General features: G+C 42.0%; 1 protein-coding gene across 6 annotated transcripts; it reads left to right on the plus strand.

The window, feature by feature from the left end:
• The first annotated feature begins 16,182 nt into the window (after window positions 1-16,182).
• On the plus strand, window positions 16,183-118,366 carry NOVA1 (NOVA alternative splicing regulator 1). 6 transcript variants are annotated; one of them, XM_056547157.1, is made up of 6 exons: window positions 16,183-16,397; window positions 20,241-20,341; window positions 23,061-23,204; window positions 105,578-105,744; window positions 109,835-109,906; window positions 114,295-118,366. In XM_056547157.1, the coding sequence occupies exons 2-6, from the start codon at window positions 20,317-20,319 to the stop codon at window positions 115,300-115,302; spliced, it is 1,416 nt and encodes a 471-aa protein (XP_056403132.1). In that variant the 5' UTR covers window positions 16,183-16,397; window positions 20,241-20,316; the 3' UTR covers window positions 115,303-118,366. The 6 variants fall into 6 exon arrangements, with proteins under 6 accessions (XP_056403132.1, XP_056403133.1, XP_056403128.1 ...); XM_056547158.1 differs by having other exon boundaries at window positions 16,184-16,323; XM_056547153.1 differs by lacking the exons at window positions 16,183-16,397; window positions 20,241-20,341 and adding an exon at window positions 20,451-21,298.
• The last annotated feature ends 25,813 nt before the right edge of the window (window positions 118,367-144,179 follow it).

A 144,179-nucleotide genomic window follows, 5' to 3' on the forward strand; every position in this document is an offset into this window, starting at 1 on the left:
GTTGTCGCTGACCTCACCACGGTGGTCGCCCAGCAGTCACAACAGATAGCGCAACAAGGCCTACAGCTGTCTCAACTGACCGTTATGCTACAACAGTTGCTACCACAGCTTCAGCAGTCATCTCCTCCGCCAGCTCCTGCACCTCCTCCGCAGCGAGTGGCCGCTCCTGGGATACGTTTATCCTTGCCGGATAAATTTGATGGGGACTCTAAGTTTTGCCGTGGCTTTCTTTCCCAATGTTCCCTGCATCTGGAGATGATGTCGGACCTGTTTCCCACTGAAAGGTCTAAGGTGGCTTTTGTAGTCAGTCTTCTGTCCGGAAAAGCCCTGTCATGGGCCACACCGCTCTGGGACCGCAATGACCCCGTCACTGCCTCTGTACACTCCTTCTTCTCGGAAATCCGAAGTGTCTTTGAGGAACCTGCCCGAGCCTCTTCTGCTGAGACTGCCCTGTTGAACCTGGTCCAGGGTAATTCTTCCGTTGGCGAGTATGCCGTACAATTCCGTACACTTGCTTCAGAACTGTCCTGGAATAATGAGGCCCTCTGCGCGACCTTCAAAAAAGGCCTATCCAGCAACATTAAAGATGTTCTGGCCGCACGAGAAATTCCTGCTAATCTACATGAACTTATTCACCTAGCCACTCGCATTGACATGCGTTTTTCTGAAAGGCGTCAGGAACTCCGCCAAGATATGGACTCTGTTCGCACGAGGCGTTTCGTCTCCTCGGCTCCTCTCTCCTCTGGTCCCCTGCAATCTGTTCCTGTGCCTCCCGCCGTGGAGGCTATGCAGGTCGACCGGTCTCGCCTGACACCTCAAGAGAGGACACGACGCCGTATGGAGAACCTCTGCCTGTACTGTGCTAGTACCGAACACTTCCTGAGGGATTGTCCTATCCGTCCTCCTCGCCTGGAAAGACGTACGCTGACTCCGCACAAAGGTGACACAGTCCTTGATGTCTACTCTGCTTCTCCACGTCTTACTGTGCCTGTGCGGATGTCTGCCTCTGCCTTCTCCTTCTCTACAGTGGCCTTCTTGGACTCTGGATCTGCAGGAAATTTTATTTTGGCCTCTCTCGTCAACAGGTTCAACATCCCAGTGACCAGTCTCGCCAGACCCCTCTACATCAATTGTGTAAATAATGAAAGATTGGACTGTACCATACGTTTCCGCACGGAGCCCCTTCTTATGAGCATCGGATCTCATCATGAGAGGATTGAACTTTTGGTCCTCCCCAATTGCACCTCGGAGATTCTCCTTGGACTACCCTGGCTTCAACTTCATTCCCCAACCCTGGATTGGTCCACTGGGGAGATCAAGAGTTGGGGGTCCTCTTGTTCCAAGAACTGTCTAAAACCGGTTCCCAGTAACCCTTGCCGTAACTCTGTGGTTCCTCCAGTAACCGGTCTCCCTAAGGCCTATATGGACTTCGCGGATGTTTTCTGCAAAAAGCAAGCTGAGACTCTACCTCCTCACAGGCCTTATGATTGCCCTATCGACCTCCTCCCGGGTACTACTCCACCCCGGGGCAGAATTTATCCTCTCTCTGCCCCAGAGACTCTTGCCATGTCCGAATACGTCCAGGAGAATCTAAAAAAGGGCTTTATCCGTAAATCTTCCTCTCCTGCCGGAGCCGGATTTTTCTTCGTGTCCAAAAAAGATGGCTCCCTACGTCCTTGCATTGACTACCGCGGTCTTAATAAAATCACGGTTAAGAACCGCTACCCCTTACCCCTCATCTCTGAACTCTTTGATCGCCTCCAAGGTGCCCACATCTTCACTAAATTGGACTTAAGAGGCGCCTATAACCTCATCCGCATCAGAGAGGGGGACGAGTGGAAAACGGCATTTAACACCAGAGATGGACACTTTGAATATCTGGTCATGCCCTTTGGACTGTGCAATGCCCCTGCCGTCTTCCAAGACTTTGTCAATGAAATTTTTCGTGATCTGTTATACTCCTGTGTTGTGGTATATCTGGACGATATCCTAATTTTTTCTGCCAATCTAGAAGAACACCGCCAGCATGTCCGTATGGTTCTTCAGAGACTTCGTGACAACCAACTCTATGCCAAAATTGAGAAATGTCTGTTTGAATGCCAATCTCTTCCTTTTCTAGGATATTTGGTCTCTGGCCAGGGACTACAGATGGATCCTGACAAACTCTCTGCCGTCTTAAATTGGCCACGCCCCTCCGGACTCCGTGCTATCCAACGCTTTTTGGGGTTCGCCAATTATTACAGGCAATTTATTCCACATTTTTCTACCATTGTGGCTCCTATCGTGGCTTTAACCAAAAAAAATGCTGATCCCAAGTCCTGGCCTCCTCAAGCAGAAGACTCCTTTAAACGACTCAAGTCTGCCTTTTCTTCGGCTCCCGTGCTCTCCAGACCTGACCCTTCCAAACCCTTCCTATTGGAGGTTGATGCCTCCTCAGTAGGAGCTGGAGCTGTTCTTCTACAAAAAAATTCCTCCGGGCATGCTGTCACTTGTGGTTTTTTCTCTAGGACCTTCTCTCCAGCGGAGAGGAACTACTCCATCGGGGATCGAGAGCTTCTAGCCATTAAATTAGCACTTGAGGAATGGAGGCATCTGCTGGAGGGATCAAGATTTCCTGTTATCATCTACACCGACCACAAGAACCTCTCCTACCTCCAGTCGGCCCAACGGCTGAATCCTCGCCAGGCCCGGTGGTCTCTGTTCTTTGCCCGATTTAATTTTGAGATTCACTTTCGTCCTGCCGATAAGAACATTAGGGCCGATGCTCTCTCTCGTTCCTCGGATGCCTCAGAAGTTGATCTCCCTCCGCAACACATCATTCCACCTGACTGCCTGATCTCCACTTCTCCTGCCTCCATCAGGCAGACTCCTCCAGGAAAGACCTTTGTTTCTCCACGCCAACGCCTCGGAATCCTCAAATGGGGTCACTCCTCCCATCTCGCAGGTCATGCGGGCATCAAGAAATCTGTGCAACTCATCTCCCGCTTCTATTGGTGGCCGACTCTGGAGACGGATGTTGGGGACTTTGTGCGAGCCTGCACTATCTGTGCCCGGGATAAGACTCCCCGCCAGAAGCCCGCTGGTTTTCTTCATCCTCTGCCTGTCCCCGAACAGCCTTGGTCTCTGATTGGTATGGATTTTATTACTGATTTACCCCCTTCCCGTGGCAACACCGTTATTTGGGTGGTCGTTGATCGATTCTCCAAAATGGCACATTTCATCCCTCTTCCTGGTCTTCCTTCTGCGCCTCAGTTGGCTAAACAATTTTTTGTACACATTTTTCGTCTTCACGGGTTGCCTACGCAGATTGTCTCGGATAGAGGGGTCCAATTCGTGTCTAAATTCTGGAGAGCTCTCTGTAAACAACTCAAGATTAAATTAAATTTTTCCTCTGCATATCATCCCCAGTCCAATGGACAAGTAGAAAGAATTAACCAGATCCTGGGTGATTATTTGCGACATTTTGTTTCCTCCCGCCAGGATGACTGGGCAGATCTCCTTCCATGGGCCGAATTCTCGTATAACTTCAGGGTCTCTGAATCTTCCTCCAAATCCCCGTTTTTCGTGGTGTACGGCCGTCACCCTCTTCCCCCCCTCCCTACCCCCTTACCCTCTGGTCTGCCCGCTGTGGATGAAATTTCTCGTGACCTTTCCATTATATGGAGAGAGACCCAAAATTCTCTCTTACAGGCTTCTTCACGCATGAAGAGGTTCGCGGATAAGAAAAGAAGAGCTCCCCCCGTTTTTTCCCCTGGAGACAAGGTATGGCTCTCCGCTAAATATGTCCGCTTCCGTGTCCCTAGTTACAAGTTGGGACCACGCTATCTTGGTCCTTTCAAAGTTTTGTGTCAAATTAATCCTGTCTCTTATAAACTTCTTCTTCCTCCTTCTCTTCGTATCCCTAATGCCTTTCACGTCTCTCTTCTCAAACCACTCATCCTCAACCGTTTTTCTCCCAAATCTGTTCCTCCCACTCCTGTTTCCGGCTCCTCGGACGTCTTCTCGGTCAAGGAAATTTTGGCTGCCAAAAAGGTCAGAGGGAAAAATTTTTTTTTGGTAGACTGGGAGGGTTGTGGTCCTGAAGAGAGATCCTGGGAACCTGAGGACAACATCCTTGACAAAAGTCTGCTCCTCAGGTTCTCAGGCTCCAAGAAGAGGGGGAGACCCAAGGGGGGGGGTACTGTTACGCCGAGCGCTCCGGGTCCCCGCTCCTCCCCGGAGCGCTCGCTTCACTCCCTCCGCTGCAGCGCTCCGGTCACGTCCTCTGACCCGGGGCGCTGCGATCCTGCTGCCAGCCGGGATGCGATTCGCGATGCGGGTAGCGCCCGCTCGCGATGCGCACCCCGGCTCCCCTACCTGACCCGCTCCCCGTCTGTTCTCTCCCGGCGCGCGCGGCCCCGCTCCCTAGGGCGCGCGCGCGCCGGGTCTCTGCGATTTAAAGGGCCACTGCGCCGCTGATTGGCGCAGTGGTTCCAATTAGTGTTTACACCTGTGCACTTCCCTATATCACCTCACTTCCCCTTCACTCCCTCGCCGGATCTTGTTGCCTTAGTGCCAGTGAAAGCGTTCCTTGTGTGTTCTTTGCCAGTGTTTCCAGACCTTCTGCCGTTGCCCCTGACTACGATCCTTGCTGCCTGCCCCGACCTTCTGCTACGTCCGACCTTGCTTCTGCCTACTCCCTTGTACCGCGCCTATCTTCAGCAGCCAGAGAGGTGAGCCGTTGCTAGTGGATACGACCTGGTCACTACCGCCGCAGCAAGACCATCCCGCTTTGCGGCGGGCTCTGGTGAAAACCAGTAGTGGCTTAGAACCGGTCCACTAGCACGGTCCACGCCATCCCTCTCTGGCACAGAGGGTCCACTACCTGCCAGCCGGCCCCGTGACAAGCACCTTGCGGAAATCCTCCAGCACCAACAGTACCTTTGACCAGACCGATATCACAGGACATCGGGACAGATGCTCGGCAGCCCAGAGGAACCCAAAGCGTAAATGCACTCACAAAGCGAACACCAGTGTTGTGCCTGAGCTAGCGCAACACGAAAAGGTGAGTGCGAAAAACTTACTCATGCGCAATATATAACTCATGAACACAGTGTTAATTTTTCATTTTTTTTTTTTAAGCATATCTCTAAATATTATCCTAATTACGGCACTGAGATAGCACCCCCTTTATTACCTCTTTTCTTTTCATTGCATTTTCAGCTATAAGACCTTATATAGACAGGGCTGTGTATTTCGAAATCCTGTCCAATCATCTGAATTTACCACAGGTGACTCCAGTCAAGGTGTAGAAACATCTCTGAGATGATCAAAAGAAGTGGGAGGAGCAAGAGCTAAATTCAGATGTCATAGAATAGGGTCTGAATACTTTTTTTTACTTTGGTCACTGCATAAAAAAGCTGTAAGCATATAAACTGCTGCATGTATCAACAAAAATGTAACATTTGTCATGATAAAAACAGTCTCAGAACCTCTTTGCTCAGTAAAAGTATTCCAAAGTTATTACCACTTAAAGGAGTACTCCGGCACGCACTTTTTTCCTTTTATCCCATCTGGGCTGCAAAATAAAAGAAAACACACTTTCTCTTACCTGCCAACGAGCCCCCCGGTGCTCCGGTACAGTTGTTCGGTCCCCGGGCTGTATTCTTCTTACTTCCTGTTAGCTCGGCACGTCATACGGAGCTTCAGCCTATCACCGGCCGCAGCGATGTCCCGCCTCGGCCAGTGATAGGCTGAAGCTCCGTGTGACGTGGCGGGCTAACAGGAAGTAAGAAGAATACAGCCCGGGGACCGAACACCTGTACCGGACTGTACCGGAGCACCGGGGGCTTGTTGGCAGGTAAGAGAAAGTGTGTTTTCTTTTATTTTGCAGCCCAGACGGGATAAAAGGAAAAAAGTGTTTTAGCAAAACTGCCAATAAAAATGCCCATTATGTGGCCAGATGTTAGCTGCAAGTCAGTAGGGAAATGTAAAATGCCACGTCCAAAATCAGTGGCAGTTTTTCAGGCGTTTTTTGTAAAAAATAAAATAAAACATAAAAAAATAAAATAAATAGTGGAAACCGAGCCCAGTGGTCTTCAACCTGCGGACCTCCAGATGTTGCAAAACTACAACTCCCAGCATGCCCGGACAGCCGTTGGCTGTCCGGGCATGCTGGGAGTTGTAGTTTTGCAACAGCTGGAGACGCACTGGTTGGGCAACATCTGGAGGTCCGCAGGTTGGAGACCACTGACCTAGCCTAACCCTATTACCCTGTTTTTTTATTTTTTATTTAAAGGGGTACTCCGGTGAAAACCTTTTTTCTTTTAAATCAACTGGTGACAGAAAGCTAAAGATATTTGTAAATTACTTCTATTGAAAAATCTTAATCCTTCCAGTACATATTAGCTGCTGAATGCTACAGAGGAAATTCCTTTCTTTTTGGAACACTGCTGACATCTCTGTCCATTTTTGCAACCATGCATAGGAGATGTATGCAAAGGGCAGCATTGTGGCTCAGTGGTTAGCACTGCTGCCTTGCAGTGCTGGGGACTTGGGTTCAAATCCCACTAAGGACAACAATAAATAAAGTGTAATTATTTTTATAATAACGTCAGCAGAGAGAACTGTGCTCGTGATGTCATCAGAGAGCATTCCAAAAAGAAAAGAATTTCCTCTGTAGTATTCAGCAGCTAAGAAGTACAGGAAGGATTAAGATTTTTTAATAGAAGTAATTTACAAATATGTTTAACGTTCTGCCCCAGTTGATTTAAAAGAAAAAAGATTTTCACCGGAGTACCCCTTTAAATCCTAATGTTGTTATAAGTGTTCTACATGTATTTGCAGTTCACTTATTTGTATGTTCCCACAGCAATAAGGCATCTTGAGGATCAGACCAAGATGAGGCAGATCTACAACCTCATGGAGAAAAGCATGGAATAATAAAGTACTCTCTAACCCTGCAAGCCACTATCCCAGAGTGGGCTCCTATGGGGGGGGGGGAGGGTAAAATCTGCAGTCCAATCTGCTTCTTATTACAATGTTGTCTTATGTATTTGACTTGCAGAGGTGAGGAGAGGATGTCAAATGCGAACAAGAAACCTGTTAGCGCAGGAAATTAGCAATGGCTTGACACTTCCGAGTTAATAAATGAGTGTAGCACTATATAGGCAAGGAAAAAGAAGAAAAGACAAATCTCAGCTCACCACCCAATGTGACCAAGGTTTAAAAACGGATTAGTGGATCTTGAAGAGACTAGAGAGACACCAGAGAGCCAGCCGCATCCCGTGTAACAGCAATATATATCTAACAGCCATATAGCTTGAAACGCGTTGGCGTTTCGCTTATCGTTTTATCTAACTGGAGCTGGAAGCATCTATCATTTTCTGCTCTGCTATAAAGGCAAGGGCTCGGGAACATTAGGGACCAGCATGCTCAGAAAACAACTCTTGCATGGCATAAAAGCTTGGTTTATGGTTCTACGTGGAGGTACAATTCTTAAATGGCTATTGTCACTTAAAAAATGTTTTGAACATGTTGCAGAGACATGTCAAAAGTTTTGATCAGGCGGGGTCTGAGACCGTAACAGAAAGCTAGAACTAGCTGGGAGAAGAGCACACTAAGCGGGGCAAACTTACAATGTAAGTCAATGGGATTATCATAGGCTGCCTTGCTTTTCTAATGGCTATATCTAACCATTGGTCCGAACACTCAAACCTAACTGATCAGAACTTATACTTATCTCACATTTGTCTGCACAAGTAAGATGAAAACAAATGGCGGCACAGCAGCCAAACTCATTGCGGGGCTTCCTTTTACTGGCATTACCGTATTTTTCGTCCTACAGGACGCATCGGCGTATAAGACGCACCCAATTTATAGGTGCAAAATCTAAAAAAATTAAGATTTTGAACACAATAGTGGTCTTCAACCTGCGGACCTCCAGATGTTGCAAAACTACAACTCCCAGCATGCCCGGACAGCCGTTGGCTGTCCGGGCATGCTGGGAGTTGTAGTTTTGCAACATCTGGAGGTCCGCAGATTGAAGACCACTGCATAGGAGGTAATACTCACGTGTCCCCGCTGCTCCGGACCCGTCACCGCTGCCCTGGATGTCGCTCCATCGCTGTCGCTGCATCCCCGTCGCTCCGGAACATCTCTGTTGCCGGCCGGGTATCCTCGCTCTCCGTCGCCGCCATCACGTCGTTACGTACGCCAACGCACGTACGAGACGACGTGATGACGAGGAAGGAGAGCGCCGGCCATACGGGGGATCCCTGAACGGAGAAGACACTGAGGAGGCAGGTAAGGTCCCTCCCGGTGTCCTGTAAGCACTAACCCGGCTATTCAGTCGGGCTGTTCGGGACCGCCGCGGTGAAATCGCAGCGGTCCCGAACAGCCCGACTGAGCAGCCGGGTTAGTGTCACTTTCCCTTCAGACGCGGCGGTCAGCTTTGATCGCCGCGTCTATAGGGTTAATACAGGGCATCACCGCGATCGGTGATGTCCTGTATTAGCCGCGGGTCCTGGCCGTTGATGGCCGCAGGGACCGCCGCGATAGGGGTGTATTCGCCGTATAAGACGCACCGACTTTTTCGCCCCAGTTTTGGGGAAGAAAAAGTGCGTCTTATACGGCGAAAAATACGGTAATTTCTTGCCATTGATGCCATCTTGACTGCTACAACCCCTTTTATATAGTGTCGGAGGTGGCTCTTGGTTGTAGATCCTCTTGCTATGCTCAACCGAGCAACACCTCTTCACTGTAAAGCAACTGCAACTTTCTCTCAGACCACTAATGGACCCCATGGACTTTAATGAGACCTGTTAAGGTTCAGATATTTTGGATGCTGCAGACTGCTCTGTTCTTGACATTAAAAATTGAAGAAATGACCATGTAAACCCTAATGTAAGCTCTGAACAATAAGGTGAAATTAAGTGCCCTACATGAAAGGTGTCCATGCTCGTTGCTCGTCTACGCAGGAGCATAAAGAACAAGGATAGTCACCTCTAGTGGTGCAATCTATTGCTATTCTTTTAAGCTCAACACTTGAAAAGACTATTCATTACATTAAATTATTCATTAAGGACTCCCTAAAGAGTAATCGCATGGGGAAATGTTTTTGTCTGACATTCCCTCTAAGAAGCACAAATGGTTAGGTGTAAATAATATATATATATATATATATATATATATATATATATATATATATATGGTGTCCCGGTACCTTATTACATACGTTACCTTGTGGTGAGTTCCCCAAAGTCAGAGTCCCTAGGAACAGTGGGGGTCCTCTTCCTTAGTTAACCTCTCGTCACCCTTCAGTTAGCTAGAATTTATGTAAATATAAATGTAAAGATGTATATTTAATATTCATACCTAGTTCGCGTCGCAGGACCTGCGGGTCATGTGAACGGTTTTCAGAACTCTATGGTTTTGCTGAAGGACCTTTGGTGGTTCTAGTCAGGTGATCACCCACAATCCATTGTAACGGTGAGTGACAGCTGATATAGACCAATCTAAAATGGCCAGCCCCTGCCCATATAAGGGAGCTGCGCCATTTTGTCTCTCTCTTGGGTTGCTGACTCTGGACAAGGTAGGACCTCCGCAGCTTACAAGACAATTACTAGGCCAAAGCCTTGCGGCCTAGGCCTGCGCTAGAGACGGATAGTTCTTACAACTCTGCAAGACCTCTGGACCTAATCTAACCCCTAAATCCAGCGGATCTATGGAAGTACAATCCTCATAATCTTAAGAGAACTTTCCGGTCCTAAGCAACTGTCAGTCACTGCTGTGCTGTCTATATAGACTGTTATCTGGACTGTTATCGATACTGCATGCACAGAAAATCTTCAGTAAAGTTCCTGCAAGTTTTAAGTTCAGCACTGCAGTGGACAATCCATTTATTCTACACTCACCTATCGCTCTTGGGAAGGGTGGCGATAGGCCCAGAATCACTACAGAGTTTTAACCCTCATCCTGGCGTCACGAGTGACAAGGGTTAACAGCGCCCTTTATTAATCAGAACCGCAACACCCCAATTACCCTACATCACCTCACAAGGCTTTCCACGCCATGCTCCACCACACATATATATATATAAATAACAGTAGTGTGTCTACATCTAGTACAATGCAGACGTCCACAAATGAGAAAGGGAGGGCTCACTCCAGAAACGCGTCGTGTCCTTGTATCACCCCCATATGTATGTGTCTCAATAAAATATCGTTGGATCATACATTTTGGCATCTTCATTGACCTTCTGACCATCCTAGCAGCGCTGGCACAAAGGGTCTTAGTTTTTCTTCCCGTATCCTGTTCTAGTACAATGGGGCATGTTCATAAACTAGGCCAATTAGTTTTAGTAAATACTCCTGCTCCTTCAGTTTTTTTATACGCATGGCTTAATTGGGAGGGGCTTTAAAGTGGTGTAAACTACAAACTCATCCGCTACTATTACTAGAAAAATGTCATTGCAATGTAGGGGAGAAATATTTACCACCACTTGCACAGTTCTTCAGTATTCATAAGTCTTCGCCAATGTATTTATGAAAACTAGTGCAGAAGCTTCCCTATAGCAACCAATGCAGATCAATCTTTAATGTTCAAAAGGTCTCTAAAAGTTAAAGGAGTTATCCACCATAAGGTGATTTTAGTACGTACCTGGCAGACAGTAATGGACATGCTTAGGAAGGATGTCTTGGGGCTAAATGGCTATGTTGTGAGATTACCATAACACTGTGGCTAGCTTTTTGTGAACTGGTATTTCCTGTTTGACTTTTCTTTTTTTGACTACAAATCCCACAATTCCATTTTCCTCCCTCCCACACCTCAGCCACCCCACCCATTGAAACATAAATGAGCTGCATCCATTCAAAGACCTGTGGTTTTCAATCAGGGTGCCTACAGCTGTTGCATTAGTTGCAGATTGATCTCTCCCACCAAGCGATCGCTCCACCCATTGAAGCAGACAGGCTCCCTGTCATCAGCTGACTAGTGAGTCAGGTTTCGGCCACAGTGCAAGCTGGGAAAAATCTGAGACAACAGTCATTTTGTATGCTGGTAAAAATAAATATTGGAGTGAAAACCACAGAATTATGAGAAAACCGTCACACACAGGTACAGACACTATATTATGAACTACACTAACTTTACAGCCCCTGTAGCATAGTCAAATAAAAAAAAATCCTGGAATACCCCTTTAACCTCTTAAGGACCAAGGACGTTCTGGAACGCCCCTGCACCCTGGGCTTTAAGGACCAAGGACATTCCAGAACGTCCTGGTGTTTCTCCCGTCTCTGCCGCACGCCGAGCAGAGATCGGAACGGCATTCCTGCTGACATCCTTCAGCAGGCATGCCGTGCAAATGCCGAGGGGGATCCCCCCATGTCGGCGATCGCAGAAAATCGCATGTCAATTCAGACATGCGATTTTCTCCTATTCCGGGCTGATCGGGTCTCTGGTGACCCGATCACCCGGAAAAATGTGATGATCTGAACTGTCAGTGACAGCCCAGATCATCCTGAAGGGTAGGAGTGAAGTCGCAATGCTGCGATCTCCTCCTATCCCCTGCCATTGGTCAGAATTGATTCTAACCAATGGTAGAGCAGGACAGTGGGTTGCCATGGCATCCCCCGGTCTGCCCTCCCCTGGATGTCGAGGGGATCGTGGGAAGAAGATGGAGGTCGGTACCTGCAGGAGAAGATGCCTGGAGACCCCGATCGTTGCTGGAGACTGCTGGATCCTGGGTCAGGTAGGGAAACTACTGTGGGGGTGGGTGGAATTGAAAGTGAAAGTAAAGTGATCTTTACTGTGGCAACCACTAGGAAGGCCAAACTGCAACTCCCAGCATGCCCAGACAGCCAAAGGCTGTCTGGGCATGCTGGGAGTTGTAGCTTTGCAACATCTGGAGGGTCACAGTTTGGAGACCACTGTTACAGTGGTGCCCAAACGGTAGCCCTCCAGATGTTGCCAAACTACAACTCTCAGCATGCCTAGACTGCCCAGGCATACTGGGAGTTGTAGTTCTGTAAACATCTGTCCCTTCAGATTTAGCAATTTTCAAGACATTTTAAAAAATTGCTGCTTTACTATGAAGCCCTCTAATTTTTTCAAAAAGCAAAAATATGTCCATTTTATGATGCCAACATAAAGTGGACATATTGTATTTGTGAATAAAAATAACATTTATTGGGAATATCCATTTTCCTTACAAGCAGAGAGCTTCGAAGTTAGAAAAATGCAACATTTTCATGAAATTTTGGGATTTTTCACCAAAAAAGGATGCAAGTAACGCCGAAACTTTACCACCAAAATAAAGTAGAATATGTCATCTCAGAATCAGAATGATAACTAAAAGCATTCCAGAGTTATTAATGTTTAAAGTGACAGTGGTCAGATGTTCAAAAAACGCTCTGGTCCTAAGGTGTAAAATGGCCTGGTCCTTAAGGGGTTAAGAATCCGCCACTAAATTCCACTCTGGTGGAGTGGGTACCTCTAAGCTTACCTTGGTAGACATACATTTTGATACATTTTTTGTTATGGTAAAGACACCTTGGTGTTCTACTCGCCATTCTACCCACAATATTAGTCAGGGTAAAGCCATGCATCCCAGCAGATGACACAATACCCGCATGTGTCACAGCCGCACAGTTTTGCTAGAAAATTGTGCAGCCATTGGCCACTGCAGTCAGGTGTGATGTGCGGTTTTGTACACATGCGGTTACTGCAATGTGTGACCGTACTCCTCTAAATGTACCCCTGGCTTTAGAATTGTATTTCACCATTACCTGTTTTTCCTTTATAGCTGCTTTGCTCATCCTAAAAAAATATTATTTTTGCAGTCAACAACAATCTCCTCTTGTAAATGTAAATTTAAAGGGGTACTCTACCCCTAGACATCCCGGGCAACTTTTCCTCTGGACATGGTTATGATAAATCTCCCCCTCTGTGTACGGAAAATCTGCCGTGTGAATAGGCCCTAAGTCTTCATGAATTTATGTTTCTTACAATTATGATGAACACCAAGGCTCAGCAGCGGGCACGGTGGGGGCAAGGCTCGGAGTTAGCTCCCCTATGGTTTTGCGAAGCTGGGGTGTTACACAACGAAAAGTAGAGGATCGATTCAAGCAGGTGTAACCTTGAGCTGCTCACAGATACAGTTCATACCAAGCACTACTTGCAAATAACTAGTTGTCTTTACTGATAACGTTGAGTACACTTCCAGCAATGGCGGCACAGATAGTCTACAGCAAAAATTTTGAATAACAGTCTTAGGCTGCATTCACACCACGTTTTGTACTTACGGGTGCCGGATCCGGCGGGGGGAGGGGCAAACCGGGCGCTCATGTACCCCGGCCGGATCAGCCCGTGACTCCATTTACTTTAATGATCCGACCGGAATCAAACGCTGACTCCGGTCGGCTCAGTTTTGACCCGTATGCGGTTTTGGACCGGACCTAAAACCGTAGTATACTACGGTTTTAGGTCCGGTCAGGAAACCGCATATGGGTCAAAACTGAGCCGACCGGAGTCACCGTTTGATTCCGGTCGGATCATTAAAGTAAATGGAGTCACGGGCTGATCCGGCCGGGGTACGGGAGCGCCCGGTTTGCACCTCTCCCCGCCGGATTCGGCACCCGTATGTACAAAACGTGGTGTGAATGCAGCCTTAGTCTGCTTAGTGTCACACTCTCTACCGCTGCATATGCCGTTAGTCCACACTATTGCTGTCTTTTATTCTATTTTCACACTCCTGCAATTATTTTGGCTGTATTTCTCTGGATGTTTGGCTGCTATTGCCTTCCTTGCTTATAGGGGTTTTTAGGGCTTTTAAAGGGGTACTCCCGTGGAAAACTTTTTTTTTTTTTTATCAATTGGTGCTAGAAAGTTAAACAGATTTGTAAATTACTTCTCTTAAAAAATCTTAATCTTTCCAGTACTTATTAGCTGCTGAATACTACAGAGGAAATGATTTTCTTTTTTGGAACACAAAGCTCTCTGCTGACATTATGACCACAGTGCTCTCTGCTGACATCTCTGTCCATTTTAAGAACTGTCCAGAGCAGGAGAAAATCCCCATAACAAACATATGCTGCTCTGGACAGTTCCTAAAATGGACAGAGATGTCATCAGAGAGCACTGTGGTCATGATGTCAGCAGAGAGCTCTGTGTTCCAAAAAGAAAACCATTTCCTCTGTAGTATTCAGCAGCTAATAAGTACTGGAAAGAATAATAATTTTTAATAGAAGTCATTTACAAATCTGTTTAACTTTCTGGCACCAGCTGATTTAAAAAAAAAAAAGGTTTTCTAGGAGTACCCCTTTAACAAATGTGAGCATACACTCGCTGGCCTCAGCGTTTACATGCATGAGGAAGTGTGTGTGACTGCTGGTGCTGTGTTTTACTCCGACCCCAGCACCAGGAAGTAAAGTCCAGCAGCGTACAGGTGCTGTTTCGGCGTAAGAAATTGCCATTCAATCACCCAATCACTGGCCACAGCGGTGCCCCACCTAGGGTTGCCACCTGGCTGGTATTTTGTCCACCCTGCTGGTATTTTTATATTAAAAATACCGGCAATGCAATCCTCCAACTGCCGAAATATTGCACCGTATACTATACCAGTGTTTCCCAACCAGAGCGCCTCCAGCTGTTGCAAAACTGCAACTCCCAGCATGTCTGGACAGCCGTTGGCTGTCCAGACATGCTGGGAGTTGTAGTTTTGCATCAGCTGGAGGCACCCCTGGTTGGAAAACACTGACCTATACTATACATTACTATATAGTCCAACATGCTGGGAATTGTAGTTTTCGTTTGGGGCAGCTGATGAGCCACAGGCTGTATCAGGGCATGATGGGAGTTGTAGTTAGCAATTAACTGCAACTCCCGAATTTAATAAAAATCTAAAAATCACATCAAAACAAGAATTGTACTGTTAAAAACTACAGATCGGGGGTGCAAAAAATGAGCCCTCATGCAGGCCCGTATAAAAGGAGAAATAAAAAAGTTATAGGGGCTAGTATAGGACAAAATTTCCTGTGTATCCTGTAATATCACACATATATAATTAATTATGCAAATTAGCATGACCAGTATTTTTTTTTTTTGCAAGAAAGGTGGCAACCCTAGCCCCACCTCAGCCTGTGATTGACTAAGGGGCATTCTGATGACCACACCACCAGGAAGCGGTGCAGAGTTTAGTTCACCTCCACTATAACTCAATATATTGGGTTTATTGAGGGCGAACAGTTTGTCAGTCTCTCTATGGGGGTTAAAGAATGTATTTATGTATTTATTTTTTACACTTTTTAAGTCCTTATAAAGGAATTTTATATGCAATCACTTGGTTTCTTGTAGTGATCAATGCAATGTTACTGCATTGCATTGATCTGTTATATTAGGGTTCTGCTAGTACATTAAAGCTTGGAAAATCTGGCGCAGCAGCCTCCCATTGTTTTCAATCGGATTCTGCCGTACCGTTCACTCTAAGGGATTTCAGCGGTGGAAGTTCCGCAGTGGAAATTCCAGACTCCAGACTGCGCTGATAGGGTGGAGATTTTGTAGTGTATATGAGACCTTAGTCCAACATTTGTCTCCCGTCCCTTCAGCACAGATCAGTGCGGCCAGACGCAGTTCAAGCTGGGTGGTGCAACCACACTATATGTTGAATGCGCACGTTCGGGTACGTGTTGGGTGACCTATAGTTGCCTTGGCAAATGTACCCCTTAGCTTGAGCTGCATATCTCTGCACAGTTAATGGCAGAACAGGTAGGAGACAACCTCTGGACTACAATTTAATGCAGAGCTCTCCAACCAGATGTTTGAAAACTACAACTCCCAGCATGCCCAAACAACCATTAGTTCTCTGGGCATACTGGGAGTTGTAGGTTTACAACAGCTGGAGGCACCCTGGTTGGAAAACACTGCGTGCACCGCCCTCCATGAAGGGTGATTGGCGCAGATATTTCATAGTAAGTGGCCCTTGACCTTCTAACACAAGGCCAGCCATTGTATGTTGTGTTTAAATTACAGGTTCGTTGCCCATAGCTACCAATCAGCTTGCAGCTTACTAAGCCAGCAGGGGACGTAAAATGAAAGCAGAAACGTGATTGGTTGCTATGGGCACCGAGTGAATGAGGGAAAGCACGTCACACAGTCCTGTAATGCCTCCCCCGCCCTCAGTAATGGCGGGAGAGCGGTGAGAGGAGTCCGCAGAACAATCCTGTCAGCAGTCAGAGAATGGACTCCACCTAACACCACAGACACAGGAAGAGACAGGGCTGCATTATAATGAGCGGCCTCACCCCTCCCAGTCATGGGGCCGGTCATGTGATCGTGACGTCAGCAAAGGTCCTTGTGTCTTGTGGGATGTAATATAGGAGAGTTGTGCTGCCTCCCTGCTCTGTGTATACAGTGTATATATAGTATGTATATATATACCACCCTCCCTGCTCTGTGTATACAGTGTATATATAGTATGTATATAGTATATATACCACCCTCCCTGCTCTGTGTATACAGTGTATATATAGTATGTATATAGTATATATACCACCCTCCCTGCTCTGTGTATACAGTGTATATATAGTATGTATATAGTATATATATATACCACCCTCCCTGCTCTGTGTATAGTGTATATATAGTATGTATATAGTATATATATATATATATATATATATATACCACCCTCCCTGCTCTGTGTATACAGTATATATAGTATAACACCCTCCCTGCTCTGTGTATACAGTATATATAGTATAACACCCTCCCTGCTCTGTGTATACAGTATATATAGTATAACACCCTCCCTGCTCTGTGTATACAGTATATATAGTATAACACCCTCCCTGCTCTGTGTATACAGTATATATAGTATACCACCCTCCCTGCTCTGTGTATACAGTATATATAGTATAACACCCTCCCTGCTCTGTGTATACAGTATATATAGTATACCACCCTCCCTGCTCTGTGTATACAGTATATATAGTATAACACCCTCCCTGCTCTGTGTATACAGTATATATAGTATAACACCCTCCCTGCTCTGTGTATACAGTATATATAGTATATAGCAGCCCCTGCTCTGTGTATATTGTAGCCTTCCTGCTCTGTGTATATAGTATATAGCAGCCTCCCTGCTCTGTGTATATAGTATGTATAGTATATAGCAGTCCCTGCTCTGTATACGGTATATATATAATATATATATATATATAGTACCCTCGCGGCTCTGTGTATGCAGTATATATATATATATATATATATATATATATATATATATATATATAGTATTTAGCAGCCTCCCTCCCTGCTCTGTGTATACAGTATGGGGGAGATTTATCAAAACCTGTCCAGAGGAAAAGTTGCCCATAGCAACCAATCAGATAGCTTCTTTCATTTTTAACAAGGCCTCTGCAAAATGAAAGGAGCGATCTGATTGGTTGCTATGGGCAACTCAGAAACTTTTCCTCTGGACAGGATTTGATAAATCTCCCCCTATGTATAGTATATAGCAGCCCTTGCTCTGTGTATATAGTATACTCCCTGCTTTGTGTATACTGTATATAGCAGCCCCTGCCTCTCTGCTCTGTGTATACTGTATATAGCAACCCCTGCCTCACTGCTCTGTGTATACATGTGTATATTATATATAGCTTGTGGGTTACTGTATGATTGCTCCATAGACACAAGCTAGCACATACAGTGTTATATAATACCTAGTTATTGTACAGATGTGATCACGTGATACACTTCCAGGATGTATTTTTATGATAGGTTTCAGCCTCTTTCCCATACAAGAAATGATCTCCATCTGTCAATTTAGATCATTCCATGTTCCCATGCCTGTTTGTCTATGTATCATCTACTATTTTTCTATCCATCTATCTATCCACTTCATATCTATCTTATTTATATGTATTATATATCTCCTATCTATCATCTTATATGTATTATGTTTCTTTATCTATCTATTTTTCTATCTCATATCTATCTATCCATCCATCCAAGAGATATTGAAGCAGCACTTCCACTATGAGGTCTGGTGTAGGTGCCCGCAATCCGCATAGCCTGGGTCAAGGCAGTTAAAAGATAGATGGATAAATCATACATGATAAATAAATAAATTAATTGATTAATAAATAAATGGATAGATTATAGATAGATGGAAATGGTCGCATGTGGCGACCGAAACGTTGCACTTTTAATGGAATAAAATAATCCTAATTTTCACCTGAAACTGAGTGCTGCAACCCTTCTAGTATGTCTATCTATCTATCTATCCATCCATAGGGCTGTGGAATTCCTATCGCCCGATGCCCGGGACATGCAGTTCCGGGTGCCGGGCAGGTGAATTTTTGCGGCCCTTAGCCCTGCTTCAGGCAAGCAGGGCTGGACCTGAAAGCCCCAAACAAGCTCGGTGGCGCTCAGAGGGGTGTATGGAGCGGACTCTGGACTTGTGCCCGCTCCATACTCTGCAGCCCCCAGCTGATTTCAGTAGCCGGGGGCCGCTGCTAATAGCCAGCAAGCGGTGATCGCCACGGCTGGCTGTTAACCCTTTAGATCGCCGCTATCAAAGCTTACAGCGGCACCTAAAGGGACATGTGAATGCTCCCTAGTGGGCTAGTGGGGTGGATCGCCCCCCTGCAGCGCAATCACCGGGGGGGGATCAACTATAGAGGTAGCCGGAGGACTTACCTCTGTTCCCTGGTGTCCGTGCCTCTGTCATTGATAGAGGCTGGCTGGAAAAGGCTCTATCAGTGGATTGCACAGCACACAGATCAATGGAGTTCAATAGAACTCTATTGATCTGCATGAGGAATCTAATGATTTCTCCTAAAAGTCCCCTAAGGGACTAATAAAGTGTAAAAAAAAAAAAAAAAAAGTTTTAATAAATGTTTAAAATACACACATTAACCCCTTCAATATTAAAAGTTCAAATCACCCCCTTTTCCTATATAAAAACATGTAACCATAATAAAAATAAACATATTTGGTATCGCTACGTGCGTAACTGTACAAACTATTAAAATCTAACATTATGTTATAATATCCCAGAATACCAAACCACAGAATTAAAATTTTTATGATATGTCAGAAAAAAAGCAATCAGATCAATACCAAAATGGTACAGATACAAAAAATGTATGGCTATTAAAGGGCGAGGAGGAAAAACGAGAGTGTAAAAGCGAAAATTGGTCCGGACGAGTGGATCGTCATGAGGGACAAGTAGATTTTGCTCCGTTTTAGTCACGTGGACAAGTCTTTTTTATTACATTTCCACACCCCTGCATCCATCCATCTTATCTAAATCTGTTATGTATCTCCAATCTATCATCTACTTTAAATGTATAATATATGTATTTTCTATCTATTATATATCTATCATCTACTATCTGTCTATCTTTTTATTCTATCTATTATCTATCTATAATCTATCCATTTATTTATTAATCAATTCATTTATTTATTTATTTATCATGTATGATTTATCCATCTATCTATCTTTTTATTGTTTATTTGCTTATGTATTATCTACCTATATCTTTCTATCTATTTATTATCTATTCTCTATCTATCTTAGTATGAACGGCCTTGGTTATAATAAATATACTGTATTGTATTCTTCCATTACTTAATTCAGCCTCACGGCAGAAATAGATAAGCAGCCAACCAGATACCTCTGATGCCGCTTATCAGGGTGGAGTACTGTACTAGATGGGAAAAAAATCCAACCAGGAGAGGGTCTGTCACTGCCTTTGGGCATTAAACTTGATGGCTGGATGTGTGGGCAGCTAAATACATAGGAGCCTGCACTAAAACGTTAATGAACTTCTTCTAAATAACAATGGAGAATCTTTATTTACATAGCACCATAGCAATTAAAAATACTCCAAAATGCATAATAATGCTATACTATTTACCTATTTTTTATTTACATTATTTATGGTATTTGTTTTTATTTACTTATTATTTAATCCTGAAGTGGTATAATATATAAGAAAAGGGTATAATTATAACTAATTATAATAAATTAGTAGTATAATAGCACACTACATATGTATAGATAAATGTGTGTGTAAATAAAAAAATAAAAATAATAATGCTCTCTATAATTCTGCTGTGATGTTTTGTAAAGCAAAATACCTGAAGCAAAGCTTTGTGGTTGCTATGTCCGTGCGCTACGTGATGTCTAATATACAAGCTTAAACAGATTTGGATTAATAACATTTCCTTTTTTTTTATTCTTTTTTTTTCCCCAGAGCCATCTGGCATGTAACGTGTTAAATCACAATGTCATTTCGGTGAAGAATCCAAGTTGAAGACTGCCTGGAGTCCATGCTAGCAGAGTTGACCTATATAGGTAGGTGTAGGTAGCAGAGGGAGCCTTTGTGTGGGATGCTGGGCTGGGGATGTGCTAGAGCATCCTTAATATACACAGACACTTGTGAGGGCAGCCAGGAGAGGACAGAACGCTGTATCACCCAGAGCGGCAGCCACCAGAGAGCCCGAGCGAGCAGCAGGCAGGGGGATTATTAGGAAACAAAAGAGAGAGGAGGAGGAGGAGAGAAAGCAAGGAAACAAGTCAGAGGCTGCGATCAGCACCACTCTTCTCTTACACACATACACATCTCGCTCTCGCTCCTTTCTTTCCTCCTCAGCCCTTCTTCATCCCCTTTTCCTCCACACACCCCTTCCCTCCCCATCACTCTGCACCCTCCCCTCTTCTCTGTGTTTCTCAGTCCCAGCCATCTTGCTTTATTTTCTGCTTGCTACCTCTCCGCTTCCCTCCCTCCTTTATCTTTCTCTCATTCCCCAATCCTTCTCTATCACCCCCTTCTCCTTTCTCCCTGCACACTTTCCTCGCCACCCCCACCGTTCTGCACTCCTCCCCCTCTTTTCTCTCTCTCTTTTTCTCTTCCTCTCTCTTTCTCTCTCTCCATCCCTTTCCTCCCCCTCCTGGCTTCTCTTTTATTTATTTATTTTGTGTTGCTCTTCTCCGTCTCTGTTTCCCCTTCTCCCTTGTATTGCTGTGTCTGTATTTTTTGGAGGTGCACCAGGGGGCTCCCCCTTTGCAGTGCTTGCAGTGCAGGTAGCGGGGTCCCCCTTCACTCCCCTCCTACCCCAGCCTGTGGCCCCCCCTTGTGTCCCCCCTCTGCTCTCAGCTTGCTGCAGCCCACAAACATGATGGCGGCAGCTCCCATCCAGCAAAATGGGACCCACAGCGGGGTCCCCATAGACCTAGACCCCCCAGACTCAAGGAAAAGACCCTTGGAAGCCCCGCCGGAGGCTGGAAGCACCAAGAGGACCAACACTGGAGGTGAGTGAACCAGCTGCTGCTCTGCAAGGGGATGGACTATTATTGAGACAGCAGCGTCTTGCTTTCCCTTGGCCTTGAATGTACCCCTCCAGTCTATCCATCACATTGTGGGTCTGCATGTGGCTCCTTACTCCAGCAATTTCATTGTAATATGTGGTCAAAATGGCGTCTTCTTCTGTTATTGTTTTGCTTTTTTTATGTCTCACATCTCACTATGTTATGTGCTTATTTCAATAGACTATGCAGTTCAGACTCTGCCGGCATACGCCCCTTATGGTTTTTTTGGGGTTCATTAAGATTAGCAGCAGAGATGTATGTCAGGGTGTGCGTGTGTTGATCCAAAGATGTGGTTGTATGGGAAGCTGGTGTATGGGTTTAAGCGGGAATCACCCCGCCGCTGATGGAGGGGTCCGAACACTGCAATCTCTCACGCTCCTCCAGTAACTAAGAGGTTAATTCTCAGTGCTGGAAGATGCATGGAGGAGGCAGGGACCAGACCAGTCAGCTGCACATCAGTGGCTGCACCTCTCGGTCCCCTCTCATTGTTTCTGGGCATCCTTTTATTTAGCAAGTCAAACCTTCCCATTCTGGAGGGCCTGGATTTTTTGGAGGAATACTGTGTGCCTTTTTTATCCCCCAATCATTAATTGTAAGCTTGGGGGAGGGGGGGAGAGAGAGGCTCAGCTCACAGGAGCTGGGGGGTGCTTCTTCTGCATCCTGGTGATGTGTCCCAGCATCTTCACGTTCATTTCTATTGGAGGCATAACAATGCAACGATGCAGAGGTGAATGCATTTGCTGAGGAATTGCAAGGAAGATCAGTGGGTTTTTTTCTTGGCTTGGATGTATGCTCCCAGCACAGGAATCACACATGGACCTGCACTTTTATCATAAACTGTACAGGGATATATATTTACTGGAACATGTTGAGGTTATGCAAAGTCAGTGACTTGTTATATATATATTAAAAATATATAAACATTACCACCATTTCCTGTCATTTTCATTCAGCGAGGCGGCGTTCTGCCTTCCATATTTGCTTTCTATCTTCTCTATTTTTGGAGGGTTTTGAATTTTTTTCATTTTTTTATTTTATTTTATTTTTCCATTTTTTTTCCATTCTACGTTTGGGTACGCTTGGTTGTATCCGATGACCTGTGCGCACTCATGATCACCGTGATTTAAGCTGTAGATCACTTTGAAATAAGGGGGAAAAATCTGCTTAAACTGCTTTCATTAATAAGCTTATAGGAGGATCATGAGAGATTGAAGGAAGCTAAAGAAATACATTGGGATTAGAGTGGAAGTCATTCCACATTACACTGAGGTTTTTTTTTTTTTTTTCTTGGCAACTTCTTAATGCTTACAAATTAAACATGCTGTTCCGAGGTGAGACTTTGGAATAGGTTCCTTGAGAGCTCACGTTTCTGCAGAGTTTTTGATGCTTCATTTATACATGTATGTTCATGTTCCACTACTTTCCATTCTGAACATCTCACTTTATGATTGTGTACTCCATACAAGCTCTCGTCCTGTATTTTCTCCCCATCACAGGTTGAACTGTAGTTTAGTCTTGTTTATGGGATTACAGAGTGCTGTATTTCTATATGTATTTCCTCATTGCTGTATTTAAAGTGATTGCAATGTTTTCTAGATTTTTTGTGTAGCCACCTAAACTATTGACTTGCTTTGCTTTCTCGCTGACATATGAACTAACTGTTGATTTTTTATAGTTTTTTTGTCTTTTTTTCTTTACCTTGCAGAAGACGGCCAGTTTTTCCTAAAGGTCCTCATTCCTAGTTACGCAGCCGGATCTATCATAGGAAAGGGTGGGCAGACCATCGTCCAGCTACAGAAAGAGACGGGAGCAACAATCAAGCTTTCCAAATCCAAAGATTTTTATCCAGGTAAGGACGAGTATCGGTTCTGTCGATGATTGACAGATAGACAATATTGCGTTTCTCATCCTGGCTTTGTTGGCTAGCTGAAAGGTGACTGTCCCAGCTATGCATTGTTTTGCATTCAAGTATATTTACCACATATATATTTATTTTTATGTATAGATGCATCAGAGCTGAATTTGCCATTTAACAATATGGGGGTTAAATCTATAATTTTCCATTTAAAACCTATGTAAAAGTATAGAGCAGTACAGTTTAAGACTACAGTAATGATTTAGAGCTAGTCCCGACAAACTCCGCTCTGCTACATCTGTCTTTAAGAGATGCTTAGGAAAAGCAAAACAGGTGATTTTCAATAAAAGGTAGCTGTGTGGGAGGGTTTAGTTTGGAGCAGTGCAGTCTTTGTAGCGCATTTGCTATACGTGTCTAGATCTGATGTTTCATGGTAACTGGTGTCAGTAGTGAATACGAGGCGCTATCACATTAGTCTTATTACGGCATTTAACAGGTAAGATTTGGTAGCAGAAACAGCAGTGATCAGTATCCTAGTTTTTGTGGGGTAACCTGGTTCGAAATATTGGGAAACATAAGGAAATACATTGGGAGGGAAATTATCAGTGCATTTCTGGTGTTAAAAATTGCAATTTTTTTTAACAACTATATCAATTTTTATGCAGAATGCAGTAAGAGTCCTTAATTTTAACACACGAGTGATTGCTCAAACATTTGTGACCAGTTTTCTCCAAAACCTACACAAGAACCATTGATATAATCGAGACATGCACATTCTGTATGAGGGCTGCGATGGCACATGGTGTCACCCTGTAAAATACAGTGTTAAAGGTCACTCAGATAATGATATGTTCACACCACGCAGACATTTAATGGCGAATAATCTGTAATAAGGCACTAGGCCGAAACTCACTTGCATGAAATGTACAAGCAAAATCCATTTTAATCACACTAGGATCTTCCTCGTCATGAAATGCCATTTATTAGCTATGCAGAATTGGTTTTATTACACGACATCCAGTATAAAGTGTCATGCAAATGGCAAAGTTCACCAGGCGTCTGTTTTGACCGTATTTGCCGCCAGTGTTTGCAAATAGAAATCAGATAAAGATATGCAAATGTTTGGTGTTCATTTTCTTTCCAGACAAAACGTTGTTTTAAGGAGGCCACCCTGAGTCAGAGCGCAGGATTTCACCCATTCATTGAGTTGCTGCTCATTTCCTTGTGCCTTATTGTCTGACAGATTTTTTTAAGCGTTTCAGGTTTTCCAATTATTAATATTTGACAGTATTTTTGTCTGAACGTCTGACTTCTTATTGTCACGTGCAACATTTTGATTGGTTTTCACCCCTTCCTTCCAGATGATTATTATTTTATTTTATTTTTTTACGTGCTTGTCTGATAATGGAGTAATTTATTAATGGTGTTTTAAGAAGGGTATTTTAGGTCAATTTATACAATGTCACCTCCATTCTTTGTAGCCCTCAATGTCTGCCTGCGGTGTGTATAGTCTACCAATAAATACATGGCATGTATAGCAGTAGGTAACACACCTGAGCTCGTGCAACATCTACGGACACATAGAGAGATTGATTATATGTTGGTAATAACCGTCTGGTGTGTGTATATCATAGCTGAAAATCTGAACTTCCATAGCAGAAATGAAGGAATTCACTGCATAAGCAGATAAAAAAAATAACATAAGGGGGGGGGGGGTACCGCTGAAATGTAATAAGGTAATATATCTGGCAGACAACCGCTCAGCCAAATTGAATTTGCTGTTTAACAACAACTGAAAATTAAGTAGCATTTCTTTCATTTTACATGAGGTTCTATTAAATTCCCTCAAATATTGTAGGAAATCAGTGTTTAGAAAACATAGTCCGATAGAAGGGATTGGCGGTAGGGAAAAATGCACTTGTACTGGGACTGGTGAAGATCTGGTCTTGTTCTGGCAGCTTAGGGGGATCTACCGGAGGTCTGTCTACTATAGCTGTATAAGGGGATCCCGCTATATATATATATATATATATATATATATATATATATATATATATATTGTATCAATGTCATAATGTATAGATTGTCAGCATTTACATTGTGTGATGCTTTTCCTTTATACACTTCTGTTCTCATCGCCTACTACATACAGATGCAGCAAGGAGCTTGTCATTTGGCACAGCTCATTGTGAATCCCTGTGAATTATTTATGGTTTTCCATAGGACTACAGGTAAAGCCTACATCATTGTTTCTACAACAATGAAAATTTAGCTCTGCTACATAATCTACATTTCTACCTTCATCATTTGGGATGATTGTTCTACACATACATTTAAAAAAAAAAAAAAATATTTTTTTTTTGTGAGTGTGATGACGATACATGACTATTTAGATCTGATGCTACATTGTAATATTTCTGAAAGGCTTTTGGGCCTAAAATGTAACTTGCTTCATGACTAATCAGAGTAACGTCTTTTGTCCGCATTATACTCCTGTGTCCATGGTCGTATCTGTCAATAACCTGTTGACGTATTTACAGCAAACTATTATAACTCTGTCTTTTGATGATTGTTTTATCACTTATTTGTGCAAACCGGATAAAAAAAAAAAAAAATCAAACCTTAAAAGAATTTTTTTTTCTTTTTATTATATTATTTTTATGCAGTCTAGAGGGTGGTAGAATTGATGGCGTCTGGAACACTGTATATATACTCTATATCAGTGACCTTCAACCTGCGGACCTCCAGATGTTGCAAAACTACAACTCCCAGCATGCCCGGACAGCCGTTGGCTGTCCGGGCATGCTGGGAGTCGTAGTTTTGCAACATCTGGAGGTCCGCAGGTTGAAGACCACTGCTCTATATATCCAATCTAGAGGGTGATGACATCTGAACACTCTATATATATATATATATATATATATATATATATATATTCAGTCAGGCGGGTGGTAGAACTGATGATGGTGTTTGGAAGACACTATATATACTCTCTATATATTTAATCGAGGGGGTGGTAGAACTGATGATGTTTGGGAAGATTCTATATATTCTCTCTCTCTCTCTACATTCAAACCAAGGATTAGTAGAACTGGTGATATATAGAAAACACTATTTCTACTCTAGAACTGATGGTGTCTGGAAGACTATATATATATATATTCAGCTAAGGGGGTGATAGAACTGATGATGCCTGGAAGACTTTATTTATACCCTCTATATACAGTCTTTACATAACCAATTGAAGGGTTGGCAGACCTGGTGATATCTGAAAGACGCAATATATACTCTCTACATTTTTATATATATATATACTGTATATATATATAGACCTGGTGATATCTGAAAGACACGATATATACTCTCTACATTATATATATATATATATATATATATATATACATACATACATACAGTCGAGTAGACCTGGTGATATCTTGAAGACTTTATATACACACTCTATACACTCTATATAAGCAGTCGAGAGGTTAGTAGAACTGATGGTGTCTGAAAGACTAGCACAGGCTCTGTAGTGGGAAGCGCGGAGTCCATCCTACTTATGTTTCCGCAGGAATGACGTAATATACTTTGCGTTGTACAATTCCTTTATTCCCTCTAATCTGTTCTGTCCAGTCTCCCACAGATAAAACCATTAGAAAGCAAAAGACCAAAGAAAATAGAAATTCTCAAAGAAAAAAAAAATCTAATGTTGTCATCCAGATTATCCCGTATTTAGTTAATGAATGTTTTAATTTAGCTTGTTGTGATTTTTTTTTTCTTGATGCCTCGCAGCATATTATTACTTAGACAGTCAGGAATGAAATTAAGTCACTTTATGCGTCTTTGCTCTGTGACAGCTGGTGGTGGTGGGGGGGGGGGAGGGGGTCGACTTTAACCCTCTTGTCGCTGGACACTTTTTCAGTTTCATCATATATTTGCTAGGGGGCGTATCGTAGGGATTGATGGTGGAAGTTTGGGGAATTTTTTTTTACATTAAAAAGACAATTATGTGATTTTTGGCACACATCCACCCTGTTTTCACGTACGTTAATATAGACATACATAACATATCTTGGCACTATTGTAGGTTTTATTACTTATTTTGTTATATGCAGGTATGGATAGATAGATATTTTCTTTATATTGCAAGTGCTGCATGTTAGGAGATATTCCTAGGGATCAGACATACATTGACAGTCTAAAAGTGTTAGCTGTCTATGTTACGTGATCCCTTTGTAATAGCAAGTGCATTGTCTCATAACTCCATACTATTTCCCTGTATGTAATGCCCGTACGGTGTCATGCATGCATTGGCCTGAATGTTAAGGTAGTGGTATGGTCAGACAGCTCCTTATATTCATGTAATGAATAATAAGAACTAGAAAATGCTAATGTTAAATGAAAAAGAAATCAATCAATATATATTTTCTTTTTTTAGATGCCTAATAAAGTACAACCTGATTGTTAATGTCACCATCGTAGACTTATGTTTCTTAGGCAAGAATGTATACGAAAGTCTGTCGGGATATGTCTATTGTACTCACATGTTTTATTCTTTGTAGTAAAAATTTAAAAAAAATTGGTAATGCCATTGCTAACTTTATAATGTAACACGGAGTAAACCTTTCCAGCCCACACGTATTATACTCCATTCATTTAATGACAGGATTCTCCACCTTGATCAGATGCAAGGTTTTTGTGCTCCAATAGTGCTCATTATGAAGTGCGTACACCGCCACCCCAAGAAATCCATACAGCCACGTGTTGTCAGAGCCAAGTCTGTAATGACGCACAGGTGATTCCAGCAGCAGCAGCAGCGGCGGCGGCGGCCATTTTGGAGGGGAACAAGAACAGACTGCAGACTATGACGAGCAGAACGCAGTCAGCCCTATGAGAATTAGGTTCACCCACGAGCCAGGTTTTTACTCTCTTTTCAGTAGTAGTTGACACTGTGTGCAATAGGCCACAAAGGTACGTAGACACAATCGACTTGCTGTTATCTACATGCAAGTTGATACGCTGAGATATAAGAAAGGGTTCATTGAAGCGTGTCACGCAATTACTTTGCTCCCGATCTGTTTTACACGGTGGCGGTTATTAACACAGATAAGGCCGGGCAGAGGCTCTTCTCTCCGCTATCCGGTTTCACACTGCCGTATTTGGATCACATACACTATAACTGGGCAGAAAGGGGAGAAAAATACTATCTCTTCCACTTTACATTTTACCTTGGCTGAATGTACAACTGGCAGGATGCACCGCAAAACCTTGGTGCATCCCTGGTGAGAACCACATGCAAGTCTCCTTTCTTTCTCTGTGCCAGCTCTGTAATACAATTGCCGGCGTCCATAGCCCTGGTATGAGAGAAAAAGTCTTGTTTGTTTCAGTCGCAGCTATTTATTTGTGTCCTGACTATGTGCGTGTCCCTGGGCCCTGGCCAGCAGCATACAGGGAATGAGAAGCGACTTGTCATACAGTGCTCAGGACTTGCTGCTAGCTCTGGCTCTCGTTCAGGACCATTAAGCAATGGGACCTTTCAAGTATTCTGTTTATATCGTAGGCTTTAAGTTTTTATTTGAACGAAAATCATTAGTCGTGTTTTGCAGGTTGTACGTACCTGTCCGTCTTACCCCCATGGTTCATAGGATTTTTTATTGGATGTGTTATTTTTAGCAGCATATCTCTATGGGTGCATAGAGAATGAAACAATCTCCTTTATATTTATATATATATATATATTTATATATATTTATATAAATATTTATATTTATATTTCGTAACAGGTTGTCAGTCCATCTTAATAGATATCTGTAGTAGTATATGACTTCATTTATATACCAGGGTTAGTTCTCTTTTGCTATAGACCTTTTTTCTAGTCTTATAGTTGTTTTATCTTCCTTCATCACAGGACTAAAAGGGGCACTTTTTATATGTAGTGTAAATATCTATACTCGATCTTATGGACCAGATCAAGTACTACAATAAAATCTGGCACACAGCTCAGTAAAAATTCTTTATGGTGTAATTGTATCAGTAAAGGAGAATGGATTGGGATGAACTGGCTTAGCAGAATAAACTTTCATTCAGTACAAATCTACACATGAACTATAGTGGAAATCAGTGGGCAAAGAAGCAAAGACTAGGTGCAGTTAGTCTTACATTTCTTATATGTTTTCGTAGTTAAGTTTAGTATTGAAATACACACAACCATTTTATGTGCTGGTCATAAATGGACACAAGTGGGCATAGTCAGCATTGCCAATAAAGGGCATGATATCACGATATATTAGGCTCTAATGCCCCGGGTACAGTTCTTAAAAGTACAAGATTATTTGCAAAGCAGCGCTAAATGTGTGTTTTTGCAAACATAGATCATAGTTGCATATGGGTTTACATATATATATATATATATATATATATATATATATATATATATATATGCATTAAGTATACAGAAATGCAGATATAATTAATTTCTGTATCCTTAATGCACTGTCCCTCTATATCAGTGGTCTTCAACCTGCGGACCTCCAGATGTTGCAAAACTACAACTCCCAGCATGCCCGGACAGCCATCGGCTGTCCGGGCATGCTGGGAGTTGTAGTTTTGAAACATCTGGAGGTCTGCAGGTTGAAGACCACTGCTCTATATCTTGCCATCCTTTACCCAATGTTTTGTTTTTTAATAAAGAATTACAATAAGCTAAGAATTTGAAAAAAAAAAATCATACTCAATCAGGAAAAAATTAAAATAAAATATCATTATATACCGTAAATAACAACAATATTATTAGATTTCTTAAAAGTGACTGTAAATGATAAGGTGGCAATCCACTGAGGAAGCATAAGGACCAATCGCAATTCATTATGTTTAGTCTGCGACAATTAAAAAAAAAAAAGCTCAAAATTACCATGCGGATTGGTGAATAATTGCCCGACTGCAGTAATGTTGATAAATCACATTCATTTACATTTTCATTATATATATATATATATATATATATATATATATATATATATATATATATATAAAGCAAGAGCTTCGGGTAGAGGGCACTTTACTGATTTTCCAGCATTGTTGATATAGTGACTATATGGTGACTATATTCTAATCTATTTTTTTTTTTATATTGTATAGTTGTATGATATCGTATGCTCGAATAGTGCAGAGTGACAGCTTACATAAGGGATTAGTTACAGGTCTTCACGTTCAGGACATATTGGAGGCAGTAAATATGGCAGTGTGGAAATCTGCCTAGCAGGATTTACATAGGATTGTGAGCTGTCACTCATCGGGATTCCATACTCTAGGCTTTCATTAACAGGTTTGATCCAGTGCACATCTAGAAGAAACTCAGCACTTGTGTCGTAGTGTCATGGAGGAGTGGCGTCCACGTTAACCCCTTTCGCAAAGGCTGAATATTAACCCAGTGAGCAGGTCCAATGTCTGTGTTACTAGAAAACTACTGCAGGTAATTGGGAACTGGCTGGTGGAACACAACCTCCCCGGTGTCTGGTTTCACTGCAGCTGTTGCTGGGCTTAATTACCCTGACCTGTGGGGCAGGAGAAGACGCTCCATCCAACAGGGAAAAGGGCAGTAACCTTCCTGCGGGCGCCTTCGACACCTCTTTTCATGCCCACAATCTAATTTACCAGAATAGTACAACACAAGTTGCCATCTCTTCTTTCTAGTTTAGCAGGAACTGTTTCTTTTTCCATTGGTGATTTTTTTTTCATTCACAGACCCTCAGCAATCGACGATATAACTTGTGCAAACGTATTCAGAGTAAGATCCCCCCTCTATTATTATAAATGAAAAACGTCTGAAATTGTCGTTAAACCGTTCAATTACCAAACTAGATCAAATGACAAAACCAGCGCTGCTACATCTGCTTTCCCCTAGTGGAGGCAATTGCATTTCATTCTTGATAGTTTTGTTGTATTCAATAACCCATTAACTATATTTTATTAGAAGAATTCAGATATGACATAATACTAAATGACCACGATATCAGTCTTTAGTATTCATCCTACCATGATACACTCAGTACATTCTGTTACTCTCGGACTAGCACCTGTCGGAATTTTTTTGTCTCATACAATAGTCGAATGGTAAATTCTCATTTGCTCTACACCAGAGACAAGACAGTCCCACTTTTGTCCTTACTGTCTATAAGGATGAATTAGTTTGCATAAGCACTTATCCCATTAAACCGCCATTGTACATATTTCACAGCTATAGGAAGGTAATGTCAGACACTGTCCTCCCATTTGAACAAAAATGGATAACTTAATTTGCTCTCTTGTACGTTTAGTTTTTTTTCTTTTTCCCTTTCCTGAACTTAATTCGAATGATGTTTAAAAAGTGCCTAGGAAGCATTTTGCAGGCCATTACGCTTGGCACAATGAGTGAGTCATACGTCGCTATTAAAGGGTTGGCAACAAATCACTCCGTGTAACAAATCTTCTGCAGACACGTTGGGTTTGCACATATCTACCATCTATATTCGTATATACCCTTGGAGCAGAAGAGTCAGATTGAGTGAGTGTCTCATTTAGACATCTGGATCTTAGCCCAATTTTGGGGCACTTCTACTCACCCCCCCCCCCCCTGAAGTGAGGATATTCCTGTAATTTCACAGCCCCGGGTCATCCACAGGGACAGTTACCTCCCGAACGCACGTCCCGTCACCTGCCAACGAGGAGAGACATTCTGTAGACATTCCCTTCGTGTCTGTCCCTCATTGTTGCAGTGACGCCAAAGGAAACTTCATGCAAAGGATAAACACACATAGGCTACAGAGATAGCAAGCATTGCCTGTGCTTAAGACTTTAACAAGCACTACCCAGTACTGGCTTCATTGTTCCATTGTTTTCCTTCGGAACAATCATCAAGAGAACGTCATTTGAGAAGTTTTTCTGCTGAAAGCCAAAATTTCCACTTGGCTCCGAAAGTTGGCATCCTTATTCATCTTGCTATCAACATTGAGTCATCTTGTTCGTTGCACGATGATGGGTGCAAAATTATTCTGAGTGTCTTGATAGACCCAGTGGGTTAAGGACTTAACTTGTGATGGGGGGGGGGGGACAAGTGCACCCTTTGAAGGGGGCATCAACAAGCCATTTTAGATATAGTTATAGGGCAGCGAAATGAATGAGTGCGCCAAGTGACGGAAAACCTAAGCTTCGACTCTCTGCGTTGGGCGCTATACTTTTACAATGCAGCTGGGATGATGTACACCATCACTTATGCATGCGCTACGCTATTCTTTTTATGTTTTGTTTTACACTGTTTTCTATAGCGGACAGTTTGCAAAAATCGATCAGCTATATAATTACATTCATTTAACATAACAAGTGATAGTATATGCAAACTTCTAAAGTCCATCCAAAGTAAGAACGTTCTCTTTAATAGTTTATACATTATTCACCCCCTAGTACAACAGGTTCGATCAGGTTTTCATTGCGATCTTATATATTTAATAAAAGCAGACATGCCTACCCCTGTATCAATGTTTCCCAACCAGGGTGCTTCCAGCTGTTGCAAAACTACAACTCCTAGCATGCCCAGACAGCCAACGCCTGAACCAGGGTGCCTCCAGCTGTTGCAAAACTACAACTCCTAGCATGCCCAGACAGCACGGCTGAACCAGGGTGCCTCCAGCTGTTGCAAAACTACAACTCCTAGCATGCCCAGACAGCCAACGGCTGAACCAGGGTGCCTCCAGCTGTTGCAAAACTACAACTCCTAGCATGCCCAGACAGCCAACGGCTGAACCAGGGTGCCACCAGCTGTTGCAAAACTACAACTCCTAGCATGCCCAGACAGCCAACGGCTGTCTGGGCATGCTGGGAGTTGTAGTTTTGCAACAGCTGGAGGCACCCCGGTTTAAAAACACTGTCCTATAGGCTCTGTATAGCTGCATAGCAAACCAACCCCATAGCCAACGGCTGTCCAGACTTGCTGGGAGTTGTAGTTTTGCAACAGCTAGAGGCACCCTGATTGGGAAAAACTGCCCTATAGGCTCTGTACAGCTGCATAGCCAACCAAACTCATAGCCAATGGCTGTCTGGGCATGCTGGGAGTTGTAGTTTTGCAACGGCTGGAGGCACCCTGATTGGGAAACACTGTCCAATAGGCTCTGTACAGCTGCATAGCCAATCAGACCCATAGCCAATAGCTGTCCGATCATGCTGGGAGTTGTAGTTTTGCAACAGCTGAAGGCACCCTGGTTGAGAAACACTGCCCTATAGGCTCTGTACAGCTGCATAGCCAACCCATAATATATGGCAAATTGCTTGCATGGCATTAGACTGCGTTGCAGTGCATTTTCAATGTGGCAGTGAAGCGCATTCTCAAGGCTTATCTTACATTTAAAACCCCAGAATGTACATTTATGTTTTGGGGTTTTGCACCACCCTGGAATATATCCCTGAGTGCCGCCAAAGTGATCAATGGCTCCGCCACCATGACAGCCTGGTTCTGGGAGAGTGATAGATAATTGAAATGATCAGTCGACATCGCTTAAATCAGCATGAGAGCTGCGTGCCCATTCCCTAAGGAATCACGGGTTGATGGGTTACCGACTAAGGAAATCAAGATGACGTCATGCGAGAAGGAAGCCAGGGGTAGGCTAAGAAGGCGCACTGTGAATCAAGCGTATTAATGTGAACATACACCTATACAGCACAGCTGTGCTTTATATAATTTTATTCTATTATTTACATATATTTTACAACATTGATATGCAGAGGTGATGCATAAAAAAAGCTCATAAAACATCATGTTTTTTGGATAACGTTTATAGATATTTACTATACATTGAAAAACATTCCTTTTTAGGGTCTATTTACACATACAGTATACTGCTCAGTATTTGAAGCTGTGTTCAGTCACTTAGTTTACATTAAAGGGGTTATCCAGGAAAAAACATTTTTTTATATATCAACTGGCTCCAGAAAGTTAAACAGATTTGTAAATTACTTCTATTAAAAAAATCTTAATCCTTTCAGTACTTATGAGCTTCTGAAGTTAAGGTTTTTTATTTTCTGTCTAAGTGCTCTCTGATGACACCTGTCTTGGGAAACGCCCAGTTTAGAAGAAAATTGCTATGGGGATTTGCTTCTAAACTGGGCGGTTCCCGAGACACGTGTCATCAGAGAGCACTTAGACAGAAGAGAATAACCTTAACTTCAGAAGCTCATAAGTACTGAAAGGATTAAGATATTTTAATAGAAGTAATTTACAAATCTGTTTTACTTTCTGGAGCCAGTTGATATTTAAAAAAAAAAGTATTTTCCTGGATAACCCCTTTAAAATCTGCAGCTTCAAATCCTGTGCATCAAATGTGAATTGTGCTTAACTATTTCCGGTCCAACCACAGGTCCAATGGCCCAAACTGAAAGCATTATAGATCTCTAATGATAAATCCCTATGATGGCCTCGGTATGGGTCATCAAACCAGCAGTCGGGCCGAGACCTGGCAGCCACAACACGACCACAAAAATGCACCTCTATTATGTTCATCTGAAAATGGCCTTAGTCTTACGAAATTAAAATGTATTGGCTCTCATGAAGGGTAATAAGAAAGTCCCATCTCTCCAATGGTAAAACCCCCCAGAATTTCTCTGCATGGGCCCTATTGGATCAGCCATATTTAGGGTCTGAATATGGCACCAATAGGCCACTCTAGGTTCACAGTGTATACCTTTGCGGGCCACAGATAGTATGAAGAATAAGAGCCACTGGAGTCATTTATAGAAAATAAAAAAATTATACTTTATTAGAAAAGCACATGTCTAAACAGACTAAAAATAAGTATATGATGTACACAGAGGAATCTGGTAGCAAGGTGAGTAAGTAGGGAAAGCCCCTGATAGAAATTATAATCATATATAATCAATAGTAACAGCAAAAAACATATTGCACATACTGTATAAGTAATACTGGGAACATGGATGATGGTGCCTGGTAGTTAAAGGGGTAATCCAGGAAAAAAAACTTTTCTATATATATATATATATATATATCTATATATATATATATATATATCTATATAATATATATCAACTGGCTTCAGAAAGTTAAACAGATTTGTAAATTACTTCTATTAAAAAATCTTAATCCTTTCAGTACTTATGAGCTTCTGAAGTTAAGGTTGTTCTTTTCTGTCTAAGTGCTCTCTGATGACACGTGTCTCGGGAACCGCCCAGTTTAGAAGAGGTTTGCCATGGGGATTTGCTTCTAAACTGGGCGGTTCCCGAGACAGGTGTCATCAGAGAGGACTTAGACAGAAAAGAACAACCTTAACTTCAGAAGCTCATAAGTACTGAAAGGATTAAGATTTTTTAATAGAAGTAATTTACAAATATGTTTAACTTTCTGGAGCCAGTTGATGTATAAAAAAAAAGTTTTTTCCTGGATAACCCCTTTAATAACAATAAAGGATATTGTAATACACCAGTGGTCTTCAACCTGCGGACCTCCAGATGTTGCAAAACTACAACTCCCAGCATGCCCGGACAGCCAACGGCTGTCCGGGCATGCTGGGAGTTGTAGTTTTGCAACATCTGGAGGTCCGCAGGTTGAACACCACTGTACTACACGTATGGTACTAGTAACAAACCAGTGTGTCACCATAAAGCCTACATAGTACAGTATATATCCATAGTGGCTCAGTATAGCGGCATGATGTAGTACACCAACCAATACAAGTTGCCTACAACAGTAAAACAGCGGGGGGGGGGGGCACCCACACTCCAACGTCCGTTTCGGCACACACGCCTTCTTCCGGGGACCGCAGATAGTACATAGATGTGCACGGTGTGAATGCTGCAATGCATAGGTATTCTCCCATAGGGGGCACAAAACTTAGAATTGCGTCATGAATAAAAGGGTTAACTCAAGCCTTCTCCTATAGGTGGCACATAATTTAGAACTGTGTTGTGCATAAAAGGGTTAACACAGTCCTGTTACTGCTTATATTGTCATACAGGTATTATTATTTAATTTTAAAAGAATATTCGTCACTAAATTCCGAAGCCCTCAGTTGTGTTTGAGATATCGGCTAATCCAGTCCAGCGATGCGTATAATCCGTATTTATGTTTTTTTTCTTTTTTTTTTTTTTACTTGTCGTTCTGGCCGTGAAGGGGTTATGAGACCGAGGTCCGATTTCCTCAGGAAGCCTGGTGATGGGTGGGCCTCCGAACTTGTGCATCTGTGTGCGTTTGGTAGGTGTGGGTTCCCTGCTTGGCTGGAAGAATGTCATTTCTGGCTACTTGTATAAAGGATGGAGGGGGGGGGGGGTGGAGGGGGGAATTAAAGGGGGGGGCCTGTGAACAGCTGAAGTGACACTAAGCGCCAGCTGGGGGATCTGAAATCAAAATAAGCTGCGAGTTGTATTAACGCACAATTAGAGTACACAATAGTGATTGTGCGGATCAAGGTCAGATTGCAGTGGAAAAAAGAAAAACGTATCACAGAGCTCTCTCTCTCTTTCTCTCTCGGTTTGTTTTTACATTACATTCAATAGGAGAAGTCAGTTTTTCCAGGGAACAGATTGTACATTTTGCACTCCCTTTCTTGGATGCTCAGCACATGGGCCATCTGATATTAACATATAATGCTCACACACCAAGACGAGGGGAACAGTAAGGGCTTAAGGATAAAACCTCTGCGCTATGCATGGTATGGCGATATCATTATATATAGATATATATATATCTTGAGAACAAGTTAGTTTTCAGCTCACCCCCTTTGACTCCTCTGCGTCCTGGACAGGGGTACTCCAATCCCCCTTTTAGAAATCCACAACAATGGAAAAAGAGGTCCAGTGCAGGCTCGATGCAATTTTATTTATTTATTTATTTATGAATCAACACACATGGACAATGCACAGGGCGGCGCGTTTCGGCCGCGGTATCCAGCCTTAGTCATAAGCCTGCGCTGGACCTCTTTTTCCATTGTTATATATATATATATATATATATATATATATATATATATATATATATATATACCGTATATATATATATATATATATATATATAAAGCAAAATGAACAGTGGCACACCAAGTGACAAAAAAGAAAGGTGATTTATTCAAAAAAAACGTGTTAGGCAACGTTTCAGCTGGCTCACCCAGCCATTTTGAATGCTTGAAAATGGCTGGGTGAGCCAGCTGAAACGTTGCCTAACATGTTTTTTTGAATAAATCACCTTTCTTTTTTGTCACTTGGTGTGCCACTGTTCATTTTGCTTTGTGTTTTGGAGGGGGTCCCCAACCTGGACCTGACACAGTAGGCACCCGTGCACTTTTTTTCTTCTGGAGTGCTGCTCTCTCTCTCTGTCTCTCTCTCTGTATCTCTCTATCTCTCTCTCTCTGTCTCTCTCTCTGTATCTCTCTATCTCTCTCTCTCTCTGTCTCTCTCTCTGTATCTCTCTCTGTATCTCTCTCTCTCTCTCTCTCTCTCTCTCTGTCTCTCTCTCTGTATCTCTCTCTCTGTATCTCTATCTCTCTCTCTCTCTGTATCTCTCTCTCTCTCTCTATCTCTCTCTCTGTATCTCTCTCTATCTCTCTCTCTGTATCTCTCTCTCTGTATCTCTCTCTCTCTGTATCTCTCTCTCTCTGTATCTCTCTCTCTCTGTATCTCTCTCTCTCTCTCTCTGTATCTCTCACTCTCTCTCTGTATCTCTCTCTGTATCTCTCTGTATCTCTCTCTCTCTCTCTGTATCTCTCTCTCTGTATCTCTCTCTCTGTATCTCTGTCTCTCTCTCTGTCTCTCTCTCTCTGTATCTCTCTCTCTCTCTGTATCTCTCTCTCTCTCTGTATCTCTCTCTCTGTATCTCTCTCTCTCTCTCTCTCTCTCTCTCTCTCTCTGTATCTCTCTCTCTCTGTATCTCTCTCTCTCTGTATCTCTCTCTCTCTGTATCTCTCTCTCTCACTCTGTATCTCTCTCTCTCACTCTGTATCTCTCTCTGTCTCTCTCTCTCTGTGTATCTCTCTCTCTCTCTCTCTGTATCTCTCTCTCTCTCTGTATCTCTCTCTCTGTATCTCTCTCTGTATCTCTCTCTGTATCTCTCTCTGTATCTCTCTCTCTCTCTCTCTCTCTGTATCTCTCTCTCTCTGTATCTCTCTCTCTCTCTCTCTCTGTATCTCTCTCTCTCTCTCTCTCTCTGTATCTCTCTCTCTCTCTCTGTATCTCTCTCTCTCTCTCTCTCTCTCTCTCTCTCTCTCTCTCTCTCTCTCTCTCTCTCTCTCTCTCTCTCTCTCTCTCTCTCTCTCTCTCTCTCTATATATATATATATATATATATATATATATATATATATATTCAGTACTTTCCTCGGGGAGAGGACACCTCTTCAGGTGTAACGGAGATTCAAATTAGGCCATTTAGCCATATAAATATAATGTAAATATATATATTTTAATGTTTATATTTGTTATTATTTTATTTTTATTATTGATAATAATTATTTATATTATTTTAATATTTACATATATTTTACATCATTGATATGCAGAGGTGATGTATTAAAAAAAAAGCTCATAAAACTTTTTTTCCCCCATTATCGTATTTGTAGGGTGTCACATTTTATTTTTAAGGGTATGGAGTGACGGAGGTGACTGCTCAGGTCCGTGTAATAAAGGTGCATTTCAAGTTCATTTCTGGTTGGAAAATTCATTGCTTTGTTTCTCTTGGTTTGTATTATTTGGCTGCTGACAGTGTTTTCCAACCAGTGTGCCTCCAGCTGATGCAAAACTACAACTCCCAGCATGTCTTCGGCTGTCCGGGCATGCTGGGAGTTGTAGTTTTGCAAAAGCCAGAAGCACCCTGGTTAGAAAACGTCGCTCTAAGGTTATGTTCCCACAGAAAAATGGTCCAACAATATGGCCAAAAACACGGGTACTGCTTTTGGACCATTTTTTTGCCATAAAGCAACCCCAAATAAATGTGGGAATTTATCAAAGTACTTAAGCCAGTGGTAAAAAGTCAGAAATTTTGGAGACATTTTGCCATGCTCGCCACTTTTCGAAAAGTATGCCGAGCAAGGGGTCAAGGGTACATGGCAGCGGCGGCCCAACAGATTTATTAAGCTACGATCTGGGGTAAATGCAGCGCAAATTTACACCAGCTCCGAGCTGGTGTAGATTTCCTTTTGCAGCGTACGGCCCCGTTCACTGCACACGCAAATTTTTCAGAAGGCCATTGCCCCTTAATAAATCTGCCGAGACGGACAGATTTAATATACGCCAGTCTTCATAAACTCCCTCAACTGAAAATTCATACACAACCACTTGATGGTTCCTTACAGCGTCAAGGTTGTACTACTAGGTCCTTTTAATTCCTCCATGTCACAGTAAGGCTGCATTCACACCACGTTTTTGCAATACAGTTCCTGTATCAGGTTTTTGATGAAAAACGGATTCATCAAAACCGGACTAAACTGTATCAAAACGTGTGTACTAATTTTAAACCATATACGGTTGAAAACCGTATACGGTTTGAAAAATGATGTCCGGTTGCATCCGTTTTTTAAGAAAAAAATGTATACGTTTTAAACTTTTCACTCCATTTTGAATAAAGTTTCACTTGTTTGATTGGAAATGAAATTTTTGAAAATTAAATGAAAATGAAAAAAACTGTACAAAGTAAAAAAACGTATGGTGAAAACTTGATGGAACCGTATGCACATACAGTTCTGTACAGTTCCCATTGACTCCCATGTTAAAAAAAAATCTGAAAAATGTCTAAAAATTTAAATTTAAATGGTATTTTACCTAATGACAAAATTTTCATTTTTTATCTCCAGTTTCAACCCAGTCCTTTAGAAAAAATACCCATATTAACATTGCAAACGATGCAGCATATTTGGTTTATTAACAGAAAATATGGTTTTCATTGAAACTCTAGGACGGCATAAACTATTAACACAGGAAACTATTTACTGTAAGCATAACGAAAGGCAGACGGATGGGTTACATCAACTCTTGATTCATTTTAATCTGTTTTGATGAAAAACAAATCCGCCCCTCCCACCCCTAAAAATGTGAACCTAAGGGCCCATTTACACGGCACAATTTCTGAGTTTCCGCTCAGAATCCGCTCTGCAAAGCTGGAAGCGGAATTTCTTGCGCTCAATACACAGATTCCAAACGGAATTCAAGTCCCATTGACTTCAATGGAAATTGCGGAATTGTGGTAGAAGAATGTTTACTCTGCAGCGGAAAGTCTGCAGCGTGAATTGGACAGCGGAAATCCTTTGTACCACTTTAACTTTAAGATTCCACACGGAAATTCTGACGCGTGAATGTAGCTTAAGGGTACGTTCACACAGGCGAATTACCTGCGCAATTTCCACAGTGTATTTGCTGCGAAAAATCCTCAGTGGATTTTGCTACCATTGATTTCAATGGGTCTAAGGGAAAATCTGCAAATCTGCCTCTATTGCGGATTTTCTGCAGACCCATTGAAGTCAATGGAACGAAAATTTGCTGCAGATTTTCCACAGCAATTACGCTGCGGAAATTCCGCAAGTAATCCACCCATGTGAATGTACCCTAAGGCCAGATTCACATGGCAGAATTTCTGCACTGAATTCTGCATGAAAATTCTGCATGAATTTATAGCCAATTCACTTCAATGAAATTCCTGCAGCAGAAATTCTGCAGCAGAAAGTCTGATGTGCAAACGGGACATCTGAATCCCATTGAAGTGTATTGGCTATAAATTCATGCAGAATTCAGTGCAGAAATTCTGCCGTGTGAATGCGGCCCAAGCGTAATTACCGAGCGGAATTCTGCGGGAATATTCTCTGCTCAGAAATTGTACTGCAGCGGAGTCCCATTGATTTCAATAAAATTCTGCTGCACTGTGCACACGGCGGAAACATCTGCCGCGAAAAAATGCCAATTACGGCATCTGCAAAAACATTGAACATGTTCAATGTTTCTGCGGATTCCGCTCGTAAGTGCTTTGCAGTCTATGAACACTGCGCTCTGGCTCCTAAACAAGCAAATGTGCAGAATGTCCGCTCGTGTTTTCCCGATGGACATTCTGCACATTTTAAGCCTTGTAAAAGTCCATAGTTCCACCATACAGAGTTGTATGGTTTAGACATTGTCTTAAACCTGTTCATCAAATGAATGTAGTGGGGAGAGTTCCCCAACTAGAACCATCTCTAGTACCTAAAGCCTTATCTGGCACAGTCCTCCATTAAAGGACCTCAAGTGTCCATCAAAAATTGTGAATACCCATTGATATCCATATCCATTCAGACTCCTGAGGATCAACAACCAGCATGGTGACACTGTATGCACTATGGCAGTGGTCTCCAAAATGTGATCCTCCAGCTGTTGCAAAACTATTTCTCCCAACATGCCTGGCAATGCACTTACGAGCGGAATCCGCAGAAACATTGAACATGTTCAATGTTTTTGCAGATGCCGTACTTGGCATTTCTTTCGCGGCAGATGTTTCCGCCGTGTGCACAGTGCAGCAGAATTTCATTGAAATCAATGGGACTCTGCTGCAGCACAATTTCTGAGCAGAGAATATTCCCGCAGAATTCCACTCGGTAATTACGCTTGGGCCGCATTCACACAGCAGAATTTCTGCACTGAATTATGCATGAATTTATAGTTTGGAGACCTAGGCTCTATGGTATGATCCGGTAAGGCTGCATTCACACCACATTTTTGTAATACAGTTCCCATATCAGGTTTTTGATGAAAAACGGATTCCTCAAAACCGGACTAAACTGTATCAAAACGTGTGTACAAATTTTAACCCAATAACGGTTGAAAACCGTATACGGTTTGAAAAATGATGTACGGTTGCATCCGTTTAAAAAAAAAAATAAATAAAAAAAAAATATATATATATATACATTTTTAACTTTTCATTCCATTCGGTGTGCACTGCGCAAGTGCAAACTCAATAAGTGTATTTTGCAAACCGGATGGAACCGTACGCACATACGGTTCTCTACGGTTCTCATTGACTCCTATGTAAAAGGAACCATATACGGTTTCAATAAGGTTTTTCACCCGGACGAAAAACCGTGGTAGGCTACGGCAAAAAAAACGGACAGAACCGTACAAGGTGCAAAAAGTACACAACCAGATGCATCTTTTGGCATACGGTCTTCAATGGAAAGTCAATGTATACGGTTTTCAATACGGTTCCGTACGGTTTTCAAATTGAAAACGTATACGGGAACTGTATTGCAAAAACGTGGTGTGAACCCAGCCTAAGATCTAGATAACCTTGTTTCGGATACACAGAATGGCTTCAGAAGGTCTGAGGTGTAAGCCATTCTCCTAGTCTAGAAGACCTTTCAGTGCTGTCCACAAAAATATCCTTTCATCGGCGTTCTCCGGGGACCGCCGCCTATTGTTTCACCGTCTGTAATGTTCAGGAAGAGGCTGACGTGTCTTCTCCTGGGAGGCCATGTTTGTGTTGCTGTAATAAATTGTGAGCGTATTAATTCCTAAACAGAGTGTCAGGCCACAAGCACTCTCTCGCTTCGAAATGAAAACACTTTTATCGGATTATTCTATCATTGCGCTATTTATTTTAACTTGAAATCAGAATAAACTGGGAGAAATGTGATATTGTAATTACATAGCGTCATCCATTGGCAAAAAAATATATATTTTAGGTGTTACTTAAAGGGTCCATTCACACTACGGAGTCAGGCAGAGATACAGTCTCTGCAGAATTCCACCGAAAGAATGAATTTCTGCAGTACAGACGGTGCAGCAGAATCCCATTGAATCCCATTTTCCAATGGAATTTCTTAGCTCCGAAAATTGGTAGTGTGAATGGGCCCAAAGTAGCTTTGTGGTAAAGGTATCCAGGTCTCATCTACAGTAGTGTTTCTTAATCAGGGTGCCTCCAGCTGTTGCAAAACTACAACTCCCAGCATGCCTGGACAGCCATTGGCTGTCCAGGCATGCTGGGAGTTGTAGTTTGCAACAGCTGGAGGTGCTCAATTTTAAGACCACTGATGCAGAAGATCAGGCAGGCTGTCTGGGCATGCTGGGAGTTGTAGTTTAGCAACAGCTGGAGGCGCCCTGGTCAGGAAACACTGATCTAGAGCTTAATCCAGGATTCTATAAGCCTGAGGAACCAACAATGTACTGTCTAACACAGTGTTTCCTAATCAGGGTGCCTCCAGCTGTTACAAAACTACAACTCCCAGCATGCCTGGACAGCCTTTGGCTGTCCAGGCATTCTGGGAGTTGTAGTTTGCAACAGCTGGAGGTGCCCAATTTTAAGACCACTGATGCAGAAGATCAGGCAGGCTGTCTGGGCATGCTGGGAGTTGTAGTTTAGCAACAGGTGGAGGCGCCCTGGTCGGGAAACACGGATCTAGAGCTTAATCCAGGATTCTATAAGCCTGAGGAACCAACAATGAACAGTCTAACACAGTGTTTCCTAATCAGGGTGCCTCCAGCTGTTGCAAAACTACAACTCCCAGCATGCCCGGACAGCCAAAGGCTGTCCGGGCATGCTGGGAGTTGTAGTTTTGCAACAGCTGGAGACAGCCTGGTTTGGAAACAGTGGTTTAACAATACAAAGAAACTGTCTGCAACTTCTTAAACATTTCTAAATACCTGTTCGGGATTAGGGTCATGTTCTCACACCGTAAAATCTGGCCATTTTCGAGCCCTAAATGGCTAAAAGAAGCAGGTTTTTTTTTTTTTTTTTTTGCTTTTTTAGGCTGTTTACAGGTATAAAAATTGCCTAAAGGTGGCCATACATTTCAGATATCTGTTGGTCCAGTGCTCTTTTGGCAGACAGCTATCTCTCCCCATCCTAACATGCATGCTCTGCTCAGCCAAGCATGCATGTATCCTAAATGGGGAAGAGAAAGCAGCTGCCAGACACCTCTGTTTGAAGCTTATCTCCTCCAGAACAAAAAGAGGAGTTTTGGTAAAATAAAACACGCCTGACCCTTCTCTTCCCTGACATCTGTCATCGGAGAAGAGTAGAGAGGCCCCATTGGTTTTAATCTATTCTATACTGCCGGATTGAGACCCATTTCCAGATGGCAGCATTGCCAGCATAGTACTTTGCATCAGTTTTTTAGAGCGAAAACCAGCAATGGGTCTAAAAAATGGAAGAGGTACACATTATTGGATTATACTTTGTCTCAAAATATTGTTCGCTCCTGGTTTTGGCTTCGAGGCGTACTCCGGTAAAAACCTTTTTTTTTTTTTTTTTTTAGTGCCAGAAAGTTAAACAGATTTGTAAATTACCTCTATTAAAAGATCTTAATTCTTCCTGTACTTATTAGCTGCTGAATACTACAGTGGAAATTCTTTTCCGTTTGAATCACAGAGCTCTCTGGGGACATCATGAGCACTGTGCTCTCTGCTGACATCTCTGTCCATTTTAGGAACTGTCCAGGGTAAAAGGAAATCCCCATAGCAAACATATGCTGTTCTGGACAGTTCCTAAAATGGGCAGAGATGTCAGCAGAGAGCCCTGTGGTCATGATGTCAGCAGAGAACACTGTGTTTCAAAAAGAAAAGAATTTCCGCTGTAGTATTCAGCAGCTAATAAGTACAGGAAGGATTAAGAATTTTTAATAGAAGTAATTTACAAATCTGTTTAACTTTCTGGCACCAGTTGATTAAAAAAAAAAAAAAAAAAAAGTTTTCCACGGTAGTACCCCTTTAAAGGGAACCAGTTAAATGGAAAATGTCGTTATAGAGCAAGACTAGCTGAGCAGATTGTTATATGGTTTGTGAGAAAATATTCAGTATAACTGGGCTTAGTAGTCAAGTTGGCAGTCCTGCTCAGTGATTGACAGTTCCCACTGTTTGCACACTTCTACACCAATAGCTGTCAATCATTGAGTAGAACCGCCCACTTGACTAGTTAGCCCAGAATGAGCAAAGAATAACATGAATAAATGGCAAATTATCTTATAACGTTCCCCACTATATATCCATCTACTCCCCCTGCTTTATAACATGATACCTGCAGATTGTACTGTATTGTATATATCATCTGCTCAGCTCCTCCTGCTCTACAACATGATACCTGCAGATTGAACTGTATTGTATATATCATCTGCTCAGCTCATCCTGCTCTATAACATCATACCTGCAGATTGTACTGTATTATATATATAAATTATCTGCTCAGCTCCTCCTGCTCTATAACATGATCCCTGCAGATTGTACTGTATTGTATATATCATCTGCTTGGCTCCTCCTGCTCTATAACATGATACCTGCAGATTGTACTGTATGGTATATATCATCTGCTCAGCTCCTCCTGCTCTATAACATGATACCTGCAGATTGTACTGTATTGTATATATCATTTGCTCAGCTCCTCCTGCTTTATAACATGATACCTGCAGATTGTACTGAATTGTATATATCATGTGCTCAGCTCCTCCTGCTCTATAATATGATACCTTCAGATTGTACTGTATTGTATATATCATCTGCTCAGCTCCTCCTGCTCTATAACATGATACCTGCAGTTTGTACTGTATTGTATCTTTGATCTGCTCGGCTCCTCCTCCTCTATAATATGATACCTGCATATTGTACTGTATTGTATATATCATCTACTCAGCTCCTCCTGCTCTATAACATGATACCTGCAGTTTGTACTGTATTGTATCTTTGATCTGCTCGGCTCCTTCTCCTCTATACCTTGATGCCTGCAGTTTGTACTGTATTGTATATATCATCTGCTCAGCTCCTCCTGCTCTATAACATGATACCTGCAGATTGTACTGTATTGTATATATCATCTGCTCAGCTCCTCCTGCTCTATAACATGATACTTGCAGATTGTACTGTACATACATCATCTGCTCAGCTCCTCCTGCTCTATAACATGATACCTGCAGACTGTAATGTATTGTATCTATGATCTGCTCGGCTCCTATTGCTCTGTAGCATGATACCTGCAGATTGTACTGTATTAGATATATCCTGCTGGCATGCTGGGCGTTGTAGGTTTGCAACAGCTGGAGGTGCACAGTTTTAAGACCACTGATGCAGAGGATCCGTCAGGCTGTCTAGGCATGCTAGGAGTTGCTAATAACATCTGGAGGCACCCTGGTTTGGAAACACTGCGGTACAGCATATAGCACTCTTATCTGTAATGAGCTATCCATATTCATCCGTACTTGCCAAATATTTATTTGTTACCTAGGCCGTATATTACTACCAGTCCATTGCCAAACTGGCACAAAAGACAGCGAACAATCATCCCCCTAATTTTCCTTCCATTAAAGATTTAATTATAATGATGTCACATTCCAAACACCGTGGAGAAATTGTGTTGCCGCCGCAGCCAAGATTGGCATAAGAAGTCTTGATCTATTCGTCTCTGCTGCTCTTTCGAATACCGCAATTTCCTCTCCGCCGACTGTAATTGTTTTACATGTCCAAGACAGAGACGTCCCGCCGAGAATGAATTTGCTATGTGTTTTTTTTTTATATATATATATATTTTTTATTCTATTTTTTATTTCGCTGATCGTTCCAGAAATTGCGCTTCTCATCTCCTTATCGAATTTTTATTTTATTTTAACGAAGTCTTTCTGTGATCTGTAAACACGCAGAGCGGTGCAAATCTAATGACAAGTGACATGTATCCAGAGGAAGGGACAGCAAGGAAGCAAGGCACTGTCTGCAAATGAAGCTGGTGCGGAGCACAGAACAAGAATTGTGGTATATAACTAATGAGGTAAAGCCGTATGCTGGAAAGGAAGGGAGGTAGCTTATCTGTCAGGATGCCATAGAATACATGACGGCTTTTCATCTGCTGGGACTAGCTTCTGTATACAGATCTTAGCAGGAGCCAGACCAGCAGAATTTTCTACTAACCTGTCACCCTACTTCTGTTTGCTTTTTTTGATTAAAAAGGGACAGCACTGCACAGTGTATACAGTATTTGTGCATTACGGTAAAGTATAGTCAATGCTACCGCACTGTATCTGCACAAAGTATTCAACTTCACCCATCAACTATAATAGTATTAACGTTTTCAGATTCTCTAGTAACATATATGCTGCTTAAAGCGGTACTCCGATGAAAAACTATTGTTTTCAAATCAACTGGTGCCAGAAAATAAACAGATTTGTAAATTACTTCTGTATAAAAATCTTAATCCTTCCAGTACTTAGCTGCTGTATGCTCCAGAGGAAGTTGTGTAGTTCTTTTCTGACCACAGTGCTCTCTGCTGACACCTCTGTCCATGTCAGGAACTGTCCAGAGCAGGAGAGGTTTGCTATGAGGATTTGCTCCTGCTCTGGACAGTTCCTGACATGGACAGAGGGGTCAGCAGAGAGCACTGTGGTCAGACTGGAAAGAACTACATAACATCCTCTGGAGTATACAGAAGCTGGTAAGTACTGGAAGGATTAAGATTTTTTTTTTTAATAGAAGTAATTTACAAATCTGTTTAACTTTTTGGAGACAGTTGATGTGGAAAACATGGTTTTCCACCGGAGTACCCCTTTAAGAATGTATTCGCATGTACAGTATTCTGCACATATTTGATGCGCAGTATTTTGAACCTTCAGATTTTAATGTCAATGAAATGACTGAACACCGCTTCAAATCTGCAGCATCAAATCCTGTGCATAAAATATGCGCACGATACTGTATGTGAGAATATAAGTTCAAACCTCTACTGTATATGCTTCAGATCTTATGCTGGGGTTTGATCTTGCAGATATTTTATGCTGTGTAACTCAAAACAAATAAATAGCTGAACGGGGCATGAAACCCGCAATGTATATACAATATGTGTGAAGATATCCTAAAGGTAACCTGCTATCAGATACATACTGCCCAAACAACAGGCAACATAAAATAGGGCCAGGCACTGGCTGAGAAATCATAATATAGAAACTATCCGGGATGGGGATGAAAAAGTCGTCTGGGTGGTCCCAGCTGGCGTCTTCCTGCCCCACTGGGCTTGATTGATAGACCTTTCCCTATACACAAATAGGCAGTGATCAGTCAAACCCAGCAGAGCAGGGAGAAGCTGTGTGTGTCTGCACCAGTCACTTGAGCCACATTCCAAGATAGGGTAAAGGATTTTTCCAGGGAGGAACATATTTTTTTTTTTTATAGATGCCCCCAGGTGCTGCCAAAATAACTAAAAAAGAAGCTATATTTACCCATCCCACACCACCACTGCTGCCATTCTTAGTCCCTGGTCCTCAGCAGTTCATTCTTCTTCCAATAAGGTTAGGAACCTACAGAACTTGATTGATCTGCCAAATATTGGCCACAGCGGTAACCCACCTCAGCCGTTGATTGGCTGAGGGGGCAGTTGCATTAAATCTGGAGTGGACCAGGGACCGAGCGGCAGAAGCAAGGCAGTGGGAAGGGTGAGAGAGTGAGTATGTTTGTTTTTTATTTTTTTATTTTTTTGCTGCACCCAGGGGCATTCATTAAAAAAAATTGTCCCTGGCCCACCTATTAAGCCATGACTTCTCTGAAACGCTGCAGCATTTAGAGTAAATCATAGTTGGCATGCTGGGATTTGTAGTTTTGCTGGAGGCACACAGATTGGGAAACACTGGACTAGGGGGAAAGCCTTTCTAAGGCCTTGTTCACACGGTGGAACATTTCACACGGTGGAAAACCATCAGAATCCCAGTAAAAACAATGGGACTTTGCTACAGTGGAATTTGTAAGCTGAATTTTTGCCGCCGGATTCCGCTCTAAAATTCCGCTGCGTGAACGTACCTGAATACAGTTAAAGACTGTATGGACAGATTGTATGTCCACTTGATAATACCGACCGCCAATCCGATTAGAAGCTAAGTTTGTGAATGGCGTCAAAGCATTGCCTTAAAATAAAATGTCCAAAATGCACAATATACGCAAATTCAACTCTGCTTTATCTGCAAAAATCGTGGCTTCAGGCGTCTAACAATACAATACCCACCAACGTCTCAAAGGCTGGTGGTGATCAATAATTCCTATTAATCTGCTTGATGCCAATGCACATTATATTATAGCAAATCAATCCCATGCTGTTATCTACAGCTAAAACCCCAATTATTCATAAACAGCAGGAGAAGACGTTGCGGCACTAAGTGAGTTAAAATCCCACAGAAGAAAAAAAAACCTTTTGCAGAAACCACAAATGTAAAGCAGGGAAATGTTGGGATGGCAGAAGGAGTTATATAACCACGTTACAAGCCGTGTGGTGTCTGTGGTACTGTGTGATTATAGGGCTTCCCTCGGGTTTAATTGGACGAGGTTTCCTAAGTTAACAAATACAGATTGTTATCATAGGAGCCAACACCCTCATACTGACAGCCAAACGTATGAGAAAGAGTATGGCATCAATTTATCCTCCATTTTCCTGTCTTGACAATTGCCTGGAACAGTGTTTGTCAACCAGGAGGGCCTCCAGCTGCTGTCCGGGCATGCTGGAAGTTGTAGTTTTTCAACAGCTGGAGGTACCCTGTTTGGAAAACACGGAACTAAATCCTTTTCCTTGTTTGACTGTCACAGTATAGGCCTAAAGGGGGAGATTCATCAAAACCTGAGGAAACATTGCTGAGTTGCCCATAGCAACCAATCAGATCGCTTCTTTCATTTTTGAAAAGGCCTCTGAAGAATGAAAGAAGCGATCTGATTGGTTGCTATGGGCAACTCAGCTACTTTTCCTCTGGACAGGTTTTGATAAATCTCCCCCATAGGGCCTTCTCTCGCCTGTGAATTGGCTAAGCAGTCTAGCATGGGGAGCTGGACTTGTTAGGCTAGGTGCAGACGGTAGAAATCTGATGAAGAATTCTACCGGAATTCACTAGAGATGAGCGAACTTACAGTAAATTCGATTCGTCACGAACTTCTCGGCTCGGCAGTTGATGACTTATCCTGCATAAATTAGTTCAGCTTTCAGGTGCTCCGGTGGGCTGGAAAAGGTGGATACAGTCCTAGGAGACTCTTTCCTAGGAATGTATCCACCTTTTCCAGCCCACCGGAGCACCGGAAAGCTGAACTAATTTATGCAGGAAAAGTCATCAACTGCCGAGCCGAGAAGTTCGTTCATTCTTTTAGAGATGAAATTTCTGCGGCGGAGTATCCGTAAAATTCCGTCACGTGCACTATGCAGCGGAATCCCACTCACAGCAATGGGATCCTGCTGCACCGGAATTTCCTTAGCGGAATTCCGTACAGAAATTCCGTACTGTGAACCTAGCCTTAACCCCTTCATGACCCAGCCCATTTTCACCTTCATGACCTGGGCATTTTTTGAAAATCTGACCACTGTCAATTTAAACATTAATAACTTTGGAATGCTTTTACTTATCATTCTGATTCCGAGATTGTTTTTTCGTGACATATTCTACTTTATGTTATCGGTAAAATTTCACTGATATTTGTATCCTTTCTTGGTAAAAAATCTAAAAATTTCATGAAAATTTTGAAAATTTAGCATTTTTCTAACTTTGAAAGTCTCTGCTTGAAAGGTAAATGGATATTCCAAATAAATTACATATTGATTCACATATACAATATGTCTACTTTGTGTTTGCATTAAAAAATTGACAAGTTTTTACTTTTGGAAGACACCAGAGGGCTTCAAAGTTCCGCAGCAATTTTCCAATTTTTCTCAAGATTTTCAAAATCGTAATTTTTCAGGGCCCAGTTCAGGTTGGAAGTGGATTTTAAGGATCTTCATATTAGATATACCCCATAAATGACCCCATTATAAAAACTGCACCCCCCAAAGTATTCAAAATGACATTCAGTAAGTGTTTTAACCCTTTAGGTGTTTCACAGGAATAGCAGCAAAGTGAAGGAGAAAATTCTAAATTTTCATTTTTTACACTCGCATTTTCTTGTAGACCCAATTTTTGAATTTTTACAAGGGGTAAAAGGAGAGAAATCACCCTAAAATTGGTAACCCAATTTCTCTTGAGTAAGGAAATACCTCATATGCGTATGTCAAGTGTTCGGCGGGCGCAGTAGAGGGCTCAGAAGGGAAGGAGCGACAATGGGATTTTGGAGAGTGAGTTTTTCTGAAAGGGTTTTTGGGGGGCATGTCCCATTTAGGAAGCCCCTATGGTGCCAGAACAGTGGACCCCCCCCACATGTGACCCCATTTTGGAAACTATACCCCTCATGGAATTTAACAAGGGGTGCAGTGAGCATTTACACCCCACTGGCGTTTGACAGATATTTGAAACAGTGGACTGTGCAAATCAAAAATTTTATTTTTCATTTTCACAGACCACTGTTCCAAAAATCTGTCATACACCAGTGGGGTGTAAATGCTCACTGCACCCCTTATTACATTCCGTGAGGGGTGTAGTTTCCAAAATGGGGTCACATATGGATATTTATTGTTTTGCGTTTGTCAGAACTGCTGTAACAATCAGCCACCCCTGTGCAAATCGCCTCAAATGTACATGGTGCACTCTCCCTTCTGGGCCTTATTGTGCACCCCCAGAGCACTTTGCGCCAACATATGGGGTATCTCCGTACTCAGGAGAAATTGCGTTACAAATTTAGAGGGTCTTTTTTTCCCTTTTACCTCTTGTGAAAATGAAAAGTATAGGGCAACACCAGCATGTCAGTGTAAAAAATTTATTTTTTTACACTAACATGCTGGTGTAGACCCCAACTTCACCTTTTCATAAGGGGTTAAAGAAGAAAAAGCCCCCCAAAATTTGTAAGGCAATTTCTCTCGAGTACGGCGATACCCCATATGTGTCCCAAAACTGTTGCTCTGAAATACGACAGGGCTCCAAAGTGAGAGAGCGCCATGCGCATTTGTGGCCTGAATTAGGGATTTGCATAGGGGTATTCTACGCCAGTGATTCCCAAACAGGGTGCCTCCAGCTGTTGCAAAACTCCCAGCATGCCTGGACAGTCAATGGCTGTCCGGCAATACTGGGAGTTATTATTTTGCAACAGCTGGAGGCTCCGTTTTGGAAACAGTAGCGTACCAGACGTTTTTCATTTTTTGGGGGGAGGGGGGCTGTGTAGGGGTATGTGTATATGTAGTGTTTTTTACTTTTTATTTTAGGTTAGTTTCAGTGTAGTGTAGTGTTTTTAGGGTACAGTCACATGGGCAGAGGTTCACAGCAAGTTTGCCGCTGGAAGTTTGAGCTGCAGCGCAAAATTTGCGCCATCTCAAACTTGCAGCACTCACTGTAAACCTCCGCCCATGTGAGTGTACCCTGTACATTCACGTTGGGGGGAGGGGGCAAACATCCAGCTGTTGCAAACTCCGAGCATGCCCTTTGGCTGTCCGTGCATGCTGGGAGTTGTAGTTTTGCAACAGCTGGAGGAACACTGGTTTGGAAGCACTAAGTTAAGTAATAAACTTTCAAGTGTTTTGCAACCAAACTTAGTGTTTCCAAACCAGTGTGCCTCCAGCTGTTGCAAAACTACAACTCCCAGCATGCATGGTCTGTCAGTGCATGCTGGGAGTTATAGTTTTGCAACAATTGCAACAGCTGGAGGCACTGAGGTAGGAAATGGACAATGTTTCCCAACTAGTGTGCCTCCAGTTGTTGCAAAACTACAACTCCCAGCATGCCCAGACTGCCAAGGCATGCTGGAAGTTGTAGTTCGGCAATATCTGAAGGATCAGTTGTTGCCGAACTACAACTTCCAGCATGCTTGGGCAGTCTGGGCATGCTGGGAGTTGTAGTTTTGCAACATCTGGAGGTCCACAGTTTGGAGACCACTGTATAATGGTCTCCAATCTGTGCTCTTCCAGATGTTAGAGAACTACAACTCCCAGCATGCCTGGACAGACTGAGCATGCTGAGATTTGTAGTTTTGCAACATCTGGAAGAGCACAGATTGGAGACCATTATACAGTGGTCTCCAAACTGTGGGCCTCCAGATGTTGCAAAACTATAACTCCCAGCATGCCCAGAAAGCCAAAGGCTGTCTGGGCATGCTGGGAGTTGCAGTTTTGAAACTCTCAGAGGCAGCAGTGAGATCGCTTTACGGCGATCTCACTGCTGCCAATGAAGATGCCGCACTGCTGCCGGAAACTCACCTCCGGGACGCAGCGCAGCCGGGGCCGCACGGAGGACGCTGGGACCGCACGGAGGACGCTGGGACCGCACGGAGGACGCCGAGACCGCTCGGGACGCCGCTCGGACGGGTAAGTGATGCCGGGGGACGGGTCAGGGACACTTAGCAGAGCGGTGTGTGTCCCGATCCCCGTGATCGGAACTCACACACCGCGCTGCTAAGTATTCTAATAGCAAAACGCTGCTATCAGCTAGTCAGATTTGACCAGCTGATAGCAGCGATCGCTGGGGGGGGGTGGGGGACGAAACCCCCCGTGGTCGCACGGTAAGATGGCTGGCTATCAGTGATAGCCACCATCTTACCGGGCACTGCGGGATGCCGCGAGTAGCGGCAGTAATGTCCATGACGTACCTGTATGTCATGGGTCGGGAACACCTTGCCACCCATGACGTACAGGTATGTCATAGGTCGGGAAGGGGTTAAAGGGGTATTCCAGGAAAAAACTTTTTTTTTTTTTTTTATATCAACTGGCTCCAGAAAGTTAAACAGATTTGTAAATTACTTCGATTAAAAAATCTTAATCCTTTCAATAATTATCAGCTGCTGAAGTTGAGTTGTTGTTTTCTGTCTGGCAACAGTGCTCCCTGCTGACATCTCTGCTTGTCTCGGGAACTGCACAGAGTAGGAGAGGTTTGCTATGGGGATTCGCTCCTAAACTGGGCAGTTCCCGAGACACGTGTCATCAGAGAGCACTTAGACAAAAAAAGAACAACTCAACTTCAGAAGCTCATAAGTACTGGAAGGATGAAGATTTTTTAATAGAAGTAATTTACAAATCTGTTTAACTTTCTGGAGTCACTCCGGGCTTGCTGGGAGTTGTAGTTTTGAAACCTCCGGAGGTCCGCAGGTTGAAGACCACTGCGGCCTTCGACATCATCCAGCCCCCTCTCACCCCCCTTTAGTTCTGTACAGTACTCACCTCCGCTCGGCGCTGGTCCGGTCCTGCAGGACTGTCCGGTGAGGAGGTGGTCCGGTGGGATAGTGGTTCCGGGCTGCTATCTTCACCGGGGAGGCCTCTTCTAAGCGCTTCGGGCCCGGCCTCAGAATAGTCACGTTGCCTTGACAACGACGCAGAGGTGCGTTCATTGCCAACGTACTTCTGCGTCATTGTCAAGGCAACGCCTCTATTCCGGGCCGGAAACGCGGAGAAGAGGCGCCCCCAGTGAAGATAGCAGCCCGGAACCACTATCCCATCGGACCACCTCCTCACCGGACAGTCCTGCAGGACCGGACCAGCGCCGAGCGGAGGTGAGTACTCAGAACTAAAGGGGGTGAGAGGGGGCTGGATGATGTCGAAGGCCGCAGTGGTCTTCAACCTGCGGACCTCCGGAGGTTTCAAAACTGCAACTCCCAGCAAGCCCGGACAGCCGATGGCTGCCTGGGCTTGCTGGGAGTTGTAGTTTTGAAACCTCTGGAGGTCCGCAGGTTGAAGACCACTGAGGGCGAATGATGAGAAGAGGATGATGAAGGGGGGGGGGTGGAATGATGACAAGAGGATGATGAAGGGGGGTGTGGGATGATGAAGGGGGGATGTGTGGGATGATGACAAGGGGATGATGATGGGGGGATGTGTGGGATGATGACAAGGGGATGATGATGAGGATGTTAATGACGGGTCTGGATGATGACAGGGGGGGATGATGTATTTCCCACCCTAGGCTTATACTCGAGTCAATAACTTTTTTTTTTTTTTTTTTTTTCTTTTTTTTTTTTTTTTTTTTTTTCCTGGGATTTTGGGTTGAAATTAGGGGTCTCGGCTTATACTCGGGTCGGCTTATACTCGAGTATATACGGTAAATATATATATAAAAAAAAAATCCTGGATAACCCCTTTAATACAAGACTGTCACTGATGTTATAGTCATTGCTTGACAAGTGCCTGGGGCAGTGTTTTCCAACCAGGGGGGTCTCCAGCTGCTGTCCAGGCATGCTGGGAGTTGTAGTTTTGCAACAGCTGGGGGAAACACTGTCCTGGGAGATAGAACTCCATTCGTCCTGGATGCGTTTTAGACCCTTTCAAAATGGGAGGACTAAACGAGTGTATCCCAACTAGGGTCCCTCCGTCTGTTGCAAAACTACAACTCCCTGCATGCCCGGACAGCCTTTGGCTGTCCGGGCATGCTGGGAGTTGTAGTTTTGCAACAGCTGGAAGCACCTTGGTTAGGAAACACTTGACTAAACCCTTGTATCACTCTCCCAATATAGGCCTGTAGTGCCTTCCCTCGCCTGTGCGTGGGGAGCGGGACTTGTTAGGCCATCACTGATGATGTAGTAATTTCTCAATTAGCGTAAATTTCCTTTGGCTCATTGGAGAGTAAGAATCAACAAAACAACCATCATTAATGAGCCGCTATCCTATGGGGCTGATAGGGGCTACTGAGAGTCCCCCTATACGCAGAGCATTGCATTACTGCATTGTGTCGCATGAGTAAATGTGCAGAATTTTAGTTTTTTTAATGACATCTTAATCATTACACGTCCATAGAACTCCATTCACAGCCGGTCCTTGGCACCGGACAAACGTCATAAAACGGTGCGGGATTCTTCCTTTACCTTGTACTTTGGGAGCTTCGATTCCATCTGCTGTGTGACAAATCAAATGTTTGCTTTCTGACACAATCATTAATAAATACACACAAACCCACACGGCCGTGCCAACAATTACAGCTCTTTCAGATTCTGTTTCGGGTGATTACAGCTATTTTAACTCGGTAATTAACAAACCCAATTATAGCGAACCTTGTCTATTGTGCGGGAAAGTTAACGTTCTATCGAGCGGAAACACTTTCCCTGCATAGGACATCATCTCATGTCTAATACAGAAGAAGGTTAAAGGGGTCCTATGAGATTTTCTCAAAACAGTGCCCCTCTTTTCCATGGGCATTATACGGTATTACAGTTTAGCTAATTTAAAGGGATCGTTTAGAAAACCCATTGTCCTATGCAGTGGTCCCTCAAGTTACAATATTAATTGGTTCCAGGACGACCATTGTATGTTGAGTCCATAACTCTATGGAAACCAGGGGATTGGTTCTAAAGCCACCAAAATGTCATCCAAAAATAGGAAAAAGTGAGGATTATAGAAGAATAAGTAAATAATTACTACAGATAAAGCAAATCTTTACATATAAAAGTAATAAAGATCTGCTGGGAGCTGTAATCACTGTCTATGTAGAGGACAGGAGCTTCTTCAGGGTCCTGTACAGTACACACAATGTCCTAAAAAAAGGAACATGGAACCGTCCTCACCTGGTGTCCAAAGGAGCAGCTAACCCTGGCACAGGTAAAGATTAGTAGAGAACATGTAATACCTCCCTGTACTGTAGGGGGCGCTACCAGATACCAGTCAGTGCACGCACTTCAGTAATACAGGGGTTTTACCAGTGAATGCCCATTCTGATTGGTCAGATCTTCCAGCCATTGACACGTTTTGCAGATCTGGACTGTGTGTACATTGTATGTTGAGTCTGGTGTCAAGTTACAATGGTCCAGAAAAGATCATTATATGTTGGAAATATTGTAACATATATGTTTTGGATCCTCTCCTGGTTTTGGTTGAAAATACTGATTGAACCTTTTGTTGAATCGAGTTACAAAACCTAGCAGTGGAACTGGTTCAAAGTATTTATTTATTTGTTTTTGTTTTTTGTAATCTTACCTTAAAAGGTTTGTCCAGGGATAGAAATATGTTTTTTAAACAAGTTGTACTCACCTACTCCATCCCCTGCCTCTGTCCCAGTGATGCCCGGGTTCCTGTTGCTCTGAATTTCCTGGTCCTCGCTGAATACACAGGAAATGCCCATCTAGCCAATCACTGGTCACAATCGTGACCTTCTTCATCTAGTGACGGACTAAGCGGACATTTTCTTCTGTAGCAAAAGGACCGGAATGCGATAATCAGGCACCATCATCACAGCAGTAGCAGAGCGGGTAAGTATGTCTTATTTTTGGTTTTTAAGCCAGTCTGAGCACTTTTTTGTGAACAAATTTTTCTATTACCGGACAACCCCTTCACAATAGTTTGTTATAATATTGATATTTTGTTTTACTTGTTATCATTTGATTAGAATGACTAAGTGTGTTTTTATTAATCCAGAGCTTCGCAGATATGTCATGGTATGTTGCTTTTAGCACAGCAGGAAAACTGGGCTCCAATTGGGCTGCAAACTGACAGTCACCTGCTGGGAGTTGTAGTTTTACGACAGTTGGAGAGCAGATTGCAGACCACTATAGCCTGTTATACATATATATCATGATATGAGTAAATGACTAAAGGCTTTTCATTGATGTGACAGGTGCTTTTCTTGTGATGGTAATGATGGCTACAGGATTATTCTGTCTGTGTGGGGCTCAGTTTTTGGTTTTCAAAGTACAGACAGATGTTCGGTTGTAGCTAGCAATTTGTTGGGGGTTGTGAATCTAAAATGACTTTACATATGCAAACATTCTTACGTCTAAATAAAAGGAGGTTTGTCGATAGATAGATATAAAGATAGATTGATAGAAGATAGATACATAGATAGATATAAGGATAGATAGATAGGTAGATAGATAGATAGATATGAGATAGATAGGTAGATAGATATGAGGCAGATAGATAGAGATAAGATAGATAGATATGAAGTAGATAGATAGATAATACATATGAGATAGATAGATAGATGGATAGATATGAGATGGATAGATATGAGATGGATAGATAGATATGAGATAGATAGATAGATAGATTAAAAGAGCCCTCCTCTGATTGTTGGTTTTAGCCAGATGAAGCACATAGTAGTGCACTTCACTCCCCAGCTCAGTGTGCAGTTTGACCGATTACAGGAGATGGGCTCCATTACAGTGGCTAGCCGGAAATGGAACACACTGTTGAGCGCTTAAACCGGCTATAACTTATATAGCATGTCTGTGTGATATGTTGGCGCTGATATGTTAGGAAAGTAGAGACCTCTTGTTTCCTGAACGATCAGGGGGGTAGCACGCATGCTTGGCCACCATTCCTTTAATCCTCTATGGGACTTCTGAACATCACCAAGCTCTGTGTTTGGCTACATTTAGAAGTTCCATAGAGAGTGAATGGAGCGGGGGCTGAGCATTCGTCCTGACACTTCCTTTGCTTGGGGGTCAGGGGACCTCCATTCTCATGATTAATAGGGTCCCCATCAATCAACCCCCCAATGATCAGATAGCAATCCCCTATCCTGTGAAAAAGGGATCCCTAATCTTGAGATAACAACCTATTTAATTAAAGGGGTACTCCCGTGGAAAACTTTTTTTTTTAAATCAACTGGTGCCAGAAAGTTAAACAGATTTGTAAATTACTTCTGTTAAAAAAATCGTAATCCTTCCAGTACTTATTAGCTGAATACTACTTATTAGCTTATTGCTGAATACTACAGAGGAAATGGTTTTCTTTTTGGAACACAGAGCTCTCTGCTGAATCACGAGCACAGTGCTCTCTGCTGACATCTCTGTCCATTTTAGGAACTGTCCAGAGTAGGAGAAAATCCCCATTGCAAACATATGCTGCTCTGGACAGTTCCTAAAATGGACAGAGATGTCAGCAGAGAGCACTGTGGTCATGATGTCATCAGAGAGCTCTGTGTTCCAAAAAGAAAACCATTTCCTCTGTAGTATTCAGACCCTAAAATGTACTGGAAAGATTAAGACTTTTTAATAGAAGTAATTTACAAATCTGTTCAACTTTCTGGCACCAGTTGATTTAAAAAAGAAAGTTTCCACAGGAGTACCCCTTTAAAAGGCAATATATGAATTTATAATTGTGCAGATCTGTCATGCAGCCTTTGAAAGTAGAGCAACAACCACTGTGACAGCAATCGTGATGGGTATTTTTGGTTTGTGATGGTCAAAATCCAATGTGTTATACTATTAAAAACAACCCAACCTGTGATTTTATGGTTTATAACTAATCCTCTTACTAAATATCTCCCTAATAACAGCTGTGGATTTAGTGGGTGGCACTTCTGTATTATGCATTACCATGTTTTTTTAATCTTCTAGCACAGAAACTTTGTCAGGCAGAATCCTAACCAATTATGTTATCACATTATATTCTTTACTGTAAAAGCCTATAGCTTTGTCCCATCCAGTGAAGGTAAGTACGGAGCGCTGTAGTTTGTATTATGTTGCACGAATGGAGGGAGAAATAGTAATGTGGTTTGTTGTCCACTTCAGTTTGTGCACTGGTTCTTCTGGTCTGCTTCCCTTAGATCAGTGGTCTCCAAACAGTGGCACTCCAGATGTTGCTAAAATGCAACTCCCAGCATGCCTGGACAGCCAACGGCTGGGAGTTTTGGTTTGGCAAAATCTTGAGGTCCACAGTTTGGAGACCACTGCTCCAGATCATCACCTTCTATTGTGTCTTGCCCCACTCCATAGTCAATTTATATGGATGGCTATAGATTTCTTCAAAGAATGGTGGATCGTGAAACAGGTCCCCAGATAGAAAGACTATCACTGGACCGAGTCAATGGCTTTAAACTGGTGTAAACAGAAGTGCTGCTGGTACCCACATCCACCTATTGCTGATACTATCGTCTAGTTCCAATGCCAACTTCGGTCTCACACATTGGATTACAAAATTAGTTATGGATGGTTGGTATGGCTGGTAGCTAAATGGTTGGTATGGGTGGTAGCTGAATGGTTGGTACGGGCGGCAGCCAAATTGTGGGTACAGGCGGTAGCAGAATAGTTGGTATAGACGGTAGGTGGTTGGTAGGAGTTGTAGCTAAATGCTTGGTACGAATGGTAGCTGAATGGTTGGTATGGGTGGTAGCTAAATGCTTGATATGAAGGTTAGCTGAATAAAAGGTTGGTATGGGTGGTAGCTGAATGGTTGATATATGCGGAAGCTGAATGGCTGGTATGGGTGGTACCTGAATGTTTGGTGCGGGCGGTAGCTAAATGCTTGTTATGGGTGGGAGGTTACTGGTTGGTATGGATGGTAGCTGAATGGATGGTATAGGTGGTAGCTAAATGCTTGATATGAAGGTTAGCTGAATAAAAGGTTGGTATGGGTGGTAGCTGAATGGTTGGTATATGCGGAAGCTGAATGGCTGGTATGGGTGGTACCTGAATGTTTGGTACGGGCGGTAGCTAAATGCTTGTTATGGGTGGGAGGTTACTGGTTGGTATGGATGGTAGCTGAATGGATGGTATAGGTGGAAGCTGAATGGCTGGTATGGGTGGTATCTAAATGGTTAGTACGGGCAGTAGCTGGTTGATATGGGCAGTAGCTGAATGGTTGGTATGGGTGGTAGCTAAATGCTTGGTATGGGTGGTAGCTGAATGGTTTGCACGGGCAGTAGCTGATTGGTGTGCCATTGACCTCGTGAACCCAACGCCTTATATTTCTCTGTCCTTGCTTCTTTACAGACAAATGTCTACAACCATGTTTTGCAGCTACTTTATTTCTCCACATTGTTTCCTGTAGGTCCATATAAGAATCTTTCTAGACGTGTAAGTCAATTACGAGAATAGGCTTTTGATAGATTGTCCTTAGAGCGCTGACAGGCTGAGAGAATGCAGGGCGCTTACTCGGTATCTTTGGCAATAACTCACTATAGATTTATGGTGATTTAATTTATTTGCTGCGGGAACCCTCCGGTGACATTTTTTTTTTTTTAATCAAATTGATCAAGCCACATAAATATTTATAAGAATTTCTGTAAGGAGGCTCCTCCTATATAGACGCTCCCAGATCAGGAGGAGGATGACGTAATGGGACATATAGATAAATATCACATCAAACTGCATTTAGCCCCTTATTTAATCTATTACATTAGTCGGCTACACAGAAGACATCACCTACCACAGATTTCTTGCAGAAATTTCTGCAACTTTATAATCCATTCTATACATCAGAATGAGGTTGTTCTGATGGATTTCTATAAGAACTATTTAAATGAATGTGACAATTCTGCAACAGATTGCATGTGACTATACCAATGTTTCCCAACCAGGGTGCCTCCAGCTGCTGCAAAACTACAACTCCCAGCATGCCCAGACAGCCTTCGGCTGTCCGGGCATGCTAGGAATTGTAGTTTTGCAACAGCTGGAGGCACACTGGTTGGGAAACAATGGAATATACCCTTAAAGTGGTATTCCGATCTCAAAATGTTGTCCTCCTATCCTGGTTTGACCAATGAGACCCCATGATCTTGGGAATGGAGGTAAGGCTCCCAGCAATCAGACCCCAAGAAATAGGGACAACAGCTTGAGATGGGAGTACCCCTTTCCTCATGCTTCTCCAGCGCTCCTATAGGGAATGCATGGAGCGCATGCTGACTCACTACTCCATTCAGCTAGGAGTGTGGGGTTGGCACTGTAGAACATGAGGGTCCCAGAGGGCCACCGTTGATCAGACACTTAGCCCCTATAGGCTGGCGTACACCTTTTTAATGCTGTTTTCAAGTATATGAGTCTCTTTGGAAGGGATTGTCACAAGTCTTATGCTGACAAGTCAACCACTATCAAGCCTATGTGGTTTGCTGCTGTAAAATATGGATACATTTTTTTGCTGTACTATAATGGTACTGTAAGGCTGGGTTCACACCATGTTTTTGCCACACAGTTCGCGTATAAGGTTTTTGATTAAAAAAAACAAAAAACGGATTCCTCAAAACCAGACTAAACTGAATCAAAACGTGTACAAATTTGAAACCATATACGGATTGAAAAATCATGTCCGGTTGCATCCGTTTTTAAAAGAAAAAACGTATATGTTTTTAACTTTTTATTCCATTATGAATAAAGTTTCACTTGTTTGATTGAAATTCCAAGAAAAAAACTGTGCAAAGTAAAAAACCGTATGGTGAAAACTTGATGGAACCGTACGCACATACGATTCTGTACAGTTCCCATTGACTCCCATTTTAACTAAAAACAAATACGTTTCAATACGCTTTTTGCACCCGAACCAAAAACCGTGGTAAAAAAAACCGTACAGGATGCAAAACGGACACAATCGGATGCATCTTTTGGCATACGGTTTACAATGGAGAGTCAATGCATACGGTTTTCAATACGGTTCCATACGGTTTTCAAATTGAAAACGTATACATGAACTGTATTGCAAAAACATGGTGTGAATCCAGCCTAAGGCAGAGTGTTTTCATGGCCACAGCGGTGTGAACTTACCACCTGGACCCCTACTGTTGATAAATCACCATATGAGACTTTAGTAGAATCATTGGACAGGAGTTTAGGCCTTGGGGGCTCTATTATGAACATGTAAGGACCCTTTCACACTACATAATTACTCCGTTTTCTAAGCTCCGTCAGAAAATCGGCAGTAAAACGTAGGTAACAAAATCCTATACGGCCGTTAGAAAATCCCATTATAGTCTATGGGATTTTTCTAATAGCCGTTTTAACCCGTTATAGCCCGTTATTAATAACGGCCGTTATTTTGTGACGTAAGACAGTAACGGGGAAAATAGTTCCATCTCCCGTTACTATCTTCCATCACAAAATAACGGCCGTTATAAATAACGGGTTAAAATGGCTATTAGAAAAATCCCATACACTATAATGGGATTTTCTAACGGCCGTATAGGATTTTGTAACTGCCGTCTTACTGCCGATTTTCTGTCGGAACTTCGAAAACGGAGTAATTATGTAGTGTGAAAGGGGCCTAACATGTAGCCTAAGGGTTTGATCAAATGTAGCGTTTATGCTGCGAATTTCACACAACGTAGTGGAAATCTACAATGTGTTATCAGTTTTAGTATTCACTTTACTCTTCTTGTAGTCATTAGACACAGCATAAAATCTACAATAAAATACATAGCATCAGATTCACAGTATTGGGTGTAAGACAAAAAACCTTGCTGATCGCACACTTTGGAATATATTTACCGATTTCCTTGCGTACAATCTGCATTGTACATACTACATATAAACTTGCCCAAACATTGTATTTGAGAGCCCTAGGAATAAATTACATGTCCACGACAGATGTTCTATAACAAACCTCGATCCAACGTCAGTATCCGACATGCAGTTTCTACAACAGGTTGCTTCTCTCCCTCCATAGAATAGAATACAATTGCATGCAATAGCAATTCATTGCTTGTGACTCCCATTCTTTCAGGAAAAATAAATAAACAAGGCTTTTACTGTTTCTATAACCCGTTTTCCTAAACTGAATCTCGTCTTTGGAACTACATAAAACTTCACAGCATCAAAAAACAAAAGCAGCATTGCCTATTAAAATCAGCATCTCTGTCCTGTGTAAATCTCAGGCCTGACCATAGGAAACACATGCATGTTGGGCCAAATATTTGATTGCTGATAGCTATCGCCTCATTTCTCCATTAGGATGCATGTTCAACTAAACCTAACCTACATGGTTTTTTTTTTTTTTTTTTTTTTTTAAATATAGAAATCGGGGAACCTTTATATAAGGTCTAGATATGTAATAGACTAGCATAGTGTGTCTCATCCTGCTGGCTCTCCTTACTGCAGCACCGCTGCTATGCCCTCTCCTTGCCCACACATCGGTGTCTTCTCTCAGCCCCCAATTTTAATCTCTTCCCATCCCGCCCTGCCCACTCCCACTCTCTCTGTCCTAGCACTAACTATTCTTTCCACCTGCCTGCCAGACAGTTAAATCATACTTTACATAATGTTGGTCCGGTGGCAGGAAGTTTAATACTCCCGGGTAATGTCTGCAGCCTGAGAGTAACACGATCAAGAGATGTACCAGAAGTCCCACAGACTTACATGGGACTTCTGGTACATTTCTTGATTGCATTACTCTCGGGCTTAGGAGATTCCCTGGGAGTTTTAAATATCCCGCCGCCAAAGCAGCATCATGGTAAAGTATGATTTAACTGTTTGGGCTCCACAGTTTTACTCTCGGGCTGTGGAGATTGTCAGTATCCCTAAACTGTACTATATATGTATCGAAATTTCTCCATCCATACAGAGGTTAAGCTGGAACATACAGTATACACACACACACACACGTTTTATATATATATATATATATATATATATATATATATATATATATATATATATAAAACAGCGCACAATTATTGTTTTTTTAAATGTTTTAAAATACAATGATATATATTTCTATATATATATATATATATATATTTACAGTCATGGCCGTAAATTTTGGCACCCTTGAAATTTTTCAAGAAAATTGAGTATTTCTCACAGAAAAGGATTGCAGTAACACATATTTTGCTATACACATGTTAATTCCCTTTCTGTGTATTGGAACTAAACCAGAAAAGGGAGGAAAAAAAGCAAATTGGACATAATGTCACCAAACTCCAAAAATGGACTGGACAACATTATTGGCACCCTTTCAAAATTGTGGAAAAATAAGATTGTTTCAAGCATGTGATGCTCCTTTAAACTCACCTGGGGCAAGTAACAGGTGTGGGCAATATAAAAATCACACCTGAAAGCAGATAAAAAGGAGAGAAGTTCACTTAGTCTTTGCATTGTGTGTCTGTGTGTGCCACACTAAGCATGGACAACAGAAAGAGGAGAAGAGAACTGTCTGAGGACTTGAGAACCAAAATTGTGGAAAAATATCAACAATCTCAAGGTTACAATTCTATCTCCAGAGATCTAGATTTGCCTTTGTCCACAGTGCGCAACATTATCAAGAAGTTTGCAACCCATGGCACTAGCTAATCTCACTGGGAGTGGAGAGAAGAGAAAAAATGATGAAAGGTGTCAACACAGGATAGTTCGGATGGTGAATAAGCAGCCACAAACAAGTTCCAAAGATATTCAAGCTGTCCTGCAGGCTCAGGGTGCATCAGTGTCAGTGCAAACTATCTGTCAACATTTAAATAAATGAAACGCTATGGCAAGAGACCCAGGAGGACCCCACTGCTGACACAGAGACATAAAAAAGCAAGACTACATTTTGCCAAAAAGAACTTGAATAAGCCAAAATCCTTCTGGGAAAACATATTGTGGACAGATGAGACCAAGATAGATCTTTTTGGTGAAGCACATCATTCTACTGTTTACCGAAAACGGAATTAGGCCTACAAAGAAAAGAACACAGTACCTACAGTGACATATGGTGGAGGTTCAATGATGTTTTGGGGTTGTTTTGTTGCCTCTGGCACTGGGTGCCTTGAATGTGTACAAGGCATCATGGAATCTGAGGATTACCAATGGATTTTGGGTCACACTTTACAGCCCAGTGTCAGAAAGCTGGGTTTGCGTCTGAGATCTTGGGTCTTCCAGCAGGATAATGACCCCAAACATACATCAAAAAGCCCCCAGAAATGGATGGGAACAAAGCGCTGGAGAGTTCTGAAGTGGCAGCAATGAGTCCAGATCTAAATCCCATTGAAAACCTGTGGAGAGATCTTAAAATTGCTGTTGGGAAAAGGCGCCTTCCAATAAGAGAGACCTGGAGCAGTTTGCAAAGGAAGAGTGGTCCAACATTCCGGCTGAGAGGTGTAAGAAGCTTATTGATGGTTATAGGAAGCGACTGATTTCAGTTATTTTTTCCAAAGGGTGTGCAACCAAATATTAAGTTAAGGGTCCCAATAATTTTGTCCAGCCCATTTTTGGAGTTTGGTGACATCATGTCCAATTTGCTTTTTTTCCTCCCTTTTTTGGTTTAGTTCCAATACAGACAAAGGGAATAAACATGTGTATAGCAAAACATGTGTTACTGCAATCCTTTTCTGTGAGAAATACTTCATTTTCTTGAAAAATTTAAGCGGGTGCCAACATTTACGGCTACTTCTGTATATATACATAATATATATATATGTGTATATTCACATATATGTGTATATATATATATATATATATACATGGCACTATAGATGTAATACTACATAGTGAGCTGGGCAGATTTTACCATCTGCCCGTGTCACTCTACAGCTGAATTGATGGGCCTCATGCCCCTCGTGTGTGTCACTTCATGTTAGAGAGGTAATCCTTTTGTATCATACAGAGTTAAAAATGGTTCTTCTCTGAGCACTTGCGAAAGAGATCACAGCATCATTAATTCCACCCAAATCCGCGTCTCATATTTTTCGTTATAAGGTCAGGGCAACAGATGTCACCTGTGCCACATGTCATTCCCAACTGCAACGTGGCACCCGCAAAAAAAAAAAAAAAAATTCTCTGTGGTCTCGTAGTGGCGTAAGGGATGAAACCTGCTTAGGTAGCAGCCGCGGAATACGTGTCATAGAACATGGCACATGTAAACTCCACTTTATTGCTGGCTACAAGGGGCAGAGCTCATGTTTCTTCTACACACGCCAGGGTCAATAGGGGTGAGGAACAGGGGGCAAATCGACTGGGAGCACTTAAGAATCCGTCCTCCTACCGGTCCTTTGAATACTTGATTTGTAAGTTAACCCAAGTGCATCACATCCCTCTTCTAACCTTGGCCGTCTGCCTAACAGAACCATTTCCATACGACATTATTCCATTGTTTTAACCAGGTAGACAAGTGTTTCCCAACCCATGCGCCTTCAGCTGTTGCAAATCTACAACTCCCAGCATGCCCGGACAGCCGTTGGCTGTCCGGGCATGCTGGGAGTTGTAGTTTTGCAACAGCTGGAGACGCACTGGTTGGGCAACACTGAATCGGGAAAGCCTGGCGCACATATGGGATTGATAAAAGAGACATTTTTTGGAATGTTGGTCTCTGCCTTGTGTTTCCTATGACAGATTAAGAACTTACAATAGCGGTGCCCAATTTAAACTAACACAAGAAATATTTGGATACTTTCTATAAGCAAAATGTTTTATTAAGAATTTTTTTCAACCCCCTTTAACTGTGATCCTATTATTCAACACCGTTATACTTTTATTGTATTACATTTAGGGAAACCAATTTTTTTTTCTTCTTCTTGTTACTATATAGTGTCTACTACAATTTCCTAAAATGCAAGCTTTATGCAGACCCCCGAACCAGCAGGGTGTTAGCCGCTTTGAAGTATTCTGAATGCTGTAAACCGGCTACGCACAATATGAAGCCGGGGCTCACAGTGTTAAAAAAAAAAAAGAATAAAGTGCTTATTTTATTTATGCTTGTATTTAAAGCCATAATTTCAGGCCACAAGTTTGTCAAAAAATTTTGTCCATATACAACGGTTAGTAAACAAAAAAGCTCACATAAGAGCTCGCATAAAAAATAAATACATAAATAAAATAAATGTGCTTGGGTTTTCTTTACTCTCGTATTTGCAGCCATCATTTTAGCCACAAAAAAAGAAAACACCATACTATGCTTCAATATCCTTTTTTTTTGATGGGATACCAACATATACCTTTAAACATAGAGCATTTTTGGGATATTCCCCAGTGCAAAGAAAAATATTTTTTCAAATGAACTGGTGCCAAAAAGTTAAACAGATTTGTAAATTATTTCTATTTAAAAATCTTAATCCTTCCACTACTTATCAGCTGTTGTATGCTCCACAGGAAGTTGTGGAGTTCTTTCCCGTCTGACCACAGTGCTCTCTGCTGACACCTCTGTCCATGTCAGGAACGGTCCAGAGCAGGAGAGGTTTGCTATGGGGATTTGTTTCTACTCTGGACAGTTCCTGACACGGACAGGGTGGCAGCAGAGAGCACTGTGGACAGACTGGAAAGAACTACACAACTTCCTCTAGGGCAGTCTTTCCCAACCAGAGTGCCTCCAGTTGTGGCAAAACCACAGCTCCCAGAATGTGGGCATGCCGGAAGTTGTAGTTTTGCCACGGCTGAAGGCACACCGGGTGGAACACTTTAGGGTATTCAGCAATCGATAAATACTTGCTTGAAATTCAAATAGATGTTATTTGAAAATCTTTATAACTTTCTATCACCAGTTGATTGGAATTAAAATGTTTTTCTCCGTTGTACCCTTTTAATGCTGTGTTAACCCAGCACAACAACCCATTGCTTTGTATCGGTTAACCAACGCGTTTCAAGTGTTATAAATGAATTTTTGTTACAAAGTGCACTGAAGGCGCCAGAGATTACATTTCTGATCAGAAATCCTCTAACTACACCAGTGAATCTGAGACATTGTTTAGCCCTTTGTATCTATTTCTATTTTTATGTCCAATGGGCCCGGGAAGAAAACAACAGAAGAAGATCAAAGATCCAGCTCATAATTCTCATCACGTTTCCACTTTCCTCACTGGGCACCACAGAAAAAACACTGCACTGAAAGTACATTTGTATGCATAATTTGTCTGGTTCGGAAATTATGTCCAAAGGGATGCGGCAACTCTATGATGATAAAAAAAAAAAAGTTATTAAAAAGCTATTTAGTAATGATGTTACTATAGCAACTAGAGTCAATCAGACCAAAGAACAAATGTCAGTAACTCACAGGGGAGGGAGATCAGCATGGATTCATGCAGGAAAATATATTTTCATAAGTGTCTTTTTGTAAAAGCATTGCATGGACCTGTGTGTGTGTTGTGGCAAAGAAAGAAATGCAATAATGTTTTCTGTATCCTGGAAAGAGGGTTTTATTGTAAGGAAAAAGTAACACTTATACGGAAAATGATTCAATTATATGAATATAATCTTATTATTTAAAGTAGAAGTAATAATGAATTGACGTAGTGATGTTAAACTGTTGTCCTCAGTATACATTTACTTAACCTATAAGGCTGGGTTTACATCACATTTGGGCTGTATGACACTGCTATACACTAGGATGCTGGCAAGAAAACATGCCAATGTATACTGGGTAGGCCTATTCACTTTAATGGGCCAAAATCCACCAGTAATGACATTTGGTCAATTTTCCAAACTTATAAAAAAAAAAATTATGGAGAAAAATTTAATACGTTCAGGAAATGTTGGTAGTCATTTGGGGACTACACCCAGTGAATGGGCCAACCAAAGATACACTGGCATACGATACTTTTATCAAAGTCTACACTGGCAGCTTACTACTTGAATGTAATTGGAATCCAGCTTTAAAGGGCTTTTCCAGCCTTTAAAAAAAATATATAGGGGGAGGGGGGCTGGTGTTGGGGTTATTTTTTTTAAAGGGGTTATCCAGCATAAGGTGATTTTAGTACATACCTGGCAGACAGTAATGGACATGCTTAGGAAGGATCTGCACTTGTCTTGGGCTTAATGGCTATGCTGTGAGATTACCATAATACTGTGGATAGCTTTCTGTGAACTTGTATTTTCTGTTTTCTTCTTTGCCTACATATCCCATGATTCCATTTTCCTCCTTCCCACACATCAGCCACCCCACCCATTGAAACTAAATGAGCTGCAGACCTGTGGTCTTCAATCAGGACACCTACAGCTGTTGCATTAGTTGCAGATTGATCCCTCCCCCCATTGAAGCAGACAGGCTCCCTATCACCAGCTGACTAGTGAGTCAGGTCTCGGCCACATTGCAACCTGGGAAAAATCTGAGACAGCAGTCATTTTGTACGCTGTTAAAAATAAATATTGGAGTGAAAATCACATAAGAATTGTGAGAAAACCGACACACACAGGTACAGACACTGAATTACACTAACTTTACAGCCCCTGTAACATAGTCAGATAAAAAAAAATTCCCGGAATACCCCTTTAAGTGTGGCATACTTACCTCGCTAGCCCTGTCCATTGTAGCTTCTGTTTACCTCCCACTGGTTGCCCGATTTTCTCTCCTCTCTTCTTGCTCCAGAGACAAGTGCTGGGTGCAGGACCATTCACTGGCCGAGGCGGGACATTACTGCGGCCAGTGATTGACTAAGGCTGGGTTCACACTACGTTTTCTCCCATACGGGAGCGCATACGGCAGGGGGGAGCTAAAAGCTCGCGCTCCCGTATGTCACCGTATGCGCTCCCGTATGTCATTCATTTCAATGAGCCGACCGGAGTGAAACGTTCGGTCCGGTCGGCTCATTTTTGCGCCGTATGCGCTTTCACAACCGGACCTAAAACTGTGGTCAACCATGGCTTTAGGTCCGGTTGTAAAAGCGCATACGGCGCAAAAATGAGCCGACCGGACCGAACGTTTCACTCCGGTCGGCTCATTGAAATTAATGACATACGGGAGCGCATACGGTGACATACGGGAGCGCGAGCTTTTAGCTCCCCCCTGCCGTATGCGCTCCCGTATGGGAGAAAACGTAGTGTGAACCCAGCCTTAGCCGGCAGGTCCTGCTCCAAGTGCTTGTCTTGGAAACAGGAAGAAGAGAGTAGATCGGTAGGCTGGCCAACTAGAGCTGTGGGGGAACGATGCTAGGGAAGTATGATTTTCTTTTTCCCCGCCCAAGCACCATATTATTATTATTTTTTTAATGGCCGAATAACCCCTTTAAAGGCATTGTCCCACCAACAACACTTGTTCCGTAACCACATATGGTTGATTTAAGGACCCCTGTTCTCAAGATTGCTGTGAATGGGCCTGCTTGAATGTCAATCCAGGCTTGAAGGGGTTAACACTTATCCCCTAATCACATATAGGTGACTCAGGACCCTCATTCTCAAGATCGCTGGGGGTCGCAGTGGTCAGACCCTAAATGATTAAAGGGTACCTCTCATCAAATAAACTTTTGATATATTTTAGATTAATGAATGTTGAATAACTTTCCAATAGCATGTTAATGAAAAATATGCTTCTTTCTATTGTATTTTTCCCGATCAGTCCTGTCAGCAAGCATTTCTGACTCATGCTGGAGTCCTAAACACTCAGAGCTGCCAGCCTGCTTTGTTCACAGCCAAACAGGCTGTGAACAAAGCAGGCTGGCAGCTCTGAGTGTTCTCCTTTGTGAACAAAGCAGACTGGCAGCTCGTAGTGTTTAGGACTCCAGCATGAGTCTGAAATGCTTGCTGCCAGGACTGGTAGGGAGACCCCTAGTGGTCATTTCTTCAAAGTGGAAAATTAAATAGAAAGAAGCATATTTTTTAATAACATGCAATTGTAAAGTTATTCTGCATACATTAATCTATAATATAGCAAAAGTTTTTTTGATGAGAGGTACCCTTTAAACATTGATCCCATATTCTGTGGATAAGGAATGAGTGTTATTGGTAGGACAATTTCAAAATGGCCCCCAAAGTCTCATGGGAACAGAAGAAGTAAGCCCCACCCCTTGTATTGCTTATGAACAAAAAGGAGAGCACAAAGAGGAGATGTCAATGTGTCCCTTTGTATTATTGCTCCCTCTAGTCATCATAACATTTTCATTACATTTTTTGTCATTTTTGTTTGAATGTATCATTTCCTCTATTCAGACCTAAGTCCCGCTCATAGGGGAATGACACTTGTGCCGGGAGTTGTCCATGTCCACATCATTCGAGATGGGCGAGAGCTTAGCTGTGTCCTTTGTTGTAGAATGTCGAGCCCATTGTTTGCTATGGGATGAGTGTGAGGAATGCTTCTACTTGTTGATGGCAGGTGCAAGCTGAGTGTGGTGTGACCTCTTGCTTACTGGCCGTGGGAGTCTCTAAAGAGCGCCCCCCTCCCCTTGGAGCTCAGGGCCCTATAAGCTGTAGACGCTCTTATCCAGCAATGATGAAAGAAAACAATCAGCCTTAATGCAGAACAGACAGATGTTTGCGCTATTACATAAGGCTGGGCAGATGTGTGTCACTGACAGGAGAAGTCATGGAGTAACCCTTTCCAGCCCTGTCCCATAACCCTTATTAGGTCTAGGCAGCACTGTGTATCCACAGCAACCGGCTTTGCTTACAAACACTCAAGGATACTGGATACACCCACGCTGGACACAACACAATTGCTTACCCCCTCCCCACCAGAAAACAGTGCAATAGTGAATTATACATATATAGGAAGACAACCGCAGCAACATATTTATTCCTAAACTGTGCAGGCAATGACAGCAGACTTTTGGCCAGTCTGTATGGTTATGGTGCAGAAAGGGAGCGGCCCGCGCTTGTTTCCTGAGCGTTACTAAACACATTTTCTACGTTGATTTCCTTGGCTTCTTGGCTTTGCCTCTGTTGTTTTCCAGGCTCTATTCCCTGTTTCTACCTCCCTTAGAATCAGAACAGCCAAATCTGACCCTCTGCATCTTACCTCCTCCAGGCTCTGGACTCTTTTCACTTTCTCGCTTTCAAGTAAACTTTTTTTTTTTTCCTTTTGTTCTGTTCTTTTTTGTTTTCGGCTTCATTGTCTGCCCCCCTTTCACTATTTAGTGCTTACTTATTTGCTTCCTTCATTACCTTCACCATGGCGGCACTGAATGCATCTCCTTGCAGTGCATTCCTTTCCCAAGCTATAGAAATGTTCTGCTAGCCCTTGCATTGTTATGTATACGTTTTTGTTGTTTTCTTTAAACTATTTATAGATCATTTCCATCAAGATTAAACAAAAAATAAAAAATAAATCGGTTCTCTCTTGGTCAATTTTTTTCAAAATAGATCAATTCAGGTTTTTTTTGTACTTGGAAAGCTGACTGGTAACCAACCTGTCCAGAAGTACAATTTAGGCTATGTTCACAGGGTGGAATGTCCACACAGAGAATTTCCGCCAGGGCATTCCACCGACGGCATTCCACCAATAGCAAAAATTAGTTTTAATGAGAGTGACCATTTAAGCCCGTATGACGGAAGTTTTGCATATCTGAGTAAATTCTGCTTCCGCTTTAGTTCTGCGCAGAATTCCGCGTTTTTTAAAATCATTTGCAGAATTGGTGTGTTATTTGTGCGGAATGTATGCAGAATTTCCGCATGGATTCCGCGTGCTTCTGCAGCTCAGTAACGGATAGACTTTATTATTATTATTATTATTATTTATTTGGCCGATTCCACACAAATTCAGCAGAAAGTCATCCCTGTTGATTTCAATGGGATTCCGCAGCTGAAGTCCGGAAAAATACAAGACTAGACTTATATTTTTCCGGATCGTGAAAAACAGAATTTCAGCAGCGCAATTCAGCATGCGGAAATTTTGCTGTGTGAATGACAGTGCAGAATCCCATTGAAGTTAATGGTTAATGGGCAATAAATTCATGCAAAATTTCCATCGTGTGAATGCGGCCTTACATGGGACAATTATCCGGGAAAGAGTGTGCCTACTAACACTCATCCGCTCGATGATCGGCCTGTGTAGTAGGGCTTTAATCGTAAGGTTGGGTTCACACTTCGTTGATGCATTACATCATTAGTATCCATTGGCATCCCATCAAAAGAAAGGGATGCTGACATATACTGTGGCGTACTGGAGCGGGACCTATTCATTTCAATAGCCGGAATGTAGTCACCTAGTGGCGGCACTAGGACCGCTCGGAAATATGCCGTCTCCTTAGACAGCGGTGCATTTCCGAGAGGAATCTGCAGAAAGAATAGACATGGCAATGCTTTTTGCGGATGCCAGAATTGGGATTTCCACATCAGAAACATCTGCCGTGGTAACTCCGCCATGTGCACAGTGCAGCAGAAACCCATTGAAATCAATGGGATCGCCTGCAGCGGAATTTCCGAGTGGAATATTCCCATGGAATTCCACTTGGAAATTCCACCGTGTGAACATAGCCTTAAACGGGTTGAGAAACGGAGCTCCCTTTAGCGGAGCCCAGCGGTAGTGTGAACCGTGGCATGGAGTGTTAGGAACCTATTCTAACTCCATTATTTACAATTTAATAGATCAGTGGTCTCCAAACTTCAGACCTCCAGATGTTGCAAAACTACAACTGCCAGCATGCCCGGACAGCCGCTGGCTGTCCAGGCATGCTGGTAGTTGTAGTTTTGCAACATCTGGAGGTCCGCAGTTGTGACACCACCGTAATACACCATAGGAAGCTATAGATGTATAGTATGTCCTCCAATGCTTAAAGGGCTATTCCAGGAAAAAACTTTTTTTTTTTAAATATCAACTGGCTCCAGAAAGTTAAACAGATTTGTAAATGACTTCTATTAAAAAATAATCTTAATCCTTTCAATAATTATCAGCTTCTGAAGTTGAGTTGTTCTTTTCTGTCTGACAACAGTGCTCTCTGCTGACATCTCTGCTTGTCTCGGGAACCGCACAGAGTAGAAGAGGTTTGCTATGGGGGATTTTCTTTTAAACCGGGCGGTTCCCAAGACACGTGTCATCAGAGAGCACTTAGACTGAAAAGAACAACTCAACTTTAGCAGCTCATAAGTACTGAAAGGATTAAGATTTTTTTAATAGAAGTCATTTACAAATCTGTTTAACTTTCTGGAACCAGTTGATATATATATAAAAGTTTATTCCTGGATAACCCCTTTAAAAGCTGCGAATTGCAATGATGGGCATGTCGATAATTTTATTCCCCATCTTTCCTAATAAACAGTACGTATGACTAAGCCGCTTTATTCAAGTGCAAGGTAACTATAAGAGAAGCGAGATGGGAGATCTGGGAATAGCAAGACGGTTACCGATAAGGACGTGTCAGGTAGGTTGGTTATCTGTTCTGAAGACGAAGCACGGGCCGTCATAACACCGCTCTTATGGGAGAAAGTAAGAAGTGGTTGCAAAAGAGGTAAAAAATAATAAAATAAAAAGAATTTATATAGGGGTCAGCCTTAGCTGAGAAACTTCTTCAAATGAGTCTCTAACCGCGCACAGCGAGATCACACCGAGCCGTAACATCAAACGCCGCGCAGTGCCTATTCCCCGAGAAGTGTAGTGCAGCAGCGCAGCCATATTATGTATTCAGTTCAGAGGACAGCGTTCACTGCCGCAGTCAAAAAAGCACGGAGTATCCTTTGTATGTAGCCTTTTATGACAGGGAAAGAGTTAAGGGCGTTTAGCGGTTGTAACCCCTAAGAACATATTACTTTGGCTTACGGCCATTCTTGTGTGTGGTTCTCCTCCCTTCTTTTTTTTGTCTTGCAGCCTCCTTTTTTTTTTTTAATCTGTCTCCGAGCTCCATGCCCGCTACCCAGAATCCTTTCTTTCCATTGCCTCATAGTCTTGACATCATGCGAGAAGTATGTACGAGAAAAAAGCTAATGGTAGAAAATTTGCAACAACAGGAAAAACATCCTATTTAAGAAGGAAGTCCGCCTGGATTTGATCACAAATATTGTTGTCCTGGATGAGTCTACATTGTTTAGGGCAGTGTTCTACAAACAGAATGCCTCCAGCTGTTGCAAAACTACAACTCCCAGCCTTCGGCTGTCCGGGCATGCTGGGAGTTAAAGTTTTGCCGCAGCTGGAGGCAAACTGTTTGGAATACACTGGTATAGGGCAATAGTCTAAAGGGTCTGCCCCACTTGTGGTTGTCCTGAATTAGTCTACATTGTCTAAGGCAGGTTTTTTTTTTTTTTTTTTTTTAAACAGGATGCAAAACTACAACTCCCAGCATGCACTGACACCTTTAGCTTAACATTAGTTATATACCAGCTGGAGGGGATGCACACTGTTTGAAACACTGGCCCAGACAATGTAAACTAATCCTTGACAACCACATTTGTGCTTATAAACTACAACTCCCAGCATGCACAAGTGCCGCTGACCCTTTAGTCTGCCTTCAGCTGTTGTAAGACTACAACCCCCAGTATGCCTGGCTGTCTGGGCATGCTGGGTGTTGTAGTTTTGCAACAGCCAGAGGCAACCTGGTTGGAAAACAGTGGTCTACGGGAAAAGTCTAAAGGGTTTGCGCCACTTGTGCATGCTGGGTTTTTTAGTTTCAAAGCACAATTGTGGTTGTGCAGGATTAGTCTACATTGTCTAGGGCAGTGTTTTTCAAATAGTGTGCCTCCAGCTGTGCCTTCAGCTGTTGCAAAACTTCAACTCCCAGCATGCCCAGCCAAAGGCTGTCCAGACATGCTGGTAGTTGTAGTTTTGCAACAGCTGGAGATTGTTGGGAAACCCTGGTCTAAGGTTATAGTCTGGTTGGGAAACCCTGGTCTAAGGTTATAGTCTAAGACCAGGTTCACACGGCAGAAGTTCTGCATGGAATTCTGCAGTAAATTTTGCAGAAATGAATTGCCCATTCACTTCAATGGTATTCCTGCAGCGGAAATTCTGCTATGTGGGACAGCAGAATACCATTGAAGTGTATTGGCTATACATTCATGCAGAATTTCATGTAGAATTCCATACAGAAATTCTGGCATGTAAACATAGCTTAAAGGGGTACTCTGCCCCTAGACATCTCATTCCCTATCCAGAGGATAGGGGATAAGATGTCTGATTGCGAGGGTCCTGCCGCTGGGACCCCTACGATCTCTGTGCAGCACCCGGCATTCGTTTAGAGCGCTGGGCGCGAGCAGCGGGGGTCGTGACGTCACGACCACGCCCCTTGTGATGTCACGCCATGCCCCCTCAGTACAAGTCTATGGGAGGTGGCATGGTGGCCATCACTCCCCCCTCCTATAGACTTGCATTGAGGAGGCGAGGCCTGAGGTCACGAGGTGCGTGTCCGTGACGTCACGACCCCCGCCGCCTGCTCCAAGCGTTTGGAACAAAATGTTCCAAAACGCCGGGGAAGCGGCGTACCACTTTAAAGGGTCTGCACCACTTGTGCATGTTGGGAATTGTAGTTTCCAGAAGTTGGAATATAGATACTGTATGTAGTTTACATTCTCCATCTGATGTGTGGACAATAATCTTCAGGGGAATGAAAGGGCAACCACCAGAATGTGAAATGGCCTTGCTGTTCCCCTTTTCTTTTGGAAATTCTCTTATAGTAATCCGTTTTAGTAGAAACCACAATGCGATGGACGTGACTATTCAATTTTAAAGGGGTACTCTGGTGGAAAACTTTTTTTATTTTTTATTTTTTTTTAAATCAACTGGTGCCAGAAAGTTAAACAGATTTGTAAATTACTTCTATTAAAAAATCTTAATCCTTCCTGTTCTTATTAGCTGCTGAATACTACAAAGGAAATTATTTTCTTTTTGGAACACAGACCTCTCTGCTGACATCACGAGCACAGAGCTCTCTGCTGACATCTCTGTCCATAGCAGCATATGTTTGCTATGGGGATTTTCTCCTACTCTGGACAGTTCTTAAAATGGACAGAGATGTCAGCAGAGAGCACTGTGCTCTTGATGTCAGCAGAGAGCTCTGTGTTCCAAAAAGGAAATAATTTCCTCTGTAGTATTCAGCAGCTAATAAGTACTGGATGGATTAAGATTTTTTTTTTAATAGAAGTAATTTACAAATCTGTTTAACTTTCTGGCACCACTTAATTAAAAAAAAGTTTTCCACTGGAGTACCCCTTTAAGAAAGGGCAACAAAGCTCAGATGATGGTTTTGATGGGAGTGAGAATTTGCTCCGAGATGACACTTTCCACATATCAGAGTCCATTCCAAACGCCCACAGGAGCTAAATGTGTAATGCGAGTAATGGTGTGACCGCTCCGAGGATTTCACAGGGAGCCTGTCTGTTCTTTACTGACCTAATAAACGGATCGCACACCTCGTGTAAACCACATACACATGCTTCAATGAGAGCTATAGTTACAATGTCCATGTGCTTTTATAGTACAAAACCACAGCATGTGTTTAGTTGGATAGTAAAATAGTATATCTGCATAATATAATTTACAGCACTGCTGTATCTGTTTGTGTGAAATATTACATTTAAAATCACAGCTCATCCTCTCATTCACAGCTCATTCTCTCTCTCTCTCTCTCTCTCTATATCTATCTATCTATATATATATATATATATATATATATATATATATAAAATGCTAAATCATCTGTAGTTACAGTATCTTGTAATACCTTTTTTATTGGTATTACAAGATACTGCAACTACAGATGATTTAGCATTTTGCATCACTGGACTAATACGGCTACTCCTAACTACTATATATATATATATATATATATATATATATATATATATACCGTATATATATATATACATATATTTATATATACAGTACAGACCAAAAGTTTGGAAACACCTTCTCCTTCAGTGTTTTCTTTATTTTCATGACTATGAAAATTGTAGATTCACACTCGAGGCATCAAAACTATGAATTAACACATGTGGAATTATAGACATAACAAAAAGTGTGAAAATATGTCATATTCTAGGTTCTAGCCACCTTTTACTTTGATTACTGCTTTGCACACTCTTGGCATTCTCTTGATGAGCTTCAAGAGGTAGTCACCTGAAATGGTCTTCCAACAGTCTTGAAGGAGTTCCCAGAGATGCTTAGCACTTGTTGGCCCTTTTTACCTTCACTCTGCGGTCCAGCTCACCCCAAACCATCTCGATTGGGTTCAGGCCCGCTAACTGTGGAGGCCAGGTCATCTGGCGCAGCACCCCATCACTCTCCTTCTTGGTCAAATAGCCCTTACACAGCCTGGAGGTGTTTGGGGTCATTGTCCTGTTGGAAAATAAATGATGGTCCAACTAAACGCAAACCGTATGGAATAGCATGCCGCTGCAAGATGCTGTGGTAGCCATGCTGGTTCAGTATGCCTTCACTTTTGAATAAATCCCCAACAGTGTCACCAGCAAAGCCCCCCCACACCATCACACCTCCTCCTCCACACCAGCACACCTGTGAAGTGAAAAACATTTCAGGTGACTACCTCTTGAATCTCAACAAGAGAATGCCAAGAGTGTGCAAAGCAGTAATCAAAGCAAATGGTGGCTACTTTGAAGAACCTAGAATACGACATATTTTCAGTTGTTTCACACTTTTTTTGTTATGTCTATAATTCCACACGTGTTAATTCATAGTTTTGATGCCTTCAGTGTGAATCTACAATTTTGTCATGAAAATAAAGAAAACTCTGAATGAGAAGGTGTGTCCAAACTTTTGGTCTGTATATATATATATATATATATATATATATCTGGTATGATATAAATTTCAGTTCCTGTGGCCCATAGAAAATGCGCTTTGCAAAAAATAATAAAGTAGACCAGTGTTTCCCAACCAGTGTGCCTCCAGCTGTTGCAAAACTACAACTCCCAGCATGCCCGGACAGCCTTTGGCTGTCCGAGCATGCTGGAAGTTGTAGTTTTGCAACAGCTGGAGGCACACTGGTTGGGAAACACTGAAGTAGACAGTGAATTTATCTGTACTAGAGCCCTGCACAGGACGGTTTCTCAGTCCCATCCCCCTTGAATTTCTGACCATTACTGCCTGCAACCGCCACATGTGCGTTCCACTCCTGCAATGTGTGTGTCTGATCCCGTCCACTCCTGCAATGTTTGTGTCTGATCCCGTCCACTCCTGCAAACATCCTGATGGCTTTTTACTTATGAAGATACCGGGGAGGCATTTATCGATGTTGGTGTAAGGTAGAATAGATTTTACCCCTGTTTGCTTAGTGTACTGTTTGCACAAAAATTTACTAAAAAGGCCTTGATAAATTTTGCCCATCTATAGAAACCAGTGAACTGCAGAGATTGGTTTAAGCTTTGTGTTCTAGCATGTGACACTTTAGTATGTGTCCCATTAGATGGTGTTGATTTGCGCAAAAAACGTAGGCTTTGCCTAAAAAAAACACTTCTAAATTTAATTTGCGCAAATAATAAATACAGCTCCACTGCATAAAGTGGGGTACGGTGCACAAAACAGTAGACTACTTTGAAAGCTGTTCTATGGAAAATTGCGCAAAAAATGCAGTTGCGCAAAATTCGCAGGGACATTTAGAAAATTGAAGTAGTGAAAAGCCAATGATAAATGTCCCCCATCATGTGCACTTTGCAATAGTGTGTGAGATTAGTAGTCCTCTGATCTGTACCTATGTGACAGGGCTCAAAAGTTGGCCTCCTTTCAACTGCAAAGAAATATCCAAAAGTACAAAAGCTTCTGATTGATTGACAGGGGACAGGCACAGTAGGGACATATTCACACAAAGCACATTTGTTGCATAGATTTCAATTGAATTTTAGTTTCATACCTTTTCATACCTTTCATACAGATGTGAACGGATAAACCCTAATTCACATACGGGCACTAGTTGTAACTCATCATTGAATGAGGTGCGAGTTCATGTATGCGCATTGGTGTTGTTGAATGGTTATTTCCTATATAGAACATTATTCTCTATCCACGGGATAGGGAATAACAAGCTGGTCATTGAGAATCTGACTGCTGGGACCTGCAGCAATCCCAAGAATGGAATAAAATTGTCCTCCAAATGAATGGAGCCCAGCATACCAGTGCTTCACTCATTCTCTGTTGGGTTTCCAAACATTGGTAAACATTGAGCTGGGATCCCCACCAATAAGCGTGTTATCCCCTACCTTGTGGATAGGGGATAAGGTTTGATGTGCAGAATACCCCTTAATATAGACATCAGGGGTCTGTCTAATGTCAGATTCCATTTAACCATTCTACCCTTTCTTTTATAGGGTTGTCATAAGATTACAACTTGTGCGAATGGAAATGGGAAAAATACGGTTTTAGAGGCACTGCTCACAGGTGGTCACGAAAAGACAAACTTGCAGGATCCCAACCAGCACACTCCCACTTTACCAACAAGGAAGAGTGTACTGTCTTATTGGACCTGAGGAAGGCATTCTGTGTATGCCGAAACGCGTTGTCCGTTCTTTGCAAATAGAATATGTATTGTCCTGGGCCGGCCTGAGTCTGTCGTTTTGTGACCACCTGTGAGCAGCGCCTCTAAAACCGTATTTTTTACCACTTCCATTCGCACTACTAATACTGTTCGCCCTATGGGAGTCCAGTACCGGTTGGGAGTGCAGCAACTCTACAGCATCCATCTGCAATCTTACCCCACCACACTCTAACAACCACTATTCGGAAGGACCGTGGATCAGATTGCTATCACCAGAAAGGTGAGTATATGACTTAGGTGTGGTGGCGGGCTCACACCAAGCTGATATACATTACAAGGGAGCGCCCCCTGGTCTTTTTCTCTCTCTCCCAACCTCGTCAAGATTACAACTTGTCTCCACAGGATAGGTAAGTCCAACAGCTGGGACCTACTACATTGATCATGAATTTGGCGGAAAAGAACATTAACCATTTCCTAAAACATGACTTAGCCCTGTAAAAAGCCCCTTTGCAAGTAGTTGTGTTTCTGCTATTCATTGTGTTATTCACAGAAGCTTCCATTGCTGCAATAATACCAAACATTGCTGCACACTCGAAAATCATGGAAACCGACCAAAAAGTTATTTATAGTACTCCCCCGTCGCCCGGGGACCAGGCCAATTTAGACTCTCAGTGACAATAGTGTTTTTTTTCCCTTCTTCTCAAATCTCTGTGCATTTCCCTGGGTATATGGGATATGTAGGCCAGAGGCAGGATGCTGTTCTAATTATACAGTGTGGCTGCGCTCCTCCAACCTGCTCCTACACACGTTCTCCTTCCACCATTATATACACGTATACTGTAAAAAGATGGAAAAATAGTACTACCAAAGCTAGGAAATTATTTCTTAATGTATCCTAATGGTATACAGTTAATATATAAATATTTCAAAATTTTAAAATGGGACAAACATTTTCCTTATGTTCTATGTTATTCCCGCTTTTATTATTCCCCATTCACATCACAATTCTGTTAATACCTTCCATGTACTATATATGTCAGCAACCTGTCAAAATGTGATGTTGACGTATACATACTCCACATACTGGCACAGGCACTATTGACCTGAATGTGGTGAACTATTGACTACGTTCGGGTTATTTCCTGAGTGCATATGTGTACTTTCTGGGACATCCTGTAGACTATGTACTAACCCTTAAATGGGCACTCTCATTAAAAATTTTTTTTGCTTTTGCACTCCTTATGGTATATAAAAAAAATCTTTCTAATATACTTTGTTAAAAAAAATTGAGTTTTCTATGTTTTATTTGTGTTTAAAAAAAAAAAAGCTGCCACTACGTGTCTCCCTACTTGTCCAGGGCACATTTCCCCCATCTTTTGCACAGACTTTGGACTCCTGCTGGCGTGGCAGAAGTCCAAACACAGAAAATGAGTGTTGGGGGGGGGGGGGGGTGCAGCCTTATCCAATCATAGCTCCTCTTACACTGGGCTGCTCTGGGCTGTGTGTAGCAGAGTGAGGAAGGAAGTTCTCCTTTGTATGGCTTCAGGTGATGTCAGACCTGCTGGGTAATGCCCCTTCCCAGTCTGTGAATCTGAACCTGAGGCTGAGCAGAAAATTCAGAGCAATATCAAGGCAGAAAGCTAAAAATTTATAAAGATAAAGGCAGGGGGTGGTTTATCATGATGGGGGCAGTGAACTGGGAGGAATATAAAATGTATCAAGTTAATGAGAGGTACTCTTTAAAATTAATGGGGCCTGTGCCAGTACACACACAAATACATGTTGTCCGGGTGTTCCCCTTGAGAAAGCCACAGTGTTAGTGGCGAAACATGTTAGACTGTGACAGTTTTAGATTGCAGATTCTAGGTCTCTTACACAATAAAAGTAAACTAATCAGGAATTGGGTTATATCAAGCAGATGGCAGGTGCCATATTCGTTTGCTACAACAATACAGTGAGCGTTCATAGGTGTACGAATAAGCCTAATTGTTGCGGTATACATATAACTCTACATTATATATATCATAAGCCTAATTGCTGGCATGAGTGCTATTTGCATACACATAGCAATACAGTTGTGTTTTTTCATACACTGTGGATGCCATCATCGTGTAGGTTTATATGTTCAATGAAGACCTTGTAGCTGAACGATGCATACACAATTTTTTTTCTCCTCTAACCTACCGGATCCCCAACAGACCCCATTTAAGTGAATGGGATTCATTGGGATCGGCAGTGTCCGTTGTGTTCCAACCCATTTCAGGGTCCGTTCTGTGCAAGAAAAAGAGCCAAACGAACCCTGTAGACTGTGTCCATGTCAACCTAGCCTTAGACAGTTGGTGGCAGACAATTTTTGCGCCAAAATTCTGTCGGATTTGCTATAGTAAATCTAGGCCATCCTGTTCACCGGAGAGGTGTTTTTGGGAAAGAATAAGCTTTTCCTTTTATCTAGTTGTTGAGCCCTGTAAGGCAGGCCTTTAAATATAAGTATAGCATCTTTTTCTACAAAATGTTGGGCTGGGTTCACATTATGCAATTTTCAAGTGGAATTCCGGTTAGAAATTCCACTTGGAAATTCCGGCGCAGCAGTGCACACTACTCTTTTATTGTAAGTGGCAAAAGAAATTCCACTGCCAAAACAATGATCTTGCTCATTCTTTTGGCTAAATTTGCCTGCAATACATCACCGTTTATGGGAAAATGTACTGGTGGTCCTGTTGGGGCCAAAGTGTGAATCTAGCCTTACCATTGCTATGTGCTTCTCTAATTGTTGTCACCAAACCCTTTTCTGTAAACGCACTAGAGCATTGGTCTCCAAACTGCCCACCTCCAGTTGTTGCAAAACTACAACTCCCAGCATGCCGTGAGTTGTAGTTTTGCAACAGCCGGGGGTCCACACTTTGTTGACCTTACGAGTGCAGACTCTGGGATATGGGCATCATAGCTGAGCCTAGGTACCTTTTTTGGACTTGTAACTTTTCCCTGCACTGCTCACTGGGGCGAGGAGGCGTATAAATAATAAAATGAACAAATTTCTAGGGGACGATAACATTGGTTTGCTGCTGCAAGTTTACCAGCTGCAGCGGATACATTATGTATTAGTCCGCCAGAAAAGACACACTGTAGGCTAAATATAGTTAATGAGAGTTCTCTGACTTGTTTTCCTTTATTGCAGAGAGCTCTGAATGTTATAATAGGGAATAAGGCTGGATTATTAAGATTCACTTCCTCCGTATTTAAAGTAGACGTGACAGGTCTCCTTGTAAGTCTGTGCTCATGACGTAGCAGGCTTGGGGCATCTTATAAGGGTACTCCAGTGGGAAACAACTTTTTTCATGTCAACTGGCTCCAGAAAGTTCAAAAGATTTGTAAATTACTTATATATAAAAATCTTAATCCTTCCAGTACTTATCAACTGCTGTATGCTCCACAGGAAGTTGAGTAGTTATTTTCTGTCTGACCACAGTGCTGTCTGCTGACACCTCTGTCCATGTCAGGAACTGTCCAGAGCAGGAGCAAATCCCCATAGCAAACCTCTCCTGCTCTGGACAGTTCCTGACACAGACAGAAGTGTCAGCAGAGAGCACTGTGGTCAAACAGAAAAGAACTATACAACTTCCTCTGGAGCATACAGCAGATGATAAGTACTGGAAGGATTAACATTTTTATATAGAAGTAATTTACAAATCTTTCAGGCACAAGTTGGTTTGAATCCCCCTTTAAAACTTCACCTTTACCCCTGGAAAAGTATGAATACATTGATAACTTGGGTTTACCATTCTTCTGTTTGGTGGGGTGTGTCGTACAAATTGCATCACTTTCAGTACTGGGAATTACAAAACTGTAACTCCCAGCATGCCTGGACAGCCAGGCATCCAGGACATGGCTGTCCGGGCATGCTGGGAGTTGTAGTTTTGCAACAGCTGAAAGCACCCTGGTTGAGAGACACTAGACTAAGGGCACTATATGCATGCAATATGTATGTTCGTCCCTTGTCTACGTGAGTTTGGAATTTAAAATGTGAGCTCCTATGGGACTGCTGGGAGGAATTATAACCTCTGTATGACACTGCCAAGTATATCAGCAACTATATAAATACAGGAACACATTCCATTGTCCATGGGAAAGGTAACACCCAGTTGACAATCTTTTCATGCATTTCCAGGAGGAGGAATAGAGGAACAGTATAGCACAGAGTTATAATATTAGTCCTCCGGAATTATTGTATAATAGGGAATGCAAGTAGTTACTGAAAAACAGTAAGAGAGCCAATAGTGGGAGTCGAGACCCAGATCTAAAACAGCATGTAGGGATGGGACCATGATTGGGTTTAGGTTTGTTAGTCTTCACACTGATCCTGATGATCAGCCCAAACCTTTACATGGCTCTATCCACTGCAGGCCAAGCTACCTTTCATAATTTATTCTGCCCTTTACTTTTTCACCATCTGACGCATGTTCACACAGTGTAATGTGCAATGATAACAATGATATGGCTACACAAAAGATGTGATTAGTCAAAGTCAGCCAATTATCAGAAACGCCCATACGTGTGTAAGTATATAAATGTATACATATATATATATATATATATATATATATATATTTACTATTTTTTTATTATTACTATTTTTTATTACTATTTTTTGGTCCAAGTAAAACAGGATTTTATGGTAGAAATAATCTATAACAATTGCAATCAGTCACTAATGTCATTGAACCCACTGAGAGAGTGCGTATTCGGTGGTTCATGAACCTTCTCATGTCTGATGGTCACCACATGGGTTTCTTCTTTATGAAGCTTGGATCACACAGTAATAACATGTATAATACATATATATGAAGGATCATTCTAGGTGGTTTCTATCTGCAAAGAGGCATCAGTCACATATGCTGTATATTATGCTGAATTCCTCTGTACAGTAGTTCGTCTCCACCATAGTTTCAGTGTGAGAAATAAGCTATTCCCTTTTGTACATCAGTGCAGCCATCTGTATAGTGATTACCGTATTTTTCGCCGTATAAGACGCACTTTTTCTTCCCCAAAACTTGGGGGGGGGGGGGGGGGTAGTTGGTGCATCTTATACGGCAAATACACATTAAAACCCTGTCCTATCGCGGCGGTCCCTGCGGCCATCAACGGCCGGGACCCGCGGCTTATACAGGACATCACCGATTGCGGTGATGCCCTGTATTAACCCTTCAGACGCGGTGATCAAAACTGACCTTACCTGCCTACTCGGTGTCTGCTCCGTGCCGGGATCTTCCTCGTCGTCATCACGTCATCGTGCACGCCCTCCCGTCATCCAATATAAGCGGCGTGCGTAGCGGCGTGATGGTGGCGACGGAGAGCGAGGATACCGGGCAGCAGAGACGTTCCGGAGCGACGGGGACACCCCGGGGATGCGGCGACAGCGATGGAGGGCGACATCCAGGGCAGCGGGGACAGGTCCGGAGCGGCAGGGGCACATGAGTATTACCTCCTATACCAGTGGTCTTCAACCTGCGGAACTCCAGATGTTGCAAAACTACAACTCCCAGCATGCCCGGACAGCCGTTGGCTGTCCGGGCATGCTGGGAGTTGTAGTTTTGTAACATCTGGAAGTCCGCAGGTTGAAGATCACTGTCCTATACTTTACATTGTCTTTGGTTCAGAATCTTTTTTTCTAGATTTTCATCCTTTAAAATTGGGTGCGTCTTATATGCCGGAGCGTCTTATATGGCGAAAAATACGGTATATAGTAAACTATGAGGTCACTGCTTTTACTCTTCAACTTCCATGTCTAATAGAAGATAATTTTAGTCTCAGCATATTTTAGCAGTGGTCTCCGACCTGTGGACCACCAGATTTTGCAAAACTAAAACTACCAGCATGCATGGAGAGCTGTTGGCTGTGCGGGCATAGTGGTAGTGTAGTTTTTCAACAGCTGGTTGGAGAACACAGGTTGGAGGCCACTGATCTACACTGTTCAGACCAGTTATTGTTTTAATACCTTATGTAGCCAGGAAACCCAATGTGCCATCTCTTGGTGCTTTTTTTTTTGGGTACCTTACATCTCACATGACTGTTATGTAGGTTCCAGTATTTTGAAAGACACATGGAGATACCATATCACCTGTTGATATATGATAAAATCTTCAGGGGATAAATACAGACGTAACTGAATTTAGAGCCCGTACAGACCAGTATATCCGGTGTGGCCTCGAAGGCATCTCGAATAGGACACATTGGCTCATCATCACAACATCTGCTTTACCCATTGTCACTCATTAAACTTTAAGTGAACCTCCCACACGTATTTTGCTGAGCTCAGGGAGCAAACTCCGATCTCCCAAATCCTCTGCTGTATTCTGCGTTTTGCTGGGAAGTAGGGCAGAATGTAGGGCATCTTCTAATCTAAGAGGAAACACTCGCAGAGAATAGCTGAGAGCCAAAGAGAAAAGCAGATGGAGGCAGGGAGGCCTGAAAAGATCATCTGCTGGTGAGGGCGCAGTAAAAGAAAATAAGATCTTACTCATCTACTCAGTGTAATTTAAGGCTTTGGAATAAATATTAGTGCCTCCTCATGCGTTGGTAAAAAAATCTAATTTTTTATAGTCAACGATGGGTTTGGTTATGTCTGGCAAATCATTCATTTTCAGTCATAAACTTAGTATATCTTATTGCAGTGACACCTACTTGGCACACATTGATTGAAAACGAAAGGCTAGGATCAATCACTTGGGGGAATCTAACCAAATTCAGATTGAAACTGAAGTCAGAGTCAGGTATCACATCTATTAGTAGGATGATTTGTTTATATTTGTGCCATTTGTCCAACATGGGTATATATTATTCATGTAGGTACGCACGTGTAGGTGGCCATATCAGAACAAATTTTTCCATCGCTAAAACTTATCAACCAAATGAATGGAACCTTAATCTTTTGGCAGAATACATTGCAGAATACATTGCCATTTCCACGTGATCCTAGCGCTGACTGATTCAGTTGGCGACGACCACCCGGGTGGAGATTCCATAGTGTGAGCCCGGCCTAATAACTTTTGGACAAACATTGTTGATGAGACCCCAGACAACTCTGGCCCGGGCTTATATCAGACGAAGAAAATACAACACACCTGACCCCTTTCTCCATCTGTCATCAGAGAGTCATCAGGCTGCCATACATCTTAGAAAGTCATCTGTCGCTGCCACTTCAGTATAAAGTATATGGACCTGAACAGATATGAAGATTTTTAGAATTTTTCTGTGTTTTTGCACATGACTCCGTGAGTACTTGCCTAATATTGAGGCCGTTGTGCTCCTCTGCAACACCTAGGAAGTTTCCTTCATTCTTATGCACAGTTCAATGTACTGTACATGTGTGCATTGTGTCCTTATTCTACTGGCTCACAATACCACTATAATTCTTCCACTTTCTGTTTGTCCATGACTTGCACAGTAATGTGGAGAAGTCAGCATGAACTCCACATGCCGAGACCAACCATGGCAAGACTGTCGACAAAAGCAGGACAAAAAATCTCCTGCTGTTGTGTGCAGTCTCTAAGTATTAGCAGGCAGCATGGGACTGATGGCGATGAAATCCCCCTCCGTAGTGAGGACACAGCATACATTTTCACGCTGGCTCCTTGTCAGTTTAAGGTACACAAGGGACGACCAGCGAAGGAAGCTGATAGGACTGAAATGTTTTGGAAGCAGACCATTCATTCCTCTACAGCATAGATGCATAACTTAGTTGTGACATCTGCAGTTTATGTGGGTCACAATAGCACTAACTAGACTATACAGTATAGTACAGTATAGTACAGCATAGATGCATAACTTAGTTGTGACATCTGCAGTTTATGTGGGTCACAATAGCACTAACTAGACTATACAGTATAGTACAGCAAAAAAACAAAACTGTATTTTACAGCACTATATAGTATATGTGGGGAATTAAGACAAATACAAGGAAGGGTGACAAATGAATTTTGCGGTCTGTAAACTATGTTCTACATCAGCACTATTGGTAAACACAGCCAATAATGTGCAAATTCCATCCACTGTTATACTGTAGTCATGTGAAAGAGATGAGGAAATCGGGCTCCATTCTTTACAATAATAATGGAGCCCGATCAGCCTGTGATGCCCATGTGTGCATTGCAGCCTCTTCAAAACTTACATTGGCTGAAACCAGTTTGCACCTTCAAACGCCATACTAATTGTAGCGACGTGTGTGCAATGTATTGCACTGTTAGCCCATTCACTTGCAGTACCTTACACCTCCATTACAGTTAGTATGGCGCTTGCAAGTACAAAACAGCTGGCAGCTTGTATCGGCATTGTGGCCTCTTCAAACAACCGATCAGCATGGGTTCCTGGAGATGGATACATTTTTTTTAAAGGGGTATCAAAGTAATGTAAAATGTTTATATTCTGTTGGGGTCAGTGAAAAAATTAAAGTAAGTGATTCTTACCTACTGCTTTCCCCCCCTGAAGCTCTCCTTCCCGCCACTTCCATGTTCCTGCGGCCCACCTCTTGCTCCTGCTTCAGAGATGAGACACAGGAACTAGACCTTCCTGCTCAGCCAATCACAGGCCAGAGCTGTGTCCGGTCTTGGCCAGTAATTCTGTCCTCCTGCTCCTGTGTCTTGTTGCAGAAGCAGGTAGAATAGATGAGAAGCTAGAGATCAGTAGTTGCCAGAACAGGAGCTGAGGTGGACCGAGGTAGGTAAGTATTGATTTATTTTTTATTTTTTTTTATCCGGTCCCCAGCAGACTCTAAAAATATATATATAATCCTATAAACATAATCCTGGAATACCCCTTTAATTGGCTGGATAACCCCTTTAGACCCACCACAACCAATACTACTCCTAATACTAGGACCAATGATTGTTTTCTTTTTTGACATGTTCCCTAATGTTTTGGTGTAAAGGTGCTTGAAATTATTTTAGACCCATTCTGATCCTAGAACACATAAGGGACACAGTAGTATTTCTCGCAATTGAAGGGTTAAGCAGGAGAGTTTGTCTAATTGCAGTGTTTCATTAGCCGAGCATCTCGGGCGCTCAGAGCTTTTCTGTTTTATTAATTGGAAAATTGATCCAGTAAAACCATGGGGACAGATTCAAGCACTTACCCACAAAGTGCTGCTCTCAACCACCGCGATGGGTCTGTTTAACCTCACTGTGATTCCTATGTGCGCCATTCTGCACTGTCATCTACCCTTACTAGTTATCTGTCTTGGTCTTCTACATTGGATCATGTTTTATCTACAGGACAGATTTTCTTCCGTAGAGATATGTAATATATATAAAGTTACGACAAATGCTTTTAGAACCGATGTCAGATTTCTTTATTGATAAAGGGGTAGAGGGTATACACGCACACGAATGAGTGGTTGGATGTGCAGAAGTTACTGTAAATAAGCCTCAAACCATCGGACTGTAGAACAATGACAATCGATTCCCTGTATCTTTAGAAGCCATGTATCAATGGTGATATTGTATTTACTATGGGAAGGATTGATTCCACCTCTAGAGTCTTTGACAAAACACAAAAAAATGACTAAATGGGTCCTTGGAAGAGGAACAGTTTTTGTCTCCTTCTTAAGTGATGGAGTCATGCCCTATAATTTTATAATGCTTTTTCAGGTCAGGAAAGCATAAGTATGTATCATAGAGAGACTATGCAGGATTTATGAGGGGGCATAGACACAAGGGTCTCAGTCTTGGTTGATTCCATTGATTTTGTTTCTAGATAATAATATCCTCTACGGCTCTACACAGTCATTGCATTGTTAGCAGACAACGAGAGAGGAATTTGTCCAAGGGTCATGCAACGCCATGGAGGGGGAAACAGTCCCCGAACCTTCTGTCCTGGTTGGATATATAAAATTTGAAGCCATGTTCACATATTTCTGGGCTCTGTTTCTGGTATACTTTGGGTTACCATTAAATAGATAACCTATTTAAGTATATAAATGGTCCATACAAAAAAATATGGTGAAAAAGCGTTCCAGGTAAAACCTCCTCCAAAGACAAGGGAGCACTCCCTCCATCTGGAGAAAAAAAAGGTTTAGACTCCAGGGGAGACATGCCTTCTTTACTATAAGAATTGTGAATTTATGGAACAGTCTACCTCAGGAACTGGTCCTAGTAGGAACAGGTGAGAGCTTCAAAACAGGTTTAGATACATTCCTAGAACAAAATAACAGAAATATAGATTCCCTTCCCCCTATTCACCCATACCCCTTCCCTTCACCTCCTTGGTTGAACTTGATGGACATATTATGGCTAATAAAATAGAGTATCGGGCTCCCTAATTCTAACAGGGCCTTTACTCTCGCAACATCTGGAGGTCCACAATTTGGAGTTACAATAAGTAGTGGTTACAAAATGATGGTCCAGAATATATAGTACATTTCTCCCAGTAATCTTTATTACTATAGCTTGTCATCTGACTACAATTAACATGCACTGACCACTGTAGACCTACGATGTGGTGTTCCCAGAGGAGAGTCTTTGGACATACCAGTTGGTGTCAATATTGGGTTTGTTTTACATTGTCTTTGTCAATGACTTTTCTGTGTGTCAGAATTTATCCCCCCTCCCCCGTAGAGACCCTCACTCCAGCGTTATGCACTAATGGGATTAGATTGTAGCGATTCAGTTTCACCATACTGAAACGTTTTTTGTCCGCAGTTGTTGTAAGAAAAGGTAAAAGGCAAAAGGAGGTCAGAGGTCATCATAAAGCCCCTGAAATGGACTGAGAATAAGAAAGTGAACGTCTGGACGAGGCCTGTGTCAGGGAGATAAGGAACAACCCCTCATTTTAATAGCTATGTTGATTGCTCAGAAAAGAACAGCTGCCTCTTCTCGTTCTGCAGCTTAAACTAAGGCCCTGGAACTCCCTATGGTTTTACATTCCACAGCAGGCTACAGAACCTACAAATATAGGACACATCATCCAGAACGGAGAGAGAACAATTAACTCTTCTCGCTACGAGAACGTTACACCCATGGTTTTATTTATATCTATCTATCTATAATCTATCTATCTGTCATCTATCTATCTAATATTCCTGCATAGAAAACGTGCTGATGCTTTTATAGACCTTTAGTTTGCCGGTCGGTGGTCACTTTCGGGTGCCCTTATGCCATACTGCAAATGATATAAGTCAACTCTGTATTGCAGAGTGTATTGATTTAATTTTAGGATGCTTGGATGCAAAATGCGAAGGCACACAGACTACAGTTCATGTGCAAAAAGCAATGCTGTATTGCAGCCTATGTTCTTCCTCATTTTTCTCTCACAGAAGCAATGTTCATTCCAGGGAAGAAAAGGTCCACGAGGCAGCATGTGAAGGAACTTGTTGTTATTTTACTTTCATTGACTTGGAATAAACTCTGTGTACTTCGATGAACACATTGAGCACAAGAAGTTTGAGCACAAGCTCATAGGTAATTTTAAAGGGGTACTCCACTGGAAAACATTTTTTTTAAATCAACTGATGGCAGAAAGTTAAACGGATTTATAAATTACTTCTATTAAAAAATCTTAATCCTTCCAGTACTTATAAGCTGCTATATGCTCTACAGGAAGTTTTTTTATTTTAGAATTTCCTTTCTGTCTGACCACAGTGCTCTCTACTGACACCTCTGTCCATTTTAGGAACTGTCCAGAGTAGAAGCGAATCCCCATAGCAAACCTTTCTGTACTGGACAGTTCCTAAAATGTGCAGAGGTGTCAGCAGAGAAAACTGTGGTTAGACAGAAAGGAAATTCAAAAAGAAAAGAACTTCCTGTAGAGCATTTAGCAGCTGATAAGTACCAGAAAGATTAAGATTTTTTAATAGAAGTAATGTACAAATCGGTTTAACTTTCTGGAGCCAGTTGATTTAAAAATAAATGTTTTCCAGTGGAGTACCCCTTTAAGCTGTGCATTCTAGATCCATACTGCCTGGACCCTGAATGTGCTTGGAAGGCAGCTATGCTTGCCAGTATACCACCAACACTTGGATGACCCTGAATAGGCTTGTATGCATGAGCATCACTTGCTGCGGATTCACATATGAGAAATCTGCAGAATATTAAAGTAATAGCGAGGTGGATGGGATTGGTAGAAATCTTGTCCACACACTGCATACAAAATCTGCATATAACTTTATCTGCAGGGCGGATTCAATGCAGATTCCCATGGGGAAGTCAAACCCAGCAGTCATGGGCTTTGCTAAGATAATGCAGTGAATCTGCAGGCTGTAGATTTTAGATACATAGGATAAACCTTCCCACACAGGGTCGATATGCTGCGGATTCACATTTGGAAAATCTAAACCTACGCTAGAGTGGTAATCCCATTATAACTTTTCACCTATCCATAGAATAGTTAATAGGTATTTGACTTGTGGGGGGATGCTTCATTTCCACGGGAGACAAGAGACCCCCCTTTCTCTTGATCAGTGGGGATCCCAGCAGTTGGGCCCCACCAGTGAGATCCTTAATACCTATCCTGTAGACAGGTGACAATTGTTTCGCGCAGTTGCGCTTCCTCTTGGGTGAGCCAAGAGGAAGCGCAACTGCATGAAACAATTGTCGCTCACTTGTAGTGAACGCACCTGCCATTATTCTGCTGTATGTAAAGTTTTTTCTACCGGAATAAAAGAAGGTGTTGGGTCTCAGCATTGGTGAGTGCAGTCCCATTCTTACTCTCTGGACATTTGAATTGCTTGTGGATCTTTGGGATTTGTTGCACCGCCATACATACCCCTCTGCTAGTTGACTGCACCTACACAGCTGCTGAAAAGTCCTTATGCGAGGTGCGGCTTGGATGAATGAGCAGTGCCAATGCAGCTCTACAGGTTATTATTATAAAGGTAACTCCTTTAACTAATGGCAAAGATCATCTTTGGGAAAATTTAGTGATTTATTCATTTAAAATTTGTATAAATGAACATGTTCCTTGGTAGAAAACCAGAAATAGTTAAAGGGGTATTCCAGCTTTTAAAAACTGATTACTGGGGGTCCCAGAAGACTCTCTAGAACAGGGTCCCCCAAATCTCCCAGCTGTATGGAATGCGGGGTCGGTACACAGTGGAGGTACGAAGATACTGAGAATGCATGGAGCGTGTGCCGACCCTGCGTTTGATTGAGTGGAGAGATTGGGGCCCCTTTCTAGAAATTGGGGGGGGGGGGGGGGGGGGGGGGGGGCAGAGGTCTGACCCTCCACGATTAGACACTGTGGATACATTTTGAAATGGTGGAGTACCCCTTTACGACATCCTATAACAGTGTTTCCCAACCAGGCTGCCTCCTGCTGTTGCAAAACTACAACTCCCAGTCTGCTAGTAGTTGTAGTTTTGAAACAGCTGGAGGCACACTGGTTGGGAAACACTGACCTATGGTTTTATACCCCGTAGGGATGTATCCCTACCCTAGCGAGAACAAGAACAGTCTACACCATTTTCCATCCAATACAATGAAGTCTATTCTGGCAGGCCGTGAATTGACGGCAGCGGCCTTCGCCGATCGCCCTACAAGCAGCTGAAAACTTGGTTGTCATGGTGATGGCCAGGTTCCAGCGGCATGAAAAGCAAAATAAAATATTTAGCTCCCTGTCACTCAATTGAAAATACACAATGCTCCATCGGCTGGTTGCCATGGAAACTGGCGGTGTCATGATGATGTCACAAGATTTCGTTTTTTCTTTTTTTTTTTTATAAATCAAAGCAAGCATAAGAAGATGCAGGGCTGAATAAAGAAAGACTATTAACAAAAAAGGTTCTTTTGAGTCGCCCAGACTAAGCATCTCATAGCATCCTGCCCTGTCCTGTTTGTATACGCCAATTTCACCTACTCTTAAAACCTGGTGTGCTTAAGACATCATGAAAAACATAAAAAAGGTTCTCGTAATGCAATGTTTTCCAACCAGCGTGCCTCCAGCTGTTACAAAACTACAACTCCCAGCATGCCCGGACAGCCGGAGGCTGTCCGGGCATGCTGGGAGTTGTAGTTTTGCAACAGCTGGAGGCACTCTGGTTGAGAAACACTGATATAAAGAGTAAAGCAGCGTATTCACCAATAAACTGCGGTATTCTAAAAGGGGAAATTTGCCCTTGAATCACAAATCCGCCTGAGCCTGAATCAGATTCCCAATAAAACTGCTTTTTAAACATGTAAATGTGTTCTATCCCCCTCTAGTGGCAAGCAGAGAAAATAGCCGGATTATCATCTTTTCCTTGACTTTTTAGTTGATTCCTGAAAATTTTAGGAATTAGCATTTTTTGCAAATCTAGTAAATATTGCTGAGCATGGGTTATGCCTAAATAGGAGCAAGTGTTTGTATTTAGCATCGGTGATGCACATTCTATATTCCGAATCAGATCTGGTAAATCATTTCTGCTACATCTATTTCCGCCACACGTTGGGATGGACATGTGTACAATCATCTCTGCACACAGCAGCCAATCATTGGGAGGTTTAGTTTACGGATAGAATCTGATCTACCGTATCTCATGCAGTTTGATGCATTGGACCAAATCGACCTAACAATTTCACTTTTTGATCAGAAACATTGTCTCCTCATCTCCCCCTGTGTGTCACAGTCATTACTGTCCCCTCATCACCCCCCTGTGTGTCACAGTCATTACTGTCCTTTCATCTCCCTCATGTGTCACAATCATTACTGTCCCATCATCTCCACCTGTGTGTCCCAGTCATTACTGTCCCCTCATTTCTCCCTGTGTCACAGGCATTAGTTTCTCCATATTTCCCCATATGTCGCCGTCATTACTGTCCCTTCGTCTCCCCCATGTGTCACAATCATTACTTTCCCATCATCTCCTACCTGTGTGTCACAGTCATTACTGTCCCCTCATCTCTCCATGTGTCACAGGCATTAGTTTCTCCTTATTTCCCTATGTGTCACAGTCTTTACTGTCCCTTCATCTCTGTGTTACAATCATTACTGTCCCTTCATCTCCTCTGTGTGTTACAATCATTATTGTCCCTTCATTTCCTCCCTGTGTCACAGTTATTACTGTCCCCTCATCTCTCCATGTGTCAGTCATTAGTGTCCCTTTATCTCCCTATGTGTTACAGTCATTACTGTCCCTTTATCTTCCCCATGTGTCACAATCATTACTGTCCCCTCATCTCCACCTGTGTGTCACAGTTATTACTGTCCCTTTATGTTTTAAAAAGAACAAACTGTTTTACTAACCTCAGTGTTCAGCAGCGGATGCCTTCATCGTCCCTTTGTGTCACCGTTATTACTATATGCTCATCTCTCTTGTGTGTCACAGACATTACTGCCCCCTTATCTTTTAAACAGAACAAACTGTTTTACTTACCTCAGTGTTCAGCAGCGGATGCTTTGGTGCACATACCCACTGACACTAGGTATAGAAAAATTGTTCTCCAAAACAACCCTTGATAAATTGCCCCACCCTTTTTTTTTTTTTTATGGACAACACCTATTGAAAAGAGTTGCCAAAAACCTGGTCGCCACCACCAAATTCTTAGTGCCCATGGCGTCTGGGATTTGTCGAGCCCTGTAGTAAATACCACCAGTTACTTCTTACTAGTATAATAGTATTTAAATATGCAGTGAGGCAAAAAAAAAAGTATTTAGTCAGCCACCATTTGTGCTAGTTTTCCCACTTTAAAAGATGAGAGAGGCCTGTAATTTTCATCATAGGTATACCTCAACTATGAGAGACAGAATGGGAGGAAGAATACAGGAATCACATTGTAGGATTTCTAATGAATTAATTGGTAAGTTCCTCGGTAAAATAAGTATTTGGCCACCTACAATAAAGCAAGATTTCACAGACCTGTAACTACTTCTTTAAGAGTCTCCTCTGTCTTCCACTCGTTACCTAATAGTAATGGTAAATGTTTGAACTTGTTAACAGTATAAAAAGACCCCTGTCCACAACCTTAGTCACACTTCAAACTCCACCATGGCCAAGACCAAAGAGCTGTCGAAGGTCACCAGAAACAAAATTTTAGACCTGCACCAGGCTGGGAAGACTGAATATGCAATAGGCAAGCAGCTTGGTGTGAAGAAATCAACAGTGTGAGCAATTATTAGAAAATGGAAGACCTACAAGACCACTGATAATCTCCCTCGATCTGGGGCTCCACGAAATTTCTCACCCCGTGGTGTCAAAATGATCACAAGAACGGTGAGCAAAAATCCCAGACCCACATGGGGGACCTAGTGAATGACCTGCAGAGAGCTGGGACCAAAGTAACAAATGCTACCATCAGTAACACACTACGCTGCCAGGGATCATGCAGTGCCAGACGTGTCCCCTTGCTTAAGCCAGTACATGTCCGGGCCCGTCTGCAGTTTGCCAGAGAGCATTTGGATGATCCAGAAGAGTATTGGGAGAATGTCATATGCTCTGATGAAACCAAAGTAGAACTTTTTAGTAAAAACTGAACTTGTCGTATTTGGAGGAGAAAGAATGCTGAGTTGCATACAAAGAACACCATACCTACTGTGAAACATGGGTGGAAACATCATTCTTTAGGGCTGTTTTTCGGCAAAGGGATAAGGACGACTGATCCGTGTAAAGGAAAGAATGAATGGGGCCATGCATCGTAAGATTTTGAGTGAAAACTTCCTTCCATCAGCAAGGGCATTGAAGATGAAATGTGGCTGGGTCTTTCAGCATGGCAATTATCCCAGGCAACAAAGCATTTCAAGGTCCTGGAGTGGTCTAGCCAGTCTCCAGATCTCAACCCCATAGAAAACCTTTGGAGGGAGTTGAAAGTCTGTGTTGCCCAGCAACAGACCCAAAACATCACTGCTCTAGAGGAGATCTGCATGGAGAAATGGGCCAAAATACCAGCAACAGTGTGTGAAGACCTTGTGAAGACTTACAGAAAACGTTTGACCTCTGTCATTGCCAACAAAGGGTATATAACAAAGTATTGAGATGAACTTTTGTTATTGACCAAATACTTATTTTCCACCATAATTTGCAAATAAATTCTTTAAAAACCAGACAATGTGATTTTATGGATTTCTTTTTCTCATTCTGTCTCTCATAGTTGAAGTATACATATGATGAAAATTACAGGCGCCTCTCATCTTTTTAAGTGGGAGAACTTGCTAAATTGGTGGCTGACTAAATACTTTTTTCCCCACTGTACAATACGTTTTGATCCTTACAGTATTGACCTTCCTCAGGTATATCGACTCTAGTAGGTTAGTACACTCCAGCGGGTTTCTCTGTCGAACCGTTTGTTTTTGCAGGACCAACAGTAAAAGTGCCTTCCTTTTACTTCCTAATGGTTCCTAATCATTTATTAATATGTATCACAGTGTTATCACTTTAAAACTATGTCTCGGTATTCATCCCACATGTATGTATGCATGCTTAATCGCAAAAAAATAAACATAAATGATAATAAATAAATACTCCCCCCCCACCCCCTCTTCCCCGGTCCAGGATTATTAAAGCATTTGGCAGATTATAGCAGCAGGAATCAAAGCATAAGAAGAAGTATAAACCCTCCAGTGCATCTGTACTGTGACACATTAACCCATTTACTGCCAAGCGGAATAAAAAGATCGGATTCTATACAGCTTACATCTGACATTTTGTTTGTAACCAGACAACTTGTGTATCCTTGTTCCCAGAATCCCCGAAACATAACCGCTTAAAGGTTCTTCCGATATGCCATAGATATCTGTAAAGAGATCACAGTCCAAGTCTTTGATCTTGGACTCCCATCTGATAATCTAAAACGGTGTTTCGCAACCACTATGCCCCCAGCTGTTGCAAAACAACAACTCCCAGCATGCCCGGACAGCCGTCGGCTGTCCGGGCATGCTGGGAGTTGACGTTTTGCAACAGCTGCAGGCACCCTGGTTGGGAAACACTGCTCTAATGGGACAAACCGAATGAAAAATTGTCTATCTCTGTGTAAACGAGGATTCTGACACTGAAGAGAATGGACATATAAGATATTGGGGTATAAGATGTTGTGGAGATTTAAGTAGATTATACTTGTCTAGTTTGGAGAAAGATGTTACCAGGGGATCTGACTATCAAATAATTGACATTGCAGTATCTAGAGACACGTAGGACAGCCATACATTTTCTTGCTGTGCTTACTTATCCTGATGACATGTTCTCTATGCTCTGCTGATGACTCTGCTGCATCCTCAGTGACCGGCTTCAGTGCTTGGCCACAGTGACCGGCTTTAGTGATTGGCCGAAGTGACTGACTTTTGTGATCGGCCTGAGTGACCGGCTTCAGTGATCGGCCTCAGTGACTGCCTTTAGTGAACGGCCTCAGTGATTGGCTTCAGTTCTCGGCCTCAGTGCTTGGATTCATTGACTGGCTTCAGTGCTTTGCCACAGTGACCGGCTTCAGTTCTCTGCCTCAGTGACCGACTTTAGTGCTCGGCCTCAGTGCTTGGATTCATTGACTGGCTTCAGTGCTTGGCCACAGTGACCGGCTTCAGTTCTCTGCCTCAGTGACCGACTTTAGTGCTCGGCCTCAGTGCTTGGACTCATTGACTGGCTTCAGTGCTCGGCCTCAATGAGCAGTTTCAGTGCTCGGCTTTAGTGACTGGCTTCAGTGCTCGGCCTCAGTGCTCGGCTTCAGTACTTGGCCTCATTGACCGGCTTCAGTACTCAGCCTCAGTGATCATGCTCAGTGCTTGGCGCCTGTGCTCGGCCTCAGTGACCGGCTTAGTGCTCGGCCTCAGTGACCAGCTTAGTGCTCGGCCTCAGTGACCGACTTCAATGCTTGGCCTCCGTGCTCGGCTTCAGTGCTCGGCTTCAGTACTTGGCCTCATTGACTGGCTTCAGTACTCAGCCTCAGTGATCATGCTCAGTGTTTGGCGCCAGTGCTCGGCCTCAGTCACCGGCTTAGTGCTCGGCCTCAGTGACCGACTTCAGTGCTCGACCTTTGTGACCAGCTCCGGTGCTTGGTAGGTTCGGAAAGTCATCAGCAAAGCCAAGAGAGCAAGTCATCAGGGGAGGTAAGCAAGAGGTACTGTGGTGGTCTAGGGTGCCATCAACATCTGAAGGTCCACAGTCTGGAGACCACTGATAGATAGGATAACAGTTGTCTGTCATAAGACAACTTCTTTTACCCCCTGCCTTGTTCTGCCCAGGAGCGACCACCAAAACTGCTAGATAGGCCACTGTATATACTAATCTACCCAACTCAAAAACAGTACTTGTTGAGAAGTATATGTGCCCACTACAGGTCCTTGAGAAAGAAACGCAGTGCGGTGATCTTGATTAAGAAATAGGTGAAGTGCAGCCGGCATTCTGGAGACATAACATAGGCTCGCTTGCTTCTTCTATGTGGCATACTGAAGATGTGCATTACAGTATTCACAAATGAGTCTTTGTGATCGGAAATAGCATCACATTGATTGTTTAGTTGGACTCCTAAAGGGAAACGACAAGGGCAGCTCCATTCAATAGGATACCCCAACAATATTATGCAGCTCAGCTCCATTAACACCTGATTGCCAAGAAAGCATAAAAAAAAGTGTTTAAACTTATAGTTTGACCCAGGATCTCCTGGGAAAGGTTTCTTCTTTATCATTTACCCTGAAAATCCCTTTCTCATGCCGAGTATGGTGTCTGGGGGTTGGGGGTGCCAGATAAATACAGTTTTCATCCAGTGACAGGCACACACCAGCAATTAGCCACACCGAACAATTATCACATTGCATTCGCCTGCTAATTGTTACAATTAGGACTGTAGTTTGCAAGTGGTGGGGGCAACACATTAAGATTCCACTATATTTGGATTTCAATTCGAAAGACACAAGGATTTGCACCTAAGAGCTCTCAGGCATCCGGAGGCAGTCACTACCCAGGCAGAGCAGCATCATCGTACTATTGCTGGAATCACATGGGGTGTTTGTGATCGGAGCAGGAATTAAGACGCGCTGTTAAATGCAATTTTCTCTGAGCAACGAAAAGGATGCTGGCGGGTCCATATGCATAAGATAAGATAAGATACCATGCAGAGAAAGGTTATATCTTCCACAAAAGGGGCAAAGGTTTCTGCAGTAATATCAGGAAGTATTAAGCTATCTTCCAGAATGCCCACACGGAAAATCTCTGTGTGAACAATCTGGAGACTGCGGGTACCGGCATGAAATGCCGGCGCTAAAACTGCACGGTAATGTGCCATTTCATAGACTGCTATGCATTCCGTACCGAGTCCACAGAACAAATGAACAGGTTCATGTTTTCTGCGGACACGGAAAACGGAATTTCCATACCGGAAACATCTAGTGCGGAAATTCCACCATGTGCACAGTGCAGAAGAATCCCGTTGAATTCTCCAAAACCTCTTGTGGAATTCCAATGTGGAATTCCGCTCATAAATTCCGGGCATGTGAACATGGCCTCACTTTACTGAGAGAGTAGTGGATACATGGAATAGCCTTCCTGCTGATTTGGTTGCTGCAAATACAGTCAAGGAGTTTAGGCATGCATGGGATAGGCAGAAGGCTATCCTTCATATAAGATAGAGAAAGGCATAAGGCTATCCTTCATATAAGACAGGGCCAGGGATTATTAATAGTATTCAGGATATCGGACAGACTACATGGGCCAAGTGGTTTTATAGAAAGGTTTCAGTAAGGGCCCATTCACACTACATATTTTCCGAGCGAAATTCAGCTCCGCTGCAGAAAATATGATGCAGCCTCCCATTGTCTTCAATTGGGTTTTACTGCACCCCAGACTCTGCCGAAAGAATGAACATGTTCATTCTTTAGGCAGAATGCACTCAGAAATGCATTGCCGTTTCCATGAAGATGTTGCATTTTCACCTGCTGCTGATGGACTCTCCAATTGTCCGAGTGTCTGTAGTGTAAAAAAAGCCCTTATTTCTCTGCTATGACAATGTTTACCCAATGTTACTTTTCTGTACTTTCTGCTGCCAGGATAAACTATTTTCTCTTTGAGTTCACAAAGCATTATGGTCCAGTCACAATCATAATAACTTGGATATGGCGCTGTGTTGTAGATCACTCCTCACACCACCAGCTATCAATGGTAAGATCAGGCCTCCTGCAGTTCTGCTTGACATGCATTAAAAGGAAGCAGGAAAGTAAGATGAAGAACAAAAGACGCTTATTCTTGTTGTATAGTCTGTCCGTGTAGTCTTATATGAGACAATGAGTCTCTAATCCAAGAAACTATGCCCGCTCATGCAGGAAAGGTCCAAAATCTTTGTTTATTTATAGCCTACAAAAACAATAAAACACAACAGCTACCCAGCATGGGTGACTAACGTGTTTCGAACACTGTGTTCTTAATCATAGTTTAAGGCCTCTACTGACAAAACCCTCTTAGATACATTTCTTATGCTTGGTTCATCCCCCAACCATCTCCAATCTTTTGAATCTTGAATAAGCTTCTAAGTTTTTTCCTATGCGGTCCTGAAGTACCCCCAACAGGTCATGTTTTTAGGATTTCCTTAGTCTTTCACAAGTAATATATTTATGGTCACTGTATCAGGCATTACCACAATTAAATCACCTGTAAAAGGAAATCCTGAAAACATGACCAGTTGGGGGTACTTGAGGACCGCGCTCGGGAAACACTGCATCAGAAGAAAAGGTGCCCAAAATAGAACACATCACCAGGTGTCGGTATTCCACCACCACTTTTCTATGCCCTGCATGAAAAGGTCTTGCTTTAGTTTGTCAGTGACCCATTTATTTTCTCCATGTCAATGACACCTTTACGTGATACTCTATCTATTATATTTATTTACCATATTTATCTTTTTTTTTTTTTTTTTTTTTTGCTAATGTGCTGTTTGTGAAGGGTCAAGGAACACACCCATAGTAAAATTGGCCTTAGTCTTAAAGGGTCTCAAAGAAGCCCTAATACTGCTGTGATATGCACAACCAACAATACCAGTAAGGCTGAGTTCACATTAGTGTTAAGCTTCGCTACCAAAGTCCGTTCAAATTAGAGTTTAATGGAGAAAAAAATCTTGCATGTCCTAATTTTTTCTCTGTGAAACAAGAGGTCCCCAGCCGGGAACCTGATGGACCCCATACGGAGTCAATGGGACCTGGTAGGATCCATTTGGCGCAACCGACCCAAAATGGCTTGGAACACAACGGCAGTGTGCATGTAGCCTAAGTTAGGTATCATGCTCACCATACACAAGTGGTCTCCAAACTGTGGATCTTTTTCAAAATTACAACTCCCGGCATGCCTGGACAGCCAATGGGTATATAAATATATAATTTTCTTGGAGTATTTGGAGTAAATAAAATTATTTCGGTCACATAATATTTACATTGTAAGATTTAACGCGTGGCCTTGGCCAGACGAGCACAAGCAGGAGACAGTGCCTCTAGTGGCCAATATGGTGTCTCCATAATTTATACTGCGGTCCGGGAAGTACTTATTAAGGCTTTTTTTTTTTCTTTTGGCTTTTCTGTGGGCACTTCTCAGCAGCATTTTAATACGCCACTCTGTCCTGTCAGCTCGGTGATGATTATGAAGGACCCTGCTGTTCCTTTTAGACTCTAATGAAGGCTGAAAGCTTTTAAACATGACAGCGTGTTTTTTTTCCCTAGTTTGTTGATTTACGGCTTTTATTTTTATTACCAATGGTAACCACAGCTCTGGCAGCGTGGCAGGCGTGCGGATCACCGTTGAGAATTGCAATGCCGCTTTATGGCAGCAAAAAAATAAATAAAAAAAAGCACTAAAGCAAAGGTAGATAATTCTTCTACTCACTGACTGGTTTCCAGCAAAAAAAATAAAATAAAAAAATTGCATCTGTCTTTCTAAAAACTCAGAGTGCGTGCATACTGTACATCCAGAATATCCATCTTGCGGGTTGGAAGTTGGAGTCATTTTCTTTTGCAGAATGGGGTGGTAGTATTCCTGGATAGCATTGCACACAGGCTACATACATTGTTACAGCAAGTTAATTTATTGACTTGTACAATGTAGCTCACCATTGAAATTGGCTAGGTAAGCTCCGTGGGGAAGATTTACTGTATTAAAGAGAACCTGACACCTCTCCAATCCGCCAGTAGCATGAAACTGGTGCACCGAAACACACTACGATTAACCCCTACTAGGGTGCCTCCAACTGTTGCAAAACTAAGACTCCCAGCATGACCAGACAGCCGAAGACTATCCGGGCATGCTGAGAGTCGTAGTTTTGCAACGGCTGGAGGCACCCTGGTTGGGAAACACAGATATACTTGGAAAGGTTCGGCCTTTTAGAGAAATCATAATTTAAAAAAGGCTGCCAGGTAATTGGTCACAGGGGGCTGGTTGCTGTAGCTGCTTCCAACCCTGCTGTCCCTGGGTCACTCATGACTGGTGGGGCGTAAATCAGCCACCGGCACCCACCCTAACGACTAGGTTTAGAATGTAGAAAATAGAAAACAGCTCACTGGCACTGCTGCAGCTTGTAATATATGGTAGGGAGACCACGCTCCTCCTGGAGTGGATGGTGCCGCACCAGCACCGCAACTGTCCCCTTCGAAATGGTGCTCAGTCAGGTGAAAGTAAGAACTTGAAACGGAAGAATGTAGAGACAAGACGACACTCACCATACAGTGGGGTACTTTATTCTTCAGTTGTGGACAAATAATGACAGGTCAGGGAGTAAGGCAGACAGCGGGAGACGCATCGGGATGACCGTTTCATGCATGATGACGCACTTCCTTTAGCCGATGCGGAGCATTATTTCACATTATTTGTCCACAACTGAAGAATAAAGTACCCCACTGTTTGGTAAGTGCCGTCTTGTCTCTCCGACTAGTTAGGCTAAGTTCACACGGCCGTTGTGCTCTGACCTGTCCGGTCCGTTAAGCTTTTCTTTTCTTTCTTTCTTTTTTTTTTTTTTTTTTTGCTTCAAACAGACCCTAAATGAGTCTGAACACAACTGACATGGCTGGGTTCTGACAGATCCCATTGACTTGAATGGAGTCCATCGGGTGTCCTGTATTTTAGAAAAGTTGGACCCAGAAAAAAAGGGAGAAAAAGACCAGATGTTCAGTTTTGTTTTTGTTTTTACCACTCAACTCCTAGAGAGATCCCTTTAGCAGAGCACAACTGTCGTGTGAACGAGACCATTTCAAAATAAAAAACCTGCGCGTAAATCATAGTGTGTTGGGATCATGCACCAGTTTCCAACAGCCCGTGGTTTGGGTGGCATGAAATCAGATTGCTTCTTTCTTTAAAAAAAAAAAAAAGCATCTTAAAAATTACATCTATCTGGTTGCTATGGACTTTTGCTCCCCCTTTTCTTTATACCGGTATTGATACATTTTCCCCCAATGTTTATAAAACAGGTCTTATATTTTATCTCTTTTCATACAGTACATGGTATCTGACCACTTTACTTACTCCTTGGTTCTTCGTATCTAGAAAAAAAAAATGCATCAGGAAGATGTTGCTTTCTGTGGTTTTTATAAATTCTATACAAATATTATATATAATGCATAAACCGTCTTGATCCACTCATGATTAGAATCACTTCTGCTAGTGGTATAAAGAGAAGTGTGGTATAGGTTTCATCTCATATGGACAAAGATTAAAGGGGTATTCCGGGCAAAAACATTTTATCCCCTATCCAAAGGATAGGGGATAAGATGTCTGATCGCGGAGGGCCAGCTGCTGAGACCCCCCGCGATCACGCCCCCTCACGCCGCCCTCTCCCATAGGGCATGGTGTGACGTGGGTGCTGCAGGGAGATCGCAGGGGTCTCAGCAGCAGGCCCCTGCGATCAGACATCTTATCCCCTATCCTTTGGATAGGGGATAAAATGTTTTTGCCCGGAATACCCCTTTAATTCTTCCATCTTGATCTAAATGTGTAATGAGATTTTCATACGAACGATTCTTCTCTTCGCAGGTACCACAGAGCGGGTCTGTCTGATCCAGGGCACTGTAGAAGCTCTCAATGCTGTCCATGGCTTCATTGCAGAGAAAATTCGAGAAATGCCACAGAACGTGGCCAAGACGGAACCGGTCAGCATCTTGCAACCACAGACTACGGTCAATCCTGACCGTATCAAACAAGTACGTGTCTAATATCCAGAGATATTTGTTTGTTTGTTTTAGTACTATTGACATCTCACAGTATCACCCTGGCTAGATCTAGATGCCCAAAAATTGTGAAAATTTTGAACCTTGCAATAGCCAGCCAATTGGCTTTAACCGTAGTCATAATAAAATAATAAAAAAAATAACAAACCACAAACTGTGCTTAAATGCTCTGGTGGGACTTTCCAGTTCTAAATTTGATCTATAGCACAAGGATATGTTCTATAATGTAGTTCTATCTAGTCCTTTTAATATCCCTTAACATTCCCACTGGCTGTTCTATTTATTTCAGTAGAACATAATTTGACATTTTCAGCATACGTCTTGTTTTGTAGACATAAAATAGCCATTAAAAAGAGGAACGTAATATTAAAAACTCCACTTATCTGTAATAATCTATATAGTTAAAAAGGCTGTCTGCCACTTTCAGTGGACTATGCTACTGATCATCTGAACCAAGAGTCTCCTTCATTATACGCTCACACACAGTGCCCTACATTCGACTGTGGTTGTTCCTGGTACTCGGCTCATCCCCTTTCATTTAAATAGACTGAGAGTCCAGGCACAGACATAGTTCACTAAATACTTAAAATATCTCTGTGTGGAGTGATACAGATATACACTGCATAACCAAGAAATAGACCAAACAGATTAAATAAACAAAGAATGCTTCCAGAAACACCCATACATCATATAAATATTGAAACCACCAGGTGTATGCAGATATAGTAATTCATCGAGGCGCAGAACCAGTTGCCTAGCTGGTTCTAATTACACAAAAGATGAGTCCAAAACGTGAACAGGTACAAAACCAATAGGCCCAAGAAATATTCCAATTTAAATCAGAATGATGCCTTAGGGTCAGTTGGTGCAAGATACCCACAATATCAGGGTACCAATAAGCAGTGTATCCAAAGTGTAAGATGTTCGCATCTGGCCGATGGAGTAATCTCCAAGTGCCCATTCAATCATAATGTTCTTGAAGATCCCTAATGACAAAGATATGGCTTATTAGACAGATAAGTGGGGACAGCATCCCTATCCCTAGTCTACCCCTTAAAGGAGTAGTCCAGTGGTGAACCCAGTGGTAAGGATAGGGGATAAGTTTGAGATCGCCGGGGGTCCGACCGCTGGGGCCCCCTCCTGCGATCTCCTGTGCAGAGCCCCGACAGCCCGCTGGAAGGGGGCGTGTCGACCTCCGCACGAAGCGGCGGCCGTCACGCCCCCTCAATACAACTCTATGGCAGAGCCGAAGCGCTGCCTTCGGCAATCTCCGGCTCTGCTGTAGAGATGTATTGAGGGGGTGTGTCGGCCGCCGCTTCGTGCGGAGGTCGACACCCGCTATTTGGCCGGAGAGCCTGGCCCCCATACAGAGAGATCGCAGGGGGCCCCGGCGGTCGGACCCCCGCGATCTCAAACTTATCCCCTATCCTTAGGATAGGGGATACGTTTTTCACCACTGGACTACCCCTTTAACTTATCCTGCCTAAAAGTGATGTATTTGCCCTACAAAAAAGTGTCCATATTATTAGTACAGCAAAGAAAAAAAACTGAAAATGTAGCCAGCACCTAAACCCAATACACGGGTGCACGCTGCTGTGGCAAGTACAAAACATGTAAAAAAAGAAAATGGCAGCAGCACACTTGGTCAACAAAATGGAGGCTCTTAGCGCACTTTTTGATCAAAACGTGTCCCCCATCCACCACGCGGAGGTGGCCTCTTATCGGATGGGTCCCTAAACACTCACCTACCTCAGGCTGGGTGACATGTTGGATCCACTAACGAACCAAACCACCTCCTGTGAAAATAGGGGAGGGGATGCACGGCTACAGAGGGAGCCACTCCCCCCAAATTTGCACAGCAAAGAAAAAAAACTGAAAATGTAGCCAGCACCTAAACCCAATACACGGGTGCACGCTGCTGTGGCAAGTACAAAACATGTAAAAAAAGAAAATGGCAGCAGCACACTTGGTCAACAAAATGGAGGCTCTTAGCGCACTTTTTGATCAAAACGTGTCCCCCATCCACCACGCGGAGGTGGCCTCTTATCGGATGGGTCCCTAAACACTCACCTACCTCAGGCTGGGTGACATGTTGTATCCACTAACGAACCAAACCACCTCCTGTGAAAATAGGGGAGGGGATGCACGGCTACAGAGGGAGCCACTCCCCCCAAATTTGCACAGCAAATATTAGTAGAATTCCCTAAAATTATTAACCTAGTCACCTTTTAACAGATAGCTCTCTACCCGACGTGTTTCCCCCACATCATTATATAATGCATCAGGTGACTTCTATGGAGAATAACAAAGTTCATCTAATCCAGAGGTAATGTGGAACAACAACGTACAGTGCTGAATGTGAGGATTGTCAAGGCCCCACAGGTCGTTCAATGATGGTCATCAATTGAAAGTCCCAGACAGCCCCATTAAGTATTTATTTATGAATAATCTACAATAATATAATTACTGCATACAGTAGTTGTACCATCTGACCTGCCATGGGCCACTGTAAACTTTCCGCGGGCACTGCATTGTCAGCTGTTAAAGTAAAATACGCTTGATTGTATATGTTATTTATTTACAGTGATAGTTTGAGTATGTCCTTCATTGGCCGTCAATGGTGTCACATAGTAAATTCTGCAATTCGCATTTAGGTTTTGCTAAATGAAACAATCAGAAGAGTCTTCATGGAATTTATCCTGAAAGGATTTGTGACACGGTTAAACAATGTGACCCAGGTTCCCTAATTTTGTTAAACACCTCCTTTCTTCCCTATTAACCCTATATTGTGTCAGATACCCTGAAAAGACTTGTTGTTATAGAAATGTAGCAAGACGGAAAGAAGTTGCACTCACCCGGACTGTAGTTGCAATATGAAGAGGTTTATTCTTACGAAATAGCTGCAGAGATGTAGAGGAGTACAAATCCAAAGCGGGGAGTGAGAGCCGGCACAGCTCTCAGACGCGGGGCACACCACTGAAGGCTACTAGTTGCGCGTCACTAGTGACGCGCAACTAGTAGCCTTCAGTGGTGTGCCCCGCGCAACTAGTAGCCTTCAGTGGTGTGCCCCGCACAACTAGTAGCCTTCAGTGGTGTGCCCCGCACAACTAGTAGCCTTCAGTGGTGTGCCCCGCACAACTAGTAGCCTTCAGTGGTGTGCCCCGCACAACTAGTAGCCTTCAGTGGTGTGCCCCGCACAACTAGTAGCCTTCAGTGGTGTGCCCCGCGCAACTAGTAGCCTTCAGTGGTGTGCCCCGCGCAACTAGTAGCCTTCAGTGGTGTGCCCCGCACAACTAGAAGCCTTCAGTGGTGTGCCCCGCACAACTAGTAGCCTTCAGTGGTGTGCCCCGCACAACTAGTAGCCTTCAGTGGTGTGCCCCGCGCAACTAGTAGCCTTCGGTGGTGTGCCCCGTGTCTGAGAGCTGTGCCGGCTCTCACTCCCCGCTTTGGATTTTTACTCCTCTACATCTCTGCAGCTATTTCGTAAGAATAAACCTCTTCATATTGCAACTACAGTCCGGGTGAGTGCTACTTCTTTCCATCTTGCTACATTTCTATATTTGACGCTATGCTTGTTTATGAATGTTCGCACCCGAAGACTTAGTTAGCTGCCATTTGCACCCATAAGCCACGCAGAGCTGTTCTACGGGACTATCAGTAGCACATAAAGCAGTGCCTGGTATATCTGTATTTCAAGTAGACTTGTTGTTATACCTTAAAGGACATTTCCTATTGTTTCTCGTACAGTTAGAATGCCACTAATTTGCTATGACTTATTTATATGGTTTGTGGTGGGATTTTTCCTTTCTTTTTTCACTTTTCCTGCTGAAACCGATTTGATTTCTATCACTAATCCAATCTCATCCATCCTCCTCTCACCCTTGCTGTTCCTGGGAATGCTTTTACGTTTTATTTTTCTCCCCTATTCTTTGGTTTAACTCCTTCGGTGCCAGACACGTCTGTGCCACATCGTTTTCCTACAGGCAGATGCTGGCAGTGAATGGGTAAATTTTTATTACTAGAGCTGATTGAATTCTGCTTCTGACCCTGCTTTGTTCTGCAGACATTGTCATCATTACCACCAGCCACCAAGTCCTCTCCATCCGACCCCATGACCATCTCCAGAGCCAGCCAGGTACAGTACCATTCTCCATGTTTCATGTTATTCACATAAGGAAGTACAGCTCCATCAACATGTCAGGGCTCATCATCATGGGCAGGGTATAGGGAGCCAACATGTAGATCAGATCTCATTGTGATAGAACAATACATAGCAGTTAGATTACTGTAGGTGACCTCCCTTTAGGCATGTAGAGGGGAATACAGAACTGATTTGTTAACAAAAAACGCACCACAGCTGTTCTCAGGCTGTGTGTGGTATTGCAGCTCAGTTGCATTGAAGTGAATGGAGCCAAGTTGTTCAACAAAGTAAGGCAGTGTTTCCCAACCAGTGTACCTCCAGCTGTTGCAAAACTACAACTCCCAGCATGCCCGGATAGCCGAAGGCTACAAGGACGCATTGTTTCGACCTTACTAAACTTGACTTTAAGATAAGGTCAAAACATTGCATCCTTGTATCTGATGGGTAAATAAAACTTCACGTTGACTGAATTTATCCCATGGAGTGCCCTTTTACATTTTACTTTTTACCTGGAGCAAAGTTGTAATACCACACACAACCTGAAGACAGGTGTGGTGCTGTTTTTTGAAGAAATTAGCTTTGTTTTTTTCTATTCCTGGATAACCCCTTTAACAGGTTCTATTGAACTACATAGATACACATCCTTATGATATCACGTATCACAGTACTTACACATATAATATCACCTTTATGCTAGTTATCTTTGGTGCATTTCATCATAGTTTCCGGAACAGTGCAATATGGAGCTCCAGGGATGGCTGTACATCCGGTTTAGCACACATTGGTTGCTTTAAACAGTGTCCTGTCTTGGGTATCATTGTTAGAATTGTATAGTAAAGCTACAGATCATGTGATCATTTCCAAGAAGAACTATGGGATAGTGCAAGGCCCTTACAGAGCAGTGCCATAGATAGTCAGTTATGCATAGGAATACTTAAAGGGGTACTTCAATGGGCAGCATGGAACTAAATGTTCCAAACGGTGTTTTCGGGCTGCGGGGGTCGGCCACACCTCTTGTTACATCAAAGCCACGCCCCCTCAATGCAAGTCTATGGGAGCGGGCATGGCAGTCACCATGGCCCCTCCCATAGACTTGCATTGAGGGGCGTGGCTGTGACATTACAGTGGGCATGGCTGAACCCTGCAGCTTGAAAACAGCGTTCGGAACATTTAGTTCCACGCTGCCTAGTGGAGTACCCCTTTAAGGAAGACCTCTGGCTGTGCCCAATAAACCTAGATTTTACTGTCATTAAACATCAGGGTACCTTGATCACACACCTTTTATTTTTTTTTTTTTTTTTTTACAATTCCTTGATTCGCCCTTCTCTTCCTGAGATAAGAGGGTTTATAGTTTGTCTGATAATTCAGGTAATCAGTCAGATAGTTGTGAACTTAGTTTTTATAATGGGGGTGATTATACACTCAGGGGATGTGTATGTTGTACTTCGAGGGTCATGCCTGCCTAATACACACCCCCTGACTATGAAACCCCGCCCATCACCTGATATTTACTCCCATTATTAAAATTAAGTTCACGCCATTTAACTGATTCTCCAAATTGTGATACAAACTATAAACCCTGATATCTCAGGAATGGAAGGGTCTATAAAGAAACTGTCAAAAGATGTGTGATCAGACCACCCTAAGCTATTTAATGATAATGAAATCTAATTTTTTGGGGGTTTGCCAGGGGTCCTCTTTAATCGCACTCTATAAAGTATTTATTACCATCTATTATAAACAGTTGACATTTTTCTTATGATCCATAAATTCCATTATTTTCTGCTTTGGATTTCATTACTTTTAATTTGTATAAGTAGATTCATTGCAACTTGCATATTTATTTTAAGTACTTTTTTTTTTGTAAGAGGGTAAAATATAGAACTAGTGATTCAGTGTTGACTTCCCCACATGCGGCCACACATCTCAGATGAGTCAAATCTCCGCTGGTGCTGACCAGATCACAACGCCAAGCTCAACTTATGAGACAACCAGTTTAACATTATTGACCTGTCACCTGCTCATGCTGCTGGCTTGAATTTTTTTTTTCTATTAAAAAGTGCACAAAAAAACAATAAACATCCTTAGAACAATATCCGAGTAGTGAAAGCTTCTTAAAGGGGTACTCTGGAGGGGGAAAAAAATGAAAAAAAGATTGTAAATTACTTCTGTTTAAAAATCTTAATCATTACAGTACTTATCAGCTTCTGTATGCTCCAGTTGTGTTGTGTAGTTCTTTACAGTCTGACCACAGTGCTCTGTGCTGCCACCTCTGTCCATGTCAGGAACTGTCCAGAGCAGGAGCAAATGCCCATAGCAAACCGCTTCTGCTCTGGACAGTTCCTGACATGGACAAAGGTGTCAGCAGAGAGCACTGTGGGCAGACTGGAAAGAACTAGAACACTTAAAGGGTGGTTATCCAGGAATTTTTTTTTTTATATATATATATATATATATATATATATATATATATATATCAACTGGCTCCAGCAAGTTAAACAGATTTGTAAATGACTTCTATTAAAAAATCGTAATCCTTGCAGTACTTATGAGCTTCTGAAGTTAAGGTTGTTCTTTTTCTGTCTAAGTGCTCTCTGATGACACCTGTCTCGGGAACCGCCCAGTTTAGAAGAGGTTTGCTATGGGGATTTGCTTCTAAACTGGGCGGTTCCCGAGACACGTGTCATCAGAGAGCACTTAGACAGAAAAGAACAACCTTAACTTCAGAAGCTCATAAGTACTGAAAGAATTAAGATTTTTTAATAGAAGTAATTTACAAATCTGTTTAACTTTCTGGAGCCAGTTGATATATATATATATATATAAAAGTTTTTTCCTGGATAACCCCTTTAAGATTTTAAATAGAAGTTATTTACAAATCTGATGATTTGAAAAAAAATAAAAATTCTCAGGAGAACCCCTTTAAGTGTGTTAACATGTGGTATCTTGTGAATTGATAGGTTGAAAAATGCTTCAGCCTCAGTTGCATGTAGGTGACATATCTACCTTTATATCACTGCACATGTGATGGCAGCTTCACTGATTCACTTATTTTGTATATTGTTTTAGTATGCCTTTAAGTCAGTGTTTACCAACCAGCATGCTGAAGGCTGTCTGGGCATGCTGGGAGTTGTAGTTTTGCAACAGCTGGAAGTGCGCTGGTTGGGAAACATAGATTTTCTGGTAGTTTTGCAAAAAATCTAAATTACCTGAGCATGTTCCAATGTCATGTGATTTACTTTAAATTTAAACTTTACATTTTTTATTTTTTTTTATTTTTTATTTCGAGAGGCAAAGACTAAGCTATTGTTAGCAGCCCTTCAAGATTGCTTCTGTATTGCATGATGCTCAATATTAAATACCAATCACCACTGGATCTCCATTTTGGGTTACAAGCATAGCACGCGGCAAGGACGCTCCTGCTCCCACCTCTTGCCGAGGTCACTACTGATAACCAGGCAGAGCTAATTAGATCAATCATTTCATTACAATGTTATATTACAGTCAATTACACTCTGCGCTCTTTGGTCTTGCCAGCGATTTTGTAAATTATGGGTGTTCTTTTGCCTGCGAGCGCCTGTCAGGAGCTGCTCTTACTGCCTCTGCTCCCCACCCGGGTAGCGCTCAAACTTTAACCCTTGTTCCGAGAAATAATGTATTTTCCCTCCTATTGTCGCACTGTATAACAAAGAAAGAAAAAGAAAATTAGGATAGTCTGGATAGGCCAGCGAATAATTGGTGCCATCTTGCAGAAAATAAAGTTTGCACTTTCTCTGTAGTAACTCACCAGAGAATCTATTTCTAAGAAACAGAATTTTTTTCTTTTTCCATTCATAAATTGATTTTATTCAGAACACGTAAATCATATGACAATGGAACAATTTTTTGTAACTTGAGTGAATGAGAGTCACGTTAAAAAAAGATTTCATAGCTTGTTTGTCATAAAGCCGAGGCAGAGCTACACCACTTGGAAGATGGAAGTCTGAATAAGGGTATGTTCACTTTGCGGAATTCCTCTGGAATCCTAGCCCCATTGATGTTAATGGGATTCCACCTCAAAAATTCTGCAAAATGTAAGATTTTTGCGGAAAGCAGAATTTCGGTGGCATTATGCCTTAGTGAAAATTCTGCTGTCTGAATGGGACTGCGGAATCCCATTCAAATCAACAGGCAGTAAATAATTTTTATGGGAATTTCCGCTGTGTGGACGTACCCTAACTAATTAAAATAGAGTCACTCTGTTTTGCAGTATGGTTCTTAGACATTGTCTCTCATCCACCACACCACCACACTGAACTGTTTACGTGGCTTATTAGTGATGTAATGTCCACCTATCTCTCTTCTTTCCTTTTGGTTTCCTCCTCATGTTTTTCTGACCTCAGGTGAAGATCATCGTTCCCAACAGCACTGCAGGTCTGATCATCGGTAAAGGAGGAGCCACTGTGAAGGCAGTAATGGAACAATCTGGTGCATGGGTACAGCTTTCCCAAAAACCAGATGGCATTAATCTGCAGGAACGAGTGGTGACTGTAAGTGGAGAGCCAGAACAAAACCGCAAAGCTGTAGAGCTGATAGTGCAGAAGATCCAGGAGGACCCACAGAGTGGCAGCTGTTTGAACATCAGCTATGCCAATGTCACCGGACCTGTAGCTAACTCCAATCCCACAGGATCTCCGTATGCCAACACTGCTGAAGTTCTGCCTACTGCTGCGGCGGCAGCAGGGCTTCTAGGACACGCCAACCTCGCTGGAGTGGCTGCCTTCCCTGCTGTTCTATCCGGATTCACTGGCAATGATCTGGTCGCTATCACATCAGCTCTTAACACCTTGGCCAGTTACGGCTATAACCTCAATACTTTAGGGTTGGGACTGAGTCAAGCAGCAGCCACCGGAGCACTAGCAGCTGCTGCTGCAAGCGCTAACCCAGCCGCAGCTGCAGCAGCCAACTTGCTGGCTACGTATGCCAGTGAAGCAACTGCGGGTGGTGGCACTGCAGGGGGAGCGGCTGGAACGTTTGCACTAGGCAGCCTAGCTGCAGCTACGGCAGCTACTAATGGATATTTTGGGGCAGCATCCCCACTAGCTGCTAGCGCCATTTTGGGCACTGAGAAGTCAACGGACGGCTCCAAGGACGTAGTAGAAATTGCTGTGCCAGAAAATCTAGTAGGTGCCATTCTTGGCAAAGGTGGCAAGACATTGGTGGAATATCAGGAGTTGACTGGCGCCAGGATACAGATCTCCAAAAAAGGGGAGTTTGTCCCCGGTACCAGAAATCGTAAAGTAACCATAACAGGCACACCAGCCGCCACGCAAGCTGCCCAGTATCTAATCACGCAACGAGTCACTTACGAGCAAGGTGTTCGGGCGGCCAACCCACAGAAAGTGGGTTAATTGCCCCCTCTGCCCTTCTCCCCTTCCCAGGATGTTAACTTAATTGTCCCTCCCTTATTCCTTCTTCTTTTCATGGATGTACTGTATTTTGCAGGAGCGATTTATATTTTATTTTTTATTTGAATTTTATTTTAGTTTTTTGTTTTGTTATTGGCAGGGGAAGTGCGCGTCGGGTTATTAATATATAATTATGCAAATGAACGCAACAGTGTTGACAAAGCGCATCTGTAAATAATACATGTTCTGCGGATGTTTTGGAGAGGGGATTTTTTTAGTGTTTTTTTAATTTTTATTTTTTTTAATTTTGAAGGATTTTGACAGGTTATCTCTCTCTCTCTCTCTCTCTCTCTCTCTCTCTCTCGTTGAGGTTTTATTGTTTACGCGTCAAAAAGAAAAAAAAAGTAAAAGTTTTTGAAGCCTGCCATTTTACCAGCATTGTTGTAGTTGAAAAATGAATTGAATGTAAACATGAAGTGACGCATAGGTTTTAAACTTCTGTGAGGGCTGACGCTTCCAGTAATGCACTGCAGAGCCACGTGTTGCTGGTCCCTTCAGAACCTGCACAGTTATCAGTATTAGTCCTAAGTGACGCTGTAACTGAACTACTGTTTTGCTGGAAAACAGCAGGGAGGGGGGTGGGGTCGGGGGGTTGAGTTACCTATAAAACAAAAGGGAGTAAAGAAAATCAAAAGCACTGTCCAACTTCACTCATGCTTCCTGCCCTGGGGTGGCAGCGTATGAGGGAAAAACATGTTTTGGAATAAAAAAAAAGAAAAAAAATAGTTTTAAATTAAAACATAAAAGATATATATATATATATTATCTAAAAGCAATATAGTTGCAAAAAAAGCACTGTAAAAATATATATTAAAATGGTTAAAACTGTGGAAAAAAATAACCTTTTTGGTAAGTTTACAGATCAGTGTCTTCATAACAACCTGTATGACGAATATTCCGGCTGGCCAGGCTACATTTCTATCATTTATGGCTCGCTGATCCCATCAGATTTAACTCTTCTGATGGGTGACGTTTGGTTTTCATAAGAGCTGTGTCTGTTTTCTTCCTCCATTGGGTTTTTCCCTCCTGCCCCTTCATGCTGAAATCCTTTAAATCCCCAGTCTCTCACCCCATCTTGTTTTAATTGCATTAATCACCCATGTTTTTTTTTTTTTCTTCACTAGTCGACCTTATTTCCGATCTTACTCTGGAGAGACAACAATGTCACATGTTCAGCAACAAATTCACAATGGCAGTCTGAGTTAACGTATTACTTGCCATTGTTTGGGGTTGTGGCAGCTAAATCTTTAAAGGCATTCCTCTGTTAAAATACAACCTCCAGCTTTCATTTTTTATTCTTATGTTTTCTTATTACTAAGCTATAAGCAAGACGGTCAGTTTATAATTTACAATTAATGTTAATGGCTTTCATTTGGGGTTTGTAGGACTGGGGTTTTAACTAGACCCCATAGTACCTGGCCAGCCACGCACCAGTTGATCCATTAACATCCTCCCCTTTTAGATGTAGTGTTGTGTTGTGTGCGTATTGGGGATTTTTTAAGCCAAACCACGCACACGCGCAACAACTTAAAGTGCCAACTGTTAGCTGATGAGGTTTCATTATCTGCAACGACTTAGCGAGGACGTTGCCTTTTAAAAACGCTTCTGATTGTGTATAATTTTAACACTAGCGATCTCTTAGTGTTGTCAATGTAGAATTTACTGTGAACAGTATCTGTGATTTTTAGCTGTTTTTTGATCCCTCCGGGGCTAGGCTCCACCAGCCGCCGCTGGCTCCGATGGTCGTTTACCTGCATGTTCTTTTTCCGTGGGGCATCTTTATGTCGGCTTCAGTCAGTACTTCCCTGCATGCTTGTTTAGCTGAGGTAGTGTTCATTTCCGGCGTGTGTCTACCTGTCGCAGCGCAGGTTCCTCCAAGGGCCATTTTATTAATTTTTTTACTTTTTAGAATAAGCCTTTTTTTTTTGTTTTTGTTTTCCAACTTGTCACCTCCTCCATGTTTCTGAGTGCCAACTAGCCAGATCATTATGTTAACCTCTGCATTTGGGCCACCAAGCCACTAAATTGTGGTCGTTCATAAACCCAGCATCTTCTCATGCTATGCATGCAGTCGTAAAAAAAAAAAAAAAACTATAAAAAAAATTCAATGGACATGAAAGTAATTAAAAAATAGTAAATAATAATACTAAAAAAAAACAAAAAAAATAAACTAAAATGCTGGCTACCTCTGGATCATCAGGCTGAAAAATTCCCAAACAACAGTTTTCCTTCCATCTCAACTTCAATCCATTGATAACGTCCATCATAACCAACTCAGTGACATTTTCCGCTGCTCCTCCTGTGCAACTGATAACTGAACAATGATTGTGATGTCCTCTCGTCTGGCTTCTCGTCCAGCATCTCTTTCTGAACTGTGATCTTTTTTTTTTCTTTTTTTTACTTATCATTAAACTTAAAAACAAAAAGACCTTCATTACCATGTTAGTTTAACCAGTCACTAGTGTCCCCTCTGTGGTGGACACTAACAAAAATGTGGATTATTGAGTTTAACCCTTCTTCCATCAGTTCCTTTACCCCAGAACCTTCCTGCCTTACTCTTGTGCAGTTTTTGTTCACTGTTATGAGCCCCACAACTTCCGAGGGACCGGTGACGCACGGCTGTCTATCCTCACAAGCCGCGTCATAGGCTTCTCGAGCTAGGGGGGTTGATCCAGCCATTCCAATCTGATGATCAAGTCAATTTCTTTTTTTTTTTCTTTTCTTCTTTCTTTACTTCCATTTTCACGTTCTCTTTGATTATAGAAAAAAAAACATTTTCAAAAAGAGAAAACTGATATATATAAAAAAAAGGAATGATATTGCTTGTTTTTCAAATGGAAAGAGCAAAGCTGTCGTACAACTGTGTTTTAATTGGTAATGGTTATTTATCGTTAATAGTCTCTGTAGCTCTGTAAGTTTTTATGACAATACAGTGTAACTAGTGGTTAGCCGATGATGCGAATATATTTACTCATATCATTATAAATGTGCTTTGTTCATCATGTACCATCACTGTCTCCCGTCTCATTATTTTCCTTGCATGTCACTAGTTTCAATTCATTTATAATACATTAACAGTGAATAATACCTATCAGATTTATTTTCCCCACTGTCCTGGTGTTAGCAGGTGCACCAAAAAGAGCTCCAGGTCATCAGCTTTTCATGCTCAAATATCCTCCTTTAAAATGAACATGCTGCATTACAGACATTTGCTATAGTCACCGGATACCACCTCGATCACAGACGACAGCCTTTTATATGTCTTGTTGTAGGTGGTATCCAGCACTGACAAAGCTCTGCTTCTGGTTAACGCTCAGATGGCAGTAGCAGAAGATAGCATGTAGCAAGTCGACAAGAGCCGCTCCTTGTCTGCCTATTGTTATTTTTTACAGTCTCTGTAGAGAAAAGCCTCTGAAGCTTATGCAGCGTCCTCAGCACCCATGTACATTGCAGCATATTCATTTTGCAAAAAAAAGGCAGCAGAGCAAGTTTATCAGAATCATAGGAAAAGCTGCTTCAGACAAAAAAAAATTCAAGGGCTGTGAGAAGCAGGGAGGTGGCTTCTAAGAGACCTATTTATACGAAACTTGGGGGGGGGGGGGGAATGTTTCCAACCCTTTGTCATATTTCTCTATCCCAACAGACTCTGGGAGTCATACATTTCATTCACAGTGTAAATATCCCTGTTCCATTCGGTTCAGGCTTTGTGTGGCAAGAGATGAGTGTCCATTCAGCCTATTACATGGACTCTATTATAGCCATCACTGTTGACATGTTGAAACCATCCTGGCAATAAGGCACCTTTATTTCCCCACCCAAAAAAAGAAAAAACGCACAAAAGCGGATGTGTTTTAGTATGTGCACAAATGCATTGCGTTGCTTTTTCATTGCTCATGGCTCTATTCCTAGATGAGGTCTCAGAGTACACGTTATTTCAGTTTTCACCGTGAGCCGTGGCGTGTAGCGCTCTCTACATATGCATTCCACATAGATGTAGCTAATAACCGGTGACGGGATAGGTCCACACCATTATTAAATGTAAATATTAAGTGCCTTCTCGTCATTTTACAAGGTGCGCAACATGTCAACAGCATGTTAATGTCTGACACAGGAGGGCCTCCAAGGCATTTCATTGTAGTCCCTCTACAACAGGGTTAATTGTCCATTTTTATGTATAGCTTTTTGGGTACAGACGATGGATCCATTTCCTTCCTCAGTCTAGAAAAATTCTGACAGAAAGAGCCACAATTTTAACTTCACCAGAAGAGGGGGGTGGTGGTTCACGGAAAAAAGGTCTCTATGCCTGTCATTTCGAATCATATCCAGCAGCACGTCTTGAAGCGAAGAACAACACAGGAAGCTGCTTTTGTCTTGTAAAGGAATGCCCGACCCATTCATGTCTTGACAATGTGCTTCTTTACAGCATCACCATTAACTCAGCTCCACTCATAGACTCAGCACCTAGCCCCCTCCTGTATAGTCTTACCCCTTCATCCCTCAGCACTATAGTACAAGGAAAGGGATTCAAAGCAGCACCCTCACCTCTCACGTACTCTCCAGTGATAACCAATCCTTATTATTTTTATTATATAGATGTGAGCAGATCTTGCAACTTTTCATTAACAGGGAGTTGCTGCATGATGTGAACACGGTTATCACAGCTCAGTTTTTATATCATCTTGGGTCAGGCTTAAAAAAAAGGATTTCTGTGGAGTTGCCATACTCTAAGATTGTAATTGGTGATTTCAAAGTGTAAGGATAAGTTCCAGTAAATTCGAGTTGCTATAAGATAGAATTTACCCCATGTGCAGATCTATTCTGCTTTTTTTTTTCTGTAGCTCACAGTTGTGGTGTAAACCAGTCACTCAATTATGCCTTGACACACTCTAATTCTGTCCAAGCATGAGCTCCCATGCATGGACCATTGGGACTGATTCAGAATTGCCATGGATACAGAGACCCTGCCAGCCCGCTCAGCTGTTCTCTGGAATTCTCAATTGATCCTTTGCAAAACTGGGAAATTTAAATGCTAATGGTTATTTCAGACCCTGATTGACAAGCAAGGAGCGCATTCAGCGAGCACCAACCTCTTATCTGATAACAGAGGACCTCAGTTATGTGTTCAAGCAGTTTAGAAGGGCCTAGTGTTGGGTTGTCCTGCCCGTGGTTAATGTTGTATTGACAATTTATAATACTTGCAGTGTTCACAGAGCTGCAATTATTCTGTAATACACACTGCTTAAAAAGCCACATTACATTGAAAAGACTACTCAGGAAATCAGACACTGAGGCTGGAATAGAATCCAAAACTTTGTATAAAAGAATTACATCTTAACGCATGTGCTCTAACAGGATTAACCGCTACACATTGCATGAGACTAGACACTATTCTTTTCACACACTACATACAGTACGTACCCACCGCTTTGTCTGTTGTGCATTGATAACTTTACAGCTGGGTGCTTTGTAGAGAAAACTGAGAAATACTACCGTTAGTTTAATTCACGTATTGGCAAATTAAGGTAAGATCTGTAGGTATTTCTGATTTAGTCGTTGACTACCTTCCCTGTTTTCAATAATTCACCTGTATTCCAATATTTTTTTCTCCATTGAATAGTCTCAAGGGCTTGTTTCTATAGAGCATTATACCCAATGACTATCATAGAGCCAAACAAATTCAAGGTATGGAAAACCAAAGGCAGCCAAATTATCATGCAAGAAAAGTATGTTCTTCCTAGGTCTGATAATTATAGTAAAGATTAATCATAGCATCATAATACAATAAAATTGGTTCATAAAAAAACCCTATTCCACCCTACCTAATTTTAGCACAGGCCCCCACGATAAGGGTGACCCTGACCTGAAGACTAGTAGTCATTAGAGTCAAGTAGCTTAGTGTTGATCACTATAAAAAAAAGAAAAAAGGGTCGGAGGGCTGCAAAAAGAACCCCTTTTGCAGATTTAATAAAACATAGCTGTACCCAAAAAAATATATAGATAGATAAAGAAGGCAAGGATCACCAAAGCAAAATTAACAAATATATCTTACATTTAAGCCACAATTTGTATATACTAAGTGACACTAAATCAACATTTGCAAGCTGCCTATGGTACTAGTACAACAATGCTTTAATAGGGGGTGATGTGTAATGATGGGGCCCTTTATTCCCAGATTGATGGTCTATCCTAAGGATAGTCCAATAATGTTTCTTTTTTTCTTGATAATTGTACACAGGGTAAAACAAGATTCTTATAATCCTTTCTACCTGGATTTTGCATCACTGTGAACAATGTATTGAATGCTATAATTTGTAGCTAGTCATATATTAGCCATTTAAATACGGATTCCAATATTCGTATATGTAGCCATTGGGAAGTTTAGTGTTTTTTTTTTTCAGGAAATGCCATAGTGAAGACAACACGGACCATGCTGAGTAATATCCATGGTTACACTCAGGGATTCTGTTAGGTGCACATTGATGGGACTCATGTGCTTGGGTATGGCCATAAATAGATGATTCATCTAAAATAAACATTCAAGCCAATAATATATATGTGCATCCATGTGGGCTTTCGAGGTTATGAGGGGATACTGGAGTCTTGCTTGCTTTGTTGGATATAATCTCAACAATTCTCTTGCATAGGCAATGCTGTCACAATTGCATGGAGGTCAGCTCAAGCTGACTCAAGGGGTTCCGCTTCCAGAAGCATTATCTCTGTCCTCACCAGCAGTATCTGCTCAGGGACAAAGACCTAACTCCTGGGAATAATGCACTTAATTTTCATGCTTTGTTGAAGATAGGGGGATGGAGCTGAAAGGATGAAGAACGCCTCGACTCCCGTGCCTCCTTAATGGCTTTCTCTTTTCAGGGACACTTTCAATCAATATTTCATTTACTTTGCTGTGATTGAATGGGTGCTCTGTTGTACACTCTTTTCCCAATACTTAACTGTTTCAGGGCTGAAATTCTCATTTCTGTAAAGCTAGCAGAGCTGCCGGGTACATACTATAAGATACCAGACAACCAAAATTATTTGTCACCATGATAGATCCATGACATATGTATCTCATGTTGTTGTCAAAAAAATTAAATATAGACAAAGTCTTCTGATAAGACGGCTAAATAATACCACACACAAATTATTTTCCATGTCCCCCTTGACTAGTGTCTTAGATATTAATGGCAGATAAGGTGGAGCTCGTGTATTTATTAATTCATGTACTCCTTGTTCCAGTTGGCAAATGCTCAGATGAGTAAAAACAGATATGACATGCCTAAGCAAGTCAATTTTTTTTTTTTTTTTTTTAGTACCGAGTGGCATTTCCTAAACCAGTCCCAATGGTGTGTCATGTCACACATCTTCTGATGGAATCATTAAGAGGAAAAAAAAACACAACATGTATTTATACCATAACTGAAAGCTTCAACCTTCGATTTAGATTCCATATGTGTTCATCTTTAGTAAGGCCATTTAGGTCTTAAAATGTGTGGCAACTCCAACACTGTGAATTGTCCCTATATAAGGATGATAATAAGGTTCTATTGCTACCTCAATGTTGAGCAGGACAGTCTCCTGCCATCAGGAAATAGTAATTGTAAAGAAAAGGTATTACGATATAACTGCAGATGTTATATGGAATTGGCTTAAGAATCAAGAGCCGCATGAATTATAAATGACGGGTTTTGCACACATGAGAGGTTTAGGTTCATCACACCGAAATGTTAATGATCACCATTGTGAAGGTGTCGTAGAATGGTCTTCGAGTCTACACTTCCCCTTAGTTCCCATTTCACTCCACTTGGCACCTACCTTTCCACCCCCTCGCTCTTCCTTTCACTAATTTGTCTTTCAGAGATTAATGCATTCTGGAGCCCTCCTGATCACCGTTGGTAAGACTAGCTCAAACCTCCAATAAAAAATCAGGGCAACAATACAAAGAGCTGTACACGAAATCCGCAGATTTGATCCATGCCACCCCCCTGTCAAATGTAGTTCTTAGAATGTTCCATTCATTCACTATTCATGGGGGAGCTAAACTCATATTTTAATGTCAACACATACACATTTTGTCTTTTTTTACTTTATTTTGTTTCCTCAAAGGTTCTTAGGGTCAGAGGAACCTACCTCAATCATATGATGTATCTCTGGAGAAATGAGGTGAGTTCCGGTGGCCCTTTTCATGAATAATACAGTAACCCATTCAGTGTCACAGGGGTGTACGAAAACCTTATGTTGCATGGATTCATCATAATGGAAGCGTTACAGACCCTTTTTTTGCTCTTCCCACAAACCTGTCTATCATTACATCTGTGAACACAGTTATTAAATCCTGCCATGCCCAACTCTCCTCAGTGTACTCTAAAATACTTCATCCCATCCCAGTGGCTAACACAGAGTCACCAAATTCTCTTTTTTTTTTTTCTTTTCTTTCTCTCTCTTTATATATTTATATATATTTAAAATATATGAAAATGAATATATTCTGGTCTCGCTTTCTAAGAAAGTGCTCAGGATGTTTACGTTAAGAATGTATCGATATGGTGCTATCGGAAAATACGAGCGAAAAAAATGAAGAAAAACAGAAAAAAACGTTATCCCACTCATTTTCTTTTGTGTACCACTTTGAATGTATGAGAAATATTTTTCTACTTGAAAACAAAAATAAACAGTGTAAAAGCATTAAAAATTGGTAAATTAAGTAATTTGGCTGCTAAGTCTGAGCCCACCGTCAGATAGACTGCAGTATTTGAGAGGGGTGACTACAATGAAACGTCATGCAGAACAACTGCACAACACAGAAGATATGCCGTGGTTCGGGGAATGGATCACATCTAACAGCATGGAACAGCGCTGGATGCCATAGCAATGACAGACGATGTCCTATACTATTTCCTACCTTACTGTTTGGTTTCATACTATACTCCATTTGGTTCCTATGTATCCCAGTACTGTTTCTTGCAGTTATTTGTGAGTGATGCATTGCCCACCGATTGTGAATATTCTGTAGGAAGCATAACATCAGATATGTCTTAATGAAGAGGATCTCATGAATGTTTAATTATATTTCTGAAAGAAGAGAATCCCATGACACTAAAGAACAGGTTATACTGACGGCTGACATTTTGTTTACATCCATACTCTATATTTAGTGCCACAATGTAGTCATGAGCAATATTGACACAGATTGATCTAAAAAGCTTAAATAAGATCTGCCACTGGAGAACGACTTTATCTAAAAAAGGAACGCGTTCTCTGTGGTTCAGAAACTCTGGCTCCTAACACTGTGTCAGATTGGGAGAAGACTTTATTTATTCCCTTTAACATGGTTTATTCAATGATTTTGATGCAATCTTTTCTTATATGTACCAATCTGTCCCATTATTGAAACAAAAGCAGGAGCCTCTTTTTCACGGGAGACTATACCTCATAATCAAATGAAGTTGCTCTACAGGAACAAATTAGTTTAAGAGGTATTCCGGCATTAGCATATAAATTAAGGTGCTGGGCCCCAGAAAAAAATAAAACAAAAAGCAATACTGACCTATCCCTGGTCCACTGCAGCTCCTGTTTGCCATTCCCATTCCCCAAATCTTCTGTCTTCATCCTGTTTCCGAGATGAGAGCTCAGTGGAGGACCTGCCTGCTCGGCCAATCATAGGCCAAGATGAGACTCCGCTATGGCCAGTGAATGGCTTTAATGAGCACTCATCTTGGAAGCAGAAAGAAGGTACGCGATTGGGGGACCAGACTGAAACAAACAAGAGCTGTGGAAAAAAGCGGATAGGTAAGTATGGATATTTTTGCTAGGGCTCAGCACCATGTTATTTTTTTATGCTAGTGCTAGAATACCCCTTTAATTCCACTAGATAAGTATTCCTTTGTATTTACAGACCTTACAGATTGTTATGTTACTTTTCCTATTTGTAGCAGAAAATGGCATTACATTGTAATGGACATGTATTTTTATTAATGAAGAATGTAACAAATCTTACTTTATAGAAAAACAAATGAAGGTTTATTACTTTAAAACACAATATAATCAATGCTAAACACCTTGGATATTATTGGAAGAAAGTCACTGACAACAAATAATTATGCAAAATATTAAGGGGGGAGGGGGGAGGGTACATTGTGACTGTCATTTGTGTAAATCATGGTGAAATCACTATTGCAATGTGACTTTAACTTTTCCAGATGGGGGAAGTTGCAAAAGACCTTGCAAGTCTTACAAAATTTGCAGCTGTCAAAATATTTGTAATAAGTTGTTTTTCTAAATAGTACAATTGTCACGTTGTGCCGCATAGCCAAAGACTATGCTCACCTTGGCATTATGGCTTCATTACAATGGGTCCAGTTAGTGCCCTATAGACCGTATTCATTGATGATGTGGTCCACCGGGGATCCTTTGTGTTTTCCCTTATTTTCACAGCAATATAGTATTGCATTCTGTGCTGTTCTTGCTGTTAAATGTGATGGAAAGCCATATGACAGTGTGAGCCCTACACATGTGAAAATCATACAGGCCTTGACATGAACATAATATTGTTTTTATTCTGATCGACACTTAAGTAAATTAAACCAAACATATCGGAGATGTCCACGCTTTGAAACACATGATTTCATCAAACAATATTCAGGCTGAGGCATTGGGGAGAAGCATCTCTCAAGAGACAGGAGGTGTGTTCAAGACTACCTCAAACTCTAATAGACTACAGTCACTGATCACAATTTAAATGGGCACTGTCATTTGCAAAAGCATTTTATATTAATTAGATAATAACATTATGTTAATTTTTAATATACATTGGTTAAAAAAGTTTATATTTTGGGTTAAAAAAAATTTCTATACTTCTTACCACAAGGGGTCCCTCCACTGCTTTTCCCTACAGCTATTGCCTGTGTGTCTCTGTACCGAGACAAAATACAGGAAGCGAGGGCAGGATAATGAGGGCTCTGTACACGCTATAAATCAGCCTGCAATGTGAGCCAGGGACATGTCACAGAGCCTCAGTGCATGGAGCAGCCAGTTGTCAGCTCTGAGGAGTAAGGGAAGAAGTTCCCACATGAGAAGTGAGAGCAACTGTCATGCCTGCCAAAAGGATCACCTCTCCTCCTCAGTGAACTGATTGCAGCGTGAGCAATATAAACAAGGGATATAGTAGCCATAAAAGGATGAAGCACATAGACAGGATCAGCACCAGTTATAAAATAAACCTGGAACATTTTATTTTATCTTCTGAAAGGTACACTTCAAAGTGGTTATCCAGGAATTGAAACGCAGAGCCAGTTTCTTTCAAAAACTACTCCCTGTCTGTCTCCAGGTTGGGTGGGGTTCTGCAGCTCAGTTCCATTGAAGTGAATGGATCCAAATTGTAATATCACACCCAACCTGGAGACAGACAGGGAGCTGTTTTTGAAAGAAATTTGCTCTGTTTTTAAATTCCTGGATAACCCCTATAAATCTACTGAAGAAAGATAGAATGATTTTTTTAAAGCCAACCTGTCACACCTATTTTGCCAGTATTTTAAAAACCTGCCCTATATCTTTATAAAAGCAATAAAACTTTTAACTCACCTCTGGGTATTAGAGGCATAGGAGAAGTCTGGGAAGAAACGCCACTTCCGTCTAGATGATTGGCAAAGCCACTCTCCGGATCACTAACTCCTGAGCATACTCCGTGCTAGAGTGTACATCGGCCTATTGCACATGACCCAGATAGCTATGCATCCAAGTGCCGGCACAACATTCCACATGATTCCTCTGAGACTACCAATAAAGAAGAGAAAAACAATGCAAAAAACACTAACCATGCACGTGCAGCATGTCCAATTTTTGGACAAGAATTTCAAAGGTATGGGGCACATTTATAAAAAAAACAATAAAGATAGATTGGCATAGCAGTTGTAGTGCCAAAATGGTAGTTACAAGTTCTCTTTAAGCCCTACAACTGTATATCCCTTTTAAGAAGTTACAAATATTAGTACAAACCATATAGTTTATAATAAAAATTCTACTTTAATTATTAGTAATGATAAAACTAAATTGTAGCAGAAATCCAGCTGAAAAATCACTTAATCCATAGTTTTGTTTGTAAGTGTTCTTGACATTTCTAAAGCTTTATTTTCTCAAAATCAAACCAATAGAACTTCTTCAGTGATGGTCCAACCCAACTAAACTAAACTGGCAATGTTATGGGGGGTTAATAGAAGGGCGTGGGGGTTACCTTAGCTACATAATACTGTGAATTCCTTCATGGAGATCAAATCTTTAAGAATCTTTCATGTCTTCTGCCTAATAATTGATCAATTCTTTGAAAATTTGGTTGACCTTCCTCCACCACTTAGACACAGATGGGGTGAGCATCCTGCCTGCTTCCATTTGAAGGGAATGAATGCCTTGGCAGAGATGATCAAATGCATCTCAAGATTAGTTATAGAGGCCATGAAGATGCTGGCAGGCCTACCTAGTGTAACTATGTCTATAGAAACAGTAAAGGAAGGCGAGATAGGCCAATGTATCACCTGTTGGACCTGCTTCCAAAATGGTACAAGGATGGACAGGACCACCAGAGATGGGTGATGCAGCCAATGTTAGTGTTGCAACTTCAGCACAAGTTAGAGGGAAATAGTTTGTAGCTGTAGAGCCATTTTGGGGATTTGTACAATCTTGTGGGGAGTTTATAGTAAGATTGTTGCATCCAAAGTAGCCATGTGCATTACCAAGAATATAGTGAACCTCTGAGTGTGAGAGATTAAGGTTTAAATTTTGCTCCCAAGTAAGTATGATGGCTGGTCAAGAGGTATTTCTGTTCAGATGATAAAGGTTATTTTAAGTGGCCAGCATGGGATAAAAATCACTTAAAGGGCTACTCTGCCCTTAGACATCTTATCCCCTATCCATAGGATAGGGGAAAAGATGTCTGATCGCGGGGGACCCCTACAATCTTGTCTGCGGCACCCCAGACATCCAGTGCCACAGAGCGAACTTCGCTTCGTGCCAGATGACTGGCGGGGCGGAGGCTCGTGATGTCACGGTCATTCCCTGATCGTGATGTCCCGGCCATTCCCCCTCAATGCAAGTCTATGGGAGGGGGCGTGACGGCAGTCAGGCCCCCTCCCATAGACTTGCATTGAGGGGGCATGGTCAAGACATCACGAGCAGGGCACGGCCGTGACGTCGCAAGCCTTTGGCGCTGCACCCAATGCTCTAAACGAATGCCTGGTGCAACAGGGTGATTGCGGGGATCCCCCTTGGTGGGACCCCCGCGATCAGACATCTTATCCCCTATCCTTTGATAGCCCCCTTTAAAGTCCCCCACTGCTGCCATCCTGAAGCAGTGCGGTCCCTGTTGCTCGCCACTTTCTGGTCCCCATCTTGACACAATGCGTTGCTTAGCCCATCCAGTGGCTAAGTTGGGTCATCACTGCAGCCGGTGATTGGCTGAATGGGAATTTTCTTGTATCGAGATGGGGACAAAGAAGGGGTAAGCAGTGGGGACCAAGCACCATCAGAACTGCAGCCTAGAAACTTTTAAAAAAAAATTATTAAAATGCTGCACAACCACTTTAGTCAGCACTCAATAGTGAGTGTGCAACTGATCTGTGTACTGTTTCCACCATTCCCCTTGATTTGTGATGTTCTCGTGACAACCTTTAAAGCGGCACTCCAGCATAAGCTTAGAGAGGGTAAATAGATAAACCTTAAAAGCCTGAAATGTTGCTCTTAAAAACACATGCATGGTGATACTTTTTTGGGACATGTAAAATAAAAACATACGTACTCTGGCATTAGAAAAAGTTACACATTTTTGCATGTCTAATTTTTCCATGTTTTTAATCTTTTTGTGGACCTAAAAAAGAGTTCATGGTTAGTATGAAGGAGGTGTGGTTTTAGTGTAGTGAGTTTTTAGACACCGTTATTATAAGTGGCCTTTTAAAAGGTCGCATACTTTTTGTGCAACTCTACTTTGCTCAATGGGGGGAATAACAATTCACAAGACAAAAATAAAATGTTGGAAAAAAAAATCCTTAACATTTTGACAATACTATACAGTACGTCCTATAAATGATTACACCCTCACATATCTGTAAATATTTTATTCTATATTTCCATGTGACAACACTGAAGAAATGACACTCTGCTGCAATATAAAGTAGTGGATGCACAGCCTGTATAAGGGTCGGTTCACACCACGTTTTTGCAATACAGTTTTGGATCAGGATTTAGATTTAAAAAAAACGGATTCCTCAAAACCTGACTAAACTGTATCAAAACGTGTGTATAAATTTTTATCTGTGTACGGTTAAAAACCGTATACGGTTTGCAAAATGATGTCCGGTTGCATCCGTTTTTTAAGGAAAAAAATAAATTTTTAACTTTTCACTCCATTATGAATAAAGTTTTACTTGTTTGATTGAAATTCCAAGAAAAAAAACTGAGCAAAGTCAAAAGCCGTATGGTGAAAACTGGATGGAACCGTATTCACGTATGGTTCTGTACGGTTCCCAATGACTCCCATGTTAAAAAAAAACATATACGGTTTTAATACAGTTTTTCACCCGGACCAAAAACTGTGGTAGCCCACGGTTTTCTGTCCGAAAAAAAAAAGTAAAAAAAACGTATGGTTTGAAAAACGGAGACAACTGTATACATTTTGGTGCATACGGTTTTGAATGGGAAGTCTATGGGCGTGGTTTTCTGTATGGTTGCATACGTTTTTTTTTTATGAAATCGAATGACGAAACCGTATAGTAAAATCGTGGTGTAAACCCACCCTAACAGAGTTTAATGTTGTGCTCCCTCAAAATAGCTCAACACAAAGCTATTAATGTCTAAACCTTGGCAACAAATGTGAGGACACCCCAAAGTGTCAATATTTTGAGTGGCCACAATTATTTTCCAGCACTGCCTTATTAAAGGGGTTATCCAGGAATCGAAAAAAAAGAAATAATTTCTTTCAAAGACCGCTCCCTGTCTGTCTCCGGGTTGGGTGTGGTTTTGCAGCTCAGTTCCATTGAAGTGAATGGAGCCAAGTTGTAATACCACACCTAACCTGGAGACAGACAGAGAGCAGTCTTTGAAAGAAAATAGGTATTAAAGGATTACCCCTTTAAGCCTCTTATGCATGGAGTTCACCAATTCTTTTTTTCAGATCCTCAGAGAGTTCTTTGATATGAGGTGCCATAGTGAATTTCCAGTGACCAGTATTAGAGAAAGTGTGAGAGCAATAACACCAAATGTAATACACCTGCTCCCCATTCACACTGGAGATTTTGTAACACTAATGAGTCACATGACACCGGGGAGGGAAATGGCTAATTGGGCCCAATTTTGACATTTCCAGGGTGTTCTCACTTTAGTTGCCAAGGTGTAGACATTAATGGTTGTGTGTTGAGTTATTTTGAGGAGACAGAAAAATAAAAACTGTTATACAGGCTGTGCACTCACTACTGCGAGGGGTGGACTCACTTATGGGATATACTGTATATATAATGTGAGGGGTGGACTCACTTATGGGATATACTGTATATATAATGTGAGGGGTGGACTCACTTATGGGAGATACTGTATATAATTTGAGCGGTGGACTCACTTATGGTAGATACTGTATATATAAGGTGAGGGGTGGACTCACTTATGGGAGATATTGTATATAATGTGAGGGGTGGAGTCACTTATGGGAGATACTGTATATATAATGTTAGGGGTGGACTCACTTATAGGAGATACTTTATATAATGTGAGGGGTGGACTCTGTTATGGGAGATACTGTATATATAATGTGAAGGGTGGACTCACTTATGGGAGATACTGTATATAATTTGAGTGGTGGACTCACTTATGGGATATACTGTATATATAATGTGAGGGGTGGACTCACTTATGGGAGATACTGTATATATAATGTGAGGGGTGGACTCACTTATGGTAGATACTGTATATATAAGGTGAGGGGTGGACACACTTATGGGAGATACTGTATATATAATGTGAGGGGTGGACTCACTTATGGGAGATACTGTATATAATTTGAGTGGTGGACTCACTTATGGTAGATACTGTATATATATAATGTGAGGGGTGGACTCACTTATGGGAGATACTGTATATATAATGTGAGGGATGGACTCACTTATGGGAGATACTGTATATAATTTGAGTGGTGGACTCACTTATGGTAGATACTGTATATATAAGGTGAGGGGTGGACTCACTTATGGGATATACTGTATATAATGTAAGGGGTGGACTCACTTATGGGAGATACTTTATATAATGTGAGGGGTGGACTCACTTATGGGAGATACTGTATATATAATGTGAGGAGTGGACTCACTTATGGGATATACTGTATATAATGTGAGGGGTGGACTCACTTATGGGAGATACTGTATATATTGTGAGGGGTGGACTCACTTATGGGATATACTGTATATAATGTGAGGGGTGGACTCACTTATGGGAGATACTGTATATAATGTGAGGGGTGGACTCACTTATGGTAGATACTGTATATATAAGGTGAGGGGTGGACTCACTTATGGGAGATACTGTATATATAATGTGAGGGGTGGACTCACTTATGGGAGATATTGTATATAATGTGAGGGGTGGACTCACTTATGGGAGATACTGTATATTTAATGTGAGGGGTGGACTCACTTATGGGAGATACTGTATATATAATGTGAGGGGTGGACTCACTTATGGGAGATACTGTATATATAATGTGAGGGGTGGACTCACTTATGGGAGATACTGTATATATAATGTGAGGGTTGCATATACTTATGGGAGATGCTGTATATATAATGTGAGGGTTGCATGTACCATGAGAGATACTGTATATATAATGTGAGGGGTGGACTCACTTATGGGATATACTGTATATATAATGTGAGGGGTGGACTCACTTATAGGAGATACTTTATATAATGTGAGGGGTGGACTCACTTATGGGAGATACTGTATATATTGTGAGGGGTGGAGTCACTTATGGGATATACTGTATATAATGTGAGGGGTGGAGTCACTTATGGGATATACTGTATATAATGTGAGGGGTGGACTCACTTATGGGAGATACTGTATATATTGTGAGGGGTGGACTCACTTATGGGATATACTGTATATAATGTGAGGGGTGGACTCACTTATGGGAGATACTGTATATATTGTGAGGGGTGGACTCACTTATGGGATATACTGTATATAATGTGAGGGGTGGACTCACTTATGGGAGATACTGTATATAATGTGAGGGGTGGACTCACTTATGGGAGATACTGTATATATTGTGAGGGGTGGACTCACTTATGGGAGATACTGTATATAATGTGAGGGGTGGACTCACTTATGGGAGATACTGTATATAATGTAAGGGGTGGACTCACTTATGGGAGATACTGTATATATTGTGAGGGGTGGACTCACTTATGGGATATACTGTATATAATGTGAGGGGTGGACTCACTTATGGGAGATACTGTATATAATGTGAGGGGTGGACTCACTTATGGTAGATACTGTATATATAAGGTGAGGGGTGGACTCACTTATGGGAGATACTGTATATATAATGTGAGGGGTGGACTCACTTATGGGAGATATTGTATATAATGTGAGGGGTGGACTCACTTATGGGAGATACTGTATATATAATGTGAGGGGTGGACTCACTTATGGGAGATACTGTATATATAATGTGAGGGGTGGACTCACTTATGGGAGATACTGTATATATAATGTGAGGGGTGGACTCACTTATGGGATATACTGTATATATAATGTGAGGGGTGGACTCACTTATAGGAGATACTTTATATAATGTGAGGGGTGGACTCACTTATGGGAGATACTGTATATAATGTGAGGGGTGGACTCTCTTATGGGATATACTGTATATAATGTGAGGGGTGGACTCACTTATGGGAGATACTGTATATATAACATGAGGGGTGGAATCACTTATGGGATATACTGTATATAATGTGAGGGGTGGACTCACTTATGGTAGATACTGTATATAATGTGAGGGGTGGACTCACTTATGGGAGATACTGTATATAAAATGTGAGGGGTGGACTCACTTATGGGAGATATTGTATATAATGTGAGGGATGGACTCACTTATGGGATATACTGTATATAATGTGAGGGGTGGACTCACTTATAGGAGATACTGTATATATAATGTGAGGGGTGGACTCACTTATGGGATATACTGTATATATAATGTGAGGGGTGGACTCACTTATGGGATATACTGTATATAATGTGAGGGGTGGAGTCACTTATGGGAGATACTGTATATATAATGTGAGGGGTGGACTCACTTATGGGAGATACTGTATATATAATGTGAGGGGTGGAGTCACTTATGGGAGATACTGTATATATAATGTGAGGGGTGGACTCACTTATGGGAGATACTGTATATATAATGTGAGGGGTGGACTCACTTATGGGAGATACTGTATATATAATGTGAGGGGTGGACTCACTTATGGGATATACTGTATATATAATGTGAGGGATGGACTCACTTATGGGAGATACTGTATATATAATGTGAGGGGTGGACTCACTTATGGGAGATACTGTATATAATGTGAGGGGTGGACTCACTTATGGGAGATACTGTATATAATGTGAGGGGTGGAGTCACTTATGGGGGATACTGTATATAATGTGAGGGGTGGACTCACTTATGGGAGATACTGTATATAATGTGAGGGGTGGACTCACTTATAGGAGATACTGTATATAATGTGAGGGGTGGACTCACTTATGGGATATACTGTATATATAATGTGAGGGGTGGACTCACTTATGGGGGATACTGTATATATTGTGAGGGGTGGACTCACTTATGGGAGATACTGTATATATAATGTGAGGAGAGAACTCACTTATGGGATATACTGTATATAATGTAAGGGGTGGACTCACTTATGGGAGATACTGTATATATAATGTGAGGGGTGGACTCACTTATGGGAGATACTGTATATATAATGTGAGGGGTGGACTCACTTATGGGAGATACTGTATATATAATGTGAGGGGTGGAGTCACTTATGGGAGATACTGTATATAATGTGAGGGGTGGACTCACTTATGGGAGATACTGTATATATAATGTGAGGGGTGGACTCACTTATGGGAGATACTGTATATATAATGTGAGGGGTGGACTCACTTATGGGATATACTGTATATAATGTGAGGGGTGGACTCACTTATGGGAGATACTGTATATAATGTGAGGGGTGGACTCACTTATAGGAGATACTTTATATAATGTGAGGGGTGGACTCACTTATGGGAGATACTGTATATATAATGTGAGGGGTGGACTCACTTATGGGAGATACTGTATATAATGTGAGGGGTGGACTCACTTATGGGAGATACTGTATATATAATGTGAGGGGTGGACTCACTTATGGTAGATACTGTATATATAAGGTGAGGGGTGGACTCACTTATGGGAGATACTGTATATATAATGAGAGGGGTGGACTCACTTATGGGATATACTGTATATAATGTGAGGGGTGGACTCACTTATGGGAGATACTGTATATATAATGTGAGGGGTGGACTCACTTATGGGAGATACTGTATATATAATGTGAGGGGTGGACTCACTTATGGGAGATACTGTATATATAATGTGAGGGGTGGAGTCACTTATGGGAGATACTGTATATAATGTGAGGAGTGGACTCACTTATGGGAGATATTGTATATAATGTGAGGGGTGGACTCACTTATGGGAGATACTGTATATATAACATGAGGGGTGGAATCACTTATGGGATATACTGTATATAATGTGAGGGGTGGACTCACTTATGGTAGATACTGTATATATAATGTGAGGGGTGGACTCACTTATAGGAGATACTTTATATAATGTAAGGGGTGGACTCACTTATGGGAGATACTTTATATAATGTGAGGGGTGGACTCACTTATGGGAGATACTGTATATATAATGTGAGGGGTGGACTCACTTATGGGAGATACTGTATATATAATGTGAGGGGTGGACTCACTTATGGGAGATACTGTATATATAACATGAGGGGTGGAATCACTTATGGGATATACTGTATATAATGTGAGGGGTGGACTCACTTATGGGAGATACTGTATATAATGTGAGGGGTGGAGTCACTTATGGGATATACTGTATATATAATGTGAGGGGTGGACTCACTTATGGTAGATACTGTATATAATGTGAGGGGTGGAGTCACTTATGGGATATACTGTATATATAATGTGAGGGGTGGACTCACTTATAGGAGATACTTTATATAATGTGAGGGGTGGACTCACTTATGGGAGATACTGTATATATAACATGAGGGGTGGAATCACTTATGGGATATACTGTATATAATGTGAGGGGTGGAGTCACTTATGGGAGATACTGTATATATAACATGAGGGGTGGAATCACTTATGGGATATACTGTATATAATGTGAGGGGTGGACTCACTTATGGGAGATACTGTATATAATGTGAGGGGTGGAGTCACTTATGGGAGATACTGTATATATAATGTGAGGGGTGGACTCACTTATGGGATATACTGTATATATAATGTGAGGGATGGACTCACTTATGGGAGATACTGTATATATAATGTGAGGGGTGGACTCACTTATGGGAGATACTGTATATAATGTGAGGAGTGGACTCACTTATGGGAGATACTGTATATATAATGTGAGGGGTGGAGTCTCTTATGGGATATACTGTATATATAATGTGAGGAATGGACTCACTTATGGGATATACTGTATATATAATGTGAGGGGTGGAGTCACTTATGGTATATACTGTATATATAATGTGAGGGGTGGACTCACTTATGGGAGATACTGTATATATTGTGAGGGGTGGACTCACTTATGGGAGATACTGTATATGTAACGTGAGGAGTGGACTCACTTATGGAAGATACTGTATATATATAATGTGAGGGGTGGACTCACTTATGGGAGATACTGTATATATAATGTGAGGGGTGGACTCACTTATGGGAGATATTGTATGTAATGTGAGGGGTGGACTCACTTATGGGAGATACTGTATATAATGTGAGGGGTGGACTCACTTATGGGAGATACTGTATATATAATGTGAGGGGTGGACTCACTTATGGGAGATACTGTATATAATGTGAGGGGTGGAGTCACTTATGGGATATACTGTATATAATGTGAGGGGTGGAGTCACTTATGGGAGATACTGTATATAATGTGAGGGGTGAACTCCACTCCACATACAATGGTCATCCCAGAACCAATTAGCAGTTTCGCATAGAGAGATGTATTCAACATACAATGGTTCCAAGGCCCCAGAACCAATTACCATTTTTACATAGACATATGTACTCGACATATGATGGTTTCAACATATGATGGTTCTCCTGGAACCAATTAATATTATATGTTGAGGGACCACTGTATAACGTGAGGGGTGGACTCACTTATGGGAGATACTGTATATAATGTGAGGGGTGGACTATCTTATGGGAGATACTGTATATATAATGTGAGGAGTGGACTCACTTATGGGATATACTGTATATATAATGTGAGGGGTGGAGTCACTTATGGGAGATACTGTATATAATGTGAGGGGTGGACTCTCTTATGGGAGATACTGTATATATAATGTGAGGGGTGGAGTCACTTATGGGAGATCCTGTATATAATGTGAGGGGTGGACTCACTTATGGGAGATACTGTATATATAATGTGAGGGGTGGACTCACTTATGGGAGATACTGTATATATAATGTGAGGGGTGGAGTCACTTATGGGAGATACTATATATAATGTGAGGGGTGGACTCACTTATGGGAGATACTGTATATAATGTGAGGGGTGGACTCTCTTATGGGATATACTGTATATATAATGTGAGGGGTGGACTCACTTATGGGAGATACTGTATATATAATGTGAGGGGTGGACTCACTTATGGGATATACTGTATATATAATGTGAGGAGTGGACTCACTTATGGGAGATACTGTATATAATATGAGGGGTGGACTCTCTTATGGGATATACTGTATATAATGTGAGGGGTGGACTCACTTATGGGAGATACTGTATATATAATGTGAGGGGTAGACTCACTTATGGGATATACTGTATATATAATGTGAGGGGTGGACTCACTTATGGGATATACTGTATATATAATGTGAGGGGTGGACTCACTTATGGGAGATACTGTATATATATAATGTTTGGGGTAGACTTACTTATAGGATATACTGTGTATATATTGTGAGGGGTGGACTCAATTATGGGATATACTGTATATAATGTGAGGGGTGGACTCACTTATGGGAGATACTATATATATAATGTGAGGGGTGGACTCACTTATGGGAGATACTGTATATAATGTGAGGGGTGGACTTACTTATAGGATATACTGTGTATATATTGTGAGGGGTGGACTCAATTATGGGATATACTGTATATAATGTGAGGGGTGGACTCACTTATGGGAGATACTATATATATAATGTGAGGGGTGGACTCACTTATGGGAGATACTGTATATAATGTGAGGGGTGAACTCACTTATGGGAGATACTGTATATAATGTGAGGGGTGGACTCACTTATGGGAGATAATGTATATATAATGTGAGGGGTGGAGTCACTTATGGGAGATACTGTATATATAATGTGAGGGGTGGACTCACTTATGGGAGATACTGTATATATAATGTGAGGGGTGGACTCACTTATGGGAGATACTGTATATAATGTGAGGGGTGGACTCACTTATGGGAGATACTGTATATATTGTGAGGGGTGGAGTCATTTATGGGAGATACTGTATATAATGTGAGGGGTGGAGTCACTTATGGGAGATACTGTATATAATGTGAGTGGTGGAGTCACTTATGGGAGATACTGTATATAATGTGAGTGGTGGAGTCACTTATGGGAGATACTGTATATATAATGTGAGGGGTGGACTCACTTATGGGATATACTGTATATATAATGTGAGGGGTGGAGTAACTTATGGGAGATACTGTATATAATGTGAGGGGTGGACTCACTTATGGGAGATACTGTATATAATGTGAGGGTTGGAGTCACTTATGGGAGATACTGTATATATTGTGAGGGGTGGAGTCACTTATTGGAGATACTGTATATAATGTGAGTGGTGGAGTCACTTATGGGATATACTGTATATAATGTGAGGGATGGACTCACTTATGGGAGATACTGTATATAATGTGAGGAGTGGACTCACTTATGGGAGATACTGTATATATAATGTGAGGGGTGGACTCACTTATGGGATATACTGTATATAATGTGAGGGGTGGAGTCACTTATGGGAGATACTGTATATAATGTGAGGGGTGGAGTCACTTATGGGAGATACTGTATATATAATGTGAGGGGTGGAGTCACATATGGGAGATACTATATATATAATGTGAGGGGTGGATTCACTTATGGGATATACTGTATATATAATGTGAGGGGTGGAGTCACTTATGGGATATACTGTATATAATGTGAGGGGTGGACTCACTTATGGGAGATACTGTATATAATGTGAGGGGTGGACTCACTTATGGGAGATACTGTATATATAATGTGAGGGGTGGACTCACTTATAGGAGATACTGTATATAATGTGAGGGGTGGACTCACTTATGGGAGATACTGTATATATAATGTGAGGGGTGGACTCACTTATGGGAGATACTGTATATAATGTGAGGGATGGAGTCACTTATGGGAGATACTGTATATATAATGTGAGGGGTGGACTATCTTATGGGAGATACTGTATATAATGTGAGGGGTGGGCTCACTTATGGGAGATACTGTATATAATGTGAGGGGTGGACTATCTTATGGGAGATACTGTATATAATGTGAGGGGTGGGCTCACTTATGGGAGATACTGTATATATAATGTGAGGGGTGGAGTCACTTATGGGAGATACTGTATATAATGTGAGGGGTGGACTCACTTATGGGAGATACTGTATATATAATGTGAGGGGTGGACTCACTTATGGGAGATACTGTATATAATGTGAGGGGTGGACTCACTTATGGGAGATACTGTATATAATGTGAGGGGTGGACTCACCTATGGGAGATACTGTATATATAATGTGAGGGGTGGACTCACTTATGGGAGATACTGTATATATAATGTGAGGAGTGGACTCACTTATGGGAGATACTGTATATAATGTGAGGGATGGAGTCACTTATGGGAGATACTGTATATATAATGTGAGGGGTGGACTATCTTATGGGAGATACTGTATATAATGTGAGGGGTGGGCTCACTTATGGGAGATACTGTATATATAATGTGAGGAGTGGACTCACTTATGGGAGATACTGTATATAATGTGAGGGTTGGACTCACTTATGGGATATACTGTATATAATGTGAGGGGTGGACTCACTTATGGGATATACTGTATATATAATGTGAGGGGTGGACTCACTTATGGGAGATACTGTATATGATGTGAGGGGTGGACTCACTTATGGGAGATACTGTATATAATGTGAGGGGTGGACTAGCTTATGGGAGATACTGTATATAATGTGAGGGGTGGGCTCACTTATGGGAGATACTGTATATATAATGTGAGGGGTGGAGTCACTTATGGGAGATACTGTATATAATGTGAGGGGTGGACTAAACTATGGGAGATACTGTATATATAATGTGAGGAGTGGACTCACTTATGGGAGATACTGTATATAATGTGAGGGGTGGACTCACTTATGGGAGATACTGTATATATAATGTGAGGGGCGGAGTCACATATGGGAGATACTATATATATAATGTGAGGGGTGGACTCACTTATGGGAGATACTGTATATAATGTGAGGGGTGGACTTACTTATAGGATATACTGTGTATATATTGTGAGGGGTGGACTCAATTATGGGATATACTGTATATAATGTGAGGGGTGGACTCACTTATGGGAGATACTATATATATAATGTGAGGGGTGGACTCACTTATGGGAGATACTGTATATAATGTGAGGGGTGAACTCACTTATGGGAGATACTGTATATAATGTGAGGGGTGGACTCACTTATGGGAGATAATGTATATATAATGTGAGGGGTGGAGTCACTTATGGGAGATACTGTATATATAATGTGAGGGGTGGACTCACTTATGGGAGATACTGTATATATAATGTGAGGGGTGGACTCACTTATGGGAGATACTGTATATAATGTGAGGGGTGGACTCACTTATGGGAGATACTGTATATATTGTGAGGGGTGGAGTCATTTATGGGAGATACTGTATATAATGTGAGGGGTGGAGTCACTTATGGGAGATACTGTATATAATGTGAGTGGTGGAGTCACTTATGGGAGATACTGTATATAATGTGAGTGGTGGAGTCACTTATGGGAGATACTGTATATATAATGTGAGGGGTGGACTCACTTATGGGATATACTGTATATATAATGTGAGGGGTGGAGTAACTTATGGGAGATACTGTATATAATGTGAGGGGTGGACTCACTTATGGGAGATACTGTATATAATGTGAGGGTTGGAGTCACTTATGGGAGATACTGTATATATTGTGAGGGGTGGAGTCACTTATTGGAGATACTGTATATAATGTGAGTGGTGGAGTCACTTATGGGATATACTGTATATAATGTGAGGGATGGACTCACTTATGGGAGATACTGTATATAATGTGAGGAGTGGACTCACTTATGGGAGATACTGTATATATAATGTGAGGGGTGGACTCACTTATGGGATATACTGTATATAATGTGAGGGGTGGAGTCACTTATGGGAGATACTGTATATAATGTGAGGGGTGGAGTCACTTATGGGAGATACTGTATATATAATGTGAGGGGTGGAGTCACATATGGGAGATACTATATATATAATGTGAGGGGTGGATTCACTTATGGGATATACTGTATATATAATGTGAGGGGTGGAGTCACTTATGGGATATACTGTATATAATGTGAGGGGTGGACTCACTTATGGGAGATACTGTATATAATGTGAGGGGTGGACTCACTTATGGGAGATACTGTATATATAATGTGAGGGGTGGACTCACTTATAGGAGATACTGTATATAATGTGAGGGGTGGACTCACTTATGGGAGATACTGTATATATAATGTGAGGGGTGGACTCACTTATGGGAGATACTGTATATAATGTGAGGGATGGAGTCACTTATGGGAGATACTGTATATATAATGTGAGGGGTGGACTATCTTATGGGAGATACTGTATATAATGTGAGGGGTGGGCTCACTTATGGGAGATACTGTATATAATGTGAGGGGTGGACTATCTTATGGGAGATACTGTATATAATGTGAGGGGTGGGCTCACTTATGGGAGATACTGTATATATAATGTGAGGGGTGGAGTCACTTATGGGAGATACTGTATATAATGTGAGGGGTGGACTCACTTATGGGAGATACTGTATATATAATGTGAGGGGTGGACTCACTTATGGGAGATACTGTATATAATGTGAGGGGTGGACTCACTTATGGGAGATACTGTATATAATGTGAGGGGTGGACTCACCTATGGGAGATACTGTATATATAATGTGAGGGGTGGACTCACTTATGGGAGATACTGTATATATAATGTGAGGAGTGGACTCACTTATGGGAGATACTGTATATAATGTGAGGGATGGAGTCACTTATGGGAGATACTGTATATATAATGTGAGGGGTGGACTATCTTATGGGAGATACTGTATATATAATGTGAGGGGTGGAGTCACTTATGGGATATACTGTATATATAATGTGAGGGGTGGGCTCACTTATGGGAGATACTGTATATATAATGTGAGGAGTGGACTCACTTATGGGAGATACTGTATATAATGTGAGGGTTGGACTCACTTATGGGATATACTGTATATAATGTGAGGGGTGGACTCACTTATGGGATATACTGTATATATAATGTGAGGGGTGGACTCACTTATGGGAGATACTGTATATGATGTGAGGGGTGGACTCACTTATGGGAGATACTGTATATAATGTGAGGGGTGGACTAGCTTATGGGAGATACTGTATATAATGTGAGGGGTGGGCTCACTTATGGGAGATACTGTATATATAATGTGAGGGGTGGAGTCACTTATGGGAGATACTGTATATAATGTGAGGGGTGGACTCACTTATGGGAGATACTGTATATATAATGTGAGGGGTGGAGTCACATATGGGAGATACTATTTATATAATGTGAGGGGTGGACTCACTTATGGGAAATACTGTATATATAATGTGAGGGGTGGATTCACTTATGGGATATACTGTATATATAATGTGAGGGGTGGACTCACTTATGGGAGATACTGTATATAATGTGAGGGGTGGACTCACTTATGGGAGATACTGTATATATAATGTGAGGGGTGGACTCACTTATGGGAGATACTGTATATATAATGTGAGGGGTGGACTCACTTATGGGAGATACTGTATATATAATGTGAGGAGTGGACTCACTTATGGGAGATACTGTATATATAATGTGAGGGCTGGACTCACTTATGGGAGATACTGTATATATAATGTGAGGGGTGGACTCACTTATGGGAGATACTGTATATATAATGTGAGGGGTGGACTCACTTATGGGAGATACTTTATATAATGTGAGGGGTGGACTCACTTATGGGGGATACTGTATATAATGTGAGGGGTGGACTCACTTATGGGATATACTGTAAATAATGTGAGGGGTGGAGTCACTTATGGGATATACTGTATATATAATGTGAGGGGTGGAGTCACTTATGGGAGATACTGTATATATAATGTGAGGGGTGGACTCACTTATGGGAAATGCTGTATATATAATGTGAGGGGTGGACTCACTTATGGGAGATACTGTATATAATGTGAGGGGTGGACTCACTTTTGGGAGATACTGTATATAATGTGAGGGGTGGACTCACTTATGGGAGATACTGTATATAATGTGAGGGGTGGACTCACTTTTGGGAGATACTTTATATAATGTGAGGGGTGGACTCACTTTTGGGAGATACTGTATATAATGTGAGGGGTGGACTCACTTTTGGGAGATACTGTATATAATGTGAGGGGTGGACTCACTTATGGGATATACTGTATATATAACGTGAGGGGTGGACTCACTTATGGGAGATACTGTATATATAACGTGAGGGGTGGACTCACTTATGGGAGATACTATATATAATGTGAGGGGTGGACTCACTTATGGGATATACTGTATATAATGTGAGGGGTGGACTCACTTATGGGATATACTGTATATAATGTGAGGGGTGGACTCACTTATGGGAGATACTGTATATATAACGTGAGGGGTGGACTCACTTATGGGAGATACTGTATATAATGTGAGGGGTGGACTCACTTTTGGGAGATACTATATATGTAATGTGAGGGGTGGACTCACTTATGGGATATACTGTATATAATGTGAGGGGTGGACTCACTTATGGGAGATACTGTATATATAACGTGAGGGGTGGACTCACTTATGGGATATACTGTATATAATGTGAGGGGTGGACTCACTTATAGGAGATACTGTATATAATGTGAGAGGTGGACTCACTTATGGGAGATACTGTATATATAATGTGAGGGGTGGACTCACTTATGGGAGATACTGTATATAATGTGAGGGATGGACTCACTTATGGGAGATACTGTATATA

Source organism: Hyla sarda, chromosome 11, assembly GCF_029499605.1.
Source record: "Hyla sarda isolate aHylSar1 chromosome 11, aHylSar1.hap1, whole genome shotgun sequence".
Taxonomy (NCBI): Eukaryota; Metazoa; Chordata; class Amphibia; order Anura; family Hylidae; genus Hyla; species Hyla sarda.

Excerpts from the sequence above, each read along its gene's own strand:
- NOVA1 (XM_056547153.1), top strand. The coding sequence starts at position 21,163 with ATGATGGCGGCAGCTCCCATCCAGCAAAATGGGACCCACAGCGGGGTC. Across the intron at positions 21,299-23,060 it reads CAAGAGGACCAACACTGGAG|AAGACGGCCAGTTTTTCCTA; the intron begins GTGAGTGAACCA and ends TTTACCTTGCAG. Across the intron at positions 109,907-114,294 it reads CCATCTCCAGAGCCAGCCAG|GTGAAGATCATCGTTCCCAA; the intron begins GTACAGTACCAT and ends TTCTGACCTCAG.